The sequence below is a fragment of the Hemiscyllium ocellatum genome, chromosome 31, assembly GCF_020745735.1.
Source record: "Hemiscyllium ocellatum isolate sHemOce1 chromosome 31, sHemOce1.pat.X.cur, whole genome shotgun sequence".
Lineage (NCBI taxonomy): Eukaryota > Metazoa > Chordata > Chondrichthyes > Orectolobiformes > Hemiscylliidae > Hemiscyllium > Hemiscyllium ocellatum.
The window spans coordinates 30,984,113-31,128,291 of record NC_083431.1 but is presented as its reverse complement, the minus strand read 5'-3'; positions in this window follow the sequence as shown (position 1 = coordinate 31,128,291).

Here is a 144,179-nt window from a genome sequence, read left to right as displayed (position 1 = left end):
ATGGCTTAGCTTAACTATGACTTCAATTCCCATCCTTCGAAATTGGATATTCTCTTCCATGAGTCTTTTTATAACTAAGTTTAGCCTTTCTCAGCTTCAAATAATCTCTTCAGAATTTTAACCAGACACCTCTGGTCTGGAATTTTCAAAATCATTCCCTACGCTAATCAATATCCCTCCTTCAGGAGTAACCGTCTTACATATCTAGCTTTAGTCAAGGATTCTGCAAAACTGTAAACCAAAAGGTTTCTTCAAGTTATTAGTGTTACCCAAAGCCAAAAAAATCAACTATTTGCTCAAATTCACCCAGTGAAAACAAATCTCTATTACTCCCTAGGAAGTCCCTGTCTTAAATTGTTTTTTAAAAGAAATTACCATGGCTATATAAATGCTTTCAAGTTAATAATTAAACCCCTTTACAGACGCAGAGCAAATCTAAATGCTACTAGTTCAAAAGCCAATCTCTTAAATAAATAATCTTAAGTAAATATAAATCACACACCTTGCATCACATCACAGAATTAATAAGGAGTTAAGAAAAAAAGCTCTTTATACATAATGTGGCTAGAATGTGGAATGTTTACTGTAAGCTATTGTTCGAACAGTCTCTATTAATTCCTTTAAAAGAAAATTACATAGGTGCTTGAAAAGAAAGCAGCAGATTGAGATTAAATTAGTTGGCTCATGTGGAGAAAACAAGTGTTGCAGGCTTGCTAGGTTGAATGTTGCGATATTTTATGATTCTGAGTTGCATGAGCAAGCTAAAAGATGAAGTTGCAAGAGAGATTAATTGATAGTCTGAGTATTATCATTAATAATTGTTATATGTATGCTTACAAATAAAAATGTGCTGAAGTAACATTTGATACTGACAAATTTTAAAAAATTGAAATAATGTTGAGGATATGTCCTATCATACAATTTTGAATGTGTTATGTTTATAGCAGAGATGCAATTCTTATGTATATGCAGTGACCAAATAAGGGTCTTTTATCGCCAGTTCTGAGAAAGGGCCACTGAACCCAAAATGTTAACTGATTTCTCTTCACAGATGCTGTCTGACCTGTTGAGCTTTCCCAGCAACTTCTGTTTTTGTGCCTTTTATTGCAAGTGTGCAATGCAATAATCTAAAAATGATCCCTTTCAGAATAAATTACAATTGTCACAAAACCAGAGTAAAATTGGAAACCATTGCAGTCTTGTAAAATGAGAACATTTGGAGTGGCCTGTGGCAGCATTCCCATGAATTTCACTTTGATTGGGAATGTACGTAAAAGATTATCTAAAATCGATAATATACATTCTCATAATAAACAGTGCTGGGGAAAGGGGCAGTGATAGGAGGGGTAAGTAGAAACTTGGATCAATAGTGGAAAAAAAATGTCAAACTGAATCAACCACCCTGATCTCTCTCAATTTCTCTTTGTCATTGCCTTAAATGGAACAATGATCAGGAGAGGTAGATCAAGAATAGTCAATCTCATTTCAAACCTTACGTTCTGAACAAAGGATAAAATTACCTCACAGGGTAGATACCAGATGCAACTAGAGAGGGTCAATAGATTTAGAAAGAGAAATTGCTGATGTATTATTGTTGAAGAGTTTCTATTAGGTCACAAGGATTATTTCAGAGTTAATTTCACCATCACATACAGTTAAACAAAACACATCTTTTATTTGCTGGGAACATTTACAAATATTGAAAAAGTCATGAAATATAGCAATGCTAGTGCTGCACATTTATCTGATATCACATGAAAGAGAAAGGCAGGCTGTTTTTCATGGATCATTCATCAATGGTTTATAAGCTAGATTTGAAAATAAAGATATAGCCTGTATTCATACATTGATTGTGTTGAAGTCATTGCAAACAAGAGTTCCAATAATTCTACGACAGAAGTCTATCATTATAAAATTATAATTTTAAACAGATGGCAGATTAGGGCATACATCTTCAATAATAAGCCATTTTTATGAGCACTTATCTGAATCACTTTAATTTGCATTACAATTCATACATCCAGAAGTTAATTACCCTCTTCTCTATTCCTAGGTTTGTTCAAAATCAGTGTATTGTGACACAAGATTAAATACCATAACTAATAGTAGATTAAAACTGAACAAATAAAAGATAGATTTAAATTCAATATAAAATGTTCCTGCTCAGAAATATGAAATATAAGCATGTTTCATAATATTACTAGGAACAAGTAACAATGTAATTTGCTACAACATTTCCCCATCAAAAAGGAAATGAAAATTGTTATGAATTCTTACGGAAAATAACAAAGGTTTCTCAAGCCTCCAGGTTGGCAAAGCTAAGAATAACATTTAGGCATTGAAGCCATTATGATATATAAAATGTTGACACCCTGCTGGAGGAAACCACTTAGTGTATAATGAATGTAATGGTAGCCAAATCACACTGGAGTGCAAAGCTTGCTGAGTACTATGATCACAGTTTGTTATCAATATAAAAGTCGGCAAACTAAAAAGGATACTTACCAATGGGGTTCCTGAATCCAGTCTCACCCAGCTGTACTGTTTAGAACTGAGAAGTGATTAATTCTCAACTTCCTTTGACCAATTTTTCTTTGATATTTGAGAGACAGAGAGAGTGAAATCAAGATGGTGTACAGTGGCATCAGGACTAAGAGTGGAATTTTACAGCAGGATGGTTAATGGCAAAACATTTTGGAAAATATAACAGGAAAAGAATCAGATTCTTGATGATTAGAAAAAATATTCCAATTTTCCCTTAGGGTCTAAACAGTGAGTTCTGAATCTCACTAATGAATTTTATTTCCATGTATTGTATTTACATCTCATTGATAACTCATTTCTACGCAGCTCCCAATTCTCCTCACTTTCACCAGGAGAACAAAACCTTTAACTGTGCAATAAGGAGATAAAATGGATGCTATCACATGCAGAGTGGATGGAGTAAATGGCTTTTTTTCAAGCACTACATAAAATTATTCCAATGTGAGGCCCTGCTAGGAGCAATTGTATTCAGCATACATTCGCTGATTGTGTAATGCCACTCATCTGCCATCAAATTGCATTCCATTGAAAGATAATTCTTTTGACAACCATTAACATTGGAAATTATGGCGTTACAGTGTTGTGACCATTACATACTTTGCATCAATTTACACCCTGTCATGTTATCTTAGCATTCCTACAATATGGAAGCAAGCCATTTTACCTGTTGAGTAAACACTGATTTTCTGAAGAGCATCCCACTTAGGCCCACAACCCTGTAACACTGCATTTCCCATGACTAATCTACTTAGTCTGCACATCCCTGGGCACTACAGGCAAGTCAACCTGGCCAATCAACCTAACCTGTACATCTTGGACAATGGGAGGAAAGCAGAGCACCTGGAGAAAACCCATGCAGATGCTGGGAGAATGTGCAAACTCCACACAGTAGCCTGAGGCTGGAACCAAACCCAGGTCCCTGATGCTGTGAGGCAGCAGTGCTAACCACTGAGCCACCATGGCGCCCTGGACAAAACTATGCACTCACAAATTTAAGTTAAAAATATTCATCTTTGCCATTTCTGCACCACTTTTCATATTTGACACTGAAACCTAACAGTTTGAAGCTGTCACATTCACACACCTAACTGTAAGAATGCAATGTCATGGTTTATAATGTTAAAAAAATGTTGGTGGAGTGCAGGGTGTGGTTACAATCATAGTGGAGAACTATCTGCAGTTGATTCACCCAATGCAGCATGAACACTTTGGTCTGCAACATATGTCTGTGAACATTGCGTTCCTGTGAATACAAAGTGTCCATGTTACAATTTGTAAATCATTTCACGTTATGATGATTAGTGTGAGGAATTGGAGAGGAGTTACTGATATGAGTGCTATTACTGACATTTCCCAGAAATACAATCGCTTATTTGAATTCAGCACTGAGAGAGTTCTTGTGGCATTGTTGGAAGTAACAGAGCAGTGTGAAAGTAGACATCAATTGGGGACGTTGTCACTAAGCTCTCAAAAAACAATAACCTCCAGTGGCTGCCACACAGTGTCCAGAGGAACAGCAGCAGCTGACAGTCTCCCAGGTAAGCAGAGGAGAATATCCACACCCCAAGTCAACAGACCACAGTGTCATTAACTATTGTCGTTGGAGAAGCAGTGCAGGTGGAAACTAAAGATATCTCAGGTCAACATCATGAACTGTAGCATGTGCTGAGACAGGATCTGTGTTCAGAAGGAAAAGGTAAGGGTGCATCCTCTGTGAGTTGAGTAAGACGGAGATGGACATTAAGCTGTACGTGGGCAGTGCTGACCTCTTTCATGTAAGAGTTCATTGTGTCCCACTTGTGGATGCATAAGAGGAGAGATCGAATTTGTTGTAAAAAATGGGTAAAAAAGTGATCAGAGTAAATGTTAACAGCAGAGCAGGGCAGAGTAGCTCGACAAAGCTCACTCTGATGGTGACTTTAGGAGGTGTTATGGTCCATACAGGAGTTGTTATCCTATTCCCTGACCAACTGCAACATTTTGTCCTCATGTAGGGTGAGGATCCTAATGTTTATCAGCCCGCTAGTGGTTTTAGTCTTCTCTCCACTTCACCTGACGAAGGAGCAGTGCTCTGAAAGTTTGTGATTTCAAATAAGCCTGTTGGACTGTAATCGGGTGTCATGTGACCTCTGACTTTGGCCCTGTGAAAGCTGTGATAAAGTGGTGGCATTTACCTTTGTGGAAGGCAGAAGCTCGTTAACCCTCTTTAAGCACTGATGGCTGTTTCTTTTAACCACGCTGACCACGATCATTATTTCTGCCTAGGCTGTCTATATTTGGTGACGTGTCCTGCTTTGACGGCCTGGAGGAAACAAGACAGCCCTCATTACCACTACCCTTTTCACCAACACCTCCAGTTCCTTTCCAGTGAAACGGAGAGTCATTTTATCGTTGTGCACCACTCGCTGCGCTCAACAACTGCAGGGCCACAGAGTAAAGCCAGTTCCTGACTTGCAGTGTCAGAAATGCTGAGGAGCTGAGGTTTAAATGCTAGCAATAAATGCTGGCCTTACCAGCAAATCCAACATCCTGTGAATAATGGCATCAACTTGACATTTTACTGTTATCAACTGCAAAGTAATTGTGGATGCCATAAATATCAGAACTCGAAATTTCTCTCGAGTTGCTCCATAAATAAAATCAAAGAACATAAAAGGTAGAAGACAAATACGGATATTGGAAGAGATTTTGACTTTGTTATCAAAGTATTTAAATGGAGGTTGCACTCATGTTTGCTATGAAAACCATATCAAACTAATTTTCCATTAATTTAAATAGAAGTGAAGAGTCATAGAGATGTATAGCACGGAAACAGACTCTTCGATCCAACTCATTCATGCTGGCCAGATATCCCAACCTAATCTAATCCCATTTACCAGCACTTGGCTCATATCCCTATAAACCTTTCCTATTCATATTTCCATCCAGATGCCTTTTAAATGTTGCAATTGTACTAGCCTCCACCACTTCCACTAGAAGCTCATTTCATACACGCACCACTCACTATGTGAAAAAGTTGTCCCTTAGGTCCCTTTTAAATACTTCCCTTCTCACCCTAAACTTATGGCCTCTAGTTCTGGACTCCCCTATCCCAGGGAAAAAACCTTGTCCACGTATCCTATCTATGTCCCTCATGATTTTACAAACCTCTACGAGCTTAATCCTCAGCTTCCAACACTTCAGGGAAACCAGCCCTAGCCTATTCAGCCTCTCCCAATAGCTCAAATTCTCCAACCCTGGCAACATTCTTGTAAATCTTTTCTGAACCCTTTCGAGTTTCACAACACCCTTCCAATAGGAGGGAGACCAGAATTTCACTCAATGGCTTTTAGAATCAATAACAGAGTGGTGATGTTAATTTTATATCTGTGCAACAATTGAAAAAAAAGCCCCATTCATTTGATGTTTTTCGTGCTTTTTCTTCTCCCCATATTTGCAATGTACTGAAATTAACATTCACCTCACCAATCCATCCTTTCTCATGAAACTTCTTATGACTCTCAGTCCAGTCTTTCTCACAGAACATTACAGGTCACTCAAAAGCAATTCTGATATTATCCAAATGCTATTGGGTGGGCATTAACCTGGCAGGTGTTTCAGACAGGCATAGGGTGAGTTTAGTGTGAAACGCACCCCTGGCATCAATACATGCCTTAGATACTTCCGCTGCCTGGTCCAAAAGCCAAGAAAATGTTAGCTGGCTGATGGGGGAGAGTTTCATATGAGGTCATCCAGGCAAAAAGGGAAGGTGCATGTGCAGGTATGAAGGGGGTAAGATTGAGATTTGGGAGGGATTTGTGTGGGGGAGATGGGGTGATGAGTCAAACATAGCAGAGACACAAATTTTCATAATGAGGACCAGAAGGGGACTTCAGTTTCTTTAGGTATCACTGAGGAAAGCATTTCAATGATGGTGGATCTGCACAAGCTTTATTTCAATTAGATGTCATTGATCAGGCAGCCAAGATCAGAACTGGCCTTAAATGTCATTGTGGAGAGTGGGGTGCTGGTAAAGCACAGCAGGAGGAGCAGGAGAATTGATGTTTCGGGCAAGAGCCCTTCATTAGGAATTAGTCAGCTATAGTGTGAAACACACCCCTGGCATCAACTCATGCCTTAGATACTTCAGCTGCTGGGCTCCATGCTGCCTGGTCCAAAAGGACTGAAAATGTTAGCTGGCTGATAGGGGAGGTAGAAGCTTGAGTTTAATATGAAATCGTATGAAGGGCTCCGCCTGATATGTCGACAATTCTGCTCCTCGGATGCTACTTGACCTGCTGTGCTTTTCCAGCACTCCACTCTTGACTCTGATTTCCAGCACCTGCAGTCCCCATTTTCTCCTTAAATGTCATTGTGGTCCTGTTTATTATTATTACATATAGACAAGGAGGCCATTTGAGTCTGACCAGCACCTGGTTAACAGAATGGTATCCAAAGACCAATTCAGGCTGAAGCATAAATATTTCTGAAATTTAAGTATTTCCTTCTGATTAAATTAGATCACGTATCGATCAGTGGATTTCACCATGCTCCATTTAACTGTCTTTTAGGATCCTCCTCCACCTGATGACAAAAAAACTGCTGAATTTTAAGTTACATCATTCGAAAATGGTGCTATTTTCCTGAAGGAAGGGTTTAACACAATAAAGTAGTTCTGGTTTAATCTTTCAAACACGGCTGAAAGGATTTCTTTTCACATTCCTTTCCTTTCCATTCTTTACCCAGCATTATGGTGGGGAGGTGCAACGCTAGAGAATTTAAACTAATAAAGCAACAGGTCAGAAAGTGAGCAGAAGGTAAAGGTTAAGAGGATAAGCAGGCAGAACATGGTGAGGGAAGAAATCATAAAAGATCAAAATGAAGTTGAAATTAATAATAGAGATGAGGCTTGGTGTTATCAGGGTTTAATAAATAAGGATGGAGAGTGTGGAAAGCATTGTGCACAAGAAAATATTAAAGAGAAAGACAAACCAATAGAATTTATTTAAAAACTTTTGACATTAATGCAAGCAGTTTTCAGATTAGAGTTGATGAACTGATGGCACAAATAGAGATAATTGGGCAGGATTGGTGGGGATTACTGAAATGTGGTTACAGGAAGGTCAGGACTGGGAGTTAAATGTCCAAGGGTATTCAATATTCTGAAAGGATAGACAAGACAGAGTTGCTTTATTGGTTAAGGATGATATCAAGGCTGTATTAAAAAATGATATTGACACTAAGGATCAAAATATTGAATCAGTGCAGGAAGTCAAAAGCAAGGAAAGAAACCCTTGGTAGAGTAATTTATGGGTCCCCAAACAGTACTTTCAAAGCAGGGCATTGTATCAAACAGGAAATAATGAAGGGCATAATGGTAATTATGCTTGATTTGAACATGCATATGGATTGGATTAATCAACTTGGCAAGGGTATCCTCAAAGAAAGGTTTATATACTGTGTGCAGGACTGATTCATGGAATCTGTACAGTGTGGAAACAGGCCACTCAGTCCACACCAACCCTCCAAAGAGGATCTGACTCAGATCCCTAACTCTATCTCTGTAACCTGGCCTTTCTGAAAGCTAATCTATCTAGCCTGCACATCCCTGAACACTATGGGCAAATTAGCATAGCCAATCCGCTAATCTGCAAATCTTCAGTCTGTGGGAGGAAACCCACATAGACCTGGGGATAATGAGCAAACAGATAGACGCCCGAGGCTGGAATCAGACCTGGGTCCCCATCTCTGTAAGTTAAATGTCCAAGGGTATTCAATATTAGCAATGCTAACCACTGAGCCACCGTGCCACACCAGTTAGCTTGACATCTGTAGTAGGGAAGGTGCTTAAGTTAATCGTAAAGGAGGAGATAACTGAACACTTGGAGTTGTTGAATAGCTTGGGCTCGTTATTGCTGGAGTTCAGAAGAACGTTGGGGGGAGTCAGGCTGAGGTAAAGGGGATTGGTAAGGCAAACGTGGAACAGATATTCCCTCTTGTGGGATAGTCTCAAACAACAGGACATAGATATTGAATGAGGGGAGGTAGGTTCAAAACTGAGATGAGGAGAAGCTACTTCTCGTGGTAGAATTCACTGCCACAGATTGCAGTGGAAGCAGTATCAATCAACAGATTCAAGAAATAGATATGTTTTTGATAAAGGGCTATGGGGATCAGGCAAAAACAGGATTAAAAACAACCATGATCATGTCAAATGCTGGAGCAAGTCTGAAGCGCTGAATTGTCTACTCTTGCCCCTAATTCCTGTGTTCCTAAATTGGCCAGTGACGGACATAAAACTGACTGAGATAAGGCAGGTCACAGAAAAATACCCTTTTGAATCCAATTTGCAAAAATATGCCCAGTCTCAGTAATGGAGTTTAAAATCCAGAAGGTCACTTTATCTTATGATTCACTGTAATCATACATATATCAGTATAATCCATGACATATATATTAAAAATGCAGTAATAGTCCTTTCTCATATGGTATGTCTAAGTGACATATATTGTATTGTGCATCTGTACAGCCACTCCAGGGGTTCCATGTGCATGTGCTTTAAAACTCCAAGGAGTTTACCCAGGCTAACAACTCTTAATAAATAAGTGAATGGTGTCCCTCAGGGTTCTGAACTAGGACCATCACTGTCGCTGTTTTACATTAATGGCCTACCAAAGGTCTGACTCACTAGAGACTATTTACACACAATGATAACACAGTTCAATGCCATACATACAGATCTGTAAGGATTAATAGATAGCACAGTTAAAATCTCTCAGTGGTTCTCTAACAACCATCTGCCACAGAATATAAATAAAACTAAATTACTTTCACATAACTGATACTTAACTGGATCAGAATGATTCCACATAGATTGCATTTGGAAAGTAGATTGATTTAATCAAGCAATTCAGGGTATAATGATAATGATACAGTCTTATTCAAGGTTTCTGTCAAGGTTTTGTCTGATAAATATTGAGTCCTTGGTGGTCTAATTTGGGCCAAAATACCACAAAGGATTATTACGATTCAGATAAGCCTATCTTCATATGAAAGCACTGCTGGGAATGTGCAGTAAGGCACCTTGCAATTTTGCCTGTGTAGGATGTGTTCCTTTGTGTGCTCCTAGTAAAGAAATAACAGACTCAGTTATAAAGAAATAATTGTATGACCTGCTTATTAGCACACAGATTTTAAATGCTACTAATTTTTTTGGCATATATTTTATGTGTGCCAGCAAACACAAGGACCTAGAAAATATACATTTACTTGTTTGGATTCTTTCACAGAATGAAAAGGAATCCAATCTGGTCAATCTGTGCAGCTTGGTTCTGCATCAGCTGATGAAAAGCTTTTGCTTAATTAAACTCACACAACCTAGGTGACCATGAATAGGTTCCTAGTACCTTCCTGCCTTCAATTGAGTTGAATTGATTCAGCATGGACAGAATATTTTATGATATAATCCCTGCAGGTATATTACATATTAACTTTTAGGCACCAGTTACCCATATTTCCATTTGCTGTAGTAAGATTAGCATTTGTTTCCTATTCCAAGTTAACCCAAACAGTTTAAGTAATTTATCATTAATCAAATGCATCAGATTTCATATCAAGCAGTTCTCCCGATCTAGAAGGATGTTGTGTAATCACCTCTTTGTGACCATGAATAAGTAATAATTGGCATCAATATCTAACCTTTAGAAAGGATGAAAACCAGATGATTCTAAGAACAATTACCAGCCTTTACTTTCCTGGTAATCTAGGAAAGGACTGCAGGCTGGGTTTATTCTTGGTTCAAATCCAGGGAGGGGAGCAGCCTTTCTCTGGAATAAGTTAAAAATCACACAACATCAGGTTATAGTCCAACAGGTTTATTTGGAAGAAAGCAAATTACTGCGGATGCTGGAATCTGAAACCAAAAGAGAAAATGCTGGAAAATCTCAGCAGGTCTGGCAGCATCTGTAAGGAGAGAAAAGAGCTGATGTTTCGAGTCTAACTGACCCTTTGTCAAAGCTAAAAAAAGGGGGAGAAATAGTATTTATACAAGGCTGAGAGAAGGTGAGTCATGGCTCCAGAAGCAAAGGTAGCAATAAACAGGTGATAATGACAGTGCATGAGAGATTATAGGGAGATTAGGAGATGTGAATGACCAAGGCGGAAGCCAGTGCTATGTGACAAACTATGTGGGGGATGGGGGAGGGATGGGTGAAGCAGAGGCAAAATGGAAAACAGGGGAGAAGGGTAGCAAAGGGGGAAGAGGAGGGAAAAAGGTAAAGAGAGAGTGGGGAGCGAGAGAAAGAGACAATCAAGAAATAAGAAGTACAGAACAGTGAAAAAAATTTTTAAAAAAGACAAACAAAATAACTGAAATAAAATTACGAGCAGAACGAAAACAGAGGGGTCAAGATGGGATAATCATCTGAAGTTGTTGAATTCAATACTAATATCATTTATTGTACCCATTGCTCCCGATGTGGTCTCCTCTACATTGGGGAGACTGGGCGCCTCCTAGCAGAGAGCTTTAGGGAACATCTCTGGGACACCCACACCAATCAACCACACCGCCACATTTCAACTCACCCTCCCACTCTGCCGAGGACATGGAGGTCCTGGGCCTCCTTCACCGCCTCTCCCTCACCACCAGATGCCTGGAGGAAAAATGCCTCATCTTCCACCTCGGAACACTTCAACTCCAGGGCATCAATGTAGACTTCAACAGTTTCCTCATTTCCCCTTCCCCCACCTCACCCCAGTTCCAAACTTCCATCTCAGCACTGTCCCCATGACTTGTCCTACCTGCCTATCTTCTTTTCCACCTATTACCTTCATCCCCGCCTCCACTCACTTATTGTACTCTATTCTACTTTCTCCCCTCCTCCACCCTCCTCTCACTTATCTCTCTACCCTTCAGGCACTCTGCCTGAATTCCTGATGAAGGGCTTTTGCCCGAAACGTTGATTTACTGCTCCTCGGATGCTGCCTGACCTGCTGTGCTTTTCCAGCACCGCTCTAATCCAGACTCTTGTTTCCAGCATCTGCAGTCATTGTTTTTACCGAATTCAATGTTGAGATCGGCAGGCTGTAACATGTCTAGTCGGAAGATGAGATGCTGTTCCTCCAGATTGCGTTGAGCTTCACTGGAACATTGCAGCAGACCAAGGACAGACATATGGGCATGGGAGCAGGATTGTGCATTGAAGTGGCAAGCCACAGGACCTGATTGCGTACAGACCAAATGTGCTCAGCAAAGCGGTCGCCCAGTCGGTGTTTTATCTTTCTGATATAGAGGAGACCACATTGGGAGCAACGACTGCAATAGACCAAATTGAAAGAGGTACATGTGAAATGCTGCTTAATCTGAAATAAGTGTTTGGGGCCTTGGATGGTCAGCATGGCAGACAGGGGGAGGGAAGGGAAGATGTGTTTAGTGGTGGCGAAGTGTTGAAGGTGGCAAAAATGGTGGAGGATTATTCTTTGCATGTGAAGGCGGGTGGGGTGAAAGGTGAGAACAAGAGGGACCCTATCCTTGTTCTGGCAGGGGAGGGAGGGGGTGAGGGTCATGGCACGGGAGATGGACCGCACTCTGTCGAGAGCCCTGTCAACAACTGTAGGTGGGAAGCCACGGTTGGAGAAGAAGGAGCACATATTAAGAGCACCACTTTGGAAAGTGGCCTCATCGGAACAAATGCGGCGGAGGTGAAGGAGCTGAGAGAAAGGGATAGAGTCCTTACAGGACATAGGGTGAGAAGAGCTGTAGTCCAAATAGCTGTGGGAGTCAGTGGGCTTGTAATGGATATTAGTAGATAGACTATTGCGGGAAATTTGGTTTATTTAGAAGCACTAGCTTTTGGAGCACCACTCCTTCATCAGGTGGTTGTGGAGATTAAGATCATGCTCACAGAATTTATAGCCAAAGGAGTCCAGTGTCATGGAGATGTGATACAAGAAACAATCTGAGATTAAAACTTTCATCTTTTATAATGGGATTTGCTGGTTTCTGTTCTTTGATATGTAAATCCCAAAACTTCTTTTAAATTACATTCTCAAGATAGCTCAGCTTTTTAAACAATAGGTCTGAAGTCTGTCTGTGTCTCAATGCTGTGTCAGATGACAAACCCCCTGTCTAGTTTTACATAGTTTTCATGGACTCATGGACTCATGCAGGTTTTGAGCACTAAAATGTAATTCTGCAAAAACAATTTCACCCCATTAGCTTATATGTGTGCGTATGTAAGAGCGACAGATTGAGTGTGCATTTGAGTGTGTGTGCGTGGGTGTGACTGCACATAATAGAGTGTGTGTGTGTATGTGTGTATATATGTGCGTATGTACGCTTGGTTAAGTGTATGTGTGAGAGGGTACATGTGTTAGTGTGAGTGCGGGGATATATATGTGTGTATATGACAGATAGTTTGTCTATATGGGTGTGTGTTTGTGCGTGTATAGCTCAGTGGGGTCACTTGAAGTATGACTTGAACCCAACGTCCCGATTGAGGCTATTCCCATGGGTACTGAACTTGGCTATTTCTCTGGAATGTACATTTTAATGTATGTCAGCAAGAGTAGCTTCAGGCTGGATTTTAATGCTCTACTTCATCAACGAGACTGACAATGATCAGTGGGTAAATACTTGAAGAATGGTCTCTTCAGCACACTGCCAAAGAATTGCTGCTGCTTGATGATATGTGCCCAGTGAGAGTTAACATCTTCAGGAAAGGAGGATGGAAAACAGGGTTTCTTAAAAGAAAAGAATTAAAAACAGAATAGATTGTCCAAAAAAATGTAGCTGCAAGAGTGTCTATGACCAGGAAACACTCAGGTGCTGGGAAAAAGTATGTGAAAAAGGGAGTAAAATCTGATATAACCAATCTTTTCAAACTTTACCATGAGGGGCTTCCCCACTCTTGGTGGCGTACTTATATCCTGGATTGGCATGAGTATTCACATCTTGTGCAACTGAGATGGGAATGATAACAAGCCCCTCCCTTCTTACTTTGCTCACTCATTGATGGATAAGTGCTGACATGGAAACAGGAGAAGTCTATTCGGCATCTTGAGTATGTTCCACCATCCTGTGAGTGCTTTGCTGATCTGTATTTTAACTTCATTTACCTGCCTTGGCTCCTCGTAACTTGACTAACACAAATTTATCAATCTTAGATTTAAAACTGGTAATTAAGTTCCTGCCTTTTGGGGAGAGAGTCCCGTACTTCTACAATCCTTCCTGGGAATAGTGTCTCCTTCCTGAATGGCCTGGGTCTCACTTTAAGATTATGTCTATTATGTTCTCAACTCCCCTACCAAAAAAAAATTACTCTATGGAAATTATCAACTCCTCTCAACTTCTTGAAGCCAAAAGTGTTTCCAGGGAATATAAATATAGTTTATGCAATCTCACCTCATAGTGCAACCTATAGAGCCATGGAGACATTATGGTGCATCTTTACTGTACTCATTTTTATATTAATAATCCTTTTTAAAATGCAGTGTACAGAACTGTACATAGAATTCCAGCTGTGGTGGAACTAGAAGAGTTTATCGAGTTTATGTTCTAACCCATTTATTATAAAAGCTACAATTCAATTTGTCTTTCTGATTATTGTTCGCACCTGACACTACAATATAGAGGAGCACCAGGAAGAAGTTTGCTTTAGGCTCTTTTCCTGCCTCAGTACAGCCCGTTGGTACCACACAAGCTCAAGAAAAAGCTGGCTTGGTTCACAGATCATTGAACTGCTGCATTTACCTGGGCTGGAAGAGATCACTTCTATTGGGTGTATCGGGCAATTAGATTTCTGAGTGTGGAGGCTTGCATTGCAAATGTTGGTTTCTCTTGGAACCATCTTCGGCGTCTTGGGGTTTATTCATTGTCACAAATCTTTCTTGTGGGGAAGACCATGTGGGGAAGGATACCACAGGGTGGCATGCGGTGCAGTGGTTAGCACTGCTGCTTCACAGAGCTATCAATTCAGGATTGATTCCGGCCTCGGGCAAACTGTGGGGTTTACACATTCTCCCTGTGTCTGCGTGGGTTCCCTCTGGTTGCTCCAGTTTTTTTCCACACTATAAAGACGTGCAGGTCAGGTGGATTAGCCATGGGATATGCAAGGTGGCAGGGATATGGTCAGGGTGATGCATCTGGGTGGGACGCTGTTCAGAGGGTCAAAATGGACTTGATGGGCTGAATGGTTTGCTTCTACACTGTAGGCATTTTATGATGTCTTAGTTAGAAGTTAGCACAAGCATTTAAATATTATTTGTACATGTACCATCAATTCAGAATAACGCTCTAACTATAATTATTCACAAATTTCAAGCATTTGGTTATGCAGTGAATTAAAATGATTCAGATCACCCAAGGGTCCATGTTCTAAATAAAAACTGAAAAGTATATATTTACTGATGTCTCACAAGAGACGATTATGCATCTGAGATGTAACTCGCTATTAAGTGATAGGTTAAGCCATTATTAACTTATGTGATATATCTATTTCCTCTTCTGAATTATTCTATTCAGAACATTGGTCAAAAATAGAAATTGCTGGAAAAATTCAGCAGGTCTGGCAGCATCTGTGGAGAGAAATTAGAGTTAATGTTTTGTCAGTTCTGAGGAAGGGTCACTCAACACGAAACATGAACTCTGATTTCTCTCCACAGATGCTGCCAAACCAGTTGAGTTTTTCAAGCAGTTTCTATTTTTGTCTCTGATTTACTGAATCTGCAGCCCTTTCAGTTTTTATTTAGAACATGGATCTTTGGGTGATCTGAATCATTTTTAATCACTGCATGACCAAATGCTTGAAATTTGAGACTGATTATAGCTAGGGAGTTATTCTGAATTGATGGTACGTATACATATAATATTTAAATGCTTTCATGTGCAATAGTAAAATGTGTATTATGGGCTTGGAAAGAAGTTAAAAGCTTCAGTTACATCATGAAAAGAGAATAGTCAAGTAGCAGCGTAAATAGAAACAGTTTATTCACTCAAATCCGCTTTGTTACTGGATTGAATAAGTGCCTAATCTGTTTCTAAGGAGAGGGAGGAGTACAGAATTGCAATCTTTAATAAATTGCCATTTGTGATCACCTCAGACTTCCCTGGCAATTATTATACCAAATAACTGAATTCTGATGTGGCGAATAGACTCCATCCTCAGATTTCCAGAGGCCTAAGGCTGATATTAGAGCTGTCTGGCAGAAATTTGTTCTACTCTTTAGAGGAAACCTTTCTGCTGGATTTATTGTAGCTGCCATGCGTTATGATTTACAAACTATCACTGCTTCCCGATTCTGTATTTAAGATCAGAACTGACATAGCAAATTTCATAAAAATTCAGGAACTGCCAGATGAAAACAGAGCTCTCTTAAATCATCTCAACACAAACCAGGAATATTATATCTATATATCTTGTTTTAAAGAAAAGTACAGATAGATAGGTAGGTTTATAAACTATTACATTAAAACATTATTTTTTTCCTATAAAACAACATGTTTTTCTTTGAAAGCACTCACAGTTAAAAAGCACAAGTAACCTCACTGACTGTTCTGCTGATGGGATAAAGGATATTTATTGTTTGTGTGGATAATTAAAATAATGTCTGCTGATATAGGTGTACAACACATTGAAGGAAAGTTTCCTACTGTCAATCTTTTTTTCATGCAGAGTCAATCTTTTACTCAGAAATACATTAATTTGCTAAGCTGTCAGAAGCTCTGTCATAGCAACGTCCACATACATTTATGGACGTGGTGAAGACTCTTCACTTATTTTTAAATTGAATGGGCCCTAACTATGAGCTGACAACCCTTAATGTGGACAGATGTAGGAAATGATCGACTGCACAATGGAACTTTTCATTTTTTTCTCAGCTGTTCGGCTGAGAGAGAGGAATACTTGATGGAGAAGGAAAGAGAGAAAAAGAACTTTGTATTTCACCACGGACAGTGAAGTCACTGGTCTTGGTTGAGATATGAAGGTGCATGTGTCAAAAGTGTGACGCTGGAAAACCACAGCAGGTCAGGCAGCATCTGAGGAGCAGGAAAATCAATGAAGGGCTTTTGCCCAAAATGTCAATTTTCTTGCTCCTTGAATGCTGCCTGACCTGCTGTGCTTTTCCAGTACCACATTCTTGACTCTAGCATCTGCAGTACTCACTTTTGCCTATATGAAGGTGCATGTCTGATAAGAAAAATACTGCTCAGCAATTAGTTTCATAGAATCCCTACAGCATGGAAACAAGCCATTGGGCCTAACAAGTCCACACTGACCCTCTGAAGAGTAACCAATCAAAACCCATTCCCTCTTACTCTACATTATCCCTGACTAATGCACCAACACGCCTCTGAACAATTTAACATGGCCAAATCACCTAATCTTCACACCTTTGGACTGTGGGAGGAAGCCTATGCAGACATGGGGAGAATGCATAAACTCCATAGAGACAATAGCCTGAGGCTAGAATCAAACCCAGATCCCTGTTGTGGTGAGGCAGCAGTGCCAACCACACGGCCACTGTGCTACCCTGTCTGAGGCTTTATATATTGAAAAAAACCTTACGGCTTTTCTTTGCTCTAACTGCTAATGCTTTCTCATACAGTCTCTTTAATTTCACAATTTCCTTTTTAATTACTTTTCATGTAGCTCATTGAATGGAACAGCTGACCCAATGGGCCGAATGGCCTACTTCTAGCCTTATGGTCTTATAAGTTAGACTGCCCAACAAGAGGATACATCTTATCTGCACCTACCCAGTCTATCCCTTTGAGTATTTTGCAAGTTTCAATGTAATCTCCTCTCATTCTTTGAAACTAAAGACTAAAGGTCTAGTGTGCCAAATTTCTCATCATAGGACAGTCCTGCCAACCTGGGAACAAGTCTTGTGAACTTTCATTGCACTCCCTCTGTGGCAGTAATATTGTTTCTAAGATATCAAGACCAAAACAGTACACAGTACACCAGGTACTGTCTAACCAAACTCCTATACAATTGAACCAAGACTTCGCTCCTGTTATTTAGAGTGCTTGACTGGATAAGTGCAGTTTCAATAACACTCAAGAAGCTTGACAACATCCAGGACAAAATAGCCTCCTTGGTTGGCATACTATCCACCTCTTCACCACTGTGGCAGCAGTGTGTACCATCTCCAAGATGAACTAAAGTAATGACCAAAATGTTTTCAAAAGCACTTTTCAAATCCACAACCCCTACCATCTAGAAAGAGCAGGGCAGAAGGTGTATTGGAAAACCACCATCTGCAAGATCACCTCCAAGCCACATACCGTCCTGATTTAGAAATGTATCACTGAACCTTCACTGTCAAAATCCTAGAACAACCTTGCAAACAACACTATGTGTGTTCTACACCCCCAGCTCATCACCACCTTCCTCAGAGTGATTAGGGATAGGCAATGGAAGCTGGCCTATCTAAACAGGCCTACATTCTACAAGAGAAAACATAGGATTCTGATGTGATATGAAGTCATTAGTCTATTGTAAAGACAATTATTAATTATTTAGTTCTCACATTTATGACTTTCTTGATACCCCTCAATTGCACTGCCTTTCAATTATTCTGAGACATTCATTATCTCAGATGAAATGTTGAAAAAAAAATCCATACTGTTAAACCTGTAAGGAAAGAAGGATCTGGAAGCTTTGTATTCAGAAAATATCTTAGGATTATAATCAAATTTGTTTTCACAATATGTAACTTGCACCAGAACAGATTTATTCATTACTTTCGGTTTACTGTCATTTGTACACCCCACAATATATTCACAGTACTCAATGCATGCTACAATTACTTTCAAACCCTCATTGCAAGATGTTAGCTTAGAGTTAGCTCTGTTACATTGTACTACGTCATGCAGCTTTTTCTCATATACCATATTGCTCTGTGAGTGTGTGGCAGAATCAGCTGAAGTCATGCTTATTGCATTAAACAATGCAGACAGCTATTGTCTCACCCGCTTTCTAAGCTTGTACCAGTGTTAATTGAAGGACCATCCAACAAATTGCAGGTGAGGAACTTTTGGCCTATTCTTCAGGCAGCTCTTCTGCGAGTCCTCTTGTGGCACAGTGGTAGTGCCCTTACCCCTGAGTTCAAGCCCCACTTGCTCCAGAGGTCTGTAATAACATCTCTGAGCAGATTGACTAAGGAGAAAAGGTTAATTTGTTAAAAAAGGAGTTTATTCTGTGATTTTCCTTTAGTATTGGTTTTTAGCAGTTGATGACCACAGTCAAGTTGCACAGAGGAATACCTGAGACAGGTTCTGTGAAGCTGTTGTATTGCCGCTTGTTCTCCATTGAATGGAGCGGAGGCTACAAGGAAGGGAAGCTCAATAAGATGGAAGGATGACGAGTGTTTTCTAACAATGTTTTTTTTGGGAACAACTTTCCTACGTACAGTTAAGTTAGAAACAGTGCCTGAGTTGAGTAAAATCCGCCATCCCGTTGAACTCAACATGGAACCTCACACCTGAGTGAGCACAGTCTTGTCATGACCATGAATGTCATTGTTCTGCATAATTTATGCAACATTTGAGTTCTTCTGGTCTATAGCTGGATATATATTCAACATTTCACAGATCTTTGTCTATCATAGCAACTAGGAGGTCATAATACCATCCACTCCAGATGAGGACAGTTCATTATATTCTTGTTCAGGTGAAGCAAGCTGAGTAAAAGGCCACATGACTGAGACAGAATACCGGAATTTTTGATAATGCAGGAAGCCATCAATTGTATCCACAAGCTCCACAATCCTCGCTCCCTTGGCTCCCTCCCACTCACAAAATCACAACTACTGCCACCCATCACCATAACAACAAGGAGACCTACAGGAAAATGAAATGTGGCATTCAATAAAGGAGCAGCTGGTGTATGTCTACACCAAAATTATCAGGTCAGTGAATGCCTGAATGGCAACAGACATAATCCCATAAATTGTAGGTAATGCGCTCTGACACATTGGAACCAGACTCCTCATACCCCATGACAGTGAAAGGGGCTGACTCCTCTCTCATAGCCTCTCATCTCTGTCCAATTCTCTGACACTAAGAGCTCCAGAGTGGTACATGGGAACCTTGCAGGTCTTGCTTTTCAGAGCTGGAGCTAACTCATTCCTTATGCACTTCAACCTCTTAAACATCTTGTAGAAAGTCCAGCCATCCAGCATTACTGACTGTGCTGAGCGGCATGCTACAATCACTTAAATACTGAATAATGTCTGCTTTCAACCTGTGTTTTTTTAACAAGTTTATTTTTATTAAAAATTTTTTTAAAAAGTATTACAACAAATACAAAATAATACAATTCAAAACAATACAAAGAAAGAATACCAAAAAAAAGTTTAAAAACCCAAACTGCCCTCATGTACAAATGGATAAATATGTATATAATAAAAGCTAACTAATTAACTAAATAGATAATAACTAACAACAAACAAGTAATAATAATGCACCTCAGCAAAACAGAACGCTAACTCTTGAATATCAAAAGCATTAATTTTCACCTATTCGTATATTCGCAGCTCCCTCCCTCTGGATATTGGGCTCATACAGCACAATCGTTACAACAATACAAAAGCCCTTGTTAGTGTGGCAGATAAATCTGTGTCCAGGTAGTCCAAAAAAGGCTTGCTATGTCTTATAGAAATTCTCAGTTTTGTGTGTACCATACCTGGAAGAAAATCCAAGGGGATATGCTCCATAACAATCTTCAGCCAACCTGACAGGCCCGGGGGTATTTTCAGACACCCAAATGAACAAAATATTCTTTCTTGCGCAGAAAGTGAGGACGTTGAAAAGTTTTTTTCTTATGCGCATCTACAGGAAGACAGGGGCAAGCCAAGAAGAAGAGAGATCGGGTCCTTCTCCACCTTTATAACCATGACCCCCTCCATTGCACCTGCCACAGCACTCCAATATGCTTGATTAGATTAGCCCAACCAGTCCACATGGACCCTCCGAAGAGTAACCCACCCAGACCCATTTCCCATCTAATACCAAGGGCAATTTAGCATGGCCAATTCACCTGGCCTGCACATCTTTGCTCTGTGGGAAGAAACCAGAACACCCCGAGGAAACCCATGCAGACATGGGGAGAATGTGCAAACTCCACACAGATATTTGCCCAAGGCTGAAATCGAGCCTGCTACCCTGGTGCTGTGAGGCAGCAGTGTTAACCACTAAGCCTACCACAGGACAAGAGACAATGTGGAAGAGTACCTGTACTGACTGTACACTTGGGGCATGTTGAAGATTCCCCTGGTTTAAATTTTGACAAATGATCCAGAGCTAAATGGACCCTGTGGAGAGTCTTCAGCTGTAAAGCATGGGTCCAATTGCAAATTGATACCTTCCTTGCATTTTCCAAATATCCTCCCATGCCTCTTCGGAGACCTCAATGCCTACCTCTTCACACCCTGCAGAGTTGATCAAACTCATCTGAGGAGCCATCCCCCAATTGATGATATAAAGTACTGACAGAAAGTGTACTCTCAGCACTAAGCACCCTCCCCTCTATGTCAGATTTGTAGGGATCAGTCAAAAGTATAGTTTTTTTAAAAATAAAATCACTAATTTGAAAAAACGAAAGAGGTCCCTGCTAGTTAGCTCGTATTTCTGTGCCAACTGATCAAAGGACATCATTGTGCCTCCCTCAAATATATCACCCATGAAAATACACCCCTAGCTGCTCAATATTTGAATCCTGAATCCATCATTCCTGCTTGAAAACCCGGCATACCCATTGTAGGTGTAAGAAAAGACGTTTTGCCAATATTACCTTCCCTCTGTCAAATTGCCCTCCATGCTTTAACAGTATTGATAACTATTGGGTGATAGCAATATTCCTTAAATGTCCTCATTTTATTCAAAAACAGCAAGCCAGTAAAGGGGCACTTTCCCTGAGAGGTTTTATTATCTAACCATATTGAAAGAGGGTCCCCACAAGCCCAATCACTCATATAAGATAAAAGCGAGTTTGTTGATAGTTTTTAACATCTGAGAGATCCACTGCCTCTAGTCTGTGAGGCAATTGCAGTTTAGCTAATGTAATAAGGGATCGCTTACGATGTCAAACAAAAGAGCTGAACCAGCCGTCCAGTCTCCTGAACGTTTCATTATCCAAAATCAAGGGGAGCATCATTATAGGGTATAACAAGTGGGAGAGAATATTCATCTGAATAAGCAATATCCCACCTAACCATGAGACCAGAAGCGCTTCCTATCTTTGAAGGTCATGTTTGATTTTGTTAAATAATTGAACAAAATTAGTTTTAAACAACTGATCAAGAACTGGAGTGATGAATATGCCCAAATACACACAACTCCCCCTGTGACAACTTAAATGGGAAGCGAGATTTGCCCTCAAGACCTAGCACCATCGTAAGACCACCCATGATTTTGCAAGATTAACCTTGTACCCCAAAAAGGTGCCAAATGAGCTGATGCATTGTACCAGGTGAGGCACCAAAACTGCTGGGTTTGACAAAAAAAAGGACAAAAACATTTCGTGTACAACGAAATCTTATGTAATTTTGACCCTACTTCTGGAGCCGATATATTGAGATCCCTATGAATGGCCTCCGTCAATGGTTCAATCATCAATGTAAAAAGCAATGGTGAAAGGGACAGCCCAGTCAGCTGCCCCTAAAATACTAAAATTGCTTGATCGTAGCCCATTGGTGATGACCTCAGCGAGAGGATCACTGTAGAGAACCTCAACAGCTCAAGCCAAACGACTCCAGAGTATAAAAAAAGAAACGGCCACTCAACTCGGTCAAGTGCCTTCTCTGCATCTAGAGAAATCACCAATCCCTGTATTAATTGTTCTTGACACACTTGAATTACATTAAGCAGTCTCCTAACATTATTGGAGGATCTGCAGCCCTTTATGAAGCCCGTCTGGTCCTCTTCAACAATAAAAGTTAACACAGTCTCCAGCCTTAACACCAGAGTCTTAAAGAGGATTTTAAAGTCAACATTTAAGAGTGAAATAGGCAAGTAAGAAGCACAGTCCTACGGGTCCTTCCCTTTTGTAAGAATAAATGAAACATTGGCCTCTCTTAGAGATGGCGGGAGATGATCATGACTGTATCAGTCATTGAACATGTTGAGCATCGAGCCTGACAATATGTTTATAAGTTCATTATAAAATTCACTGGGAAGTCTATCAGGACCAAGTGTCTTTCCACTATGAAGCTGCTTCACAGCCTCCTGCACCTCTTGCTCTGATAACGGGGCATTGAGAAAGGACTCTTGTTTGGGGATCACACTCAGAAGCTCCAGGTCCTTGAAAAGGACTCCATCTTGGCCCGCCCCTCCTCACCACCCTCAGATTTGCATAATTCAGAGTAAAATCTCTGGAATGCTGCATTAATCTTTTGGAATCATATGTTAGGTTCCCAGACACTTCCCTAATTGATGTAATGGTTTGATGAGCACTCCTTTTCCTGGTGAGATACGTTAGGTACTTGCCTGGTTTGTCACTATGCTCATGCAACCTTTGTTTTGTGCAAATAAGCTCCTTCTTTGCTGTCTGCGTGAGCACAGAATTCAATGCAGACCACAGTGCTGTAATCCTCTGTAGCTTGAACAATGAGAGCCTGTCAGAGTAAGCCTTCTCGGCTGCCTTCAACCGTGCTTTGAGGAGACATTGTTGTCCGCCCTTCTGCCACTTCCTACTGGCAGAGTAGGAAACAACTAACCCCCTGGCATAGACTTTGGCAGTTTCCCAAAGGATGGACAGGCTACTAACTGAGCCTGAGTTAATGTCTAGGAAGGCCTGAAATTTCTGAGAGAAGTACTCCACAAACTTATTATCCTTGAGGATAAAGGGATCCATTCATCAGCGCCTCGAACCCACTGTAACGTCCTTAATCTTAACCAACAGGTACACTGAAGCATGATCGGAGATGGTAATATTACCAATCGTACAAGATGCCACGGTTGCCATGGGAGTCAGAAAAGAATCAATCCTAATGTGACATCTGTGTGGATTGGAGAAAAATGTAAAATCCCTTCCTGTAAGGTGGAAACACCTCCAGACATCCACCAATCCTAACTCCACACACAGATCCACTAATTGTTTAGTTTGTACAGAGAGTACTGGGGGACCTTTGGGCAACCTGTCTACTGTGAGACCCAGCAGACAATTAAAGTCTTCCCCTACAATGATGTGCCAGGATTCAAGACTGATCAATTTAGAGAACCCATCTACCAGACATTTGAGGGGATGGGCGGAGGGCAATAAACTTTTAAAACATCACATTCTTCCCCATTTATCAGGCTGTGTTAATTACATATCTCCCTTGTGTGTCTTTAACACACTCCAGTAACTTAAATGGGAGTTTCCTCCTAACCAATATAGTCACTCCCCTACTTCTGGTATTTAAAGATGAAAAATAAATCCAATTGAAGCCTTTTTGCTGTAGGTTCAAATGCTCCCTATCATCCAAGTATGTCTTCTGTAATTAAGCAATATCCACCTTTTCCTTTTTAAGACTCAAGAGTACCTTTTTCCTCTTAATTGGTGAGTGACACCCCTTGATGTTCCAGGTACACAATTTAATCAAGTCATTAGCCATGAACTTCTGCGGTAACATTTAGATTCCAGAGGGGACGAACTCAAATTACAAATCGCTGAGCCTTCGTGTCGCAAGATCCATCGAACATAAAAACTATATAAACCTATAAAGATATCCCAGATTATATACAACAAAAAACAAAAAGCAAACCAACATAAAAAGCGCCAACGGCGTTGAATAGGGGAAGTCATCCCCTGCCTAAACGGGGCATCTACACATCCCAAAACCCAACTTGCCATCCAGCTGCCAATACTGCAACCCGGGCATTTAAATATCTGAACCAGGCATAAACTAGGCATCTAGCCATCCCAACCATTTTCCCTCCTCCTAGCTAGAACTGCACTGCAAACACAAACAGAAAAGGAAGAAAACACACCATGAAATAACAATGCGTGCAGAGACATTTTGAAAGAAAAAGTTAAGTACTCCACCCATCCTTTGGTATAACTTAACTTAGAAATTGAAAGTACACATCCCAACTGCTATAGAGCATATTTTAGACCAGATTGTTACCAATAAAAAAATAGGAAAAGAAAGCCCCAACCAGATTTCCACTTTCTTTTTAAAGAAAAGTAGAGATATACCCAAACAACACTACTATTTGTATATACGAAATTGTTCAGATTAAAGTAGTTTGTCCACAAAGTCTCTTGCCTTCTCCAATATATCAAAGACATGCACGGATCCATCGAAGGTGAGCAGAAACACTGCCAGATACCTCGGAGAGTACTGGATCCTGAGCTCCCTCAGCCTTCTCTTGACACTGTCATAGGATTTCCTTTTCCATATCACCGCTGCTGAGAATTCCTAGAAGAACATGATCTTAGACCCCTCATAAACTAGGGCCTTCAGATCCTTCCCCTGGATTCTGGAAGCTTCCAGGATTCTCTCCTTATCTCTATAATGATGAAACCGCACCAAGACAGGACGAGGATGTTGGTCCAGACCTGACCTCCATGCCATGAGCCAGTGAGCCATGCCAATCTTCATGCCTCTCATGCCAGCCTCCAAGTTAAGGAATTTTGGCAACTGTTCCTCAATAAATTGTACCGGCTGCTCACCTTCCTTATCTTCAGACAAACCTCCTCCCTCCTTCGGCATCCCTGGATGATGAAAATTGAGGTACATTGCTCTCTGACAGTTTCCTGGGACTCCACAACCTTTCCAGAGTCCTAGGATATCACTGGCGTCCAGGTAGGGTGGGCTAGGACTTCATCCCGCTTGTGATGTGGTGTAGAGCTCTGCAAAACAAACTTCCTAGATCGCTGCCATCTTCGATCCCCCTCAACCTGCACTTTAATGGGCAACAAGAGGTTGGGACTTCCAAGTCTATTAAATAGGAAAAATAATTTATTGTTGAAAGGATTAGAAATGCTTTAATGATGCTTCTGTCTCCAATTGGTCTCTATTTCCTCAAACTAAGCTGATGGATGTTCATCTTGTAAATACTGTGCATTTACATTTCTCTTTTTTTTAATATTTTCGATATTTTTACTGAGAATTCCAGTATTCTGTCTAGGGCACATATCCTTTTACTTAGTTTGCTTCACCTGAAGAAGAATATGATATACTGCCTTCATTTGGAATGGATGGCATTGTGACCTCCTTGTTGCTGTGATGGATTGACTTGAAGTTTTAGAAGCAAAGATGGCTGGTAGATTTCTTCATGTTTTGAAAGCAAGTAATTTGATACTCATCGTAAGACCTTTTTACGTAGTAGTTTGTTTGAAGAAAGTTTAAACAGTGTATTGAACTGGAACTGAGGAATTGTGTATAATTGGAGTTTTGGTTGATACAAGTAGCTTGTTGATTTTTGGACTACATACCAGTTAATAATGGCAAAGGCTTTCTGTTTGCTAACAACTTCATGATTGTTTCTTAGGTATCTAAATGGCTTCGGGCGGTGAACAATACAAAGAGAAGACACCAGGTCTCTACCAGGTTGGGTGGTCTCTCTATTCTCTGCAGTAAAAGCTACTTTAAGCCAGAAGAAAATTAATTTATTTGTCCTTCAGCAGTTGCTGCAAGCTGTGTGTATTAACTGAGAAATGAACCAGCCACCCCATGCCTCTTTCAAATAAGTTGAAGCATCTGGAGAAGGATAACTGAGAGTCATTCTCTCTATCTGTAGCAATCAGGTTTATCTTGTTCCTAGTCTCTGTCTTTGTATGTGCAGATGATACATTGTAAGGGTATTAGAGTTTTACTTAAAAGAGTTATTGGTGAACAGTTCATAACTACTTATCTTTAGCTAGAGTCTAATTATTTATTAAACAGTAATTTTTGTTCAGTAAAAGAATCCAGCCCATTTGTTCTATCACCCTGCATTTACAACATGAGTAAAAAGGGAAATCTTTGTGTATTTTATAGAATCTTTAACTGTTCTGACAAGAATTGCAGGGCTTGGTTTCCAGTATGATACCCCAATGATTCATGTCAATCTACCATTGAACTTTATAGACTTTTAGTAGATGACTCCCTCAGATTTGACCTAAAATGGGTCAGGTCAAGTTCATGAATTAATCATGACCTCCCTTACACAAACATCAGTGACAAAATAAACGCAGAAAGAAATCTAAATCATCAGCACATTCAGAACGCATTGTTAAACTGCATCTGCAAACCTTCTGACAACTTCAGCTAATCTAATTTTATTGTCTTCCTCTTCAGATGTTACAGGAATTGCCTCAATACATTATCATTGCATCAGCCCTGCTGACAGTGGAAGGTTTCATCTTTAGAGTAATAATACAAGCAGGAGCCCAGCCAGCATCTGGAATGAGATCTAATCCAGGAAATGGATGGTGGTCTAAAGTCCTAACCCAACCTTTTCTGACCTGGTATGAGCAAGCAGTAGAGACCTGGAGCAGATCATCCATGATCTTGTTGAATGGTGGGGAAAACTTGTTTGGTGGGGAAAAGTGTTGAATGACCTATTGTGTTTCCTATTTCTTTTAGTATTATGAAAGCCCTCAGAGTAAAATCCAGTCATGGATTCATATAATGAGCTAGCACCAATACTGACAATAAGCTCCATCAATAGCTCCAACAGTTCCAAAATTACTGATTTTATGATTAGCCCAAAGCAAGGATCTGCTTGAGCTTTAGAATGTTAGTTTTATTGAGATAAAGTTTCATAAAACATAAAACTGTTCATAGTCAGAGACCACACAATTTTCACACATTAATTTCAATGGATAAAATTATATGATCTTGATTGAAATGGTAACACAAGGGGAGATGGGCTGAATGACCTTTTTTTCTGTGTTGTGTATTTTAAATTGGCCAACAAGCTCTCATTTCATACATGCCCTACCTTTAATGCAGCTCCAACCTTCTCCCTAGATGTGCATTTCTGACCCTTTGGTTCAGACATAATTATGATGTATGAAGGCTTTGAATAATGTGTAGTATCAGAGGTGAACGAGTTGACATTCACTGTAAATGATTAACAAATTTTTATCACCTCTTTAAAGAACCACAGGCTTCATGAAAAATTGTTTACCAAACTGTTTTCTATTTATCTGAAATCCTGAGAAATGTATTGAACTGAGGGCAGAATATCATTTGCGTGACAAACTAGATCCAGGACTGCTCCCCCTCCAGAATGCTGCTCGGATGGTTTTATGAATATTGTAGAACCTTAAATCATACATCATACAACTAAAAAAGGAGAAATTAAATAATATGTATATATTACATATAAAATTCAGATTTAACATACTGCATCAATATGTTAATGGGCCCTTTAAAGTCTGGATTGAGGTTTCAGTTAATAACTTTGGTGCCCTATGGGGTGCCACTAACTGCAAGTTGCTAAGGAATGATAAATAGAGTTTAATTGGATTTGTAGAGTTCTGCTTGCCTGATCTTTTATAGATTCAGTCACAGCTTTCAGAATACAGAACTTCCATAATGCTTCGCCATACTTTGCTGCCAGTGTGTGATTGGGCCTCTATAACTTTAACTAGAAAGAAAGACAACCACCAATCATTTGACAGCAATTGTCCATAATGATTTACTGGTTATTATTCCGAATAAATTTAGAAACACCTTTTAAAGAATGGAATCAATCTGTCTATTGCACAGTGTGCAAACAAAATTTTATGTGAACATTATATTCACTAGTGATGGAATGTTAATTTTGGGTACAGAAACTTATTCACCGACATATTGTTCCAGCTTCAAACGTGCTAAAGCCAGAACTACTGCAGTTAACCAATTCTACATTTATACTGTGCCTTATTGCTAATATCCAGAAGAATACTGTACCAGCATGCCATTCCTTTAGAGTCTAAATTAAATTGTTAAACTGGGGCAGTGTTGAGCTGCATGCCAATGACCACCTGGGGAGAGATGGAACTCATCGAACTCACTTCACAAAACACAGGAAATATTATGAGAATCCCCTCTCATCATGCTGAGGATTGAAAATATGGCTCCAATTTGATATTCCACCATCCCACCAAATCGTAACAACTGTATTAGCAATCCTCACCTACGGCCATATTGATCCTCAGCAACGGACTTCCTTTCTCACCATGTTATAAGCATGTTAAATGGAGTATGTCTTGACTCAATATGAAAGAGTGCACCAATAATTAATCCCCATGATAGTGATGGTGACACAATGTTGCCTGGAAAGTGCTTACCAACTTTTGATTCAATAGCTGATTAAATAGACCAAAGTCTTCTTGCACCAGAACCTTCTCTATTCAAAGTCTTCGGACTTTGATTCTTTCACTCAGAGAGAGGTGATGACAGTTGCTTCTTGCTGGCAGGCTTTTGGATATCGCTAAGTGGATTGAAAATATTTTCTAATTTACCTGTTCAGAGATGTTACTTACATATGGACTGCAGATGTGGACTGCACTCAGAGCTCCATATCAAACCAAACCTGGATCAATCCAAAGGTAATCATTAGGCTGTTTGTCCTTAACTCAAGACTACTGGTGCCACTTTGTTAAGCACCCACCTCGGTGTCATACTCGATGTGATTTCCAGCATGTGAGCAAGGTGTAGTGCCATCACAAACTGAGGATAACCCAGAACACTGTCACTAAACCATACCAACGTCTGCAGCAGAACCTGTGACCTGAAAGTATGGGTGGCTATCCTATCCAGTGGCCATCAGGGTGAGGTGATAGCTGGACCGAACCTTTATGCAACTGGCTGCCTCCAAAGATTCATCGGGGACCCATGTGGGATCTCTCAATCCACTACTCTCAAATGTATCAAGGCTGGCATCACGTGTGCCAGATCACACCGATTCACCTTGGATCTCCGTGGTGAGGTCAGTACTGCAGCCTGAGCAGTAGACTTTGCTAACATTGCTGACATCTCCCAAGTGCAGGGCACCATAGATTCCCCTCATATTGTGTTGACAGCATCAGATTGTAACAGCTCACGTCATCAACAGAAGGAATTCCATTCCATAAATGCACAAATCATCTGTGATCATTAGGGCCACATCTTAAAATTCTGCACTTCAATGCTTATTTCCTTGAGAACTCTCATGTTCCTGTTTCATATCAAAATCTGGATGCTGTACAAGGATGATTTCTGAGAGACAAGGGTCACCCTCTGCAACCATGACTCCATTACACAAACTCCAGACTGGGTCCTCTACTTTTTGTCATTTACATAAATGATTTGGATGTGGGCATAAGAGGTACTGTTAGTAAGTTTGCAGATGACACCAAAATTGGAGGTGTAGTGGACATCGAAGAGGGTAACCTCAGATTACAACAGGATCTGGACCAGATGGGCCAATGGGCTGAGAAGTGGCAGATAGAGTTTAATTCAGATAAACGTGAGGTGCTGCATTTTGGAGAAGCAAATCTTAGCAGGACTTATACACTTAATGTTAAGGTCCTAGGGAGTGTTGCTGAACAAAGAGACCCTGGAGTGCAGGTTCATAGCTCCTTGAAAGTGGAGTCGCAGGTAGATAGTCTAGTGAAGAAGGCATTTGGTATGTTTTCCTTTATTGGTCAGAGTATTGAATACAGGAGTTGGGAGGTCATGTTGTGGCTGTACAGGACATTGGTTAGGCCACTGTTGGAATATTGCGTGCAATTCTGGTCGGCTTCCTATTGGAAAGATGTTGTGAAACTTGAAAGGGTTCAGAAAAGATTTACAACGATGTTGCCAGGGTTGGTGGATTTGAGCAATTTGGAGAGGCTGAACAGGCTGCGGCTGTTTTCCCTGGAGCATCGGAGGCTGAGGTGTGACCTTATAGAGGTTTACAAAATTATGAGGGGCATGGATAGGATAAATGGGCAAACTCTTTTCCCTGGGGTGGGGGAGTCCAGAACTAGAGGGCGTAGGTTTAAGGTGAGAGGGGAAAGCTATAAAAGAGACCTAAGGGCAACCTTTTCACGCAGAGGGTGGTACGTGTATGGAATGAGCTGCAAGAGGAAGTGGTGGAGGCTGGTGCAACTGCAACATTTAAGAGGCATTTGGATGGGTATATGAATAGGAAGGGTTTGGAGGGATATGGGTCAGGTGCTGGCAGGTGGGACTAGATTCGGTTAGGATATCTGGTCGGCATGGACTGGTTGGACCGAAGGGTCTGTTTCCATGCTGTACATCTCTATGACTCTGTGACTCTAATTACTTCATTCTCTGCCTCATCTTCTGCCTTAGGACCCTCCAAACACATGGCATTCACCAACTTCCTCTTCTCCCCTCCCTGAACCTCATCCCAGATCCAACCCTCCAATTTGGCACTGCCCTCTTGAACTGTCCTACCTGTCCATCTTCCTTCCCACCTATCCACTTCACTTCACCTTCCGCTCCCACGTGTCACCATCACCCCCAGCTGCATCTACCTATCACCTTCCCAGCTACCTTTCCCCCCAGCCCTAACCCCCCACCTATTTATCTCTCAGCCCTCTCCTCACATTCCTGATGAAAGGCTTATGCCTGAAACATTGATTCTCCTACTCCTCGGACACTTTCAACTTCATTCATTATAATGTTGATTGTAGAAATGTAAATATCTGCCTTTTTAGTGCAGTATTTTATTGTTAGTGAAAAAGGAGACCATGCTATTGAAACGTTTCTTGTTATACAATCAGGACAGTTGCACAAATGCCAAATTTCAAAAAGTTAAAACATTTATACTGTATAAATAGGACAATGCTGATGGCTTGGCAAATGGGCTCTGTTTAATCTGATGAAAATCACTGAATTAGGTTCTAAATGGATAATGCTGACTGAAAAATCAACACCATTTGTTTTCATTAAATGTCTTCAATTGAATATACATTTTGGAGAATTTGTCCTTTGTAAATGAATAGATTTTAAATTTCTTCCAGGCCAAATCTCTTGGTACAAATAGTTATGTTTTTTAAATATTTAAGTTTGGAATGTTCATCCCTTGTGCACTTGAGAACATTTTGAATCAATTTAATACTACACCATTACTTAATACAGCCACTCTAAATCTATACTGTTAAGCAATACAAACTGTTGGTGGGTCTTTCCAGTGATGTTGTGATCTAGAGCTGTCTTTTGTTGAAGATCTTGGAACTCAACACTATTTCCTGAGGAAAGCACGATCATAGAGATGAGAAACACTGCAAATAAAAGGGACTTATGGTCTTCTAAGGAATACTGTAAGAAGGTACTGACAGCCAAACTAAGAATTGTTTCTCTTTGTTGAAGATAACTCCTGGCCACATGACTCCTTTCTATGGCCTCATCATTCCTCATTCCAGAGGTGGGAAAACTTTCTCATTTGGCCTACAAAACTGGACAATATGATCTGCCTGTTCCCCCATACAATATATCAAACAGATCAACAAATTCCCAGGGATTTTGGCAGAAAATAGATTGAAATTTGAAGCTGATCCACCTATTGTGATCCCACCTTGTAAAAGATTCACAACAAATTCAGATATCTCACATGTCAAAGGTGCTTGTCGAATATCAACTGCTCAGCTGTGAGGACAAAAGCTTCACTAATTACTGAATATAATAAAAATATGCTTTGTATGAAGTTGTTCCATTAAAAAAAGGTTTTTACCAGTTATTTCCCAGAATGTGGTGTGTTGACTTGGAGAGGAAACACAGTGGAACTGCAGAGTAGTGATATCATTTATCAAATAAACACTGACAGGCCATTTGTAGATGAATTGGTAACATTGATTCTCCAGTTCTGAAAATCATAACTGTATCTTGTCTGTTTCTGTTATTAAATAATAAATACTTTACTTCAATCTAATCTGCTTACATTTTCTATCAGTGGGCCCTCATAAGTAAGATCAGCTCCCTGCCATCGATATGTATTTATAATTTGCAGCCTTGCAGTTTGCTGTGATTTTTTTAAAAGTGAATCAAAACCACAGGGGGAAGAGGACCTGCGAAGGTCAGAAGGAAGCATTTATGCTGTCGTGATGAGTTATCATTGGCTGTATTGAAACCCTTTGTGACTGACAGACCTGCCACAGAGTGACAGCAAGGCCCCTTCATTTATGTGCGATGATCATTAGCTACTGTTATGGTAATCAAATTGATTTGCACAAGAGATTTGAGAACATAAAGCCAGCTGTGGTGGTTTCCCTTGCAATTCACTTTAGAAACCAACACTTAACCAAAAAGACCATCTGGAATAAATCACAGCAATTCATATGCAGTGGCGCTCTGACAATTCTTACATTTATTGCAAATCATATTTTATAAATTTTACCTGATAGATCACACAGATTAAACAAAAGATTTCTTCTACCACTGAGGTAGTATTAATAAAACTGTGAAATTGTGTTAATAAAGCTGTATTAATAGAAGTAATAAAACTGCGTCAATCATTTGTTTCTCATGAACATAAAAACAAAATGGTTAGGCAACATTATTTACTACAGATGGCAAAATAGAAAGGATCTTCTTCAATACAAGTGTACAGGTTGTTCTGCTATAACACGTGTTTTGCTAATGCAAATTTGGTGTAACATTGTTTCTGAAGAGTGAACTTTTAAAATGTGTTGGCTGTAACGTGATTACTTCACCAACACTTTAAGCGTTATTTCTAAAGCGCGTTTTTTTCAATAACACTGGGTTGCACAAGAACACAATCATTGCATTATGTGCTTGCTTTCTGAGAGGTTGGGGGAAGGGGTGCTGAGGTTGTGACAAGAATAACCTCTGGCATCCAAAGCAACTGCTGTGTATCAAATGTCTTCCTCAAATTATGGTAGCTGCAGAGTTGTTAAGCAAAGATTTCATTTTTTTTTATTCACAAGTATTGCTGGCTGTGTCAGCATGTATTACCCATCCTTAGCTGCCCTTGAGAAAGTGATGGTGAGTTCACATCTTGAACCATCGCAGTACATTTGGTGTAGGCATATCCGCAATATCATTAGACAAGGAATTCCAGGATTTTCACGCAGCAGCACTGAAGGAGCAGTGGTGTATTTCCTAGTCAGGATGGCGAATGGCTTGGAGGGGAACTTGATGGTGGTGGTGATCTCATGAATCTGCTGCCATTGTCCCTCTAGATGGAAGTGATCATGGGTGTGGAGGGTGTTACCTGAGAAGCAGTGGTGAAGTTCTCTAGTTGATATTGCAGAAGGTATACACTCCTGCCACTAAGTATCAGTGATAGGATTGAAAGTTTGGAGATGTGGTGCCAATAATGTAGGCTGTTTTGTGTGGGATTGCTTCAGGTTTCTTGAGTGTTGTTAGAGCTGCATTCATCCAAGCAATGGGGAATATTTAATCAGACTTCTGACTTGTGTCTTGTAGATAGTGCACAGGATCTGGGGAGTCAGGGGGTGAACTACTCACTGCAGCATCCCTTGCGTCTGTTCTGCTCTCATACACCAAGTACTTCTTTTTTATACATTTACAGGATGAAGGCGTGATAGGCTTGGTCATCATTTATTGCCCATCCTAGACAGCAGTTCAGAGTCTGTGGGTCTGGAATCGCATGTAGGTCAGGCCAGGTAAGGATGGCAGTTTCCTTCCCTAAAGGACGTAAGTGGTCCAGATAGGTTTTTCCAACAATTGACTGTGGTTTCATGGGCAATGTTAGACTCTTAATTCCAAGTTTTATTTTAAAATTGGATTCAAATTCAACTATTTGCCATAGGGGAATTCGAACCCAAGACCCCAGAGCATTACCTGAATTTCTGGATTAATAGTCCAGTAATAATATCACTAGGCTATCACCTCCTGCTGAGAGTTTAGCTCAGTTTCTGGTCAATAATAAACCCAGGATGTTTAAAGTGGGGGATTCAATGGTAGTAATTCCATTGAAAGTCAAGACACGACAGCTAGATTCACTGTTGTTGGAGGTGGTCATTATCTGGCACTTGTGTAGCATGCACATTTCTTATTACTAATCTGAATACCGTCTGAATCTTGCTTCATTTGGACATGGTCTGCTACAGTATCTGAGGAACGATGAATAGTGCTGAACACTGTGCAATCATCAATGAAGATCCTCACTACCACCTGATGAAGGAGCAGCGCTCCGAAAGCTAGTGTGCTTCCAATTAAACCTGTTGGACTATAACCTGGTGTTATGTGATTTTTAACGTTGTACACCCCAGTCCAACACAGGCATCCCCAAATCCTCACTTCTGATGGCGGTGAAACAATTGAGAGGTTGGGCCTAGGAGTGCTTAGAGTTGTTACAGTAGTTAAAGGGGAAGAAACAGTACTAAATGTGAGGGCAATGGAAGATCAGTGGTTGTGCTATTCAACATGTCACGTAGCACATTTTATTTTGCCACATAGCATATTATCTTGTAGCTTTATTCCAGGATTTAAATGCTAGGCACTATACATGACATAAATATCAAAAATGCTTTTAAAATGTGTTGAATATCAGTTCTATAGTGTTTCTGCTTCGTGAATGCACATAATTATAGGCTCTTGGGAAGTATGGTGTTCCCACAGATACCTCACCAGCTATATATGGATTGGTGAAACCAAATTTCAGGATGACAAGTCCTCTAGCTTCTTCTTTTCAGCCTTAAACAATCAAGGTACCTTCAATTTACTTAGCATCTCAGCACCATGAAACGTTTTCATTCTTTCCTACAATTTTGTCCAAGTGGACATACATTATCTGAACTTTATCGGAGCTATAGCCTTTCAATTTCTCAGTGAGATGGTGCATGATTAGCTGTGAGTCCTTGTTCAGAGGGTGCCATATAATGGCAAGAACCTCCTGACTGGCGTCATACATTGTGACTGAACTTGATTTTTGTGGACACGTGGCCAAAAAGAACATCTGTTTGTACCGAATTTGACAAACTGAAGTGACAGCTTCTGATGTGCCGGCAAGAGAACAGTGCACCAAATTCTGAGTGAGGTAAAGATTACATCACGGTGAAGTTAAGTATTTTGTAGATAACCCATGATCCATGTAATGCCTTTGATCATTTTGCCTGGTTGAGAACATTAGAGAAGCTTTCCTTTCAGTACGTTTTACATATTGAAGGGGATTACATTGGTGTGGACTGTGACAGGTTAGTCTAGGAAGAGCATGGTCATGATTATCCGATAAACATCATCAGTGCAGAGCAGGTGTGATATGTTAACTGGTACTTTCCTATCCATCATGTTCGTCAGTATTTAGATCTGGTGAAGGGGGTATCGAACAGCCAGAAAGGTTGGATGTTGAACAGATTGAATAGTGAAAGGCTAAAAATCAAATGTTTCTTAATCTTGAAACAAGAAGTATTCTAAGGTAAATACGATAGCTTTGAACTTTCACAAGAAGAGTCCATGTGTAAGCTATGATGTGCAAGGGAAGAAGTGACAAGAATTAAATCTATCTGGAGAGATTAAGTTATGACTTTAGTGCCTAGTGTAATGATGTTAGGTTGAGGGAACAATTAATTATAATTTAGAAAGATAGTAATTAACAAATCTACTTGTTTTATAAATCAGAAAGGTTGAGGAAGGAACTCTTGTTTAAGAGAAAGGTGTTTGAAGTAAGTCTCTGTTAAGTTTGTTCATGCAGTTAACCTGTTTCCAGAAGAAATCAGAAACAGACAAGTCATAAGGTCATATCTGTGACATGTACCTTTGATGTTGAGAATAAAGGTATGCAAATAAGCATGCTTTTCAACAATTCATTGGAAGGTTCAAAAGGTAGAAGCAGCAACTCAAAAGCGAGTCTCTGTGAACAGTTAGATTGATCACCTACAATGTTCATGAATAAAATCTGTTACATATACTCCACTGTCAATTGATTTGCATTTAATTGAGTGAGGGATCGTGAACCATAGATGGAAGGATGTTGACGAGCAGATAATTCTTAACAGAATAAATGTAAAGCTTTAAAAGGTGCAGTTGGGCCTCTCAATGTTTTTACTGCATTTTATTGCCTTTGTTTCAGAATTTCCATACTTTTTTGTGATTCCTGCAGGTACGTGGATGACACCTTGATGTACAAGGTTAGTGAAGTGGCCACTTTATTTCAAATGAAATGCTGAATGGATGTTTCTGGCAGGTTCAGTTCAAGTAGCTTACATAGGCTTGAGTCCATCTGTGTTCATACTTCATACACACACTGGTCCTCATTGAGGTCCTGGGAGTCATATTGATGGATGCAGAAAGTAGTCTATCCTGACATTATACCTTCTATGACCTTACATTTCCTGTCACTTCCTGGCATTGTGAGACTTGATTCAATACCAAAATAATCACCTACGGACTCTTGTTTTAGGTACTGGTTACATGTTTATAGGGTATTGCTTGTGTTACTTAACATGTTGGATCATTCCAAGCAAGAGCACTGCTTTAAATAGATGCATTATAAAACTGAAGATCTCCTGAGTATGTTTGCACATTCCCCACTTACTGCTAATTGCCAAATAGTTGACAAACTATAAAAGTGTTAACACCAAATAGGTACGTATATAACAGAGTGTTTTTGTTGTTTGTCCTTCAAGGTGGAAATAACGATTTCTGTCGTCTGAGTTGGTCGGTAGGATTGTGGTGGATACACAGGTGACTATTAAGGCTGACTTGTGCAGTACTATCCTACTGCTAATAGGACAGGATACCGCAGGGTTGCTGATTCAGGATTTACTCTCTCTGTATCTTCCTTCAGCTTCTGTGCGCTTGTTTTCAAATTGGCAGTATTTCACTTAAGCAAATAAAAAACTGCAGATGTTGGAAATCAGAAACAAAAACAGAAGTTGATGGAAAAACTTTGCAGGTTTGGCAACGTCTGTGGAGAGAAAGCAGAATGAACATTTCATGTTCAGTGACTCTTCTTCAGAACTGATTGCAGCTGAGAAAAGATTGGGCGATATTCTGTTAAATATAGTATATTATTTATTTGAATCAGCCAAGTCCAATGCTTTTGGAAAAGCTCTTTCCAGGACCTAAGATGGAAAGCAAAGCTCCTAACTGAATCATTCAGAGTAGGATGTATCATGTAACACTTTATTTGATTATCATGAGGTCGTACCCCATACTCAAACTCTCCATTGAAGTTTTGCTTCGGCAAGCGAGTGAGAGACATTCTAGCTGTCAGTGTATTCAACTTGTGGTTGCCTTAATTCTGATGTGAATGCTTGGCGGGTGAGCAGGGGTCAATGTCTGGTCATTTCTCATGCCATCTGAGCTTCCAGAAATTTCCAAAGGCAGCTCAAGTAAAAGTGTCTGAATTTCTTGGCACACAACCTCAGCCTTGCATGTGCTCGGCCGGAGGGATTGGACTTTCAGTGTGCAAGGCAAACATATTCCTCTCCATTCTCAGACTGACTTCTTTTTCAGCATTGGAAGCAGGCCATTTGACCCACTGAGTCCATACCGACCCCCCGAAAAGCCTCCCAACCAGATCAAATCCCTCTATCCTATCCCTGTAACCCTACATTCCCCATAGCTAATCCACCTAACCTGCTCATCTTTGGACTGTGGGAGGAAACCAGTGCGGCTACAGGGAGAACATGCAAACTCCATACAGACAGACAGCTGAGGTTGAGAATTGAACCTCCATGCCCCTGGTGCTATGAGGCAGTAGTGCTAACCACTGAGCCACTGTGAAGCCTGCCAAAGGTTACACTTACTTTGCTAAACCACTGCCTCCCTAAATTATCAATGCTGTCTCTTGACCAGTAATCCAGAACCCAGGGTTAATATTCTGGGGACATGGGTTGACGTCCCACCATGGTAGATTTTGAAGTGTGAATTTAAGAAAAACTTGAAATGCAAGGACAGCTCAATGGCTACCATGTAATCCACTGCCAATTGTCATAAAATTGCATCTGGTTCACTGATATCCTATCGGGAAGGAAATTTGCTGTCCCGGCCTGATGTGGCCTACATGTGGCTTCAGACTCACAGCAATGCCTTCTGGGTGAATAGGAATGGGTAATAAATCCTGGTCTAGCCAGTGACTCCCACATCCCATCAATAAATGTTTTATAAAGTCACATCATCAGTATAGGCAATTTGAAAGAGTTTGCTGCCAAGATAAGCAAAATTATCCAATTTTAACAGGTTTAGTAATGGACATTGGGTTTGAGATTGACCTTTCCTGGATCAGGTTGGTACATTGATTTGGTATTTTTCATACTGATTACAAAGCCAAAACACACCCACACTGCTCTTCTTCATGTTCACTTCTGAACTGGCACCTTGTCCACAGTCATTGGCTAACAGGAAATTGTGAAGCATGCCTTTGCTCATTTCAAGCAACTTCCAATTCATGTGATATCTGATTTTGAGTATAAGATCACTATCATGGAAAGCATAACATAGAAAGAAATGCTGGAGAAGTTTAATGCTGATTAACTTCGCTAATATTGGGAATGGATCAGAAGACTCATCATTCGTCAGGACTTGTGGGATTATGCCATTGAGACATTGTGATAAATTTCTGCATTAGTTTCCAAAGGCTCCCATGGCTGAGTGTGCCAAGGGTCTTGGCCAGGGCAATGAATGTGCTGTCGAGATGCATACTCTGATCTTGGTACTTCTCCTGGAGCTGTCACATTGACTCCCTAGCAGGAACTCCTAAAAATCGCACAAAGGCAGCTCATGGTAGCCTGGCCTCTCGGTGTGGTATCAGCCTGGTCTTTTGGTAGGTTCTCGGCCTGGTCTCTCATTGGGGTCTCGGCCTGGTCTTTTGGTAGGGTCTCAGCCTGGTCTATTGGCAGGGTCCCTGCCTGATCTCTCGGCAGGATCTTGGCCTGGTCTCTTGGTAGGACATTGGCCTGGTCTCTTGGTAGGGTCTCAGCCTAGTCTGTTGGCAAGGACTTGGCCTGGTCTCTCAACGGTATGTCAACCCAGTCGCTTGGTGGCTCATAGTGGTGTTTCAGCTCAGTTCGCAAGTGGGTTCTGCCTGGGTATGTTCCTGAGGGACCGGGGGAGATCGGAGAGGTGGCAGCTTCAGCAGCAGTGACAGTATCTGGTGCAGTGGCATCAAGAACAGACAGCTGACGTCTCCTGGAGACTCTCCAAGGTAAGTGGAGGGCTCATAAAAGACTGTTGAACTTTTAACGTTTTCCTTTATTTTGCTTGTTTAAAGTAAGAAAGACTTTAATATTAACCATTACCTTATTTCTTTTTTTTAAACTTAGTGCATGAAGTAATATTTAAGCTTTTAGCTCTGTTTCTCTTCTTACTTGGTACCAAAGATTTTTTTTGGATCCAGATACCTTGTGTGGTGAAGTTAAATACTTGTCACTGTACTCCTATATATCTGTACTTAAGTGCATGTGACAATAAAATCTAAATCTAACATGATTTCAAAGGATTCTGAGGAAGATTTTTCCAGCAGTGGAGCAGAATGAGATTCTTCCATGACGGTCATAACATTGATGAGATATCTCCCTTTGAACAGCTGGACAATCGAGGTAACTTTGTATTCATACGGGAAGGCTTCCTCTTGTTCATTACAGTGTATAATTGTCTTGACCCTTCAATGCTTTATTATCCATTGGGTTACTCAAATTCTATTTGCTAACATTTATTTCATTATCATTACTAGCAAATGATTATTAAAAATTGAGATGTTTGCCTGAAGTCCGTACAATTAAGTTATCTTTCAGTTTAGGGTCTTAGGACAAGCTCTAGCGTAAGGCAAACAATACTTTTAACAGGAGAAAACCAAATGTAACCCAAGATTTGTCAAAGTATAAACCAGATTTCTTTTTAACAAAGGTATGGATTTCAAATCTTGAAGCTGTCCTTATGAAATATCATTGAGTCATAACAGAGTTTCTCACTTATTGAGATAGTACATCATTGAATCTTGCTGCACAGAATGAGACCAATTCATAATGTCTCTGCTAGCTCTTTCAAAGAGCTATTTAATTAGTCCCACTCTTCTACACTTTCTTCACAAAACTGTTATTTTATTTTCTTTTCAAATGCAAAACCAATTGTCTTTTTTATACCACTATTTTGCCATCAAATTTGCTTCCACCAGCCTTTCTGACCAGGCATTCCAGTCCATAGAATTCTCAAAAATTCTACTCATCTCCACCTTTGGTCCATTTCCTCAATTATCTTAAATGTGTGTCCATTGGTGGTTGATTGAACTAACAGCAGAAGCAATGTAACTTTACTTATCATGAATGCACTTTTAGGATTCTCAGTATTTTGAGCTTAATACTCCTGTTTAATTATAAATTAATTATTCGCTGATTTAGCCAGTGAACTGAAGGAAACAATTACTCACAGCAGCAACTTTATTTGCAAGGGCAAGATTTAATACTTCATTAAAAATAATGTATAAAATTACTAACTCATAATGCATAATTAGTGTATCGGTTTGCTCTTATAGACAGAGAAAATAAAGCTTTGTTAAAAAAAAGACAAAAACCATTACATCACACCATGCATGTGACAATTAAATAATTGATGTTCAGTGTGAAGAGAAAGTAATTTTCTGATAGTCAGTAAATTAGCTGGTTGGCAAAGCATAATGTACACAGACAGTTGTCTCATTCACTTCCTAGTCTAAAACCATCGCTCTGATGCACACATAAAAAATGGCCATCAGCGTGAAAATTCCAGGGACTCACAGAATGCTCGACATCTCAAGAATTGATGCCTTAGCATAAAACCATAAGAAGTAGGAATAGAAGTAATCCATTCAGCCTATCAAGTTTGCTCTGTTATTCAATGAGATTATAGTTGATCTAATAATCCTCAACTCCACTTTTCTGCTTTATCCCTAAAACTCTTGATTCCCTAATTGATTAAAAATCTGGCACCCTCAGCCCTGAATATAATTATTATGTGAGGCCGTACAATAAAAACAAAATACCTTGTACTGCAAATAAAAGCAAAATACCTGGAAACAAACAGAGAGAATGTTGGAGAAACCCAACAGTTCTGACAGCATCTGTAGAGAGAGAAACAGAATTAATGTTTCAAGTCTGATATGATACATCTTCAGGGACACGGTGATAATTTTTTAAAAATGGCATGGTCTCAGACAATTGTACTCCATTATTATCCAAATTCCTTATCACTTCTTCCCAACTACTTTACATTAAAGTTAGCAAAAGGATTCTGGGTAATCCAAGATGGAGGATGGGAAACATTTCTGGCTGGAACAGGCTGCTCATTTTTTTTTTGAGGTATTTTAGGTGTTGGAGATGATTTCCTCGAATTCCAGGAGCAGCAATTACTGTTTTCTATGATGTTGCACTGTTTTGGAGCTTTGGAGAAAAAAAAGGTCAAAACAATGGCACTTTTAAAAGGGAGAAGAACAGACAAAGACAGTACATGGTGAGGTCAGAGCAGGAGAGAGAGAGAAAGAAACTGGCACTGTTAACTGACATGGCAGTAGACCTCCGCAGTTATTGTCTTTGCTGTTGAATTTATGTTTAGATTAGATTACTTACAGTGTGGAAACAGGCCCTTCGGCCCAACAAGTCCACACCGACCCGCCGAAGCGCAGCCCACCCATACCCCTATATTTACCCCTTACCTAACACTACGGGCAATTTAGCATGGCCAATTCACCTGACCCGCACATCTTTGGACTGTGGGATGAAACCAGAGCACCCGGAGGAAACCCACGCAGACACGGGGAGAACGTGCAAACTCCACACAGTCAGTCGCCTGAGTCAGGAATTGAACCCGGGTCTCAGGCGCTGTGAGGCAGCAGTGCTAACCACTGTGCCACCATGCTGCTGTACTTTGGAGTGCACCTGGGAAAATTAACAACAGTGAAATTCACAACTGATCTTGGAGGAACTTGTTTGGTAGAGGTCACAGCACAGAGACAGATAAGTGAATATTTTTAAGTGTGGCCTTGGGGCCTTGCTGTAAGTCTGCAGTAGTGAATAGAGTGGGTTCTTCATGATTATACATGTTATTGAGATAGGTCTCTTGATTAAACTTAAAAATATAAGCCATAAGTATTAAGTAAACCTGGAGCAGTGTTTTGTACAGGAATATGATGGTGCTATTTTCTGTATCTGTAGATTGGAAGAAGCAAAAATGGCCCTTAGTAGAGTGATATGCTCTTCTTGTTGGATGTGAGTGTTTAGGGAGAGATTACATCTTACTGAGGATTATATCTGCAACAAATGTCATTGGTTGTGAATCATATCAAATTGAATGGAATGGTTAGAGTGACAGTTACAGGTAATGAGGAATTTACAAGAGCAAGGGGATGTGATGGATGGCAGTTTCAGGAAGGGAGAAAAGTCACAGATACAGTCACAGAGATGGATAACTCCAGAAAAGGTAAGAATGGTAGGCAGGTAGTGCTAGATTCTTCTGTGGCTATCCCCATTTTAAACAAATATTATATTTTAGAAAATGGACAGGATGATGGATTCTCAGCAGGAAGTTACATGAACAGCCAAGTTTTCAGTATCGAGACTGGCTGTAATGCAATGAGGCGTATATCAGGTTCCAGCGGATTGATTATGTTAGGGGAATCTCTAGTCCGAGGCACAGATAGATATTTCTGTGGCCAGAAACAAAAATGGTGTGTTGCTTCCCTGGTGCCAGGATCAAGGATGTCTCAGAGAGGTTGCAGAGTATTCTCAAGGGGGAGGGGGCCCAGCAGGAGGTCATTGTACACATTGGGATGAATGACATAGGAATGGAAAAGGATGAAATTGTGAAGGGAGATTAGAGAGAGTTAGGCAGGAATTTAAAAATGAGGTCCTCGAGGGTTGTAATATCAAGATTACTCCCAGTGCTACGAGCGAGTGAGGGCAGGAATATGAGGATAGAGCAGATGAATGCATGGCTGAGGAGCCAGTGTATGGGAGAACAATTCACATTTTGGATCATTGGGATCTGTTTTGGGGTAGAAGTGACCTGTACAAGAAGTATGGATTGCGCCTGAATTGGAAGGGGACTAATATACTGGCAAGGAGATTTGCTAGCGCTGCTTGGGAGGATTTAAACTAGTAAGGTGGGGGAGATGGGATCCAAGGAGATAGTGAGGAAAGAGATCAATCTGAGACTGGTACAGTTGAAAAAAGAAGTGAGTCAAACAGTCAGGGCAGGAAGGGACAAAGCAGAGAACAAGGTAGGACTGAGACATTAAACTGCATTCGTTTCAATGCAAGGGGCCTAACAGGGAAGGCAGATGGACAGGACTGGCAGCTTAATGTTCCAGGATAGAAATGCTACAGGAAGGATAGAAAGGGAGGCAAGAAAGGAGGGGGAGTGGCGTTTTTGATAAGGGATAGCATTACAGCTGTGCTGAGGGAGGATATTCCCGGAAATACATCCAGGGAAGTTATTTGGGTGGAACTGAGAAATAAGAAAGGGATGATCACCTTACTGGGATTGTATTATAGACCCCCTAATAAAAATGGAAATTGAGAAATAAGTTTGTAAGGAGATCTGTTATCTGTAAGAAAAATAGGGTGTTTATGGTCAGAGATATTAACTTTCCAAACATAGACTGGGACTGCCATAGTGTTACAGCCTAGATGGAGAGGCATTTGTTAAGTGTGTACAAGAAAACTTTCTAATTCAGTATGTGCATGTACCTACTAGAGAAGGTGCAAAACTTGACCTACTCTTGGGAAATAAGGCAGGGCAGGTGACTGAGTTGTCAGTGGGGGAGCACTGTGGGGCCAGCGACAATAATTCTATTAGTTCTAAAATAGTGATAGAAGAAGATAGACCAGATCTAAAAGTTGAAGTTCTAAATTGGAGGAAGGCTAATTTTGACAGTACTTTCAAAAGCTGATTGGGGGCAGATGTTCACAGGTAAAGGGATAGCTGGAGAATGGGAAGCCGTCAGAAATGAGATAACGCGAGTCCGGAGACAGTATATTCCTGCTAGGGTGAAAGGACAGGCTGGTAGGTATAGAGAATCCTGGATGACTAAAGAAATTGAGGGTTTGGTTAAGAAAAAGAAGGAAGCATATGTCAGGTACAGACAGGATAGATTGAGTGAATCCTTAGAAGAGTATAAAGGCAGTAGGAGTATACTTCAGAGGGAAATCAGGAGGGCAAAAAGGGGCATAAAAAAGCTTTTACAAATACATTCAGGACAAAAGGGTAACTAGGGAGAAAATAGGGCCCCTCAAAGATCAGCAAAGTGGCCTTTGTGTGGAGCTGCAGGAGATGATGGAGATACTAAATGAGTAGTTTGCATCAGTGTTTACTGTGGAAAAGGACACAGAAGATATAGAATGTTGGGACATAGATGGTGACATCTTGAAGAATGTCCATATTACAGAGGAAGATGTGTTGGATGTCTTGAAATGCATAAAAGTGGATAAATTCCCAGGACCTGATCAGGTGTACCCGAGAACTCTGTGGGAAACTAGAGAAGTGATTGCTGGGCCTCTTGCTGAGATATTTGTATCATTGATAATCACAGGTGAGGTGGTGAAAGACTGGAGGTTGGCTACCGTGTTGCCACTATTTAAGAAGGGTGGTAAGGACAAGCCAGGGAACTATAGGCCAGTGAACCTGACATCGGTGGTGGGCACGTTATTGAAGGGAATCCTGAGGGACAGGATGTACATGTATTTGGAAAGGCAAGGACTGATTAAGGAAAGTCAACATGGCTTTGTGTGAGGAAAGTCAGGTCTCACAAGCTTGATTTAGATTTTGAAGAAGTAATAAAGAGGATTGATGAGTGCAGAGCAGGTAGACGTGATCTATATGGATTCAGTAAGGTATTTGACAAGGTTCCCATTGGGAGATTGGTGCGCAATGTTAGATCTTATGGAATAAAGGGAGAACTAGCCATTTGGATACAGAACTGGCTCAATGGTAGAAGAAAGAGGGTGGTGGCGGAAGGTTGTTTTTCAGACTGGAGGCCTGTGATCAATAGAGGATCGGTGCTGGGTCTACAGCTTTTCCTCATTTAAATAAATAATTTGGATGCGAACATAGTAAGTTTGCAAATGACACCAATATTGGAGATGAAGTGGACAGTGAAGAAGGTTACCTCAAATTACAACAGGATCTTGATCAGATGGGCCAATGGGCTGAGGAGTTGCAGATGGAGTTTAGTTTAGATAAATGTGAGGTGCTGCATTTTGGGAAAGCAAATCTTAGCAGGATTTATACACTTAATGGTAAGGTCCTGGGGGTATTGCTGAACAAAGACACCTTGGAGTGCAGGTTCATGGTATCTTGAAAATAAAGTCACAGGTAGATAGGATTATGAAGAAAGTGTTTGGTATGCTGTCCTTTTAAGTCAGAGTACTGAGTACTGAGTACAAGAGTTGGGTGGTCATGTTGCAGCTGTACAACACATTGGTTGGGTCACTTTTGGAATATTGTGTGCAGTTCTGGTCTCCTTCCTGGTGAAAGGATGTTATGAAACTTGAAACGTTTCAGAGATTTACAAGGATGGAGGATTTGAACTGCAGGGAGAGTTTGAATAGGCTGGGGCTGTTTTCCCTGGAGCATTGGAGGCTGAGGGGTGATCTTATCAAGGTTTATAAAATCATGAGGGGCATGGATGGAGTAAATAGTCAAGGGCTTTTCCCTGGGTTTGGGGAGTCCAGAACTTGAGGGCATAGGTTTAGGGGGAGAGGGAAAAGATATAAAAGAGAGCTAAGGGGCAACCTTTTCGAGCAGCAGGTGGTGCGTGTGTGGAATGGGCTGCCAGAGGAAGTGGTGGAGGCCAGTACAATATGGGCCAAGTGCTGGCAGGTGGGCCTAGATTGGGTTGGGATATCTGGTCAGCATGGACGAGTTGGACTGAAGGGTCTGTTTTCGTGCTGCACATCCCTATGACTCAATAACAGCAAAAAAAGCATTTTCCACCAGCAGGCTATGTGTACTGTGAAATAGTTTCTGGGATGGAACATTCACCTCTCATTACAGTATATATTTAATCAGAGCTCATGTGGCTCAGGATTAGCATCTATGGCTCTGACTCAGAAAGGAGAATTCAGGTTTGGACAAATCATTCAAGTGAGACATGAGCACAGGAGTTAGCCTGGGCATTCCAATATAAAATAGTTGGAGTCTTTGCATTGTCAGAGGGTTGTGTCTTAGATAAGACATTAAACTAAGTTGTACATAAAAGACATTAGAAGAAATATCAATGGGTTTCCTATTGTCTTGGCCAATATTTAATCCATTAACCAGGAACTGAGAAAAAAAAATTCTGGCACATTAGGACAATATATTTTGAGACCTCATTGTGAGTGAATTGGCTTCTGTGTTTCCGACATCACAATGGATACTAAACTTCAAAATATTTCATATTTGTTTGGAGGCATCCTGAGTCTTTCATTTCATTGGCTACCATTTTCTTTCATAATTTCTATAAGGCTGAAAGACTAAACAAATGCATATAGGATAAAATTCATGGTGAGCTTTAGTGGGAACTGTGCTGACTCAACTGGTGAATTGCAGTAAGTTTCAGCTTCCTGATCCCATCTGTGACCAGGCAGCATACACTTCACCAGCTTATCGCCCATTTAGGACAGAAGAATAGAATCTCCCCTCCCATTCCAGTCCCACAAATATTTCTCTTCCTAAAGGGCACAACATTTGATCAAACAAACAAACTGCAGAAAAGTCAGGATTGCAAGACCTTTTAAACGAGCTTTTATTATTTGTTAAGAGACAGGTACAGAGCTGTTCACATTGATGGTAGTAAAATTAAAACCAGGTGCAAATTTAGGTGCTCATCTGCATTAGGAGAAAGAATAACAGATGGAAATTGATGGAAAGAGTCACTTTATTTAACATTAATTAACACTGAAAAAATGGGAGTTTTTAAACATCAGTGAATGATACAAGGAGGGTAAACGTTGTCACTTTGAAAAATGCTAATGAAACATTTTGTTTGATGCAATTTGTTTCAACAAAATATGCCCTTGGTTGTCAAGAAATGCAATATAAAAATATTTTGGTGGCATTGATGTTGCTTGGGTGAATGTGACAATGCTGTCACTTTTAAAAAGGCTGTTTTGTTCTGGGTGTTTTTGAAGAGAGATGGTGAAGGCAGAGGTGTCAAAGTGGCTATGGAGGCTGGCCTAAGTCAATAATGTAAGTGGCCTGTAGGATTATTAAACACCGTTGTAACAATGGAAGGGGTGTGGACAGTTCTCCCAGATCAGGTTTTCTAATTTTTTTAGCTGTAGTATTTGAAAGCTGTTTGGATCACAGAAGGGTTCCAAGCTTCAGGGAATGATTCCTAATAGTGACTTTCCCTGAAATCTCTCTTTAGCTCATTCCCTCCTGGACTGGGAAACTGCACGTGAGAATTTGTGTCTGAATTTACCTTTTTGCCAAGGAGTGTGTTTACGGGATGTTACTGTACTTCACAGTTAATTAACAATAGGTACTGTATTTATTATTCAGTTAAGTTTTCCAACAACTAAAAATGTGTTGCTGGAAAAGTGCAGCAGGTCAGGCAGCTTTCGGCATAAGCCGAAACGTCGAATCTCCTGCTCCTTGGATGCTGCCTGACCTGCTGCATTTTTCCAGCAACACATTTTCAGCTCTGATCTCCAGCATCAGCAGACCTCACTTTCTCCTCTAAGTTTTCCAACAGTTAAGTTATTCTAAATTCCTCTTTCTTTTGTTTGTATTTTAACTATAGTGTTTAAATAAATTGTGTTTTGCTTAAAGCCGAGTGGTTTGACCAGCGGCAACACATCTGGAACACCCACTTCACATCTACTTTTAAAATAAAAAAAAGTTGGGATCTAGTCTATCTTTTTAAAATATTTTTCAGGGATCTGGTTAGGTCCATAATAGTGAGTATACTGTCCTTTCATTTATTGGGCTTGAGTTAAAATCCATATTGAATACAATGAGGATTTTTTTATTCATTCACAGGATAAGGGTGTCACTGGCTAGTCCAGCATTTATTGCCCATCCCGAATTGCCCAGAGGGCAGTTAAGAGACAATCACATTGCTGTGGGTCTGGAGGCATATGTGTGCCAGGCCAGGTAAGGAAGGCATTTCCTTCCCTAAAAGATATTAGTTCTTTTCTCATGGAATGAATTCATGGTCATCCGGAGACTCTTAATTCCAGATATTTACTGAATTCAAATTCCACCATCGGGAGGTGGGGGGAGGGGCATTTGAATTCAGGTCCCCAGGATATTACCAGGGTCCCTGGATTTACAGTTCCACAATAATACCACTAGGCCATCACCTCCCCAGTAAGTAATAAACTTTGGTACAGTAGTGGCAATTTCATGATGTGTACCAGAAATTGTGCTCAACTGCTTACTTCAAGTTCCCACCATAAAGGTTTCCTGAGGTTGGTTACATCAATTGTTTGGCTTGCAATGAAGAGTGATGCCAAGAGCATGGGCTCAAGTTCCACACCAGCTGAGGTTACCGTGAAACACTTTTCTCCTCAACCTGGCCCCATGGCCCGAGGCGTGGTGAACCTGGGCGAAACCACCACCAGCCATCCCTCTCTAATAACAGGGCAGCCCTACGTCTGATCAGATTATGGCAACTTTACCTTTACAAAAAGAACATTAAAAATATGAGGAACGTCATAGTGCAGCACCATTGATCTGATGCAGTACAAGCGAACAAGCACCACATCAAAAGTAGAGGATTGCTCGACATTTACATTTTTTTTCAAAAGGGCAAATATTTTCTGTTGAGAATTTAACTGTTGCTGGTCTCAGACTGAACCAGACCAAAGTGCCAAGCATGATATACTTCAAAAACACTATAGCGAGGGAGGAATACACTGTTTGATGTGTTGACATTCAGGTGAGATGTTAAATTGAGGGTCCCTCTCAGGAAGATATAAGATGTCATAAGGGCCGTTTTAAAGAAGGAGTTCTTCCTGAGCTCCTGTTTCATATTTATTCCCCAATCGATGTATATATAATAAGTTATCTGGTCAATCCCAGTTTAAGCACAAACTGGCTACTGTGAGCCTGCCTTCTCACCGTGATCCTCAAAAATACATCAGTTATCACAAAGTGCTTTAGTTGTCCTGAGGCTGTAAAGAATGCTGTTCAGTCCTCAGCCTTCGGCACTTCTCTCAACACGTGTAAAACAGATATTACTGAAAATGCTCGGTTTGATCAAACATAAAAGAGAATTGTGAAATATATTTTCCAATTGTTTAGAGCGCATTTGGTGAAGTTGTTTTAAACATAGCATCATTTTCTGCTTTTAAAAATGTAAGCAATAATTTTTATACCAAGTGAACTCTGGTGACCCCAATTATCAAATTTTAATTGATCCCCTTTCATTGCTCATTGACATGCTTCCCTTTTTTAAGTCATTCATGAGATGTGGGCATTGCTGGCTGGCCAGTATTTATTGCCCATCCCTTCCCTGTGGAACATCACCGGAAGTCTCACTGTTAGTTTTCACACAGATGCTGATGATAGCCAGCTCCAGCTCACCATTAACTCACCCAACCACTGCTCAGCTATCAGACAACTTATCTGACACCCAGTACTGGATGAGTGGACATTTCCTCCAGTTTGAATATTGTAAAGTCTGAAAGCACTTTTGTTTCTGCGAATATGGTTCCATCACAACCACATTCATCCCTTTCCCCAGCAACAGTTTGGGATTAACCGGGTACATTAAAAACAAAAACAGAAACTTCTAGAGAACACAACGTGTTGGGCAGCATCTGTGGAGAGAAAGCAGAGTTAACATTTTGGGTCCAGTGGCCCTTCCTCAGAATCGCACGGTAACAAAGAGAAAGTGATATACAGGGCAACTTCGATTATCCAAACGACATGGGTAGGGAATATTTTGTTCGGATAACTAATCGTTCGGATGACTGATCATGCTCCCTTCGCACCCATGCCCCCATCCCACCACTGCAAGGTACTTACTTCCTTCAGCACATCATCCGCACATTTCCACCAAGGCCTATGTGCGTTTGCAGGCTGTCAGCAGCGGTTTAAAGATCAGGCACTCGGTCGGGGCCTCTGGCATCAATCAGTGGTTGGCGGCTTGCGAGCAAGCTACGTTGCGAGGAAGGGCAGGAAGGACAAACTGTTTCTGAGGTCCCCCAACACCACAGCTGTGGGCGGGCAGGGCAGTCATCGCTTAGGTCAGTGTGGCCCCTGTCACCCCAACTCCTCGCAGATGTCCTCTTGCGATTGCTCTGTCTGTGATGGGTCTGTGTCCAGGTTTCAAGTGGCGGGAAGCTAGCCACTTGAGGTCGGGAGGGTTGTAGATGGTGCTCAATCATCAGAAAGGGTGCAGGCTGAGTTGTTACTCAGTTTGAGTGATTTCCCAAGGGAACGAATCCGCGACTTCATACCGCCTGGGTGATCTCTAGGCAGGCTAGCAGCACCAGATTCGGTCCAGTCAGTGAGCAAACAATGTGCCCAAATGGGACCTTGATATCCTGATCAGATAATCCAAAATTCAGACAATCGATGTCCTGATAACCAAGGTTGTTCTGTATATGCTGACCATAGCAGGTTGCTGTGGGGTTGGGAGACAGGGGAGAGTGTAGATGTTACAGGAGTAAACAATAGGTGAAGCCAGATCCAGAGGGAGAGAAAGATAGTTGGGCAGACAATGGGATGGAATAAGGGAAGCCTGTAAGATAGAAAAGCTGATATTGGGGATTATAAATGGGTGAAAAGACTTTGGCTGTTTGGAAAACAGCTCATGACATGACAGGATCTGGGCTGTGAGGGTGGATAAAGGTAATGGAAGAAAGTGTTCAGGCCCTAAAATTATTGAACTCGATATTGAGTCATGAAGGCTGCACGGTCCCCAAATGGAAAATGAGGTGTTGCTCTTCCAGCTTGCACTGAGCTTCGCTGGAGCACTGCAGCAAGTCGGAGACAGGGATGTTAGCCAGGCAACACGGTGGTATGTTGAAGTGACAGGCAACTGGAAGTTTGGGTCAATTTTGCATTCAGAATGTTCTACAAAGCAGTCGCCCAGTCTGTGTTTTGTCTCCCCAGTGTAGAGGAGACCACATTGTGAGCAACGAATGCAGAAGACGAGATTGTGTGAAGTGCAGGTAAAATGCTACTACACGTGGAACGTGTGTTTGGGACTGTCGATAATGAGGAGGGAAGAAGTAAATGGGGCAGGTATTACACCTTCTACGATTACAGGGTTAGGTTCCATGGGGCTAGGGAGGTTGTTGGAAATGAAGTAGGAGTGGACCAGGGTGTCCTGGAGAGAACGGTCTCTGTGGAAGGCTGACAAGGGAGGGAAGGCGAATATGTATCTGATGGTATCCTGCTGGGTTTCCCTCACATCTGTTCTGATGATGGGCCACCTTCCGTGGGGCGGGGAGCTCAGAAATATCCACCTTTTCCCTCAGCTAAGGATTTCCCATCACAATAGTTGACAGGGTCCTCAACCATGGTTGACCCATCCCCCGCACTTCTGTCCTCATGTCTTCTCTTCCCTTCCACAACATTGATAGGGTCCCCATGATCCTCACTTAACACCCACCAGTATCCATATCCAAAGGATGATTAAGCGTCATTTCTGCCACCTCCAGCAGATTGCCAGCAGCAGATACATAGTCCCCTCTTGTCAGCCTTTTGCTGGGACCATTCCCTCCTTCAGTCTGTTTGTCTGGATTTGGAATTTCTCATTGCAGCTTAGCAGCATTTGTCTGTTTACCTTTGTCTTGATCAAACATAATCTCTAACAAATCAACATGAATGAGGGATCTTTTCTTCTTAGAATGCCATTACTATTATATATTGCTTGTTACCTCATTAGTTATTTTAATTAGATCGTGAAGGAGTTAGGTGACTGTAAGATGGACTATATTTAACCAGAGACACATCTCCCACTCAACCACGACCATCCAGTCAGGAGATTGATCCTTGTTCAATGAAGAGCACATGAAGGCATCCTATAACAGCAACAACATACTTAAAACTGACATGTCTACCTGCTGGATTACCTTTAATGCCAAATAGTATAAGCAGCATGCAATAAACAGGACTAAGTAATCACCACAATTAACGGATCAGATCTAAGAATTGCAGCCTCACCATATGCAGTCACTGGAGGAGGAGGCTCCCCTAACATCCTTATCCCACTCACTGAACAGGGTGACCAGCGCATTAACGCAAAAGATAATGCTGAAGTATTTGCGACAAAAACAGAAACTGCCGGAAAGTCTCAGCAGGTGTGGTAGCATCTGTGGAGAGAAATTCGAGTTAATGTTTTGGGTCCAGTGAGCCTTCCACGTAACTGACGGTAGCTCGGAAAATGAAGGTTTTTATGGACAAGATGGGATGGGGAGGGGGAATGAGTACATGATAGGTGGAGTTAGAGACCAAAGAGAGATAAAAACGGCTGGACTAACAAACGAGTGGATAAAGACCAGCCTGGGAGATTGAATTGTTGCTAATGGGGGCTGTTAGTAGCTGGCAATAGGTTGTGTGTGCTAGCAGACCATGTGATGACAAGGCCTGGTGTGTGTGGGAAGAGCAGAGATATTGGCCAGGGAACACAGTGGTGGATTGAAGTTGCAGGCAACTGAAAGCTCAGGGTCATTTTAGCAGAAAGAATGCTGGTGTTTTGCAAAGCGGTCACCTAGTCTGTGCTTCATTTCACCAATATCGAGGAAATTGGGAGCAGCAAATACAGTGGATTCAGTCTTAATCATAGCTGCCAGCCTTCAGCCAATTTGATTCACCCCATGCCATATCAAGACATGGTTGAAAGCAATTGATATGCAAAGGCAATGGGCCATGACAACATTCTGTTAATTGTACTACACACTTGTGCTCCAGAGCCAGCTGCACCCCCTATCCAAGCTGTTCCAGGACAACTACAAACTGCCATCTCCTTGACAATGTGGAAAATTGTCCAGGTATGTCTTGTCCATAAAATGCATGACAAATCCAATCCAGCCAATCAACACCCTACCACTCTATTTTCAATTCTCAGTAATGTGATGGAGGGGGTCAGCAATACTACAATTAAGGGGTACTTCCAAAAAAAGAAGCTGCTGATTGATCTCGGTTTGGGTCTTGCCAAACGTGCAGCTCCTAAACACATTACAGCCTTGGTCAAAGAATGGACAAGTGGGCCGAACTCCAAAGGCACAGCGTGAGTGACTCCCTTTGACATCATGGCAGCATTTGACAAACTCAGGCATCAAGAGCACTAGCAAAACTAGAATCAAGAGAAATTGGGGAAAATTCTGTTTGGAGGCACACCTAGCACAAAAGAAGAGAGCAAAGTTAGATCACGTGGGATTGAGGGACAGCTTACCAATTGGATACAAAATTAGCTTGATGGTAGAAGGCAGAAGGTGATGGTGGAAGGTTGTTTTGTGGACTGGAGGCCTGTGACTAATGTTGTTCTGCAGACATCAGTGCTGGGTCCATTTTTGTTTGTCATTTATGTAAATGATTTGGATGTGAATTTAGGAGACATGGTTAATAAATCTGTGAACAACACCCAAATTGATGGTAGAGTGGACAATGAAGAAGTTTATCTAAGAGTACAACAGGATCTTGATCAGCTGGACAAAAGGGGCCAGGGAGTAATAGATGGAGTTTAACTTAAATAAATGTGAAATGTTGCATTTTGGTAAGACAAACAAGAGCAGAACTCACACAGTTAATGGTAGGGCACAGGGGAGTGCTGTAGAACAGAGAGACCTAGGGGTTCAGATATGTAGTTTCTTCAAAATGGCATCATAGGTAGACAGGTTGATGAAGAAAGCATTTGGCACACTTATCTTCATTGGTCAGAGCATTGAATAAAGGAGTTGGGACATCATGTTGCAGCTGTACAAGACATTGGTGAGACCACTTTTGGAGTACTGCTTACAATTCTGGTCACCACACTATGGGAAGAATATTATTAAATTGGTAAGGGTGTGGAAAAGATTTATAAGGAACTTACTGGGACTGGAGGGTTTGAGTTATGAGATAGGTTGGGACACTTTTCCCGAGAGCATAAGAGGTCAAGGTGTGAACTAATAGAGATTTATAAAATCATGAAGAGCATAAAATAGGGTAAATCGCAAAGGTCTTTTCCCCAGGGCAGAGGAGTTCAAAACAAGAGAGCATAATTGGAAGATGAGACAGGAAAGATTTAGAAGTAACCTGTTAATACAGAGGGTGGTTTTTATGTGGAATGATCTGCCAGAGGAAGTGGCAGATGCAGATATTGTTACAACATTTAAAAGACATTTGGACAGGTACATGAAAAGGAAAGGTTTAGAGGACTATGGGTCAAATGCTGGCAAATGGGACTGGTTTAGTTTGAAAAAATCTGGTCAGCATTGACAGGGTCTGCTTCTGTGTTGTGTGACTCCATGACTCTATTGTGGCTGTTAGAGGTTAGATATTCATCTCCAGGACATCTCTAAAGGAGTTTCTTAGGTTAGTGTCCTTAGTCCAAACATCTTCAGATGCTTCATCAATGACTTTCCCTCTAATAATGTCAGAAGTTGGAATATTTGCTGACAATTGCGCAATGCTGATCATCATTCACTACTCAGAAATCAGTATCTGTCTCTGGGCAACATTCGGGCTTGGGCTGATAGGTGATAAGTAACATTCTCAGCATACAGGTGCCAGGTAATGACCATCTGGAGCCATATGAATGGTATAAGATGTTGGTTAGACCACAGGGAGAATATTGTGTGCAGTTTTAGAATCCACAGAAGGGATGTGATTATACTGAAGAGGGTACAGAGGAAATTTCCCAGTATATTGTCTGGAATAGAGAGTTTTAGTTTTGAAGAGGGATTGGACAGACTGGGGTTGTTTTCCTTAGTCTAGAGAAGATGGAGGAGGATGTCTGAGATGTATAAAATTATAAGGGACACAGACAGAAAAGATGGGAAGAACCTTTCCCCTTGGTTGACCAATCAATGTCTAGGGGCATCGATGTAAGGTAAGGGGCAGAAGGTTTAGAGGAGATTGAAGAGACATGTTTTCACCCAGAGGGTGGTAGGAATTTGGAACTCACTGCCTATAAAGGTTATACATTCAGAAACCCTCATAACACTTAAGAAATATTAACGTGTACACTTGCGATGCCAAGACCAACAAGGCTATGGAACAAGTACTGGAAAGTGGAATTTGATTAGTCAGGTGGTTGTTTTTGACTGGCGAGCATGCAATGTGCTGAAGGGCCTATTTCTGTGCTGTAGATCTCTATGACTACATCTCAAAAATAGCCAGCATGTAACCATGACACATTGACATTCAATGGCATTACCATCCTGGAAGCTAGCATTGACCAAAAACTGAGGTAGACCAGCCGTATAAAGTACAGGCCAGAGGCTAGGGATTCTGCAATGAGTAACTCCTCTCTAATTTCTCCAATTCCAGTCCCCCACTTACAAGGCATAAGTTAGAATTAGGATCAAATGCATTCCTCTAGTCTGAAAGGATGTAGCGCCAACAACACTGAAGATACTCAACATCACCCAGGACAAAGCAGCCCACTCCATTGGCACACCACTCACCACTTTCAAGAATTACTCCCTTCAATGCCAACACACAATGCCAGTCATGTGGAGCATTTATAAAGTGCACTGCAGTAACTCACCCAGGCTCCTTCATTGCACCTTCCACACCTGCAGCCTCTAGAACATGAAAGGACCAGGGAAGCAAATGCATGGGAACACCCAGTACTTGCAAGTTTTTCTCTGAGTCACATACAATCTTGAAGTGGACACATATTGTCATTTCGACAATGTCACTAGGTCAAAATCCTGGAACTTATTTTCTAATAGCACTGTGGCATACAGCATACGAACTGCAGCAATTCAATAATTCAGTCCATCAGCATCTTCCCCTGGGCAATGAGTGATAAATGCTGATGAAGGGCTTCTGCCCGAAATGTCGATTTTCCTCCCCCTCGGATGCTGCCTGACTGGCTGTGTTTTCCAGCACCACTCGAATGTAGACAGTGATAAATGCTGCCTAGCCAGTGTTGTCCACATTACAGAATGAATAAAAAAACGATAAAAACTAAAAATTTATTTATATACATTAGTAATTGAACCTTGCAGCATTTGTTTAGAGACTTTCTTTGCACTCAGTTCATTTAAAAATGTCCTACTAATGCAGGCACATGAGAAGTAGAAAAGCTGTACTACTTTGAGTTTAAAATTCTTACTGTTATTTTGAAAGACCAAATTTTCTCTTAGCCATGAAGTGAGTTACTGGTAAAAGTGGTGTCTGATGTGGGAGGACAGTGTGGTAAGGTGTTGGGGAAACTGGAAGTAAATGTGTTGGGTAATGCTGTGCTCTTGCCTCCAATTGTTTTTCTTCGGTGCGTTGGTGGAGAAGCCAGGATCCCTGATACAGAGAGGCAATTGATTTCATGAAGAAGACATTCAAGAGGCACTTTCCCAGTGGTGTCCCTCTATTCAAAATAGTGGATCACTGTCACACTGTTTCTCCAACCTTCTGGTTAGGAGAAGACAAGAGCACAGCAGGACGGACAGAAGCAAGCTGTGAAGCCTTCTTTCTGTCGCACTAAAATGAGGCAGAGATGGACAAGCTGAGAAACTGCTCACAGAGCCGTCCTGTCAGACTGTGCTATCATAGTTTGGCAAGTGAACAATCCCAGCTGCAGCTCCTTGCTCCCATCCTTAGGGCTGCAGATGGGTTAACTACTGATATATAAGTTCCGCAGTGAATGGAATAGCATCAGTGCCACATGAGGCTTTCACGGTGGGTCACTGTTGATACCTTCTACCTCATGGCATAAGACTACCTTTCCTATAAAGCAGGGAGTTGGTCATGTTTTGGTAACATTGCTAAATTGGTAATCAAAAACTTCAGGCTAGTGGTTTGGAGACAAGTGTTCAAATCCCACCATCGCAGAGCGTGAATTTTGAACACAATAGAAAAAAAATCTGGAATGATGGCCTTATGGTGTCTGTGTAACCCTGCTGATTGTTGCAAAGCCCCAGCTGGTTCATTATGTCCTTTACCTGGTCTGGTCTACGTGTGATTCAGACCCACAGCAATGTGACTGATTTTTAATTTCCCTCTGCCCAATTCGAGATGGGCAATAGATGTTGGCCTGGACAGCAACACCCCTGTCCCATGATTGAATAATAAAAAGACAAGCAGGCATTGCCAGTGCCCCATCTGCATTGACTGGGAGCCTAACCCAGCCTCCCACAACCACCAAACCTATGGAAAGTGACAGTTAGGTTTTTAATATTGACTAAACGGTTTAATAATGACATTGTGCAAAATTTTATAATTTGGAGCCTCACTGTGGAGGTGGCTGGAAAGGCACAGGGGATTTCTGCTCAGGCTTTCCCATGTAATTATGTTCTTCTCAGCTCATTAAATCCTCACACACAGATAAAACATCAGCTTTAATGGGCAGGAAGTTCTGACACCTGCCAGGATCATCCAGGCTCCCTGTTTAAAGAGGAACACAGACCACACTTCACTCTGTTCAGCCAATGAGCATCATTTTACCCCTGCTCATTGCGCCAATCGATGCTGGAAATACTGGAGTTCAGGCAAAAGGCAACTAACCACTCTGGACATTTCTCCCAGAAATCAAGGGAACAAGAGACCATTCCAAGAAACCAAGAAAGCCTGCACCCTGTGGGATAAGGATGCACTCATGGGAGCATCAAGAGACCCTGGCTCCAATGCTGCAAGAGGATGAATGTTAGGATATATAGTGTAGACATTATACAGTGTGTCCCTATGAGTGTTAGATAGCATTGTGATTTTGCCACTTCATTGGACTGTCACACACAAGACTGATTGTCAGGCCCCTTCATTCCCTCATGTGCAATAACTGTCTTACATCTTCACCGTGGTGCCAGTGCTACTGCATCTCACGCGTCTACCGAAACATAAAAGCAGTTACAACTCTTTAGTAATTCACACCTCACCAGCTAACTGACCTTTCATCATAAATGGAAGAATCTACACATCCAACAGCATTTCACCAAAGGCTTGCACAGGACAAGGTCACAACACCAAAAGGAACCCTCAAGATGAACACCTCAAAGGAATATCATGCACACACACCATAGAAAGCTTAATTGATTCCCAACAAAACTGGCTCTTTGACAACACTGAACCACCATTCAACAGAAGTCTTTAACTCCTAACTTCTCCCATGCTATATTATGTTTACAAGAAACAGATGCAACCAACAAACAGCTCTGGGAATTCATATCTTGAGCTGTCCCTATCAATGTAGCGTATGATACATGTACACATGCAAATGCGTCTTAAGAGGAAGAACGTGGACAATAAGCATGAATGTGCGCCAAAGGAGCAGCGGGATGCCTTTGGGGTGGGGCAGTTGCTCAGTAATTAGCACTGCTGCCTCACAGTATCAGGGACTTACCTCAAGCGGCTATCTGTGTGGAGTTTGCACATTCTCCCCGCGTTTGCATGGGTTTCCTCTGGGTGTTCCAGTTTCCTCCCACAGTCCAATGATGTGCAGGTTGGGTGAATTGGCCATTCAAAATTACCCATAGTGTTCAGGGATCTGTCGGTTAGGTGCATTCGTCAGAGAAATGTAGAATAATAGGGTTGGGGAATGGGTCTGGGTGGGTTACTCTTCAGAGAGTGGTGTGGACTTGTTGGGACATTGGCCTGTTTATAGAGATTCTATGCCTGACGTGAAGCTCCTGACCTCTTCAAATTGGCAGGAAAGCAAGAGCAATGGGCCTGTGCTGACGGCACCTGCTTCTCCCAGCTACACATCAGGCACCAAGAACTCAATGGAACTTTGTGTAAGGGGTGGGGGAGGGGGGGAAATCACATTATGTTTTTACCAGCAGTCTCATAATTCCATTCCCAAACCAGGACAGAGAAAACAAGAAGAGTCTCATCCTCAAGGCCCTTTGTTAACATCTCCTTAAGGTACGCATCTGAGGAGGTACTGCTGGGATTCTCGAGTCCTTTATCCCCATCGTCCACCAGCACAAAGACATTCATCTTATGATGTTATGCCGCACAACATGCTTACAGTATACCTTCAAGAGATACAATCCTAACATTGTCACTATGTCACAATACATGATCTGATGGTATGAAGGTCTCAATCTCCATCTTAAATAAGACCACTTGAAGCATGACATGCAGATTGAGACTGTTACTGTTTGAAACTGAGCAGCTTAATATACTGAAGTGCCTGTGAATGTAATATGTGTATATTCCAAAAAACTTTAATCAACATCTTTTAAATCTTTCTATAATACGTCACTTATGTCTAGTTCTTATATTACATAAGTATTGATACACATGTTACCTCAAATAAAAGAAAAATACTGTGGATGCTGAAAAATCTAAAACAAACACAAAATACTGGAGAAACTCACCTAGGTCTGATAGCATCTGTGGAGTGAGAAACAGAGCTAATGTTTTGGGATCAGTCACCCTTTTTCAGAACTGGATTGTTATGTATTTTGTACAGTAACTGGAAAGCACAATTACCCGACTGAAGGCAAAAGCCTACAGGGTAATGGCAGGTCACATTTCAGTTTGTGGTGTCAGTGGAGTAGGCTTGGTGTCACATTCTGGTAAACACAGCATGAACACAGGTTGCAACTGGTAGGGGAACTTACAGCCATGTCTCTGACTCTTGAATGACTGTTGGAAACAGGCCCTTGTTGAGCACCATTCAGATGGCAAGTCCCTAATCATCTGATGGAGATGCAGAGGCAAGCATGAGACCATATATTGGGATCATGCACAGACTACAGCAAAGGGCAGAGGAGACTGTCCAAGTTCTGTCTGATATTATGATTATGGCAAGCGGGCATGCCTTTAGATCTGGATGATGACCATCATAGAGAGACAAGTGCAGCAGAAAGGTCACTTTCTGCCAGATATACACCTGGACCTTCACTCCATGGAAGTTTCATTCACCAGTTTGGTGAGAAATGAGCTGAAGGAATTTGACCTCTCTGCTGGTGCTGCATTCCCTCAAAGGGTGAGTGAGGTGACATTGTGCACTGACAGGGAGGAGGAGTGACACACGGGCACCCAGGGATGGTTATCGTGGGGCACTCCAGAGGTGGTCTGTTGTGTCAGGTCACTAGGGCCCCAAGTGCCTTCATCAGGTCAGGATGCGAATGCTTTATTTGTACTTGTGCAGGAGAACTGCAACAGGTCAGAGTCCTCTAGACCCTGGAGCACCAGAGCATGGCCACAAAAACAATCTGAGAAAAGCCAGCAAAGCAGTCAACAGGATTCCTTTAGCTCAGCTGCTGAGGTGACACCAAGACAGCAGCAGGTAAAGAAGATTAAAGAACATTAATATCACATTCAGCATATAGCTGTCAGCCTTCTGTAAAGCACTACACTTCAAACAAATATAACACTTTGCACAAAATTACTTTAATCTGTCAAGATTTCTGACTATTCATGTTTTTCTTGTAGACAGCCATGAGGGACAATGATTACCCTAGACACTCAGATGCACATCATGAGCAGCAACATAAGGAGGGCTGAGGCTCTCAATCATTGTTGTCCTCTGGGGGGAACATGACTTCCCGAAAGGGGAAACCTCAGCTACATGGTTGGGCTTTAGCAGTCAATCAGCACAATCCTGCTGTTCTACCTCTCCGTGACAGGTGGATTCTTCTGCAAAGAGATTCATATAAGCACAATCCCCACATATACCTCAGAAATCCATACTGAAACTCTGGACAAGAAACTGAGCAGGATGTAATGGTGCAAAAGAACACACTCAATTACTATTAATGACAAACACAGTATCTTAATGTTTCACATTTAAGAAACAGGCGTTCCCTTGAGGGCAGAAGCAGCTCTGTATCGCATTGACTAATACTTCTGAGAGTCCACAAATGGTCATGCAAGGCCATTCAATCTGAAATCTAGTTGTTATCAGGTTCTCTCCAGTCTGTCTACTAAACCCATTAACTGCCCTGGCTTCCTCAGCATCAGTGTTGGCCCTCTTAGCAATGCACAAGATATTAATGTGTTTGATCTTTTGAAAAACACCTGATAAAGATGGTTATGGTTTATTTCTCCTTCATCCACAATCCTCACATTTTAGAATATACTCTACACACCAATATCACTGTTGATGACCTTCTACCTTCCTCTGGCATAACCTCTGTCCTCTATTGATATCTGCTATAACTATTGAGCCTTGAACTATTTCCCTGGATGTTTGTGCTCTTCCCCAATCCTACTCTAACTCTGATCCTTTTGCCAAACCCAGCCTTCCACCCCATTTCTACAGTTCGGCTTTCTCCGTCTCTCCAGCTCATCTAATTACCACATTATTTCCCCATCATTAAAATGCAGCTTTTGCCCTTCCTTGCCCCCATTACCCTGTCACTGTTGGTCTTCCATGTATTCTCAGTTTGGTTTCTCATACTCCAGGATCCTTCCAGCGCCCCTGACAACCATGCCCCTCGAAGTTCTATTTCCTGCCTTTCCTTTCCAAACAGTCCATTTTTCTATCCAACATTTTCTGTTGATTCCTCTCCTAAGTCAATCTATCTAGGTTTCCCCTTTAGGTTAATGTTGGAATTTTGCTTTAAGTGCTGTGGTACTTTAAGAGCTGGAAAGGCAGTGGTGTCAAGGGGTCGGAGGAAACCACATGACCACTTGCCATGTGCTGTCCAGCTGATGTAAGCAAGAAGGAGGATGCATATCTACTTATTTGTAACTGCAAGTTGTATCCCGAGCTGTTAAATAAACCTGTTCAAGATTTTCAAGTAAACTGAATGCATGTTACTTAAATCAGTGTTACTTACCTAAAGCACATGAAATACAACAGTTAATCCTCCACTTAAGTTAATTTCCATTTTCTATTAAGCCCTGCTTGCCTACCCCACTCCAATTTGCCTGAACCAAGCTAATACAACTGCTTCATTTGGTTAAGCTAGTGGGCCCAGTCAGCCTTCACATCTAACAACATAAACCCTTAGCTATAAAAAGGCAGACTGCAAATAACTGAGACTTCTCATGAGCTGGTGAACACGTAAAAGCTTCATTCCTTGCACAAAGGAACAGCTTGTTTTTGAAGGAGTCAAATCAGTACTTGCTTTTCAAAAGTTTAAAAGTGAGGTTTCTCCAAACTTAATATCAACATTTTAAGCTACTGTTGGGGAACTGAGTTTTTGTCTGCCATCCAGTTAAGAAGCCCTGTCTGCCCTTTCAAAATGACTAGGCAGGCCCAGAAAGTTCTATTAATTTGTGGCCTGCATGTCATGATTTCAGCTCTGTCTGTTCTTTTGCGAGGATACTCACAAAAGTTGAGATTAAGTTCAGGTTGACCATTGTTGAATTTGCTAACTTGACCTTTGTGGGAACACAAAGGCTAAAGGAGTGTAAAATAGTCATGGTCAACTCATCTCAGTATGAAATATTTATGTAATGTTGAATTCTTAAAAAAAAAATTCAATTTACAGTGAGCTGTAAATCATAAGGGATCAGGGAAGATTTCAACATTGCAAATGATAAACAACATACTCATGACAAAAATCACATGAAGTACATCTTGAAACTTTGGATTTCAAGACTTAGGTCATGCTTATCAACTGAAGATAATTTTTGATGATCTGGTAGAAAGGGCATGATTAAACATTGTCATGAGCAATGACATCATCTGTGATCACTCAACAAGTTAACAGTGCATCCAGTAACCAATCTCTGCTGGCCACAGGTTTTCAACAGCAGACAAAAGGATATAAGAAAGACATATCTTCCCTATCTTCTTCCTGTATGGCCAGACCTAGGCAACACATCAGAATTTGCATATTTTCCCTGGGCAAATGATCAGCACTTCTATTGTGAATGGGTTTTATTAGTATTGTGAATGAAAAGCGCAATATTATTAATCTCCTGTTTCAATTAAAGACAGAAAACCTGGGTGAAAGGGATTGTTGTGTATGACAATTAGTGCACAACATTAGCTGTGTCCATTGAGACATAAACGACAGTTCCAGTCAAGAACTGATCTGTCTCAGTGATTGCTTTTAGCATTGGAATTATCTAACTACAGTAGTAATACATATTCACTCCTAAATTGAATTTGATACCAGACAAAAAAAAAACACTCATTTGTTAGAATTAATGTAACTGGCTACAAAGTAATTGTAATTAATCATTACTGTGTAATTAAAGCTGATCTTCTGCCAAAGGTACAATTTGGCATTCATCTCCATATGGTATCAATAGTTTGGCCATTACCAGTAAATTTACCCAAGGCAACTCATGTGGTTCTGGTGGATACCAACATTTATAACGCGCTATAGTAGCAGTGCTAACATACAAACGTGTAATTTGGTACAAGTGGTGGATTTGAAAATTTCATATAAGCATATCTTTACAAATGGGGAACAGCCATTTGAATTTTGACCCAGTGCGAGCCTGAAAAAAAATTCAGTTCTACAAAAACTGCGCTCGCTGAGAAAATATGTGGGAAAACCTCCAATCGTAAAATTATGTGTCATTAAATATTCAGCAGCTTAGAAATGGACAGAGCCTGTCAGCTTCCGTGCAAAGAATGCTATAGCAACTCTATGCCTGCCTGTAAAAGCTTAAATCAATTAGAAACAGTGAAACGTATTGAGAAAGTTCTTGAAGCCCGTGCAGAGTCTCACCAGAGCTGCAAGGGGAGAAGCTTAGATTGTAACCCCGGGATTCAGCAACTGATAGCAGATGCTGAGATCAGTCACTTGATGGAAGGATGTGAAAAGGGAGATTTTAAAGAAAACATCAAAGCTTTGGGGGTGGCATGGTGGCTTGGTGCTTAGCACTGGTGCCTCATAGCACCGGGATTCAAATCTAGTTTCCGGTGACTGTCTGTGTGGAATTTGTACATTGTCTCTGTGGGTTTCCTCTGGGTGCTCCAGTTTCCACTCACAGTCCAAAGATTGGCAGGTTAGGTGGATTGGCAGGAGGCTGGAAGAACACAGCAAGCCAGACAGCATCAGGAAGTGGAGAAGTCGAGTTTTTGGGTGTAACCCTTCTTCAGGACTGGGGGTGGGTCAAGGTGGGGGTGTAGATAAAGGGAGTGGCAGGGGCAGGGCGGTGAAGTGAGCATAGGTGAACACAGGCGGAGGATACAACCTGGTTGGTCAATGGGAGGACTGAATCTGGTTGGTGGTAGGGAGCAGTGGAAGAGAGGGGGAAGGGGTAGGAAGGGAGTCGGGGGATGGGGAGGAAGGTTATTTGGAATTGGAGAACTCAACGTTGTGTACTCTGGACTGCAGGTTGCCCAGGTGGAAGATGAGGTGTTATTCCTCCAATTTGCGGTTATTTCAATGTGGCAATGGAGGAGGCAGAGGATAGTCATGTCAGAAAGGGAGTGGGAAGGGGAATTAAAATGGGCGGTGACTGGGAGATCCAGTCAGCCCCTGCAGACCTGGTCTGCAATGCTTGGTGAACCATTCCCTAAGTTTACATTCGGTCTCCCCAATGTAGAGGAGACCACATCGGGAGCACCTGATGAAGTAAACTAGGTTGGAAGAGAGGCAGGTGAACCTCTGTCTCACCTAGAAGGGAGTGGAAGGGGGGTGAAGGGGAGGTGTATCGGCAGGGTTTGCATCTTTTCCTGTTGCAGGGGAAGGTACCTGAGGGTTGGGGGTGTTGGTGGGGAGAGTGGCACAAACAAAGGACTATCGAAGGGAATGGTCCTTGTGCAAGTTCAAATCTGAACATTCACTATTGCAGGATATTAGAATGCAGAAAATCCACAAATCCATGGCCCATTTCTTACGTATAATACATTAGTAAAATAAACTGAAGAACTGAAAGGTAAACCAAACATTACTAATATCCTTCGATCCTACCCAAAACGTCTTCTCTATCTGACAGTTCTAAGAACCATTGGGTGGTTACTATCAGGTGCCTAGTGGGCATATAGTAAGAGCATAATATTGAGCTCATTCAAACATCAACAATGCCAATTCATAAATTGAATTGAGAGATCACTTAATGAGATAGAGGTAAGTTTAAAAAAAATCGTTGAATCAGGAAAATAGTCTGAACTGAGATTACCATTTTATTTCAAGGTATGAAAACCATGCAACTGAGTCATCGGTCAAAAAATTTATAGCTCCTGTTTTAATTTAAACTTGTCTGAGAATTGCAGTTATTTGACATGAATGGTTAACTGTGTAACGACCATAATTCTATTAGTTTTAAAATAGTAATGGAAAAGGACACACTAGATCTAAAAGTTGAAGTTCTAAACTGGAGGAAGGCCAAGTTTGACGGTATTAGGCAAGAACTTTCAAAAGTTGATTGGGGCAGATGTTCGCACATAAAATGATGGCTGGAAAATGGGAAGCCTTCAACAAGAGTCCAGAGACAGTATATTCCTGTTAAGACAAAAGGAAAGGCTGGTAGGTGTAGGGAATGCTGGATGACTAGAGAAATTGAGATTTTGATTAAGAAAAAGAAAGAAGCATATGTTGGGTTTAGACAGGATAGACTGAGCTAATCCTTAGAAGAGTATAAAGGTAATAGGAGTAGAAATCAGAAGGGCAAAAAGGGGACATGAGTTAGCTTTGGCAAATAGGGTTAAAGAAAATCCAAAGGGTCTTTATAAATACATTAAGGAGAAAAGAGTAACGAGGGAGAGAATAGGGACCCTCAGTGATCAGAGGTGAAAATGGTTTGCTGGGAAAGTGCAGCAGGTCAGGGAGTATCCAAGGAGCAGGAGATTCGACGTTTTGGGCATTAGCCCTTCTTCCTGACCTGCTGCACTTTTCCAGCAACACATTTTCAGCTCTGATCTCCAGCATCTGCAGACCTCACTTTTTCCCTCAGTGATCAGCAGGGCACCCTTTATGTGGAGATGGGGGAGATACTAAATGAGTATTTTGCATCAGTGTTTACTGTGAAGAAGGATATGGAAGATATAGAATGTAGGGAAATAGATGGTGACATCTTGAAAAATGTTCATACTACAGAGGAGGTGGTACTGGATGTCTTACAATGCATAAAGGTGGATAAATCGCCAGGACCTGATCAGGTGTACTCTAGAACTCTGTGGAAAGCTAGGGAAGCGATTGTTGGGTCTCCTGCTGAGATATTTGTATCATCAATAGTCACAGGTGAGGTGCCAGAAGACTGGAGGTTGGCTAATGTGGTGCCGATATTTAAGAAAAGTGGTAAGAAAAACCCAGAGAACTATAAACCGGTGAGCTTGGCATCGATGCTGGGCAAGTTGTTGGAGGGAATCGAGAGACACAAGATTTACATGTATTTGGAAAGGCAAGGACAGATTAGGGATAGTCAACATGGCTTTGTACGTGGGAAATCATGCCTTGCGAACTTGATTGAATTTTTTTGAAGAAGTAACAAAGAGGATTGATGAGGGCAGAGCAGTGGATATGATCTATATGGACTTCAGTAAGGTGTTCAACAAGGTTCCTCATGATAGACTAGTTAGCAAGATTATACCACAAGGAATACAGGAAGAACTAACCAGTTGGTACAGAACTTGCTCTAAGGTAGAAGACAGAGGGTGGTGGTGGAGGGTTGTTTTTCAGACTGGAGGCTGAGTGGTGTGCCACAAGGATCGGTGCTGGGTCCGCTGCTTTTCATCATTTATATAAATAATTTGGATGTGAACATAGGGGATATAGTTAATAAGCTTGCAGACAATACCAAAATTGGAGGTGTAGTGGTCAGTGAAGAAGGTTACCTCAGAGTACAATGGAATCTTGATCAGATTGGCCAATGAGCTGAGGAGTGGCAGATGGAGTTTAATTTAGATAAAATGTGAAATGCTGCATTTTGGAAAAGCAAATCTTAGCAGGACTTATACACCTAATGGTAAGGTCCTAGGAAGTGTTGCTGAACAAAGAGACCTTGGAGTGCAGGTTCATAGCTCCTTGAAAGTGTAGTCTTTGGTAGAAAGGGTAGTAAAGAAGGTGTTTGGTATGCTTTCTTTTATTGGTCAGAGCATTGAATATAGGGGTCAGGAGGTCATGTTGTGGTTTTATAAGACATTGGTTAGGCCACGTTTGGAATAAGGTGTGCACTTCCAGTCTCCTTGCTATAGGAAGGATGCTGTGAAACTTGAAAAGGTTCAGAAAAGAGTTACAAGGATGTTGCCAGGGTTGGAGGGTTTGAGTGATAGGGAGAGGCTGAACAGGCTGGGGCTGTTTTCCCTGGAACATCAGAGACTGAAGGAGTGACCTTATAGAGATTTATAAAAACATGAAGGACATGGATAGGGTGAATAAGCAAGGTCTTTTCCCTGTGGTGGGGAAGTCCAGAACTAGAGGGCAACGTTTTCACGGAATATGGTATATGTGTGGAATGTGCTACAGAGGAAGTGCTGGAAGCTGGTGCAATTATAACATTGAAAAGGCATCTGGGTGAGTATATGAATAGGAAAGGTTTAGAAGGAAGTGCTGGCAAATGGGACTAGATTAGGTTGGGATATCTGGTTGGCATGGACGGGTTTGACCAAAGTGTCTGTTCCTGTGCTGTACATCTCTATGACTCTATGAACTTAAATCAATACGGCATGAAATGTTCAAATTAGGCAAACAAGGATTTCAGTGGATAAAGCAGCGAGGATTTTAATCAATATCTTTTTTTATATGTTTAGTGAAATAACTCAGTACTGTCTTCAATATTGACAATCCTTTGGTAGAAACCTGAAATTCACATTTAATGATACATACATAATCATTATATTAAGTGATCTATAATTATGTCCTGCCTGTACAGTTCACAATGCCATAAATATCCCACCTCATATTGGTAGAATAGGAAATGGTTTTATTGGAATTACAAGTGATTGTAAAACCAGCTGCAATTGATTATTATTCTTGGAAAGCACATATTACCCGTTGCAGGTGTTATCGGTTGGGGGATTTATTCATAGAATCCAGCTTGGGTGTTTGGAAATAGCTAGTCTGTTTTTTCTACACAGGATTTATTGCATTCAATTGTTCACTCACAAGAAAGTGGAAACATCCATTTCTTTAACAAGATTCTTTTGTAGCTTGATCTCTCCCATCAGACAGTGAAGCACTTCCTCACCGTTAACCATTATGTGCACAAGTTGACTTTATTGGGATGGAAAGAAAATATATCACAAATGTCCAAACATTGAGGCAGTATCCACCAACAAGGAAATGTCTCCAATGCAAAATCTTGGTCAATGTAACATTAGTCAGGATTTTTTTCCTGTTATGTTGTCGTATATTTCTAGATGAGAAGGCAGAATCGAGTCAATAATGCAACTCTGAAGTTGCGGTGTGTTTGGTTGATGTCATGTTCTTTTCCCTGTTTATTCAGGTTAGTCTTCATTGTTATTCCTTTGAGTTTTTTTTAGAAAGGTGTTTCTTTCCATTATTTTTCCTCTCTCCTTTCCTGGTTCACTTTTCCTTTTTCTTCTATTTTTGACTGGATCCCTACTGAATTTATATATTACTTCATAATATAGTCCCTTCTGCATCATTTCCCATTGGTTTCCTCTGCCAAATCTGAATGGGAGTTGAAGCAGCCAAAAATATCGGCAGCATTTTGCCAGGATGACTCGTGAAGAAAGTACCATAACCAGAGTCTACATTCTTGAGCCAATGGGTGATGGAGGTGGTAGTTGGCAAATTGGTGGGGGAAAGGTGAGGGGCAAGTGTTGTGGTGGAGATGATCAGAAGGGTACACACAAAGAGAGGAGTCCAACTTGAATTCCCACTGGACAGAGATATGTACAGTGCAGACTACATTTACTGGGGATGGAATAGGTGGATTGCATTAAAATAGAAAAATTCACTGTTGCTGTGACTTGGAGGTTAAGTGAGGATCAGAAAGAAGACACAAAATAATTCTAATGGAGCAGGAACCAAAACCAATCGGAGAGGAAGCCCTAAAAAATAGAATTCCTGGGAAGTCAGGTCATGGTGTCTTGGCCCAAGTGGGAAGGATTGATAAATAAAAGACAAATTCAGCAGGACAAGGACAGGGAAAGTGAATGGTTCTTTGAAGATAAGAATTAAAAACTGTGCTAGAGTCAATAAATAAGTGCTGTTAAGAAATAATTCGTTAGGAATAACATAGTTTGTGCTGTGGCATAATTATAAATGACGAGATTAGTTTCAAAATGGATCTGCTCCCTTATGGATAGTTTTCTCCCAGACAAAAATGTTTTAAATGTTTTAAAAGAAGCCAATTTAACCAGGTTTTTTTTAAGTTAACAAAGGGTGAGTTTATTCATTACTAAATGCATCTAGAATTAATGACAGAATGCATACACACACAGATTAGAATTAGGAGGTGAATCCTAAAAGATAAATGTTTAAAAAATGATATACAAATCAGTCTCTGCATTGTTTGTTAAGAGTAGATAAGTGAACTTTGCAGCCATTGCAGTGAAGGTAACCAGTGACATCAATGCTGAGACTTTAATAATCGAATTCAAGGTGCTAGGGTTTGCAGGTTGACTGAGATTCTGTCATTCTGATTCCTTTTGACTGGGTCTGAATTCCAGCATTCAGAATGAGAGAGTGCATTTGTTGTCCTGTTTCTTTTGGCTGGCTTGCTAGCTAACTGGTTTCACACACTCAGAGTGAGAGCCTCCAGTTACATGAATGGGAGTCAGTTTAGTTCAGTTGGCTGGATAGCTGGTTCGTGATACAGAGTACTGCAAACGGCTTGGGTTTGATTCCAGTGCAGGATGAAATTACCATGAAAGATTCTCCTTTTCAACCTCTCCCCTATAGTTGACTTTAGGTTAAACCCCATCAGTCATCTCTCTCTAACGGGAGAACAGCCCAATGTCAGGCAAGACTATTGTGGCTTTATTTTTACCTGCAATGCAGGGGTGACTAGGAGATGGTTCAGTAACTGCCACCTGTCTCAGTGTATTAAACACTTAAATGCCAGGCTCATGTAAATGTGGCCTTCACCCACTGGCACACATGAGAACTTCAGACCAGTACATTCCAGTGGAGTTGAAACTAGATTTTTGTACACCCATCTTTATGTATTCTTGAAAGGGAAAAACACAAACTATATTTCCTATTTGGGACATAACCCACAGTGAATGGCTTGCTATTGAACAGGAGGTGATCAGCCCTTCTTATCTTAGTAGTCACAAGGATCACAGTCCAGTTTATTTTGATTTACCTCTTCCCCTTTGAAGGATTGTTGTTTGAGGTTACTTTCACATCTATAGATGTAACATGCCATGCATATCCCTCTCTTTCTTTCCCTCTCTCTCACTCTCTCTCTCTTCAGATAGCGGCTTAAATTATATATGCAGCTAGTTTTGACAGTCAGAGAATCATATAACACGGAAACAGAGCCTTTGGTCCAACTCGGCCATGCTGATCAAGTTTCCCAAGTTAAACTGCTCCCACTTGCCTGCGTTTTTCCCATATCCCTCAAAACCTTTCCTCTTCATGTACCTGTCCAAACATCTTTCAAATGTTATTACCACTATCTCTGGTAGTTTATTCCATTTACAAACCCACCCTCTGTGTGAAAAAGTTGTCTTTTAGGTCTCTTTTAAATATCGCTCCTCTCATCTTAAAAATATACCCCTTAGTTTTGAACTCCCCCACCCTAGGGAAAAGACCTTTGCTTTTCTCCTTATCTACATCCCTCATGATTTTATAAACCTCTACAAAGTAACCCCTCAGCCTCCTATGCTCCAGTGAAAAAAGTTCCAGCCTATCCTTCTAACTCAAACCCTCCATACCCAACAACATCCTGATAAATATTTTCTGAATCCCCTCCAATGTAATAATATCCTTTGCACAACAGGGTAACCAGGACTGCACACAGCACTCCAAAAGTGGCTCCTCCAACAACCTGTACAACCTTAATATGACCACCCAACTCAGAGTCTGAGCAACAAAAGCAAGCACGCAAAACACCTTTTTAACCACCCTGTCTACCTGTGATGCAACTTATAAAAAACTATGCACCTGAACCCCTCGATCTCTCTATTCGACAACAATATCCAGGGCTGTCCCATGAGGTGTATAAGTCCTGCCCTTGTTTGTTTTACCTTGCATTTAATCTAAATTAAACTCCATCGACCCAAATGATCGGATCACTTTGTAATCTTAAATAGTCTTCTTCACTGTCCACTATACCACCAATTTGGTGTCATCCAGAAACTTACTAATCATACTTCCTAAGTACTCACTCAAATCATGCATAAGTGGACCCTGCAGAATTTTGCTGGTCACAGACCTCCAGTCCAACAAAAAACCCTCCACCACCATTCTCTGTCTCCGACCGTCAAACCAACTTTATATCCAATTGGCAAGCTCTTCCTGAGTCCCAAATGATCTATCTTTACTCACTACTCACTAGTATCCTTACATACAGATGAGGAAGGACACCACTTTGGATGGGACAACACATCTATCCTAGAAGCATGGCATTGCAACCAAACAAAGGCATTGATTTGGATCCTATTTACCACCTCCTGAGAAAAAGAATAGGAAATAATGCCACTACAGGAAATAACATCACCAACCCAAGGAAACTCAAACATATAGATAGAAAGCGGGCTACACCACCAGTGCTTCATCCGGAGGCTCACTGAAGATGTTACCTAGTATGGTGACATCTGAAAACAAACCTTCCAGCTCAGCAAGCAAACCAACATCCACAAATATCTCTGCTAGAGCCCACACAATTTCTTGTAGAAAGTGAGGACTGAGGATGCTGGAGAGTCAGAGTTGAAAAGTGTGGCGCTGATAAAACGTAGCAGGTCAGGCAGCATCAAAGGAGCAGGAGAGTCATCGTTTTGGTCATAGGCCCTTCACCATTCCTGATGAAGGGTTTTTGCCCGAAACGTTGACTCTCTTGCTCCTCGGATGATGCCTGATCTGCTGTGTTTTTCCAGTGCCACACTTTTGGCTCCCCAATTTCTTGCCTAACTTCCCACAATGTCCTGGGATACATTTGATCAGGTCCTGGAGATTTATCCACCTTTATATTTTTAAGATCGCCACCACTTCCTTGCCTAGTCTGCAGGACACATTATCGAATTACAAGTTAAAAATGTCTATAGTATTTTGGAGTTCTGAGCCGTGGTCATGGCAATATGTGTACGAGATATATGTGTGCAGAAAGTCATGCTTTAATAATTTGCCATGCATAAATTGGTTGTCTTGTTTGCTAGCTGCACGTCAAAAGTAATTCATTGGATATGAATGCTTCACAATGTTGCACAATGTTTTCAAACAAGTAGACAATATTTAATTGCACCTTAAACTCAGAAACCTCCAATCCTAAAGAGAAACTATCTTTCTGTTCAGTGGATGGAAAATCAGCTCCATTCTAAGCATGTGATCATTCCTGTCTGACTTTTCTGTTTGCTTTCCACCTGGGTAATTATTTAATGCCAGTACATGTCGAGAGTGGCTTAGTTGATAATATTCTTGCCTTTGCATCACCAGATTTCTGGTTCAATCCACAGTACTCAGCGTAAGTGTCAAAATCAAAGCTGATATCCAGTGCAGTGCTGAGGGAGTGTTTCATAGTCTTTCTGATCTTTCTGATGGGATATTAAACTATGGCCCAATCTGCCAGTCCATGTGGGTGTAAAAGTTCCCATGGCATAAATTCCTAGTGTTCTGCCAATGTTTGTCCCTCAGTCTATATTACAAAAAAAAAGCAACATCTGGCTAATTTCAGTGTGGTTTGCGGGAGATTGCTATGAGTACATTCTGCATTCCAATGATGCCCTGCACTTCACATAAAAAATACACTCCACTGATTGTAAAAGCAACCTTTGAGACACCTATTGACTGTGAAAAGTGGCATAAATATCAATCTTTCTTTTTCTAAAATATGAGCAAGAAAATATGCCTCAGTATTGCATATATTTGCATTTCATCCTGTAGGAACAGTTGTGCAAACCTGGAAACATATGACATTTATGTAAATTTACAGAAATTTCTTTCACTTTTACCTGTTTGCAATTCTAAAACCATCTCCTTTGTAAAAGTTTTCCATGCAGCCCATCTCTCCTCGCATAATGAAAGTTTTTTTCTGTAAACTCCTTCTGTTATTATTTTTAAATTGGCTCAGGAAAGAGTGGGAAAAATATCAGCCACAAATCCAAAATTTAGGGTGATGCTGAAGTCATGAGGCAAAAACTTCTAACATCCAAATAATAGCTTTGTAGAGAAGTTTTAAGGCTGTCAAGCAAATAGTTTAATCGTAATTAATCTTGTGATTAAAAAGAAACTCAGCTAATCATTTTTAATTGATTTTATTATTGTATTCATATCTAACAAGTTTGTTTTAATACTGTAGATACTATTAAAATCCAAGATAACAATATATCAACTCCTTTTTCTGATTTACGTTGTACTCTCTCTTTGCCATTCAATATTTATTTGCATGGAATTATATACTGATTGAAAAAGCTTTACTTGCAGATAAAACATTAAGAGTTAAGCCAAGTAAAATAAAAGGTAAGAGCATTTATTGTCACTATGCTGAACTAAGCCCTGTTTCTGCTCAGGGCTTTCAACCACCTTCCTCTTTATGCTTCTAATTATTTTAATGCTGATGGACAAATTAAACCTTATCCTTTTAAATCAACTGTATTTCTGTACGGTTAGCATACTAACACATAATGTGTCTCAATTCAATAGGCAATAAAATGATTAGTTAGGAAATATTATTGGACACGATGGTAACGTTGCTTGTAATTGTCTTTTGCTCAAAAATAATTTATTTTGATGGATCCATAAACTATACGAGTTTCAACTTATCGTACAATTAAATTAGAAAATAAATTGGCCTCTCCAAGCCTACACATTAAAGCTCCTTCCTTTGTTACTTTTTGTATCTTCTGAACAATTGTCTTATCCATTTTTGAGGTCAGTCACCTCAGCTCCAGGACATCACTGCGGGAGTTCCTCAGGATAGATATTTTCCAATTCACCCATTCAGTCATGTTATTTCCAGATAGGACTCAAGTCTGGGGCAGATAGGACTTGAACATCGCTCTCCTGGCTCAAATTTAGGGACACTACTACTGCACCACAAGGGACTTATTTCTCAAGGTAGTGTATTTGGCCTAACCATCTTCTGCTGCTTCATCAATGACCTTTCTGTCATCATAAGGTTAGAAATGGGATGTTCGCTGATGACTACACAATGTTCTGCATCATTCACGACTCCTCAGTGTTATAGATCAGGTCAGACGCCCTCAAAACATGTAAAGAAGGTAGCCCAGATCCTAACTTTGCTGGTTGTTTTAAGCAGGTGTAGAGTGGATATTCCAGGAGTCTTGCAGCTGGCCCAGCCACTTAGTTTTAAACAAAACAGAATTTATTTGCAAGATTACCGAATGAAACACAAACAAAAGAGAACTGATTATAGAATAACTTACACTATTTGAAAACCCAACAGATTATCCTAACTTAATGATGCTGTTCCAAATTCCTGCAACAACCCCCATAAACACCCTTGGCAAAAAAGAAAAGGCAAAATCAAAAACAGTGTCTTACAGGAGAGATGTCAGAGAGAGAGAGAGAGAGAGTGAGAAAGGATCAGCATGGAATTGGTTCTTTGACCAACAGCCTCAAATACTGACTGACTGCCTGCTCTGAACAACAGATTGCTAAAACCCAAAGCTGAGCTGGGAGAACTGGCCACTTTCCTTTCATTAAACAAGTGTTTGTTTTAAACATAAAAGCTTCTTCAAGTAGATAAACACAGACAAAATGGAGCCCCTGTTCTTTACGACCCCGGTGAAAAAAACCCCAAGAACAACTAACCTTGTTCAAGGAGCAGCAGCATCACATTAGACCCTGAAGCACTCCATGCTCAAATGCTTGTGATCTACACAATATCCAGGCTTGGGCTGACAAGTGGCAAATAATACTCACACCACACAAGTACCGGACAATGATCACATTCAACAAGAGTATCCAACCCGTTATCTATCACCATCACGAATTCCCTAACATCAACATCTCGGAGATTACCATTGACCAGAAACTGAACTGGACCTGTTATATAAACACAGTGGCTGCAAGAGTAAGTCAGGAGGCTAAGAATTTTGAAGTGACTAACTCACCTCCTGATTTCCCAAAGCCTGTCCACCATCTATACGGCACAGGTCAGGAACATGAGGGAATACTTCCTATTTGCCTGGATAATTGCAGTTTCAACAACACTCAAAAGCCTGACAACATCCTGGAAAAAGTAGCTGACTTGATTGGCATGACATCCACAAGTATTCACTCCCTGTAACACTGAAGCTCAGTAGCAGCAGTGTGTACCATCTACAAGATGCACTGCAGAAATTCACAAATGATTTTCAGACAGCATGAGACATCCAAACCCACGACTACTACCAATTATAAGGACAAGAGAACACCACCACTACCCTCAAGTTCTCCTCCAACCCACTCACCATCCTGCCTTGGAAGTATCACTGTTCCTTCAGTGTCACTGGGTTAGAATCCTGGAACTCCATCTCAAATGGCGTTATGGGTGTGCTTACACCAAGTGGAGTGCAGCAATTCAAGAAGGCAGCTCATCAGCACCTTTTCAAATACAAAAATGCAAATATTGATAGCTTCAATTCCAGCTTAACATCAAACAGATTGCCATTTAACAAAAGAACTGTCTCCCACTTCATGACAGACACTACAGAAGACCTTCGAGCTTTTATTAGGAAAATTTATCGATCTCCATCAACAACATTCTTTGATACAAATGGTGGATAAATCAAGGTAAAGCTGCTTATAGAAGAATTTGTTTATCTCCTCCCAATATAATTTTGTTTCCCCAAGTTTCTTGTTACAGTACAGTAAACACATAATAGGCCAAATTTCCTGTCAAAAGAGATAAATGCCTTTTACCTTTTTGTATACATAAATGCCACAACAATTTCAGGTGAGGGCAGATGATTGGAGTCAATGGACTGACATTTATTGGGGTCTGGTGAGGGGAAGTGCATATTGCCCCATAGCAATAATATTTTGGAGGAATGAGGAATGAGTACTAGTGGTACTTGCACCGCTCAGGGATATTGGTCCTGCCCTTCAGTGCTCCCAGCCAAACTGAGTAGCCATAACAGTCCATATCTCTGTAGTTACCAGTACAAGCAGACCTGGACAGAAGCTAAGTCCAGGAACCTTGATTGAAGAGGTCTCAGGGATACAAGGGCTCTGATTTTGGAGGCCAGGGATATTCATGACGGATGTAGCATCTTGGGCGTAATGTTGATGGACTGAGTGCAGTGTCCAGAGGAAGTATCCCTCTTCCTTCCTGTCTTTTCATCTAATTACCAAACTGGCCTGTGTCATCCGGCTTCCACAAAGACCGTTCCCTCTGTGACTACCCGGTCAGGTCCATGCCCCCCTACAACTCACCCTCCTATCCTGGCACCTTCCCCTGCCACCGCAGGAACTGTAAGACCTACACCCACGCCTCCTCCCTCACCCTATCCAAGGCCCTAAAGGAGCCTTCCACAACCATCAAAGTTTTATCTGCACATCCACTAATATCATTTATTGTATCCGTTGCTCCCGATGCGGTCTCCTCTACACTGGGGAGACTGGGGGCCTCCTAGCAGAGCACTTTAGGGAACATCTCCAGGACACCTGCACCAATCAACCACATCCCCCTATGGCCCAACATTTCAACTCCCCCTCCCACTCTGCCGAGGACATGGAGGTCCTGGGCCTCCTTCACCACCACTCCTTCACCACCAGCCGCCTGGAGGAAGAACGCCTCATCTTCTGCCTCAGAACACTTCAATCCCAGGGCATCAATATGGACTTCAACAGTTTCCTCATTTCCTCTTCCCCCACCTCACCCTAGTTCCAAACTTCCAGCTCAGCACCGTCCCCATGACTTGTCCGGACTTGTCCTACCTATCTCCTTTTCCACCTATCCACTCCACCCTCTCCTCCCTGACTTATCACTTTCATCCCCTCTCCCACTCACCTATTGTACTCTATGCTACTCTCTCCCCACCCCCCACCCTCCTCTAGCTTAACTCTCCACACTTCAGGTTCTCTGCCTTTATTCCTGATGATGTGCTTTTGCCCGAAACGTCGATTTTACTGCTGTGCTCTTCCAGCGCCACTAATCCAGAATCTGGTTTCCAGCATCTGCAGTCATTACGTTTACCTCATTCTGCTACCCCAGCCTCAGGTATTATTGTAGCAGGGGCAGACACAAATCATTTACTGACCATTAAAAATGAGAAAAGGTCCTCAATTAGGTCAAAGGGTATGTGGATTAGCTGATGCCTTATCCATCCACCATATTACAGGGGTCAGCATGTGGATGGCACTGGAAGATAATGGGCTATACACATATCCAATTTTACATGTAACCCCTACCTGCAAATACACCAGCTGAGATATGTAATGTTTCCCCACCCTTTTATTTGTGCTGCAGATACTAATTAAGATATCAGGTATCTACAGAAAGTTCAGCCTTTTCATTCCAGGTGAAGTATCTCAGTAATGATGTGAGAAATGTTTGATCCTGCTATTTATTACTTCCACACTGAAAATTGACTGTTAAAAATATTGAACCTCATTCCACTAGGTCCCAATTGTTTCAAATATCAAAAATGCAAAATTTAAAATTTTTGTTTTTCTTTTAACCTTTTCCCTTCTGTCATTTATATCTTTCAATCCAAACATTTTTTTTCTTTCTCTTTATTTTGCTTTCTATATCTGATTGGACATTGATTTCACTTCTTCTAATTTATACTGGGACTGTCCATTTCATAATCCTTCAATCTGATTGGTTAAAAATATACACAGTTCCTTGTCTTATTCATTCAGGTTCTATATACCTCACTTTGTTCTTTGTGCCATTATAGCTTCACACTTTCAGTCAAGCAAAGAAAATCAAATGTGCAAAGAAATGTTTAAATAAGGGCAGGTGGTCTCACACTCGCCTTATTGCGGAAGAGCTTGAGGACCCTGAAACAAACTTGTAATGATGTCACAGAGCTGCTCCTCACAGGACATAAATAGTACACCGTGGGTGGACTTAGGGAGATAAGAAGACTGGAAGAGAAAACACAAGCAGAGAAAAATGTGAAATAGAGTGACTAGTACAAGGTGATAGAATATATGAAATAGTTTTTCAACAATGTAACAATAATATTAGAGTCTGGTCTAGTTTTGTTTGTTTTTAAATGATTCTGGGTAATCCAAGATGGAGGACGGGAAAATTTTCTGGCTGTAACAGCTGTTCCTTTTTTGAGGTATTTTAGATGTTGGAGGTGATTTCCCTCGAATTCCAGGAGCAGCAATTACTGTTTTATATGCTGTTGCATTGTTTTGGAACTTTGGGGAAAAAAAGTCAAAACAACAGCAGTTTTAAAAGGGAGAACAACAGACAAAGGAAGCACATGGTGAGGTCAGTGCAGGAGACAGAGAAAGAAAGAAACTGACACTGCCTTTGATGTTTGAATCATATATCGCTGGACATCAGAGTGCATCTGGGAAAATTAACGAACAGTGAAATTCATAACTGATCTTGGAGGAACTGTTGCATGAAGTTCACAGCACAGAAGCAGGTAAGTGTATTGTTGTTTTAAGTGTGACCTACAGAAAGTCTGCAGTGGTGAGTAGAATGAGTTCTTTCATGATTATACGTTTTTGGAGATACGCCTCTTGATTAAACTTAAAATATAAGCCATAACTATTCACTTAACCTGGGGCAGTGTTTGTAGAGGAATAAGACAGTGTTATTTTCTGGTCGGTAGATTGTGAAGGAGCAAAAATAGCCTTTAGTAGAGTGCTTCATGGAGAAAGTGAGGACTGCAGATGCTGGAGATCAGAGCTGAAAATGTGTTGCTGGAAAAGCGCAGCAGATCAGGCAGCATCCAAGGAGCAGGAGAATCGATGTTTCGGGCATGAGCCCAATCCTGAAGAAGGGCTCATGGCCAAAACTTCGATTCTCCTGCTCCTTGGATGCTGCCTGGCCTGCTGCACTTTTCTAGCAACACATTTTCAGCGCTGATATGTACTTCTTGTCAGATGTGGGAGTTTAAAGAGAGTTTAAGGATTACAGCGGATAAATGCTGTTGGTTGCGAATCTTATCAGATCGAATGGATCAGTTGGAGAGGCAGTTAGAAGCAATCAGGAATTTGCAACAACAATAGTATGTGATGAATGGCAGTTACAGGAATGGGGAAAAGTCTCAGATACAGGCACATAGATGGGTTAACTCCAGGAAAGGTAAGAGAGGTAGGCAGCTAGTGCAGGAGTCTTTTGTGGCTATACTCATTTCAAATAGGTATGCTATTTTCAAAAATATAGGGGGTGATGGATTCTCAGGGGAATGTAGCATGAACAGCCAGTTTCTGGTATTGAGACTGCTCTAATGCAATGAGGGGTACATCGGATTCCAAGAGATCAATTGTGTTAGGGGATTCTCTAGTCCGAGGTATACACAGATGTTTCAGTGGCCAGCAACAAAAAATCAGAATGGTGTGTTGCTTCCCTGGCGCCAAGATGTCTCAGACTGTGCAGAATGTTCTCACAGGGGAGAGGGGCCAGCAAGAGGACATTGTCCACGTTGAAACCAATGACGTAGGAAGGAAAAAGGTTGAGAGTCTGAAGGGAGATGACAGAGAGTTAGGCAGGAATTTAAAAAGGAGGTCCTTGAGAATAGTAATATCTGGGTTACTCCTGGTGTGACGAGCTAGTGAGGGCAGGAATAGGAGGATAGAGCAGATGAATGCATGGCTGGGGAGTTGGTGTATGGAAGTAGGATTCACATTTTTAGATCATTTGAATCTCTTTCGGGGTAGAAGTGACCTGTACAAGAAGGACAGATTGTACCTAAATAGGAAGGGGCATAATATACTGGCAGGGAAATTTGCTGGAGCTGCTCGGAGGACTTAAACGAGTAAGGTGGGGGTGGGTGAGACCCAGGGAGATAGTGAGGAAAGAGATTGATCTGAGACTGATACAGTTGAGAGCAGAAGTGAGTCAAACAGTCAGGGCAGGCAGAGACAAGGTAGGACTAATAAATTGAATTGCATTTATATCAATGCAAGGGGCCTAATAGGGGAGGCAGATGAAATCAGGGCATGGTTAGGAACATGGGAGTGGGATATCGTAGCAGTTACTGAAACATGGCTCAGGGATGGGCAGGACTGGCAGCTTAATGTTCCAGGATAAAAATGCTACAGGGAGGATAGAAAGGGAGGCAAGAAAGGAGGGGGAGTGGGATTTTTGATAAGGGATAGCATTACAGCTGTGCTGAGGGAGAATATTTCCAGAAATACATCCAGGGAAGTTATTTGGGTAGAACTGAGAAATAAGAAAGGTATGATCACCTTATTGGAATTGTATTATAGACCCTCTAATAGTCAGAGAGAAATTGAGAAACACATTTGTAAGGAGATCTCAGCCAACATAGGGTGATTATGGCCGGGGATTTTAACCTTCCAAACATAGACTGGGACTCCCATCGTGTTAAGGGTTTAGATGGAGAGGAATTTGTTAAGTGTGTACAAGGAAAATTTCTGTTTCAGTATATGGATGTATCTACTAGAGAAGGTGCAAAACTTGACCTACTCTTGGGAAATAAGGCAGGGCAGGTGACAGAAGTGTCAGTGGGGGAGCACTTTGGGGCCAGCGACCATAATTCTATTAGATTCAAAATAGTGATGGAAAAGGATAGATCAGATCGAAAAGTTGAAGTTCTAACTTGGAGAAAGGCCAATTTTGACAGTATTAGGCAAGAACTTTCAAAGGCTGATTGGGGGCAGATGTTTGCAGGTAAAGAGACGGATGGAAAATGTGAAGCCTTCAGAAATTAGATAATGAGTATCCAGAGAAAGTTATATTCCTGTTCAGGTGAAAGGAAAAAATGAGGTCTGCAGATGCTGGAGATCACAGCTGCAAATGTGTTGCTGGTCAAAGCACAGCAGGCCAGGCAGCATCTCAGGAATAGAGAATTCTCTATTCCTGAGATGCTGCCTGGCCTGCTGTGCTTTGACCAGCAACACATTTGCAGCAGGTGAAAGGAAAGGCTGGTAGGTAAAGGGAATGCTGGATGATGAAAGAAATTGAGGGTTTCGTTAAGAGAAAGAAGAAAGCAAATGTAAGGTATAGACAGGATAGATCGAGAGAATTCTTAGAAAAGTACAAAGGCAGTAGGGGTATATTTAAGTGGGAAATCAGGAGGGCAAAAAGGGGACATGAGATAGCTTTGAGAAATAGAATTAAGGAGAATTCAAAGGGTTTTTACAAATACGTTAAGTACAAAGGGGTAACTGGGGAGAAAATAGGGCCCCTCAAAGATCAGCAAGGCGGCCTTTGTGTGGAGTGGCAGAAAATGGGGGAGATACTAAATGAATATTTTGCTTCTGTATTTACTGTGGAAAAGGATATGGAAGATATAGACTGTGGGGAAATAGATGGTGACGCCTTGAAAAATGTCCAAATTACAGAGGAGGAAGTGCTGGATGTCTTGAAATGCATAATAGTGAATAAATCCCCAGTACCTGATCAGGTGTACCCAAGAACTCTGTGGGAAGCTAGAGAAGTGATTGCTGGGCCTCTTGCTGAGATATTTGTATCATCAATAGTCACAGGTGAGGTGCCAGAAAACTGGAGGTTGGCTAACATGGTGCCACCTCTTTAATAAGGGTGGTAAGGACAAGCCAGGGAACTATAGACCAGTGAGCCTGACATCTTTGGTGGGCAAGTTGTTGGAGGGAATCCTGAGGGACAGAATGTACAGGTATTTGGAAAGGCAAGGACTGATTGGGGATCGTCAACACGGCTTTGTGCATGGGAAATCATGTCTCACAAACTTGATTGAGATTTTTGAAAAAGTAATAAAGAAGATTGATGAGGGCAGAGCACTAGATGTGATCTATATGGACTTCAGTAAGGCGTTCGACAAGGTTCCCCATGGGAGACTGGTTATCAAGGTTGGATCTCACAGAATACAGGGAGAACTAGCTATTTGGATACAGAACTGGCTCAAAGGTAGAAGACAGAGGGTGATGGTGGAGGGTAGGTTTTACAGACTGGAGGCCTGTGGCCAGTGGAGTGCCACAAGGATGGGCACTGGGTCCTCTACTTTTTGTCATTTACATGAATGCCTTGGATGCGAACGTAAGAGGTACTGTTGGTGAGTTTACAGATGACAACAAAATTGGAGGAGTAGTAGACAGCAAAGAGGGTTACCTCAGATTACAACAGGATCTGGACCAGATGGGCCAATGGGCTGAGAAGTGGCAAATGGAGTTTAATTCAGATAAATGTGAGATGCTGCATTTTGGGAAAGCAAATTTTAGCAGGACTTATACACTTAATGGTAAGGTCCTAGGGAGTGTTGCTGAACAAAAAGATCTTGGAGTGCATGTTTATAGCTCCTTGAAAGTGGAGTCGCAGGTAGATATGAAAATGAAGAAGGTGTTTGGTATGCTTTCATTTATTGGTCAGAGTATTGAGTACAGGAGTTGGGAGGTCGTACTGCGGCTGTACAGGACAGTGGTTAGGCCACTTTTGGAATATTGCATGCAATTCTGTTCTCCTTCCTATTGGAACGATGTTGTGAAACTTGAAAGGGTTCAGAAAAGATTTACAACGATGTTGCCAGGGTTGGAGGCTTTGAGCAATAGGGAGAGACTGAACAGGCTACGGCTATTTTCCTTTTAGCATCGGAGGCTGAGAGGTGACCTTATAGAGGTTTACAAAATTATGAGGGGCATGGAAAGGGTAAATAGATAAAGTCTTTTCCCTGGGGTTGGGGGGTCCAGAACTGGAGGGCGTAGGGTTATGGTGAGAGGGGAAAGATATAAAAGAGGGTGGTATGTGTATGGAATGAACTGCCAGAGGAAGTGGTGGAGGTTGGTACAATTGCAACATTTAAGAGGCTTTTAGATGGGCATATGAATAGGAAGGGTTTGGAGGGATATGAGCCGGGTGCTGGCAGGTGGGACTAGATTGGGTTGGGATATCTGGTTGGTATGGATGGGTTGGACTGAGGGATGTGTTTCCATGCTGTACATCTCTGTGATTCTATGACTCTACTAGGAAATGTAGATTTTAGTCTTAATGTGTAACAAATAGTGTATATCATAATCTAAGGTAAAAGTCAATTCTTGGTCCTGCCTTCTCCCAGGCTAGTTGTATTGAATCCAAATAATTGACTAAACACCCCCCCCTACAGGAAATAATGGGCTTTTAGATCCCAAAATATAATTATTTTAACTAGTATTTATTTATAAACCATGCTTTTCATGAAGCTTCGGTGATTGATAATTGCCTAAAATTAAACTGCCTAAAAAACTAACATCATTGAGAATTAACTATGATTAGCTGACATCTTCAGGAAATGTTTTTCCTTCTTAATCTAATCTCTCTTTTTCTCCATTTTTCTTTTTCTGTCATTATATTCATCCACTCTAATTTACTTTTTCTTCTCAGTTCTTGAAATATTAGTTTCACAATCTAACAGGTTAAGCAGATGTTCACCTTGTTCATTCTTATCCTACATGCCTAGTAGTGTGCATTGCACTATTTCAATCTCCCCATTCCATCAATCTGCATTACAGAATATCATTGACATTAAATAAGCAATGACAGGTCAAACTAATAGTGGGTACTATTCAGTGCCCTGACCAGCAACTGTTAAACTAAGGACTGTTAGGACGGGCTACCGTCCCCGTGTTCGTTTGGAGGAGAGAAACACTAGATCTGATTCAAAATATAAGCTGGTTTAATGAGAGAGAGCCGTACAAAATACAGTGAGATTTGCTGCTCACTGGAGAAAGCGCTTTCTGCTCTATTGTTCTCTTTGTCTAGCTTTTTAGCCCCCTCGCATCCCAGTGCTACATCCTTATTTGGTAGGATGCGGTATACTCTTATGGGATTGGTCCCAAAGCTGATAACATTCTGTTACCTCAGTATGAGCTACGTGCAATCTAACACGGTTTCAATGTCCTGTTATCTGTTCACCCTCCCTGGGGCCTCTTCAGGCTATGCCATCAGCTTTTCAGTCTGTTCTTAGTGTAACATAATGGCTTACTGTTGTCTAGTGAAGCTAACAATTTCCAGACTTGCTAATACTACCTTACGTGAGCACTACCTAACAATTCAGATTTAGATTAGATTAGATTAGATTTACAGTGTGGAAACAGGCCCTTCGGCCCAACAAGTCCACACCGACCCGCCGAAGCGTAACCCACCCATACCCCTACATTACCCCTTACCTAACACTACGGGCAATTTAGCATGGCCAATTCACCTGACCCGCACATCTTTGGACTGTGGGAGGAAACCGGAGCACCCGGAGGAAACCCACGCAGACACGGGGAGAACGTGCAAACTCCACACAGTCAGTCGCCTGAGTCGGGAATTGAACCCGGGTCTACAGGCGCTGTGAGGCAGCAGTGCTAACCACTGTGCCACCGTGCCGCCCATAAAGTTTCTTACACTGCCTAACCTTAATAATGGATCCCAACAGGACTCAGGCAGATATATCGTTAAAGCTTCAGATTCCTCGTGTGAGGACAAGATGTGTTGGTCCTGCCTGTTGCTAAAATATAATAGAATTAATTTCTAGGACTCTTGTGGTGTAGTGGTAGTGTCCCTACTTCTGAGCCAGGAAGATCTGGGTTCATTGTATGACCTGCTCCAGGACTGTTTAGCAAGTCTTCCAAGCAAGTTAATTAAAAATATCTTTAGAGAAGAACTTTAATTGTACCTCTTGTTCCTTTTCAATTCCTAGTGAACCACTAATAATCCTCATTTCCAGAGATAATTTTGCCTCTTCTACCATTTCTTGGTTTGTATGCATTGCTGCAACTGAAAATTGAAGTAAAACAGGAATTACAAGCTGAGAGATTCACACTTTCTGCTATATTTGCTGCAATTTTGCCTGGTGGTAATATTTCATTTGGCAAATGAATCATTTTCAGAAGATGGAGAAGCCTCATAGCCTCAATGTCTAATTTATATTGCTATGATGCAGCACCATTGTCATTATTAATAATAATGCCATTAACTGGTACTTAACCTGTTTCTGTGTTCTACTGAACACCACTGCAGTGAAAAGGCTGCTAGCCTCTTGGAGTTGTCACCCAGATTACATTTACAAATTGCAGCCCTGATTAAAGAGTAATGTGCAATGATGACAAGTATTGATTTCCAATTCCTCTCCACAATGACTCCATCATTACAAGTAACTCAGGCAATTTGCCTTACTGTACTTGACTGGCTCACAGCCTCATCAAACTGACAGACCCTGATCCTTGCAGGAGATGTTTAATTAGAAATGAAATGAAAGAATTACTGTAAACCTTTACCATCAGCAGTTTAAAACCTGCTAACAGGATTTCTTGTGCAAATGAATGACCTAATTTGACAAGTTATCTGAGCCAAGTACACATGACTGCAGGTCATTACTCTTAAACAGGTGGCAATCTGATTACTGCCTGCCAAAATTTCTTTGCATCCAGAGAATTGGCACATCTCATTCTTATAGTTGTCCAATTGTTAATTGGATTTCAAGTCATGGTAGTTGTGAAGATAATTACATGATGGGTTTTACTGCCCCTGAATCTCACTATCAACTGTTGATGCATTTCCCACTTATCATTTTTACTAATGTCCCAGTCAAGTTTTAGTGAGCACACATAAAGACATGCGAATTTTAGGAAGGAATGGGCTATTTGATCTCTGGGGGCTGCTCCCTTATGCGATAAGATCTAATTCTCACTTTAATTCTTCAATTCCCTCTTTCCACTTTCCTGCCTATTCCTTATAATTCTTGTAGTTCAAAAACTTACCTCACTAAGTCTTGACTATAAAAATTGATCCAGTATCTGCTGCTCTCCAGAGAAAAGAATTACACAGACTGACACCCACTGATGGGGAAAAAAATTCTCTTCATTTCAAACTTATTTAAGAGAAGCTTAACTTTTAAGCAATGATCTCTTGCTCATTATTCCCTGACATGGAGAAATATCATTTTGACATGCGCCCCTGTCCCGTCACGCTCAGGAACGTATTATTCCAATTATTTCTTCATTTATATATCTGTTTTGCAATTGTAAACCCATAGAGTCAAGCAATCGCCTCCTCATTTTCTCAGCTGTTTGGTCCATCAATTAGTCTTTAGTGGCAACACTATCAGTAATCTGCAACATCTTGCATCTCTCCATAAGGCCACAAAATTTCAATAAGACCTGGTTTTCTGAATAGGTTCCAGATCAACCATCCTCTGAACAATCAGCCTCTCCTGCCTCAGGACAATCCACAAAACACTCACGTAGAGACTGTGTAACAGGTAATCAATTTAAACTCTGAAGGTTAGGAGGTTATTGTTTGGCTTTGATGACTTACATTTACTTCAGAAATAAATAAAATTCTTCTAAACTCCAGTGGGTATAAACCAATGGGTAGCCTGGCTTCCCACAAGACAGGACAGCTGCATCACTAGTTTCTCAGGCCTGTACAGTATCAGTCTTTGCCTGTCACTAGTGAGGCACTGATGGAGTGGAAATCCAAGTAATCCTTTACGACAGGAATGCATGAGGAGTTACATAATCCTCCACATTGATTAAACACTGAAGCAGCAGTTCTTTCCTATCATCAGCTACTTACGGCTAAAGATTTTTTTTTCAACGCTGAGGAGGTTGTCACTATCATTCTGCTCATTAATGTCATGAAAGATTTTAGCTATAGAATATTTGAAAACTCAGGTTGACAAGTGATGATGATGTTGGGTTAGCACCATCTATTATTTTTTCGTGTGACAATTCAAATTAAACTGTGCAAATACAGTTTTCAAGAGATCTTGTCTATTTCTGCCATTTGGATTTTTGGTGTGAAGAGTAGGATATCAAAGTAGTCAAGATTTCAGCCATGGTAGCTGTGAGCAATTGCATTTGTAAATATATTAGCACTTTACATCATAACCTGTCTCTTCAACTGTCATCTTAGCTGCAGGTATTAGCTTGACGCTATAGCAGATTCCTATGCTTAGCACCACAGGATATTAGTACTCTGACTTAAAGATTGCTGTTCATTCTCTGCATAAAACATGTTTGAATGTGAGAGCATCAGATGTTGAAAAGCCTTCCAATAGTTTGTAAAGTTAACTTTTATTAAATTCCAGGAATAGTGAAACAAGAAGAAAGGTTTTTGCAGTTGGCATTACACAGAGACTGCTCGCCATTCTAGCATCAACACATTTGCAGTTAATGAATGATGAGTTCACCCAGCTCAGTTCTTATACACTCTGCAAGTTTTTTTTCTCTGCTCTGTAGACTTTCAAGGTTCATGCATGGCAACATCCTGGAATTGCAAGATACTGCGTGGGCAAGCTGATGGGACATGCACGGAACATCTGAGAGGACCCATGGCCTCAAAGCTTAGAGGGAATGTTGCTCAGTTCCACTGAAAGCAGTTGCCAAAGATGTATGGCTTGTCGCGCTGACCTGTAGCATGGTAAAAGTGATACTCCTTCTGACCAATGTCTTCCATTTCCTATTTGGAACAAAGCTGCAGCTCTCACAGATCTCCATTTTCCATCAAGTCTCCTCATTGTCTTCTCCAATTGCCCAGAGCACAATGTGTAAGGAGCATGTGTGTCCCTCTATATATACTGTACTACAATGTCTTCCCAGACTCTCATATTGAGGAGAGATTAGAGTGGTGCTGGAAAAGCACAGCATCTGTGAGGCAGGAAAATTGATGTTTAGGGCAAAAGCCCTTCATCAGGAATGACATTTGCCTGAAGCATCAATTTTCCAGCTCGTCGGATGCTGCTGTCCTCTTGTGCTTTTCCAGCACCACTTTAATCTTGACTCTGATCTCTAGCATCTGCAGTCCTCACTTTCACCTCTTATATTGAGGAGACATTGTATGGTCCTCAATAGCTCCAGTGAATTAAGACTTTACATCATAAAGACACTGAGCCTCATCATGAACTGTGAACAGTTGATGGCGCCCTGCACCTGGAATGCTCCAGTAGGTGATCGAGTATTGTCATTGCACCCTGGGACATCCTCATTTGATTGTGCCATGACTTGTAACTCATCCGGAGAACTTTTCATCAAAGGTGAAAGACTATGGATCTCCTGGACTGTCACTGCACTGTGAGGGCCACCTTGTGCTGGAAACGTTGTATTTGAAGGCTGCCCCACCTCCACCATCCATTGCTGGCAGTCCTGGGCTTCCAGATGCATGTGCTCCTCATCAGTTTCTGTGGTCACTTGTTGTACAGCTGAAACAGAGAAGGCAATGGTGACTGGGCCGACTGGGGACACTTCCAACAAGCCCATGTGAGGAATATCAGAACCAGCACTGTTCTTCAGTAACGTGATGGTTCAGCAGTCAGGACACAGACTAATGGCTGGTCACCAGTGGTCTCCAGAGATTAAGACATGGAGGTTCCTGGCAATGGGATGTTTTTCATGGATCTTTTACATTATACACCTTCTTCAGAGGTATGCCTCACAAGCCATTTGGGACGCTACTGTTACAGATAGTAAGTGCAGTTGGAATAATGACCTCTTTTGCCCCACATCGCCACCTGCGCATGAACAAAGATCAGTAGCAATAACTTGATGATAATCTTCATTCAAACTTGACAGTCCAAGATGTGAGGGAAGCAGATGAGGACCTAGTGCAGCCTGTGAGTCCTTTGCATGTGTTTTTGAATTATGGAACCCAGGTGAATCTTTGCAGCTCACCTATCATTATATCCACTTCACAGCAATTGCTAACTTGTAACGATCAAGAATGCTTCTAGGCATACTTAGACCATAGAATCCTTATAGTGTGGAAGCAGGCCATTTGGCCCATCAAGTCCAGCCTGACCCTCTGAAGAACATCCCTCCCAGAATGCACCTCCACCACCCCCCATCCCTGTAACCCTGCGTTTCCCATGGCTGATCCAACTAACCTATACACCCCTGGAAATAATGGGCAATTTAACATGGCCAATCCATCTAACCTGCACGTGCTTGGATTGTGGGAGAAAACCCATGCAGACACGGGGACAATGTGCAAACTCCATACAGACAGTCGCCCTAAGTTGGAATCAAACCCTGTTGCCTGGTGCTGTCCAATAGCAGTGCTAACCACTGAGTCACCATGGTCATTGCAGGGGAAGACAGACCTCACTATCAGAACGAAACACAACAGCTGGGAATGATCAGTGATTTTCAAGCCTGATCAGCTAAGTGTTGGAATTAGAGGGCATAGGTGTAAGGAGAGAGGGAAAAGATTTAAAAGGGACCCGAAGGGCAACTTTTTCACCAGAGGGTGGCGTGTGTATAGAACGAGCTGCCAGAGGAAGTGGCAGAGTTAGATGAAATTACAACATTTAAAAGGCATCTGGATGGGTACATGAATAGGAAGGGTTCAGAGAGATATGGGCTGAATGCTGGCAAATGGAACTAGATCAGTTTCGGATATTTGGTCGGCATTGACAAGATGGACTGAAGGGTCTGTTTCCGTGCTGTATAACGCCATGATTCTATGACTCTACATGCAAACTTCTTAAGCAACAGAAAACTGACAAGTTACAGACAAAGAGACTCTGAGGATGAGATTTTCAGAAAATAGACTACATATTGGATTTTTACCCCAAAGGAGTTCATCTGCTGCTTTCGTTGTATCTACTATTGTTAGATGGTTTTGTGTGTGTTCTCTCATGACAGGTACACTGGGGCTAATGTTAGAACTTGAAACGTATTGAATGTCAGAACTCTTTCTGTTACTCTAATGTGTTGGTGAAATTATTATGCAAAACAGGATAGCATAATCTGATGTGTATTACAATCAGGACAATGTGAAGACTACTGATATAGGCTTTCATATGCTATTGAGTTGTCTGTGAATGAATTAATGTTCACTCATCATTTTCATTGATTTACAGTGAAAACTACATTCCTTTCAATTGTGTGTGTTTATAAGCTATTGGTTAAACACAAAGAGACCAAGTTAGTATTAAAGAGTTATTTATCAAGTGTATTCAGCAGGAGATGTGTGGTGTTGCCAGGAAACCTGATCATCATACTAGAACACACCCAGGATCAGACATTTAAGAGGTCTTGGATGTAAAAGCCCTTCTGCTTTGTGCTGGAATTGCTTATCATTGTCCTAACAAGATGCTGTCTGATTTACTGACAAACAATGATGTTTCCTAGACATGCGTGTGCCATTTAAGGATGTCAGTTGTGGTTATTATGATGCCTTTCCTGTGAAGATCTGCACCCAGACAATTATCTTGTTCTCCCAAAGGAACTATCAAATGTAACAAATGTGTCATAGCAATTATTGAACAGAGAGCTCAAACACTGGCTGTCATGTTTCGACAGTAACCACTAGTGTATGTTAACACCTTTAGCCTTTCATGATACTCCAGGGGCATCTGCTACGATATGTTAATGGCCATTTAACTATCACTATGCATAGCAAGCCGTCATTTTTGTTGCATGGTGAAAAGGGATGTAGATTGTGTTATCTATAGTAAATTATATGGCATAACGACTTTTAACAAAAGCTTTTGTAGAAAATGAATGTTTCCTGGGAAATATTGAAGTGCCACACCATTCAGTTTCCAGATTATTTGTTTGAACATCTACCAACTGGAGACATCACTTATGCGTTGAATGAGTTCCAACAGTTGACAAATTGACAGCGACATTGAGTTTCCCTTGGAGGAAATGGGATGTGTAACCACTGTACATTTCACCCCAAATAAGACTACTTCTTTAAACATACACTGAAAATGCTGTAAAAACTCAACGGGTCTGGCAGCATCTGCGGGGAGAGAAATAGATAATGTTTCAAGTCCAGTATGATCTTCTTCAGAAGATGATTCTTCTTCAAGAATACTTCCTTATCTTCAAGAATACTTCCTCACTTGTTTGTATATAGAGGAAATGTGGCAGAAACATAGAATAGAAGTAGAGTTTAAAAGTATACTTTGTTGAAATGTGAATAGATGATTGGGAAATTGATATTTTTAGACTAGATTAGATTAGATTCCCTACAGTGTGGAAACAGGCCCTTCGGCCCAACAAATCCACACCAACCCTCTGAAGAGTAACCCACCCAGAACCATTTCCCTCTGGGGCAATTTAGCATGACTAATTCACCTGACCTGCACATCTTTGGACTGTGGGAGCAAACCAGGGCACCCGGAGGAAACCCACGCAGACATGGAGAGAATGTGCAAACTCCACACAGTCAGTTACCCAAGGTTGGAATCGAACCTGGGTCCCTGGTACTGTGAGGCAGCAGATGATGTTGAGCTGTTATGCAGATGATGTTGAGCAGATGATGTTGAGCTGCATGGGTTTCCTCTGGGTGCTCTGGTTTCCTCCCACAGTCCAAAGATGTGCAGGTCAGGTGAATTGGCCATGCTAAATTGCCAGTAGTGTTAGGTAAAGGGGTAGGGGTATGGGTGGGTTGCTCTTCGGCGGGTCGGTGTGGACTTGTTGGGCCGAAGGGCCTGTTTCCACACTGTAAGTAATCTAGTCTAATCTAAGTTATGTATGAGAAAATAATGTCCCTATGTGTCCTGACCCATTCTTGTCTCTCAATCAACAACACAGATAAAGATTATTAGATCTTTAATACATTGCTGCTCGTGGGACCTCGCTGTGTGCAAACTAGTGGACCTGTTTCATAAATCTAAAGAAATAGCTTTACTTCATAAGTACTTAAACAGCTGCAAAGTCTTTGCAACAGCCAGAGATTATGAAAGGTACTATATAAATGTTGAGTATTTCTTTCTTTTTTTCTTACTATCTCCAAGTTGTGTCAGTTGTAAATAATCTTCAATATGTTACATCAACAGTCAATAATTCTTCCACTTACTGATTGACAAAATTTACAGGCTTTAACCTGTGGGAGAAAGTGAGGACTGCAAATGCTGGAGATCAGAGCTGAAAATGTGTTGCTGGAAAAACGCAGCAGGTCAGGCAGCATCCAAGGAGCAGGAGAATCGACGTTTCGGGCATGAGCCCTTCTTCATTCCTGAAGAAGGGCTCATGCCCGAAACGTCGATTCTCCTGCTCCTTGGATGCTGCCTGACCTGCTGCGCTTTTCCAGCAACACATTTTCAGGCTTTAACCTGTGCAATGCCCGCAAGGCATTACTATTAATTGAATTAAATTATAAATCAGTCATTGTGTAATTGGATGGTAATTGAATTGGGGGCTGAATATCCTACTGCTGATCCCATTTCAGAGAATGCTGGAGAAACTTAGCAGATTTGCAGCATTTGTGGAGACAGAAACAAATAATAATGTTTTGAGACTAATGACTCCTCATTGTGGTTCTTTATGATTGTTGACTTGAAGCGTTGACTCTGTTTCTCTCTCCACAGATGCTGCAAGCACTTTTAATTTCTCTAACAATTTCTATTGTGGACATCAAGCATCTGCAATTTTTATTTGCCTTTGTTCTACTATAAATTGCCATCATACAAAGAGTGTTGCTTTAATTTGGAAACCTTGTGATTGGCATGCAATAATGAGGACTTAAAAGTGATTTCTCTGAATTTAGAGAGAAATTGAATCTAAGCCTCACTTGTGTAACAAGACATTAATTATCAGTGGTTTGGACTTGGGCTACGTTACTGTACAGGTGAAATGAAGTATTTATTTCTTTACAATAGTTCCTGAACGATACAAGCGGAAAACATCGTATTGACACTGGACAATCACAAAGAATGGGATTGATTTTGAAACTGAATGTGAAGAAAACAGATCTAGTCTGTGGGTGAAATTGTGTCCTCGCAAAGAATGTTGGGGAAGGGGTGACAGAAGAAGATAACCAGTTGGGTTAGTTGTGGGTATATCTATGCCACCTTCCTGTCACCACAGAATTTAAATTCTGGGTGGAAATGCTTCTAGCCCCACCACTAATTGAGATACTTAAGTGCTCAATTTACAGTTTTTGCCACCACTGCTAAATCAAAAATACAACTATTGCACCCATCTAAACAAATGAAGTTTGTTCTACCAGACTCCTGTGTGCTTTATAGATGTTGGACAGGCTTTGCAGAATTAGGAATCGAGATACTCGCTGTAGAATTCCTAGTGTCTGACCTGCTCTTGCAGCCACAGTATTTATATAGCTAGTCCAGTTCAATTAGTGGTTAATTGTAACCCCCAGGATGTAAACAGTGGGATAATTCAGTAGTGATAATGCAAGTGAATGTCAAGGGAAGATAGTTAAATTCTCCATTTAGAGGTAGCCATTGCCTGGCATTTGTGTGGTGTGAATGTTACTTGCCACCTATTGGTCCAAACCTGGATGTTATCCAGGGGTTGCTGCAGGATGCTTCAGGACACTGAAAAGTTGCAAATTGTGCTGAGCATTGTGCAATTAGCAGTGAACATCTCATTCTGACCTTATGAAGGGAGGGAGGCAATTGGCTGGGTTCTTGAAGGAATTAAACATACGTCACTTTGGTGACAGAGCTGGGAGGGGACTGACAAGATTTCTCCACATTAACTCTAGAGTCATGGAGAGCTACCAGGTAAAAAATAAGGCTCTTTTGCCCACCACATCCTTGCCTGTCAAAAACAGCCATCTAATAGTTTCAATCCTATTCTTCAGCACTGGGTGCATAACCTTGCAAGTCATGGCATTGCAAGTGCACATTGAAATACTTCTTCAATGTTATAAGGGTTTATGTTTCTACCACTCCTACAGGCACTGAGTTCCAGATTTCCACCACCATCTGGGTGAAAAAACTTTGCTTCATATCCCCTCTAAATCTTCTGCTCCTTTCCTTAAATCTCTGCCCACTGGTCTTTGATCCCTCCATCAAGGGGAAAGTTTCTTCCTGTCTACCATATCTATGCCCCTCATAACTTTATACATCTCAATCATGTTCTCCTCTCAAACTCCACTGCTCTAAGGAAAGCAACCCCTGTCTGTCCAATCTTTCTTCATAATTAAAACTCTCCAGCCCAGCCAACATCCTGATAAATCTCCCCTGTACCCTCTCCAATGTAATTACATCCCTCCTGTTGTGGTTCTGCTCGCCGAGCAGAAGTTTTTGCTGCAAACGTTTCGTTCCCTGGCTAGGGAACATCATCAGTGCTGTTGGAGCCTCGTGTGAAGCGCTGCTTTGATGTTTCTTCCGGTATTTATATTGGTTTGTTCCTGCCGCTTCCGGGTGTCAGTTTCAGCTGCAATGATTTGTATGTGGGGTCCAGGTCGATGTGTCTGTTGATGGATGTTCTTGCTGTTTCTGGGTGTCAGTTTCAGCTGTAGTGGTTTGTATATGGTGTCCAGGTCAATGTGTCTGTTGATGGAGTTTGGGGATGAATGCCATGCTTCTAGGAATTCTCTGGCTGTTCTCTGTCTGGCTTGTCCTATGATAGTGGTGTTTTCCCAGTCAAATTCATGTTGCTGGTTGTCTGAGTGTATGGCTACTAGAGATAGCTGGTCGTGTCGTTTATTTGGCTAGCTGATGTTCATGGATGCGGATTGTTAGCTGTCTTCCTGTTTGTCCTATATAGTGTTTTGTGCAGTCCTTGCATGGTATTTTGTAAACTACGAGGCTCCAACAGCACTGATGATGTTCCCTAGCCAGGGAACGTAACGTTTGCAGCAAAAACTTCCAGCTCGGCGAGCAGAACCACAACAACGGATACCCGAGCTACAAATCTTCAATCAGATTTTAAACACTTACGGGCGAGACATGCTGAAACAAGCCAGGAGATGGGAATCCTGCGCTAACCGCCTCAGCGCAACATATGAACAACTCCGGTTCCTCCACGAATGCAGAAAAAATCAAATCCTTCCACAATGTGTCAAGTACAGACCTCCAGTAAATAACCCACAAGCCAGGGAAACAGCCAAGAAGAACGGATTCAGGATGGTCCAGGTAATGATCACAGACGCTCACAACCGACTGCACAGATACAAGCAAGAAATTGCGCGCCAAAAGTCGTTAATTTCAAAAACCACTAATCAGGAATGGACCCGGACCAGAGAACAGGCTATCACTATAGGACAGAACAGGACAACGCTCCGCAAAAAAACAGCACTAAGAGAAAAAATGGACAAACTAACACACAAAAAGGAGGACACTACAACACACAACTGGGTTAAAAACCTCTCCCACAGACAGCTCACAGACATGGAAAGAACTATACTAGCCAAGGGACTCAAATACAACCACAGGGATGCCAACACAGCAGACTTCCTAGCAGCACTAGAAAGCACACTCAGGAACAATGGACTGACAGAAGAGACACAACAAACAGTGAGACAAACGGTAGTACCCATGATGATAAGAAAACGACAAACACATAACCTCAACACCAAGGAGAGGGAAGCACTGAAAGCACTGAAAAATGACAAAAACATAATCATACTACCGGCAGATAAAGGCAGTATGACGGTCATCCTAGATAAATCAGACTACATCAGTAAAGCACAACAACTACTCGCAGACACCAACACCTACCAAATGAAGGATTCCGACCCCACACCACAACTCACCAATAGAATAAACAACACATTAAGGAATCTACAAAAAAACGGACAGATAACCAAAGCGGACCAGCAAAGAATGAAACCTGAAAGCAACAACACCCCCAGATTCTATGGACTACCCAAAGTACACAAACCAGACATCCCACTCAGACCCATAGTATCACTACCAGGGACACCAGCATACAAACTGGCCAAAGAACTACAACAAAAACTGAAACACCTAGTCAGCGGATCCAAACACTCCATACAATCAACACAGGAATTCTTGGACGTCATCAGGAGTACACACATAGACAAAGAAGAAACCATGGTATCATTCGACGTGACGGCACTGTTCACTTCAATTGACAAAACCCTAGCCAGAGAAACAATAGCCAACCTACTGGACATACATAACAGAACACAGGAGGCCGAACCTATCAACAAGGACGGCATACTCAAACTACTGGACCTGTGCCTCACCACACACTTTACATTCAACAATCAGATATACGAACAAATCAACGGAACACCCATGGGATCACCAATCTCGGGACTCATAGCAGAGGCAGTTATGCAAAGGTTAGAACATACAGCCATACCACAAATCCAACCCAAACTCTGGATCAGATATGTTGATGACACCTTTGTAATCATCAAAAACACAGATATAGAAAAAACACACCGAATCATCAACGCCACACTCACAGGAATCCGATTCACACGAGAAGAGGAAAAGGATAGCCAACTCCCATTCCTAGACGTGTTAGTAGAGAGAACACCCAACGGAGAATTCACCACAAGGGTACACAGGAAACCAACACACACAGACCAAGTCTTAAACTATGAAAGTAACCACCCCAACACACACAAACGAAGCTGCATCAGGACACTATTCAAAAGGGCCACAACACATTGCAGTACACCAGAACTGCAAAAAGAGGAAGAGGAACATCTATACAAGGTATTCGCCAAAAACAGATACCCACGCAACTTTATCACCAGATGCCTAAGAGATAGACCGAGGAACGAGGACATGCCACAACCAAAAGGACTAGCCACTCTACCATACGTCAGGAGCATCTCAGAACTGACAGCCAGACTACTGCGACCCTTAGGACTCATAACAGCACACAAGCCAACATCCACGCTCAGACAACAACTCACTAGAACAAAGGACCCAATACCCAGCATGAGCCAAACTAACGTAGTTTACAAAATACCATGCAAGGACTGCACAAAACACTATATAGGACAAACAGGAAGACAGCTAACAATCCGCATCCATGAACATCAGCTAGCCAAATAAACGACACGACCAGCTATCTCTAGTAGCCATACACTCAGACAACCAGCAACATGAATTTGACTGGGAAAACACCACTATCATAGGACAAGCCAGTCAGAGAACAGCCAGAGAATTCCTAGAAGCATGGCATTCATCCCCAAACTCCATCAACAGACACATTGACCTGGACACCATATACAAACCACTACAGCTGAAACTGACACCCGGAAACGGCAAGAACATCCATCAGCAGACACATCGACCTGGACCCCACATACAAATCACTGCAGCGGAAACTGACACCCGGAAGCGGCAAGAACAAACCAATATAAATACCGGAAGAAACATCAAAGCAGCGCTTCACACGAGGCTCCAACAGCACTGATGATGTTCCCTAGCCAGGGAACGAAACGTTTGCAGCAAAAACTTCCAGCTCGGCGAGCAGAACCACAACAACGGATACCCGAGCTACAAATCTTCAATCAGATTTTAAACATCCCTCCTATAAAGGTGGATTCCAGAACTGCACACAGTACTCCAGCTGTGGCCTCACTAATGTTTTATACAGTTCTAGCATAACCACCCTGCTCTTAATCTCGATATCTTGGTTAATAAAGGCAAGGATAGCAAATGCCTTTGTAACCACTTTATCTGCCTGGCCTGATACCTTAAGAGACCAGTGTACATGCACACTAAGGGGTTTCTTAGGGTCTACCATTCATCATGTATTCCCTTGCCTTGTTTGTCCTGCCCAAGTGCATCACCTCACATTTATCTGGTTTGAGTTCCATTTGCCACTGATCAGCCCATCCTGGATTGATGTCAATGATTCGATGACTTCGCAAAGAAGAGATCTTATTTGGGAAGGTTGACAACAAAGCTTCTTGACTATTCTAAAAACTAAAAGAGCAAGGGAACTAGAATGCTTGGAGAGTTAACCTGCAGATTTGAACCAGGTTTCCTGTGTTTATTTTTTGCTATGAATCTTGGGGAAGCTGCATGTAACACTTAAATTGAGCTATTGTTATTATTACTAAGGTCTTGCCAAATAAAGAACCCCTGGCAGATCTTAATGCCAAGGAGAAATCATGTACTGTAACGTACAAAGTGAGAAGTCAACTCTTTAATCACTGAAAGGGTGTGCTTTGTGATAGTTGAATGCGTAGTATCTTAAAATTCAGAAAGAATGTATTCCATGGATTTGATGATTTGTGTTTTGACTGGGTGTGATGCAGTTGGCCTCTGGACAGAAAGGAATAAGAAGTTTATGTTTCCTGTTATGAAATATAAATGACTCCATTTAATGTTGCTACGCTCAAAATATATTGTTTGGCAGAGTTTCTTTTCCCCAAAAGATTAATTTAACTTATTAAATGACAAGTTCCATGACAATTTGTTCAAGTTCCAAACACTGCAATTTTATATTATTTTTCAAGGCAAAGCTAATAAGTCTTTTCAGTTTAGATTTATATTCTTTGTACAGCACATTACAGTGATAGAATTATACCTCAGCTATTTCACTAACAAATACAAATCAAAACTATCAAGTTAAAATACATTAACATTATAAAACATTCTAACTTGACAAGCCTTTTTCTGCTGCTCTATTTGAGTAAGTGCATTGTATTGAAGTATAACCCATTAATAGCATTGAGTTCAAGGCTATTCAGCGAAGTAATATTTTAGTGCATTGAAGAATATGGGTTACTTTCTCATCATGTAACTCGTTAATGTTAACTTCACACAAATCCAGGTTTTAGGCTATTTTGTTATGGCTTGAGAACCTAGTCGTACTAATGAAAGGCTTCAAATTATTAGCATGCTCCACCTTAACAGCTTAAAGGGGAAGAGAAATACAAACTCTCTAGGAATTTCACACATGCACTACTGAATTTTTGATTTCTCTTTCGTTATTCATGGAAAGAGATGTGGCATTAAGTTATGCGTGAATACTGTTATTTTAAAGCAAGACAAGTTCACATAGTTTTGTTTTCAAAAGACCGCTGATTTAGCTGTAATAATTGAGACCAGATGGTCTGGTTTTGGGAAACTGATGTGCTGAAGTCCAATTATCTCTTCACAAGCCCATTAGTTAGATCCTCCCAATTCATCTTGTGAACAGATGTTGTAAGTAAATTCACATCCCGAGTGAGATAGAGAGGTACAGTATCTGGTTTTATTGACAGCCTTACCATCAAATCATTGTCATGCAGGAGTAAAAACAACGTTGCAAAGTGACTGCTTATTATAGAAATTTCTTGTTAGGAGACCAAAAGAAACTGCAGCATTATTAAAGCATAGCCTATGTGAGGGATAATACAACTGTAAAATAGTCTCCCTCACTTGAGATTACAGGGAGTATCCATTTGAAATGGACACTTAGTTACTCAGCAGTACATGGATTTTCCCATTTTTTAGACTTTCACCTGAATTGGATTAATTTTTTAATGCAAACTCCGAGCATATTATGCCTAATTAACCACACTGGAGAAGGGGTCACAAAAATGAGCGTGAACACAGTATGCAATCAGTCCCTAAATGTCTTGTGAGTTCATCTATCCTCATTCAGGAGTTCATTGTGGGTTTTACTCCTTATCTGTTCATTATGTTTTAGATGAGCAAGTCTGACACAACACTTGGAGAAAGTACTGAGGATGGCAAGGTCACAAAATGTACTCTGGGTGGGGTCTTCAATATCCACCCCCAAGGGTGGCTCAGCAGCAAAACTACTGACCGAGCTGGTTGGGCACTAAAGGGCATTACTGCTAGACAGGGTCTGTAGGCAAGTGGTGAGAGAACCAACAAGAGGGAAAAACATACCTGTCGTCATCCTTACCAATCTGCCAGCTGTAGATGGATCTGCCCATGATGGTATCAGTAAGAACGACCACCATACATCCTTCTGAACATGAAGTCCACGTTCACATTGAGAATAATCTCCAACATGTTGTGTGGCACTATCACAGTGCTAAATGGGACAAACTTCAAACAGATCTAGCAACTCAAGACTGGGCATCCATCAGGCTTTGTGGGCCAGAACTGTACTCCAGCAGTCTGTAACCTCATGGTCCAGCATATCCCCCACACAACCATTAGCATCAAGCTGGGGATCAAACCTCAGTCAATGGAAAGTGCAGGAGGGCAGGCCAGGGGCAGGACCAAGCAAAGCTGAAAATGAGGTGTCAACCTGGTGAAGCCACCAAACAGGACTATTTGCTTACCAAACAGCATAAGCAGCATTGACAGCGCTAAGCGATACCACATCAGTGCAAAAGATAAGGCTAAAGCTTTTGCAGCAATCTTCAGCCAGAAGTGGTGAGTGGATGATCCATCTGGGCCGCTTCCACTAGTACCCAGTATCACAGATACCAGTCTTCAGCCAATTCAATTCACTCCATGTAGTATCAAGAAATGGTTGGAGGCACTGGACACTGCAAAGGCTATGGGCCCTGACAACATTCTGGCAAAACCTGCTCTTCCCCTAGCCAAGTAGTTCTTGTACAGTTATAACACTGACATCTACCCAATAATGCGGAAAATTGCCCAGGTATGTCCTATACATAAAAAGCAGGACAAACCCAACCAGCCAATTACCACCCTATCTGCCTACTCTTGATTCATCAGTAAAGTGATAGAAGGTGTCTTTGACAGTGCTATCAAGCAGCACCATCTCTGCAATGACCTGCTTAGTGATGCATAGGTTGTGTTCTGCCAGGGCCACTCAGCTCCTGACCTTATTAAAACCTTGGGCAAACATGGACGAAAGAGCCGAATTCCAGATGTGAGAGTGACAGCCCTTGACATCAAGGCCATATTCAACCAAGTGTGGCATCAAGGAGCAAACTTCTGGTGATTAGAGTCATACCTGATACATATGAAGCTGGTTGTGGTTGTTGGAGGTCAGTCATCTCAGGTCTAGGACATCTCTGCAGAAGTTCCTCAGGTTAGAGCCCTCGGTCCAACCATCTTCAGCTGCTTCATCAATGACCTTCCTTCCATCATAAGGTCGGAAGTGGGGATGCTCACCGATAATTGCAGTGTTCAACACCATTTGCGATTCCTCCGATACTGAAGCAATCCGCATCCAAATGCAACAAGATCTGGACAAAATCCAGGCTTGGGCTGACAGCTGGAAAGTAGCATTCGTACCACACAAATGCCAGACAATGACCATCACCAACAAAAGACAATCTAATCACCACCTCTTGACATTCAATGGTGTTACCATTACTGAATCCCCCCACTATCAACATCCTGAAGGTCATCGTTGATCAGAAACTCAACTGAAATCACCACATAAAAACAATGGTGTCACGAGCAGTCAGAGGCTCAGAGTACTGTGGAGAGTACTGACTCCCCAAGGCCAAAGTCAGGAGTGTGATGGAATTCTCCTCACTGGCTTGAATGAGTGCTGCTCCAACAACACTCAAGAAGCCTGACACCATCCACAACAAAGCAGCCTGTTTGATTGGCACTACACCCACAAGCATCTACTCCCTCTACCACCGACGCTCAGTAGCAATAGTGTGTACAATCTACAAGACGTCCTGCAGAAATTCACCATAGTTCCTTAGACAGCACCTTCCAAACCCATGACCACTTCCATCCAGAAGAACATGGGCAGCAGATACATGGGAATACCACCAATTTCAAGGTCCCTTCCAAGCCACTCACCATCCTGACTTGGAAATATATTATCATTCCTTCACTGTTGCTGGGTCAAAATCCTGGAATTCTTTCCCTAATGGTAATGTGGGTCAAATCACAGCAAGTGGACTGGAGGGGTTCAAGAAGGCAGCTCACCATCACCTTTTCAAGGCCAACTGGGGATGCGCAATAAATACAAGCCAACCAGCAATGCCCATGTCCCAAAAAAATTAATAACTTTAAAAACAAACAACACCTTTTATTAACTTTGACGTGTTATTGAGACCTTGGACAGACAAAAGTCTATTACTGGATTTGACAAACTCCATCATATTCAAAAATCAGTACTAGAAGACTTTATCCATATTTGAGACATTACAGAGAATTCTTATGCAAATGACTGATAAATAACAATAGAGAGGTGGGCACGAAGTAGGTGGGCAGTTGAATGCAGGAGAGACCAGAATTTTCCTTTTAGGCAGCAAAGAGCACCTCCTCCTAATCTCTTTAAGAACATGGTCTCGAGGAGAAACTTGCATTTTTGGCTGTTTGTGACCCCACTTTTACTTGGCTAGCCTGCTGGAAGTGGTTGAAATTGCTTCAGAATCCAATCTGTGCAGCTAAATAAATGTCCAGTGTTTAATGTTCTGTGTAGATTACTGCATTCATGGCCATTTTACTGACTAGTTCAAATTTTCAACATAATGAATCCAGAAGCTTCTCTCAGTAAATCTCATGCTGTAGACAGTAATGTTGCAGCATAGAGGGAAGACTGGCTGGCTGGTACAAAACAGAGAATTTGCATAAGTGGGTCTTTTTCTGACTGATAGGATGTGACCAGTGGGTCCGACAGGGGTCTGTGATGGGGCCTCAATTGGTTACAATTTACATAAATGACTTTGTTGGGAAAAGTGAAGGCAGGTTGGCTACATTTGGTAAGTAGAGAGGCTAGGTAGGAAAATATGCTGTGAAGAGAACATAAAGAGGTTGCAGGCAAATATAGACAGGTTGAGTGAGTAGGCAAATATCTGACAAGTGGAGAATAATGTGAGAAAATGTGAAGTTGTTTGCTTTGGCAGGAAGAATTAAATGCCATGTATTACTTAATTAGAGAATGATGGCAGAACTCTGAGCTGCAGAGGAATCTTGAATAGTTCCAAAATGTTAGTATGCAGCTACAGCAAGCAACACAAAGGGCTAATGAAAGTGTAACCTTTCCGTCAAGAAATGTTGACTGTATAAATAAGGATGCGCTGCTTCTATTATGCACTACATTGGTGAGACCACACATCAAACACTGTTGAGTTTTGGTATCCTTCTTTAAAGAAGGATGTCAATACATTGGAAGTGATTCAGAGGAGGTACCTGGTATAAGAAAGTTGTTTTATGAGAAAGCATTGGTCAGGCTGGGTTTATTTTCATTAGAGTTTAGAATATTGGAGGGTAACTTGACTGAACTCTGAAAGAACTTAGACAGGTTAGTGAAGTGGTTGGATATGTGACTAATAGGGTTTAATGTAGAGAAATGTGATGTGACATATTTTTCTAGTCAAAAGAAAGACAATATAAACTAAGGAGTACAAGTTTAGAGGGAGTGCAGGAGCAGGCAGACCTTGGTATATGGGTACAGAAAGAGCAGGATAGATTAAGAGAGGTATTTATAAAACATCCTCAGCTTCATTAATATGGAAATAGCTGAAAAGAGCAAGGAGGTGATATTGAACTTGTACAAGAGACTTGTTAGACATCAGCTAGAATATTTTGTACAGTTCCTAGGCAACACTTTATAGGAAGAATTTAAACACACTGGAGAGTGCATACAAACTATAAGAACATTTCCAGAGATTAGGAACTTCAGTTATAAGGATAGATTAAAGATGTTGTGGGATTGTTCTCCTTGAAGAGAAGAGGCTAAGAGGAGATCTGATAGTGGTTTACAAAATTATGAGGCAACTGGATATAGTAGATATGGAGAAACTGTTCCCACCCTGTTAAAGGATCAAAAATCAAACAGCACAGACATAAAGTCATTTGTAAAAGAAGCAAATTCAAGATGAGTACAAACCTTTTTCACACTGTGAGTAATTAGGGTATAAAATGCATTGCCTGGAAGCATGGTGAAGGCAAGTTCAAATGAGGCATTCAGGAGAGTATTGGATGATAGTTTGGATAGAAGTAATGCAGGAGGATGAAGGGAAAAAGCAGCAGATTGACTGTAGGTAATTAAACTCATTTGAAGAGCTGGTGCAGACACGATAGGATGAATGGCTTCTCTCTGTACAATGATTCTTCAGAGAATGAGTGAAATGTATAAGATCCTTTATCTTCCTCTTGACAAAATGGATGTTGAAAGGATAACACCTTTTGTTGATGCATCCAAAACTGAGAAGCTCTGTTGTAAAATGAGGGGTTGTCCTTCAGAGATGGTGAACAAATTTTCTCTCAGAGATTTGCGCAACTTTGAAGCTCCCTGCCTCAGAAGGCATTAAAGGCAGGTTCATCGAATATTTTTAATATCGAGATGGTTAGACCCTTGTTAAGCAATGGGATCAAAGACTATCAGAACTAAATGTGAATGTAGAATTCTAAACACTAACAGATCAGTAAAAATCTTATTGAAAGGCAGCTCAGGCTTGAAGGGCCAAATGGCCTCTTTTTGCTTGTACTTCAGATGTTTGTAAAGAAAACTGTCACATTCTAGTTCCCTAAAGCTGAAAATTAGAATTTCAGGTGGAGTTGTGGATTAAGCTGATGAATATGTGCAAAGATACGAGGACATTAATGGTGTACCGCTGCGATGGGTTAATCTTAACATGACTAGGACATTTGATTAAGTTAATTAAGTGCAGCTTGAATGATTCCCAGTTGGAGGTCAATGTGTTTGTTGTAGGCTCCCTTAGAGAGCATAAGATGTCATTCATTATTGAAATGACTATTGTCTGGCATTACAGCCCTTTGCACAAGTAGTTAATTAAGTATTCATTCCATTCAGTTTGTAAAAAGCAAATTCTTTGAAATCATAATCATATTTCTCAAAGATGACTAATGTGATAAAAAGACAATCTGCCCTCATTTTAACATGCTTTATGTCCTAATAATAATTATAATGACTGCCTTAAGATAGTCGACTACAATTGCCCTTTATTATAAATGAAAGATCGTTTTGTTTGTTAAACCTTGTCTGTCTTGACATCTGAGCATTCTCCAGCACCAGTGACGAGACAGATTTGATGAAAATAAACTCCGTTGAATGAAATACACTGTCACTCAGGTACGTTAACATGCCCTGGAATCACACATGGGTTTTCTCTCAAAGCATTTGAAATAAAACTCATTAGAATTGTCATGAGTTAATTTATATCAATTTATTGCATGCTCAAAATATCATGGAAAATAATCCGCTCCTTAATTTTGTTCTTTGTATTTCATCAAATTTCATGAAATGCATCAAAAAGCAGTTCATTTGGTTTGCCACTGTTGATGTTGTCAGTGCCTGATGAAACACTCTACTGCCAACTTCCATATGACTGATATAAATATTCTGATGAGAAATCTTGCCAGAATCTCAATCTCAGGGATACCAAATATCTATTGCATTTTGAACAGATCCCCTGAGACAACAAGCTAATTTTAGATCTATGGGATGGAATCTTACGTCCTTTCAAAATAATTGTGGGCTGTGACCAACTCCTGGCTCCTGACCTCTATAGTTGTGAACAACTCACCTGCCAACACGACTTCCTGGGAAAAATCCGCCTAATTGGTCACCTCTGCAAATTCCCTGTCAAATTAAGGATGGCAGCAGTTTCTGAGGCTGCAGGTTCAAACTAGAAGGAGTCATATCATTCTGTCTGACAGCTATAAATCTAGAAATTAATATTCAGACAGTCACCTGGTTGAGCTAACATTCCTCCTTACTATTCTTCTGACAGCATTGAAATTTTCAGCCAACCAGTACCAAATTCATTGTCATCCCACATTTCAACCATACTGTATCTACTTTGTACTTTGCTTCCTAAAATGAAGTTGCGTTCCCTGAACTTTTTCTGATCTGTCACTGGTATTTCATCTGTGTTCTTTCATGCATTCTCACTCCTCATTAAATAATTCGTATACGTTGCCTACTTACTGACTTTTGTTCACTTTTCCTATTTTTACAAAGTTGCCTTTAGTATTCTGATGCTTTACTTTCATCAATTAGTCTACTGTTCTCTTGGTTGTGTCAGTACTTAGATTAGATTACTTACAGTGTGGAAGCAGGCCCTTTGAGCCAACAAGTCCACACTGACCTTCCGAAGAGCAACCCACTTAGACACATTTCCCTACGTTTGCCCCTTCACCTAACACTATGGGCAATTTAGCAATTCACCTGACCTGCACATCTTTGTGACTTGTAGATGGTGGACAGGCTTTGTGGAGTCAGTAAGTGAGTTACTCGCTGCAGGATCCCGAGCATTAAACATGCTCTTGAAGCCGTTGTGTTTATATTCTTAGCCCAGTTCAGTTTCTGGTTGATTGTAACCCCAGGACGTTGGTAGTGGGGAATTTGATGATGGCAATGCTATTGAATATCAAGAGGCAATGATTAGATTGTATTTTATTGGAGATAATAGTTGTCTGGCACTTGTATGGTGTAAATATTATTTGCCACTTTTCAGCCCAAGCCTGGACATTGATCAGGTCTTTGGACATGGACTACTTCAATGCCTGAGGGGTCATGAATAGTGTTGAACAATGTGAAATTATTAGCGAACTTCCCTATTCCTGCCCTTATGATGCCAAATGTCATTGACCAAGCAGCTGAAGATGGTTTGGCCTGAGGAACACAGCCATCAAATAACCACTTCCATTTGTGCCAGGGATGATTCCAACCAGCCGAGAATTTTCCCGATTCCTTGGTCCAATGTAATTGATGAAAACTAACAACACTTATAAACTATTTTCATAGGGCATACACAAGCAGAACATTTCTTTCACTCCCATGTTCCAGTTCCCTGTGATCTGCCATCAGCTAGGATGGATAAAAGAATACTTTCGGCTTCCTATAAAGCATGATCATGAATGACATCTAGAGATGTACTTTGGGCCTGCAACCATATTAGGGAAAATTATCAATATTTAATAACTATATGTACTATGTACAGGAGAGACAGCTTGAGAACTTTCCACCCTCAGGTTCAAGTTCTATGTAATCTGTTATCATAGAACATAGAACACAGAACTGTACAGCACAGGTATGGGCCCTTCTGCTCATGATGTTGTGCCAAATGAAATTAATCCCTTCTGCTCTTGGTCTATATCCCTCAATTTCTTGCACAATCATGAGGTTATCTAAAAATTCCTTAAACTGCACCCTCGTATCTGCTTCCACCACCACCATTGGCAATGTGTTCCAGACTAATATCTCTGTTTAAAAAAACCTGTCCCTCATGTCTTCTTTGAACTTTTCCCCCTCACCTTAAATGTATGCCCCATTGTATTAGATATTTCAACACTGGGGAAAAAAATTCTGACCGTCAATCCTACATGAATCCCATAATTTTATAGACTTCAATCAAATCTCCCTTCAACCTCTGCCACTTAAGAGAAAACAACCTGAGTTTTTCTAGCCTCTCTTTATAACTCATACCCTCTTATCCATGCACCATCTTGGTAAACCTCTTCTACACCCTCTCCAAAGCCTCCACATCCTTTCTGTAATGTCGCAACCAGAATTGAACATAAATCTCTAAGTGTGGCTGAACCAAAAATGCAGTATGATTTCATGTCTCTTGGACTCAATTCCCTGATGAATAAAGGCAAGTATACATCATCTTTACCACACTACCTACTTGTATGGCCACTTTCAGGGAGTTATGGACTTGAATCCCAAGATTCCTCTGTACATCCATTCTGTTCAGAGTCCTGTATTAACTGTATACTTTTCCTTATCATTTGATCTCCCAAAATGCAGTACCTCACACTTATCTGGATTAAACTCCATCTGCCATTTCTCCGCCCATATCTGCAACTGATCTCTATCCCACTGTATTCATTGACAACTTCTATAAATCCACCAGTCTCTGTATTGTCTGCAAACTTGTTAACCCACCCATCTACATTTTCATCCAAGCCATTTATATATATCACAAACAGCAGAGGTCCCAGTATGGATCCCTGTGGAACACAACTTGGCACGGACTTCCAGCCTGAAAAACATTCTTCCACCCTACCTTTGTCTTCTTTGGGCAAGACAATTCTGAATCCATGTGGCCAAGTCATCATGGATCCCACGCATCTTAATCTTCTGGATGTGCCTACCATGAGGGACCTTGTCAAAAGCCTTACTACAATCCACGTAGACAGCACTCACTGCTCTACTCTAATCAATCACCACCTCGAAAAATTCAATTAATTTATTAAGACATAGCCTACCCTGCACAAAGCCATGCTGATTGTCCCTAATTAGACCATGCTTTTCCAAATATATGTAAATCCTATCCCTAAGAATTCTCTCCAATAGCTTCCCAACCACCGATGTGAGTCTCATTGGTCTATAATTTCATAGATTATCCCTATTTCCCTGCTTGAACAGAGTACCAACATGAGCTACTCGCCAATCCTCTGGGACCTCTCCTCTGGCTAGTGAGGATACAAAGATCTTGGTCAAGGCCTCAGCAATCTCCTCTTTTGCCTCCCTCAATAACCTGGGACAAATACCATCAGGTCCTGGGGACTTATCCACCTTACTGGATAAGGCGGCATGGTGGCTCAGTAGTTAGCACTGCTGCCTCACAGCATCAGGGTCCCAGGTCTAATTCTGGCCTCAGGTGACTTCTATGTGGAGTTTGCACATTCTCCCCATGTCTGCGTAGGTTTCCTCTGGATACTCCGGTTTCCTCCCACAGTCCAAAGATGTGCAGGTCAGGTGAATTGGCCATGCTAAATTGCCTGTAGTGTTAGGTGCATTAGTCAGAGGGAAATGGGACTGGGTGGGTTACTCTTTGGAGGGTCGGTGCAGACTTGTTGGGCTGAAGGGCCTATTTCCACACTGTTGGGAATCTAAGAATGAATGCTTTTCAAGAGATCCAACACCACTTCTTTCTTGATCTCAAAATGTCCTAGCATATTAGCATGCTGTACACAAATTTTACTTACCTCCATATTCTTCTCCTGGGTGAATACCGATGCAGAGTACTCATTTAAGATCTCACCCACATTCTCTGCCTTTAAGCATAAGTTCACTCCTTTATCTTTGAGTGGTCCTACCTACTCCCAAGTTACCCTTTCATTTTTAATGTACCGATAGAATGCCTTGGGATTCTCTTTAACGCTATTTACCCAGGTCATTTCATGGCTCCTTTTCGCTTTCCTAATTCTCTGTTTGAATACTTTCCTGCTTTCCTTATATTCCTCACAGGCCCTGGCAGACTTTAGCTTCCTAAATCATAACCTCCCTCTTTATCCAAGGGTCCTTTATCTCACCATCCTTGTCCTTCCTCCTTACTGGAATATATCGGTCCTGAACTCTCCCCAACAAGTCTTTAACACTTCCTCTGTGGACTTGACTGCTAACAGCTCCTCCCTATTAACACTCCCTAGCTCCTGCCTAATACTGACATAATTTGCCCTCCTACAATTTAATACCTTCCTGCAAGGTCCTGACTTATCCTGATTCATAGCTATCTTAAAACTTAATGAGTTGTGTTCACGGTTTCCAAAATGCTCTCCCATGGAAAGGTCAGTCACCTAGCCAGGCTCATTAGCCAACACAAGATCCAGTATGGCCCCTCCTCTAGTTGGATTATTCACATACTGTTTCTAGAAACCCTCTTGGATACACTGAACAAATTCTTCCCCATTTAAGCCTCTTGCTGTAATGGAGTCTCAGTTAATATTAGGCAAGTTAAGGTCACCCACTGTGACAATCCTGTTATCATTGCAACTTTCCACAATCTGACTACATATTTGTTCCTCAATAAATCGGTTGCTGTTGGTGGGTTTATAGTATAATCCTATCAGAGTGATTGCACCTATCTTATTTGTGAGCTCTACCCATATTGCCTCAGTGGATGAGCCCTCCAATATGTCCTCTCTGTGTGCAGATGTAACACTCTACCTGATTAGTAATATAACTTCTTCACTTCTTTCACCTTCCTCACTATCTCATCTATAAACAATGAAACCCTGGAATATTGAACAGCCAGTCCTATTCCTCTATCATCCTCTGTAATGGCCACAACATTATACTCCTCTGTACTGATCCAGTCTCGGAGCTCATCTGCCTTACCTATAATATGATGTGGAGGAGCCGGTGTTGGACTGGGGTAGACAAAATTAAAAATCTCACAACACCAGGTTATAGTCCAACAGGTTTATTTGAAATCACTAGTTTTCAGAGCGCCACTCCTTCATCAGGTGGTTGAAGTAGCAGCGCTCTGAAAGCAAGTGCTTCCAAATGAACCTGTTGGACTATAACCTGGTGTTGTGTACTTTTTAACTTTACCTTTAATACACCTTGCATTGAAATAAATGCACTTCAACCTGTGAATCTATTATTTGCAGTTATATGTTTTTGCCTGTCCTTCCTATCTGACTTACTGGTCTTAACATTGACCTTCTCCACTGTCCCTCCATCTGCTGACCTGCTGTTCTGGTTCCCAGCCTCCTGCCATTCTAGTTTAAACTATTGCAATTTAATGATAAGTATGAAGCTATTAATTCCATGTGCAACACCTCTCTAATACAAACTACTTATATTTTCATCTTAATCCCTAAATATGTTTCACCAAAAATTGTCAGTCTCCAGCAGCATGCTGGGTATGTTTTGAGGAAGTGAGGGATATATGCCATCGATATTTTCTCCTTGATATGCAAACACAGTGGTAGACTTAGATACCTGCTTCCCACAACAGTTGCTACATAGGCTGTAACATTAATTACAACTTGAAGGTGATGGGAGAGAAGTTTGATCAAAGAAGGCCAGATCCATGAGACTATTCTTCAGGAACTGAACCATCAAACACCTCAAAGAGGATGACAAAAAAAACTGTCATTTTCTTCTTCTGCTTTTCTCTTTTTCTCCTATGCACGTTGGGGAAAGGTTAAAGCATCAGCTTGAAAAAAATGAATCAACTTCAGCATGAAGTACAATAAATGTAATATTCACTGCTGCTGCAACAACGGAAGAATTATTCAAACATTTCATCCAAGAGCACTTCAGGTCGACAAAAAGAAGAACAAAGATTATTTTGCAAGACAATTCTGAAGTCAAAGAATTGATGAGTTCCTTGCAACGTCTAGGGTCAGAATTTCTCTTTCTTTAGTTAGTGGTACTGTTCCCACACTTTTTTCACTTGAGGCTGCTGCTGTGCAGACAAGGATATATTGTGAACTCCAGCCAAAAGTAGGACTTCACAATCATCAGCATCAGAGAAAAGTTGAAGATGAAAGTTTGTTAGACTGCGCTGGACAGCTCCTTCAGGATTGGGATATATTGGAGGCTTTTCAGTGGTATTCCAAGCCTGAACTTTGATTGATAATGATAGCAGACATTTCCTCCACATTGCCTACCATGGCAATAAGAAGGGAATTTTGTTTCAGTGTATATTTATTTTCTGAATGCAATTGCTGGATATGGTCACCACTGATTGGGCAACAGTTATTACTCATCCATAATTGCCCTTGAGATGGTGGTTGAAAATGTGTTGCTGGTTAAAGCACAGCAGGTTAGGCAGCATCCAAGGAATAGGAAATTCGACGTTTCGGGCATAAGCCCTTCATCAGGATGGTGGTAGCAAGTTGCCTTCCTGAACTATTGCAATCCATATACTGCAGTAGACCCACAATGCTATTCGGGAGGGAATTTCAGGATATGTACACTATACATGATACTATACTTGCTCTATGGCCAGTGATATCCTTTTAATTTCTTTGGACCTGGTACAACACTTACACAGATCTGTAATGCAGTTTTTAAAACAATTTCATTGCACCATTTCTAATGTGTGAATGACACTCGATTGTCCTCTATGACTCTTAATGGACCAATTTATGTGCAGTGGTCAGGTTATTTAGTAGTTTTTGAATCGGGTTGGAGTTTCCACTGCTGCTGAAAGAGAACATTAAGGTTTAGCATGTCAGCTTGTAGCTGTCACTTTTGTCTTTGCTGCACCACCTTTTCATTGCACCGAGTCTCACATCAAAGAGAAATGAAAGATCCCCAATATCCTGCTGTGGTCCAAGGTGCTGTGGTCTCTTTGTGCCTTCCCCATTCCTTATTCCACAGGAAGCCAGACCTTTTCTGCAGGATTGAAGGTACTGCAGTCTGAATGGTGAAAATTACATTGAAGTTGAATTGTCAATGGATGGAGAAACTTCAGCCGCAGCCATAACATAATATTGGAAAAAATGGATATGCCTTCACCAGTATCCAAACTAAAATTTATTTTCTTGCCATTTATCATGATGTCTGCACACCAGAAATGATCTTGTGGTCCTGTTGTTTCTCTCAAGAACAACACATCCTGCTCTTCAGTATTATTCACTTCTTGGACACTGGATCGGTCCTGAATCCACTACTTTTTTGTCATTTACATATGTGATTTGGATGTGAGCTTAAGAGGTATGGTTATTAAGTTTGCAGATGACACCAAAATTGGAGGTGTAGTAGACAGTGAAGAAGGTTACCTCAGATTACAATGGGATCTTGATCAGATAGGCCAATGGGCTGAGGAGTGGCAGATGGAGTTTAATTTAGATAAATGCGAGGTCATGCATGTTGGGAAAGCAAATCTTAGCAGGACTTATACACTTAATGGAAAGGTCTAGGGAGTGTAGCTGAACAAAGAAATCTTGGAATGCAGGTTCATATCTACCTGAGACTCTACTTTCAAGGAGCTAGGATAGTGAAGAAGGCTTTTGGTATGCTTTCCTTTATTGATCAGAATATTGTGTTGGGAGGTCATGTTGCAGCTGTACAGGACATTGTTTAGGCCACCTTTGGAATATTGTGTGCAATTCTGGTCTCCTTTCTATTGGAAGGATGTTGTAAAACTTGAAGGGGTTCAGAAAAGATTTACAAGAATGTTGCCAGGGTTGGAGGATTTGAGGTACAGGGCGAGGCTGAACAGGCTTGGGCTGTTTTCCCTGGAGCGTCGGAGGCTGAGGGGTGACCTGATAGAGGTTTATAAAATCATGAGGGGCATGGATAGGGTAAATAGACAAGGTCTTTTCCCTGTGGTGGGGAAGTCCAGAACTAGAGGGCATAGGTTAGGGTAAGAGGGAATGACATAAAAGAGACCAAAGGGGCAACTTTTTTATGCAGAGGGTGGTACGTGTGTGGAATGGGCTGCCAGAAGTGGTGGAGGCTGGTACAATTGCAACTTTAAAAAGCATCTGGATGGGTATATGAATAGGAAGGGTTTGGAGGGATATGGGCCGGGTGCTGGCAGGTGGGACTAGATTGGGTTGGGATATCTGGTCAGCATGGACGAGTTGGACCGAAGGGTCTGTTTTCGGGCTGTACATCTCTATGACTTGCAGATTGGCATAGATTGTTTTGAACTGTAAAATAAGCTCTCCTGCATGCAAAACATTCAGCGTTAATGATTTTGCAAACTTTGCGCCAATGGAGTTTTTCACTGCCCATGCAGCAAACGTGTCATGTTTCCTGCATTGATTGATGGTAGGCATCTTAGGTACCCCACTACTTTCATTGGATGGTTTTTGAGCAGCCTGTCGAAACTTCCATGGTGTTTAATTGTTATAGCTGTGGCTGTGTGTAAGACCAGACTACCCTGAACAGATTTCTGTGTGAATTTGTAACTATTGTAGTGGAAATGCCAGTTCACTTCACAATATAACCAGATTAAATTTTACCTGTCACGTATCTGTCCATTCTTATCCATCCATGTTCCTTTAGAATCTCTATCCCTCTGAAACTCCCACTATATAGCCATATCTATGCCAACTCTGCAAACCTCGCTCTATTCCTACATAAGCAACTCCTCAAACCCCATTATACACCCAGAGATACTGAGGTGAGTGGAACAAGGTCAGCCAGATGGACCTCATACAATATGAGTTTCCTGATTGGACCAGATTAACAGCATCAATCAGGGAACCCTGGCTGACAGAAAAAAACAAGAGTTGCTTGTCACTGGCCACTCGGGTGTTTTCCTATCTTCCTGGTGGTGGAAATTGAATAAATATTCATGCACTGTGTCTCTCACTGTGTCTCACACCTGCACATACACACACCATGGGTGCTGGGGAAAAAAATAAGCACTACCGCAGTTAGGCGGTAGTGTGGGGGAAGAAAAAGAAATGAAAAAAAAGAGAAAAGAAAAAAAAACAAGAGTTGCTTGTCACTGGCCACTCGGGTGTTTTCCTATCTTGAGGATCAGTGCGAGTGTGTGCGTGTTCAAGGACTCTCCTCCTTGAAGGTGTCAGGGGGAAGGAGACTATCCCTGGACCAGCTGCCCCACATCGAGAGAGCTCTAAGAAAGAAGGAAGAAGGAGGAGGCAGAGGCAGAGGCAGAAGGTGGTGAGAGTTCGGAGTCCTGGGCCTACTTTTGGAGCTGCAGCCTGGGCCTCACCCAGATCAAGGGAGTGTTGCTGCTGACCTGGAGGCCAATCCCACTGCTGGTCTCTGGGACCCCGCCTGGACCTGCCTCAGTTGTTGCTGCTTAGGGCCTGGCTCACTGTTGCTGCCTGGGACTCGCCTTGGGACCCCTCCCATGACCTCCACCACTGCTGCTGCTGCTATATGCCCACCTCCACTGCTGCAGCCTGGGACTCAATTTTGAGGCTGTCTGGGACTCATCTTGGGTACCTCCCCAGGACCTCCGCCGTTGCTGCTGCTGCCAGAGACCCACCTCCACCGCTACCGCCTGGGGCCTACCAACATTCAGCAGCAGAGTATGGCGAGCCCGAAGGTCACAGGGCCCCGCTGCACCTATGCCAGGGTAGCCGCTGCCTTAGGCTCGGCTGTCACAACCCCGGCTGCAATCGTGAACCCCTTCAGGCACTTAACTAAATGCCTGGGGTCAAGGCCTATCCCCACCCCAATATGACCATCGAGGCCTGCAGCAAGGCCATGGCCAGTGTGGTCGGCCCACTGGCCATCGTCGCTGTGGCCCGGATGTACGGGAAGGGTATCTTCTTCCTGAAGACCGAGCAGGCAGTCCACCTGGCCATGGAGAGGGGGCTCACTGTGGGTGGGACACATCTGCCCATCGACCCTTTGGAGGTTATGGCCCACAGGGTCGTGATCTCCAACATCCCGCCCTTCGTTGCCAGTGAGCTCCTTATTCCCCACATCAAAACCTTGGGGGAGATCCGGTCAGGTGTCCAACCACTCCTGCTTGGTCATAGGACCCTGCCCTGCGGCACGTATACTCCTTCCAATGACAGGTGTTTATTTGCCTGGCCCGGGAGGAGGTCACCGAGGGCTCCTTTACCCTCCTCCACGAGTGCGCGGCCTACCGCATTTTCTGGACGGCGAACGGCATGCGGTGCCACCTGTGCCGCGAGGTGGGGCACATAAAAAACTGCCCCACCCAGAAGGCTTGCCAGCTCACGCCAATGGCTGAGGGTGGCGCCGCTGCACCCACTACCCCTCCCCTGAAGACAATACCACAAGCCCTGGCAGCGGGGGCTAAGGCAGAGGCTTCCAATGCCTCAGCCTCCAGAGGGTGGGGGGTGGGGGAGGGGGGGGGGGGTGAGGTTCCAACCAGCGTAGGCACCCAGGAAGACGCAACGCATCAGACCCGCCCATGGGTAGACTACCCTATCCCTATCCCTTTCCCCTACACATAGCCCACGACCTGCCCTACCCCGGCACGACAATGCCCCTGCAGCTGTGCCAGCGTCACCCCGGCCCCAGCCCCGGCCCCGGCCCTTATGTCTTTTGGTCTTAATAAGGGGAGGTTGTGCCTGACAAACCTGTTAGAATTCTTTTGAAGAGGTAACAAGTAGGTTAGACCAGGGAAACCCAGTGGATGTTATCTACCTAGACTTCCAAAAGGCCTTTGATAAGATGTCTCATGGAAAAAGCAAAACGTCGGAATTTTGACATTTCTGAAATCTTCTGTATAGTTGTGAAAAATAAAGATATTTTCCACTTGGGCAGGAACCGATCTATGTTCATTGTCAGGCACCAAAAGGGTCTGAGAATTGAAAGAACGATGTGATAATGTGTCAGAAAGACCTTAGACAGTGGTGTTGTTGTTTGTTGTTTTACCAGGACCTGATCACTATCTGGAACATGGTCGAATCGAATCGCGTCTCGTCTACCCTCCGGCAGGAGTAGTGGCTGTCATCAGGGAGCCCTTTCTCAGGACTCCGCACCTCCGTACTCGCGGGTTCGAGTGGCTGTCAGAGGGGAGGGCCATGGCGGCAAGGGTGACCAGGGTCGGGGACATGCTGAGGGTCTGGGCTGGACGCTGCCACAGAACATAGCGAGCAGGGCAGCGGTAGACGTCCGGTACATGGCCACTGCCATCCGACGCCTTAAAACGGCGGTGCTCGGACCAAACGTAGTGCACCAGTCAGAGGACGCTCAGGTGTGCAGTGAGATCCCATCCGCGCTCACCCCAGCCTGGACGGAATTTCACCATGGCCCCAGGGTCCCGTACTTCCCGTGGAGCCTGTGCCCCACAACCTGAGCCGCCTCCGGAATTTTCATTTTGTCCCTTTTAAGGACGTAAAAAGGCGGGTCCTATATCGACCGGTGCTGCACACCGTCCACCTCTTCTCCCTCATCCACCGCCCGGACACGCCCTGGCATGCCCATTTGCCACCGGGTGGTGGGGATCCCCAGTGGAGGGCTCTCTACGCTGGAGTCCTCCCCCTTTCTCTCGGGGATCTGGGGTGGAGGGTGCTGCACGCAGCAGTCCCCTGCAAACGCAAATTGCGGTGGTTCACGGACTCCCAGCCCAACTGCTTGTTCTGTGGCGCTGTGGATTCCGTGGACCATGTGTATATTTGATGTGGGCGTTTGCATTTCCGATCTGATTTTCTTAAAAATCTCCTCCTCTGCTTTTAGTTGCACTTCAGTCCCACGCTCCTATCTTCGGGCACCCAGTACGGAGGAGGGAGGGCAGGTCTGAAGACCTCCTCATGGGTCTGCTCCTGGGCCTGGCCAAACTGGCCATAAACAGGTCCAGGCAGCGGGCCATGGAGGGGGTCGTGAGGGCCGACTGCCTGCCCCTCTTCCGTGGTTATGTTAGAGCCCAGGTGTCATTGGAGAGGGAGCACGCGGTGTCCACCAACACCCTGGAGTTGTTCAGGGAGAGGTGGGTGCCGCAGGGAGTGGAGTGGATTATTTCCCCCTCCAACTCTATATTTTGATTTAATCTCTGCCCTCCCCTTCACTGTTCGGTCACACAGCATTGCCCTTTGATGTGAAGGGCACTACTGGCTACTCGGGTATTTCCTTTCTTCCTGGAGGTGGAAATTTGAATAAAGATTCGTACACCTTGTGTCTCTCACTGTGTCTCACGCCTGCACACACACAATGTGGGTGCTGGGGAAAAAATAAGCACTACCGCAGTTAGGCGGTAATGACCGGGTTAAATAAAAAAAATAATAATCAGGGTTTCCGAGGTTCTGCTCACTCTGAGAGCTAAAAGAGTGAAAAAAACAAGAGTGTCTGACATCCTGTTCCCTCTATGAGCTGGCTCTGAGGGAGCTGCATCAGTGTCAAGGGCTTTCCACATGTAAATAAAGGGTGTCTTAGTGACAGGATACTGGGCTATGTGGATGTTTTTCATATACAACTCCTCAAATCTCATTATATATCCAGGATTCTCTTAAGGCTAACATGCAGGATCAGTTGGCAATTAAGAAGGCAAATGTATTCATTGCAAACGGGTTAGAATACAAGAGTATGGAAGTGTAGCTGAGACTGTGTAAGTTTCTGATCACACCACATTTGGTTTATTGTGAGCAGTTTTGGTCCGCGTATTTAAGAAAGGATGTGCTAGCCTTGGATGGGGTCCAGAGGATGATCTCAGGGATGAAAGGGCTTGTCTCATGAGGAGCAGTTGAGGACTCTAGGTAACTTGAAAATCTCATTGGAACTTACAGAATACTGAGATGTCTGTACAGAGTGGATGTGGAGAAGGTGTTTCCATTAGTAAGAGAGACGGGGACCCAAGGGCACACCCTGAGTGACCCTCTAAAACTGAGATGTACTTTTGTGAAGTAATTTTCAACAACTTGCATGCTGTGACTTTAAAAGGTGAACATGAATCAGGATTTTTTGATCATTTAAATGAAAAGAAAGCTTCAACGTTCATTTCTCACAATCCTGGAAATCTCATTGTTTGTCATAAACACTCATTTCTCACACATACTTGATACACACACACACAAACACAAAAGATGATTTCTAAACATAGAAGGTACTTAATTTAATTAGAGATGAAAGAAACAGCTCACCTCTAATCTGTCCTCAAGACAGTAGTTGAAATAACGCAGGCCTAAAGGATGCTGCCTGGATGCCCTGAAGAAACATGAAGGACAGAGGTGTCTGGTGATGAATTCACACTGACTGACTCACCCCAAACAACAACTGCTCGTATTTACACTTCCACTTTGAACTTCCTACCTTCAATCTAATTCTAATTTGCATTATCAATGGGACATCTGTCAGTTGCAAGCATTTTCTACAGCAGCGTCAGGGAGGTGGTGGTGTGGTAGTACTGGCCTGGTAAACACTCAGGGATTTGGGTTTGAACCCCACCGTGACAGATGGCAGAATTTGAATTTTTAAATAACTAGAATTGGAAGTTCAATAATGAAAATCGCAGAATCACTACAGTGTGGAAGCAGGCCATTTGGCCCATTGAGCCTACACTGACCCTCTGAACAGCATTCCACCAATCCCCCCACCCACCCCACCCCCACACACACGCACACCCATCCCTGCATTTCCCATGGAAAATTCACCTAACCTACACATCCCTGGACACTATGGGCAATTTAGCATGACCAATCCACCTAACCTGAACATGCCTGGAATTGAGAGGAAACCGGAGCAGCCGAAGGAAACCCACACAATCACAGGGAAAATGTTCAAGCAGAGTGTTGCCTGTGGATGGAATTGAACCCAGATCCTGGTGCTGTGAGGCAGCAGTGCTAACCACTGAGCAACCATGCTGGTGAAATGAAACGGGTGTCATAAAAAAAATCCGGTTGGCTGATTTCCTCACAGAAAGGACTCCACAATGTGGGCTGTGAGGATTGAATCTTATGAAATTTTGGCTAACCGTTAATTCCGTTCCCTTTTGTCCCAACCTTGCCCAATTCCCCTTCTTGTTAGAGCTGGAAAAACTTGCCATTCACTGGATATCCTGGAATAGAGCTGTGCAACCTTTAAAGCTCGAAGGAATACCCAGACAAAGATTAGCATTCCAATGTTGCCCTTTGCTAGCAGCACCATATACATGCTGTTCATAGCACAGAGTTGGCACAGCTGACACCTCCTTCAACACACAGCACCACAATCTTGCCCCAGTCTAATCATCAAGCTACATATTCTACTTGTCCTTAACCACACAGTGCCACACTACTCTCTCTGTCATCATTGCTTTCTCCACAGGCCTATCTGTAGACCAACATCTTATCATTGTCCAGTGGGGAGCCATCAAGAAAGCATTCAGATAATTCCAAAGAAGTACTGTTATTTGCAGTCATCAGAAGCAAAAGCAAACAAAAATAATAGAAGCTGCAGTTCACTCCAAAATGAAAATAAAATGCTGGCATGAAGACAATGACTACATGAGGTTAAAATTTAAACCGATTGCTGGCTTCACTTTATGCAGTCACTTTCCTGGATTCTGTATATGCTGTTACTGCCATGTAATAAAGTGAGGTCCATATTGATACGCTTTATTGAACATAATTCTATTAATAAGATGGTAATGGAGGACCATCGTAACGGAGGCCCTACAGACCCAGGTTCCAGGTCTATGTGATTTGTTGACACTATGAGATAGCTCCCTTTTCACATGCTTCATAACTATAATAAGACTAAAAGTATAATTGCCTTTACTCTCTACAGCCAGTATTGATATTTCCTGGGAACCCCTTCTGAGCTATAGCCTGGCTGCTCTGACCACCACTTATACCAACAAATTTTAACTTCATCAGAGAGCACTTCCAGAAAGAGGAGATCTCATGTGCCCCCCCCCCCCCCCACTCCCTTCCTATGCCAACAACACCCACTTATTGAGTACAGGAGTTGGGAGTTTGTGTTGCAGCTGTACAGGATGTTGGTTAGGCCACTGTTGGAATATTGCTGCAATTCTGGTCTCCTTCCTATCGGAAAAATGTTGTGAAAGGTGAAAGGGTTCAGAAAAGATTGACAAGGATGTTGCCAGGGTTGGAGGATTTGAGCTACAGGGAGAGGCTGAACAGGCTGGGGCTGTTTTCCCTGGAGCGTCGGAGTCTGAGGGGTGACCTTATAGAGGTTTACAAAATTATGAGGGGCATGGATAAGGTAAATAGGCAAAGTCTTTTCCCTGGGGTGGGTGAGTCCAGAACTAGAGGACATAGGTTTAGAGTGAGAGGGGAAAGATATACAAGAGACCTAGGGGACAATTTTTTCACACAGAGGGTGATACGTGTATGGAATGAGCTGCCAGGGGATGTGGTGAAGGCTGGTACAATTGCAACATTTAAGAGGCATCTGGATGGGTATATGAATAGGAAGGGTTTGGAGGGATATGGGCCGGGTGCTGGCAGGTGGGACTAGATTGGGTTGGGATATCTGATCAGCATGGACGGGTTGGACCGAAGGGTCTGTTTCCATGCTGTACGTCTCTGTGACTATGACTCTATGCTGTCCTTCCAAGGAGACAGTCCCAATGATTGGGTCTGTAGCTACTGGATTTATTCACTGCTCTTAATTGGAAAGTAGGCTTGGGACTGGCCTCTTAATTGGAAGACCTCCCAGGCAGGCACAGTGACAGCCAGTGCCATATCAGGACTCAGAAAGAGTGCCAAATTTTCATTTCTTATTAAAATTAAGTAGCCGCTGTCAGTCTTCAAACAGCACCTCATCAGTGGTTCTGGTTCACTGTTATTGCTGGGAAAGCAGATGGTTGAAACGAGAGGTAGAAGAATGTTATTTTAACCCCTCTCACATACCACTCTCACGAGGTGAGAGGTGCTAAAATCCCGGTCTCCAAAACAGTGTAGAAGCAAAGCTAATTTTGTCTGTTATGTAACCTCCTAATTGGCATTAGATAGTAATAACGCATCTGCACTGTCTGTGCTTTTCAGCTCTGTTAGATACTGGCAAAGGAACATTTATTTCAAATGTCAGGCTCCGGCTAGGCTCTGCAGTAAGTAATTGCTGTCTTTATATTCAAATACATCTCATTGCCCTACAGCAGGCTGTCCATGCTGTCAGGAAGGACATCTAATCGCTGCATGGAAGACTACAGAAATTAAGGAACCCTGGGTGAGCCATCCATTAATGAGTTTTATATTGAATAACCACTGAACATTACCGTGCCCTATTCAGTTGGTGTTCAGAAATACTGCATTCTTATTATGGAACGGTGTTGAATAGCCATTGGGTCCAATCTTTGCTCATTTAAAAGCATGAGGTCAGCAGTAAACCTTAACTGTCTGATTTAAACAAGCAACTGAAGGAGAAAAGTGAACTGTGTTTAAAAACACTCCAGTGGAACAGGGCTGATAAAAGATGGCTTTGGAAACTGTTCAAGAACAGAGAACACCCTTCAAGCAAATATTTAGACACTTCTGCAACCATAATCAGCTATTCAGTGACATTTTAGTGAGACTAATAGATCTCATGTGGTGATGGCCATAGCAGGTAAGTCCATTCATTATATATAAATCATTTTTCTTTCCTTGTAACGTATCCCCCAGTGTATATCGGAGATGGTGTTGTTGCAAGAATGTTCACCTCTCTTTCCCTTACGGTTAATCATAGAAGTCAGAAGCCAGATGTGATTAAAACAATTACTTTCCAGCCACAGACATGGTTTCAATGAAATCAGATATTCACTGTCAGCTACAGTGTGAAGTCAGTGTTCTTTTAAAATCTATACCCTCCTCTGTGGTGGGTTTATGGCAGGGGCATGTTTAATTAGGCTGGAGGGTGATGAGTGGGGACCCCACAGCATTCTCACTTCTGTCCTGATTAAATCTATGGGTGCCATGTGTTTTAATGGTTACTCATTCTGAAGTGAAAACAAGCTACAGCAGAGGTCTCATGGCTGTGGTCACCCATAACTCTATAATGTGCAAATGCATTTCTTCCAACACGCCTCTTTTCGTTAAATAAAAACTGTACGCACTGCCATTTGCAGTTACAAATTATGTACATATTCAATATGCATAGATAATAATGAAAATTAGCATTCTTAAATAAAAATTATTTGCTAGACTGTCCAATTTTAATCAGTTTCTACATGCATTGCATTCAGTTGTGCGGGTCACCTAAAGGTATGCATGAACATTGTCATTGGTTGTTCATCTGGTACCCGACTTGTCTCTCAGGTGATGGTTCCATCTCTGGGCGCGTCATTCCTGAGGGGTGTGCTATTGCCATAGCAACTGTCATTTTTGATCTATTGCTTTTGTTTGAAGCGCTGAACCTCTGGAACTGATGGTTAGCATGTACTTTGTGCAATTGAAGATGTTGTATCTTCCTCATTCTGCATATGTCTGTGATTTTGATAATATATCTGATCATTCACAGTTACTATGTCTGATTGACGAATCTACTGCTGTGCACAAGTCCCAAGTTACCACCTGTGTAGAAAGCACAAATTACACACACGCTGACTAGCTCTCTGATGCTCAGCTCTGACTGTGGGTTTGCTCATTTTATCAAAGTAAGAACTGGCATTCTGGCATTTTGTTTTGAATTTGTCACTTACTCCTGTTACTATGTATGACCTCAGTAGTTTTATTTTAACATTGGTGGAATGGTTTGGATGTAGTGTGACATTAATTGTTAGATTGGATTATTTCCAATACATTCAGTAGATATGTTTCACCAGTTGACGATTACTTTGTCCATGTCTTTGATGGATCTGCTTGATTTTTTATTATGATCACTTTGGGAATTCTCGTACTAACTTAGCCTTTCTGTTTGACTGGGGAATAGAGAGACAAGGCTGAAGCTTTTGCAGCAATCTTCAGTCAGAAGTGCCAAGTGGATGATCCATCTCAGCATCCTCCAGTAATCCCCAGCATCACAGAAATCAGTCTTCAGCCAATTCAATTCACATCAGATCAAGACACAGTTGGAAATATTGGATACTGCAAAGTTTATGAGCCCTGACAACATTCCGGCAACAGTACTAAAGATTTGTGCTTTAGAATTTGCCACTCCCTCAGCCAAGCTCTTCCAGTTAGAGTTACAACACTGGCATCTACTCAACAATGTGGAAAATTGCCCAGTATACAAAAAACAGGACAAATCCAATATCAAGCCAATTACTGCCCCATCAGTCTACGTTCAGTCATCAGTAAAGTGATGGAAGGTATCAAGCAGAACCTGCTCAGCAATAACTTGCTCAGTGATGCCCAGTTTAGGTTCCATCATGGCCACTCAGCTGCTGACCTCATTACAGCCTTGGTTCAAACATGGTGAATTCCAGAGGTCAGGTGAGAGTGATGGCCTCTGATATCAAGGTTGCATTCGACCAAGTGTGGCACAAAGGAGCCCTAGCAAAACAAATCAATGGGTATCAGGGGCAAAAACTTCATTGATGAGAGTCATACCTGGTATATTGGATAATGGTCATGGTTGTTCAAGGTCAATTACCTCAACTCCAGGAAATCTCTACAGGATTTCCTCAGGGTAATGTCCTAAGCCCAAACAATGACTCAGCAATGACTTTCTGTTGGTCTTAAGGTCAGAAATGGACATGGTCGCAGATGATTGAATAATGTTCAGTATCATTCGCAACTCCTCAGATACTGAAGCAGTGCATGTTCAAACACAACAAAACCTGGACTATATCCAGGGTTGACAAGTGACAAGTAACATTCACGCCACACAAATACTAGGCAATCACCATCTCAAATAAGAGAAAATCTATCCACTGCTTCTTGGCATTCAATGACATTACAATCACTGAACCATCCCACTATGAATATCTTTGGAGTTAACATTGACCAGAAACTCAACTGGACTTATCACATAAAAACAGTGGTTACAAGAGCAGATCAAAGGCTAGGAATCCTGCAGCAAGTAAGTCACTCCCTGACTCCTCAGAGCCTGTCCATCACTACAAGGCACAAGTCAGGAGTGTGATGGAATACTCCCCACTTGCCTGGATGGGCACAGCCCCAATGACTCTCAGGAATCTTGATACCATTCAGGACAAAGCAGCCCACTTGATTGGCATTACATCCACAAGCATCCATTCCCACCACTTCTGATGCTCAATAGCAGCAGTGTACTATCTACAAAGTGCTCTGCAAAACTTCATCAAAGATCCCTCAACAGCACTTTCCAAGCCCATGACCACTTCCATCTAGAACCTCAAGGGCAGCAGATAGATGGGAACACTTCCTGCAAGATCTCTCCAAGCCACTCACCATCCGGACTTGGAAATATATTGCCGTTACTTCACTGTCACTGGGTCAAGCTCCTGGAATTCCTTCCCCAATGGCATTATGGGTCAACCTGCAGCATGAAGACTGCAAAGGTTCAAGATGGCAGCTCACCACCCCTTTCTCAAGGGTAATAAATGCTGGCGATGTCCACATCTCATGAGTGAATAAAGAAAAGAGTGATGATTATATCTGGTACTGAATTTCCCAAGCTTTTCTGAAGGTCTGAATTCTACACTCATGAATTGAAGATCACAGACTGTCCTCACAGTGTCTAGAATATCACAACGACTGAAATATCCTTTTAAACCTTCTGCAATCTCAATGATAGTGATGACATCAGCTGGTCAAACTCCCAGTAGTCAGAATAGTAGTCAAAGATGACAGGACAATAAAAACCAAAAGAACTGTTGATGCTGTAAATCAGAAACAAAAACAGAAATTGCTGGAGAAGCTCAACAGGTCTGGCAGCATCTGTGGAGAGAAATCCAAGGGAACTCAGTTCTGAGGAAGGGTCACTGGACCTGAAACGTCAACACTGATTTCCCTTCACAGATACTGCCAGACCTGTTGACCCGGTGACCCTTCCTCAGAACTGGGTTCCCTTGGATTTCTCTTCAGAGATGCTGCCAGGCCTGCTGAGCTCTTCCTGCAATTTCTACAACAAGATAATAGTCGGGAGTGAAGAGAACTGCTCCTAAGTTTCATCCAGCACTGCACTCACTGACATTGTTTTTACTCTCATTACTCATGTTTGACCAGGATGGTACAGAATAAACCTAATTCCTTGATAGCTTGCATAGATGCATTTCAGTACTTTGTTTTCATTGCTTTCTTGATAATGACTCAATTTCCTTTGTACAAAATCTCATCTTGGACCATTAATTTGCCTCTGAACACCCAATACCTTCTTACTGCATCTGGTGTATCTGTAATTGTTTCAGGCCATCCTTTTGTTACAGCTCTCTGTTGTCTTGTGTAGTTTTCTTGATTTGAATGAGACACTTATATTTCAGATTCAATGTCTCTGCAGAGCTGATTATGTCCGGAGCATGTTAAACTGTTGTTTCTGTTTGAGTTTGGAGAATTTCACAATCTTTCTTAGCACCATTGACTTTCATCTGAGGTAGTGCTGCTCTCAACAGCATGCCAGCAACGTACATCTGTTTTTCCTGTTTCTATGACATACCTAGATGGCTTCTCAGCAAATTAAGTTACATGCTTTTCTGGTTGCTTTAAAGTAGTTGCAGTTTGATGAAGATGTTTTGCCGTGACTTGTGGTCAAACTCTATTATCACTTTGTCTCTCGCAAACAGGTATTGCTTAAAATGTTCACAAGCAAAGACCAAAACCAATTGCTCTTTCTCAATCTGGACACAGCATTGTTCAATTTGAATTAACGCCTTGTATACAAGTATAACCAATTGTCCTTGCTTCATACATGTTGTTCCAAGTCCTGCCTCACTAGCATCACCCTTCAAACTGTCTTAATCATTGAGGGTGCACAATGCACTAGCATTATCATCACCAGTTTTTTGATTTTAGTGAAAGTTGTTTCTTGACACTAAAAGAACAGCATGGGATTTATTTCAGTTTTCTGGCCAATACAATCAACTAGCACATGAAAAAGGAAATTATCTGGGAGTGTCTATTTGATAGTATTTGTGAGACTTTGCTCTGAGCAACTTGGCAGCTGATTTTAGTTCTGGTATATTAAAATAGTGACTACATTGTAAAAGCAGTTAATTGGTTGCAATTTGGTTCAGGATCTTCTGAGGGTCTGAAAAGTGCAGTGTAAATGCACATTCACTTTCTAATGCTGGGTATTAGTGGAAATAACCGACCATGTCCTAATTTAGATTGGGTGCATGAGGAAATCGAAGACAAAAATAAAATCCTAAAGTTCTTATTCGCTTTGATGATGTTTCACAAAACAAAAATCCCATTTTTTTAATTGTCTCGAATTATGGCTTGGTGCAGGTATGAGCTGTCAGTTTTTCTCTTTCAAAACTGTGTAGGAGAAGGTAAAGGCTAATAAAATTGAAAGTAGTGCATAGTGTTAGGTGCATTAGTCAGGGGTAAATGTTGGTGAATGGGTCAAGGTGGGTTGATCTTCAGAGGATCGGTGTGGACTTGTTGGGCCTAAGGGCCTGTTTCCACACTGTAGGGGAATCTAATCTAACCTAACCATATTCTTAAAGTAGCATGATTGAGATAACCTGAAATGTAGGGAAGATTTACCTAAAAAAGCTAAATTTTAAGATTTGCAATGAGGTCTACATTACTGGAGCCCGCTGCTTTCCCAGAGCTGACGACATGAAAAAAATCTGTTTTTGACAGTGAATATGGGGCATGAGGATGTTTTCTCATGTACTGAGTGCACATCTCTGTGACAGAGCCTGAGCAGATCTATCACTCAACTGAACTCTTGAATGACAATTTTGGAATATTTTTCAGACTTTATATGTTCTCCAGGTATTACGTTGCAAGATGAATCTGTCAGACACAGTCACTGGCAAAATGACTCATTTGTTTTTTTTCTCCTGTTGTGATGATACACTGAGTAGATCCGTCAGCTATAGTAACAGATCAGCTTTTGGCTACAGGTATTTTGTGTGACATAGAGTGTTACTTGTTGAATCTGAATGTCTTGCACTTTCTCCTCCTCCTTACTGAAGATTCCACAGTTATTAAGTTATAGCCACCTCCAGAGGTCACTGGAGAAATGTTTTTTAACTAGAGCTGGAAAAGGAATTGCATTTCCATTTGTTTCTTGTTCATGCCCCACCCCAGAGGTTTAAGTATATAATCCAAGCTAACATTTCTGAGCAGTATCAAGCGAGTGCTGCACTGTCTGAGATGCTGCCTTTTCGTTGAATGGTAGAATCCCGACAGGGTAGAAACAGGCTATTCAGCCCATTGAGTGCATACAGACCCTCTGAAGAGCATCTCATCACCCTATCCCCCATTCTCTGTAACCCTGCATTTCCTATGGCTAATCCACTTAGTCTGCACATTCTTGGACAATTTATCATGGCCAATCCACCCTAACCTGTACGTATTTGGACTGCGGGAGGAAACCAGAGCACCCAAACAAAACTCACACAGTGACACGGGGACAATGTGCAAACTCCACACAGACAGTCACCCAAGTACAGAATCGAACTTGGGTCCCTCACGCTGTGAGGCAGCAGAGCTAACCACTGAGCCACTGGGTCACTATTTTTAATGAGATGCTCATGCCCCATCCAATCTCTCAGGTTGACATTAAAGAGCTTATGGCACCAGCTGAAGAAGGACAGAGGAGTTATCCCAATATCCTGGCCAATGTGTACCTCTCAATCAACATTATGATTAGATTAGATTAGATTCCCTAGAGTGTGGAAACAGGCCCTTCAGCCCAAACAGTCCACACCGATCCTCCGAAGAGTAACCAACCCAGACCCATTTCCCGCTGACTAATGTACCTAACACTATGGGCAATTTTAACATGGCCAATTCACCTGGCCTATCTGGTCGTTACCTCATTGCCACATGTGAGACCTTGCTTTGTGCCAACAACTGCTCTGTTTCCTACAGTACAACATTACAATTCTGCTGGAGACTGATACCTTTAAAAAGGAATTTGAAATTCCAGTTAATAGCTAGGAAGTTAATTAGCTGGCACAACAGATATCATGTTTTAAGATATTGTAACAAACTAAAACTATTATTGACAAAACAATATTTGTGCAGGCTGCAAAATGGAATATCTAGTTCTTTTGTTATTTTTGGCGCAACTGAATGAATACACCATTGATACATATTTCACTGTCTATTATGTGGATGTTTAATGTGTCCAAATGCAACAAGACCTGGACAACATTCAAGCTTGGGCTGATAAGTAGCGAGTAACATTCACAATATGTTAGTGCCAGGTGCTATCTCCAAAAAGAGAAAATCTAACCATTGCCCGTTTACATGCAATGGCGTAGCCATCACTGAATTATCATTGTGAATTATCATTGACAAGAAATTGAACTGTGCTGAAAATGTGTTGCTGGAAAAGCGCAGCAGGTCAGGCAGCATCCAAGGATCAGGAGAATCGACGTTTCGGGCATGAGCCCTTCTTCAGGAATGGCTCTCCCTGAAGAAGGGCTCATGCCCAAAACGGCGATTCTCCTGCTCTTTGGATGCTGCCTGACCTGCTGCGCTTTTCCAGCAACACATTTTCAGCTCTGATCTCCAGCATCTGCAGACCTCATTTTCTCCTCGAAGAAATTGAACTGTAACAGCCATATAAGTATTGGACACGAGGCCAGGTCAGAGCCTGGGGATTTTGCAACATTGACTCACTGCATGACTTCTCAAAGTCTGTGTAACATCCATAAGGCACAAGTCAGGAGTTGTGACAGAATACTTCCCACTTGCCCAGATGAGTGTGGTCCCACCAACACTGAAGAAGCTCAGAATGATCCAGGAGAAAGCAACTCTCGTGATTGGCACTCCATCTGACACCTTCAATATTCACATCCTCCACCACCAGTGCACAATGGCAGAAGTGTTTACCATGTACAGATGCACAGAAATAGACCACCAAGTCTCCCTCGGCAGGCATCTCAAACCTTTAACCTCTCATCAGAAGGACCAGGCTGACAAATAAATGAGAACATGACCACCTATGAATTCCCTTCCAAGCCAGACACCATCCTGACTTTGACATATATCATGGCTCCTGCACTGTCAGGCTGGTTCTGTTGACTAGACTGAGGTTTGCTGATATCTATGACATCTTCCTGGCCTTGTGTGTGTCCATTAAATGGCAAGTGATGCCAAGGCAAAGATTATAAGAGAAGCTGTGAGCATCCAGGTATCATAGGGAGTGAGTGCATTGGCAACATGTGAGCAGGCTGGAGATGCAGCCGGGACCCATCCGTGAGTGTGTCTCTGAGTGTTCATGCTGTAGCATTGCAGTAAGAGTTGCTAGTGCAGCCCAAGATGAAGCATTGAAGTTCAGACGTGTTCTGTAAGTTAATTAGAGATGTGCTATGGGCATTCTTAGAGGTTGGCACATGTCAAATGTTAATGTCCGTGAATGTGAAGTGCATGTGTCCAGTGCGCATGGAGCATGCTCTGAAACTTTGCCAATGTATAACATGGAGGTCTGCGAAGCATTCAGTCAGTTGAATCCTCCAGATACCCACTCTGGTTTCTATGTCAAGAATTTTTGACGTCTATCTTCCTTGGCACATTAGGTAAGATGGAAGCTAAATGAAGCAAGTTGCAATGTTAATATGGCATCCAACAAGTGAAAATCTCTCTAAATTGGCAACTTGCCACTGATTAGGGAGAAAGTTGTTTTGCTGCTCAGAGAAAGCACAGGAGATGCAGCAAGATGCCCCAACGTAGAAATAGATCTCTGCAGACATCTTATCTGACTCTGCCTCAAGTCCCAACATAGCCCATGTCACTCAGATCCCATGGAACATTCTACATTTTACCAAGAATTTCTGGATATCTGAGGCAATTTTCCCATTTACTTCACATGGTATAATTTCAAACTATACTTAACATGCTGCCTTTGTGGTACCAAACCCTGTATAAACGTTCAACTAAAACAAATTAGTATCTGAATCATAAGACATTTTGATAATAGCAAAATGTAACCTGGACTGACAGGTTCATTTCTTTGATTTGTCTCAGTTCTGCTTTCCTGCCTTCTTGGTGTACCCACCCATCTCCAACTTCTTTGAGAAATAGAGAGTCCCACTCAAACTATTTAATTTAGTGGATCCTGAAGTAACTTATTCCTTATCTGCTGTATGAAATAATTCTCCCTACAAACTTTGCACAAGGGAAATAATTTTTCAGTCTGCAATGATATAACTGTGCAAATCTAACTGTAATAGTAACTGGCACTCACTATGCATTTTTGGTACACTGCGCTGATTAATTTAGCTGTGATCTGCACACAATGAGGACTTTGATTCTTTGAATGTATAAAGTGCAACATAAAGAACATTGAAAAATACAGACTAATTTGTTTCCAAATGATCAGTTGGTATGTGCTAAGGTTTAGTGTAGAAACTTCAGGTCCAGCCACAATATGGAACAGAGGCAGAAAGAGAACTGAAAATACCAACACAGCAAATGTGCGGTTTTCCTAGCACTGCACTTAGTCCTCCTGGGAGCAGATGCTGCAGAGGTGGAGGAATTGGGAGTAAGGATAGCATTTTTACAGGAGGGGGGGTGAGGGAGAAAGTGTATTCCAGGTAGCTGTGGGAGTCAATGGGTTTGAAGTAGATGCCTGTGTTGAGTCAGCCGCTGGAAATGAAAATGGAGAGGTCCAGGAAAGGGAGGGCGGTGTCCGAGATGGTCCAGGTGGACTTGAGGTCAGGGTGGAAGGTGTTTGTGAAGTTAATAAATATTTCAACCTCCTCATGGGAGCATGAGATGATGCCGATATAGTCATCAATGTAGCGGTGGAAAAGGTGGGGAATGGTATTGATGTAGCTAAGGAAGATGTACTATTCCATGTACCCGGCAATGAGGCAGGCATAGCTGGGGTTCATGCGAGTGCTCATGGCTATCCCTTTGGTCTGAAGGAAGTGGAAGGAGTCAAAGGAAAAAGTGTTGAGTGTGAGGACCAGTTCAGCCAATCAAATTAATGTGTTGGTGGAAGAGTATGGTGGATTGGTGGGAGAGGAAGAGACAGAGGGCTTGGAGGCCTTCGTCATGGCGGAACGATGTGGAACAGTCTCCTTCTATTCCTCCCACTTCCTTCAGACTAAAGGGGTAGCCATGTGGAACAGGTATGTGGAACAGTCCATCTTCCGACACCATTCCCTACCTTTTCCTCCGTTTACATCGATGACTGTGTCCTCACTACCTTGTGCTCCAACGAGGAGGTTGAACAGTTCATCCACTTAACAAACACCTTCCACCTGGACCATCTTGGACACTGCCCTCCCCTTCCTGAGCCACTCCATTTTCATTTCCAGTCACTGACTCAACACTGACATCTCCTTCAAATCTACCGACTTCCACAGCTACCTGGACTACACTTCCTCTCACCCCCCCTTCCTGTGTAAATGCTGTCCCTTACTCCCAATTCCTCTGCCTCTATCGCATCTGTTCCTAGGAGGACCAATTCCACTCCAGAACACTCCAGATAGCCTCCTACTTCAAGGACTGCAATTTCCCATCCCACATGGTCAACAATGCCCTCCAGCACATCTCCTCCACTTCCTGTACCTCCATCCTTGAACCCTAACCCTCTAACCGCAACAAGGACAGAACCCCCACGGTGCTCACCTTCCACCCCACGAATGTCTGGAAACAGCGCATCATCCTCTGTCACTTCTAGCAGACCCCACCATCAGAGATGTATTTCCCTCCCCACCCCTTTCAGCATTCCACAGAGACCATTCTCTCCATGAACCCCTCATTAGGTCCAAGCCCCCCCCAACCCACCCTCCACACTCAGCACCTTCCCTTGCCTCTACAAGAGGTATGAAACCTGTGCCCACATCTTCCCGCTCACCTCCATCCAAGACCCCAAAGGATCCTTCCACATCCAGCAGAGATTTTCCTGCACATCCAAACACCTCATCTACTGTGTCCCTTACTCTTGATGTGGTCTTCTCTACACTGAGGAGACAGGATGCCAATTCAGGGAACATTGCTGGGACACATACACCAAACAACCCCACTGCCCTGTGGCTGATCACATCAACTCTCCCTCCCACTCTGCCAAAGACATGCAAGTCCTGGGCCTCCACCACTGCCAAATCCTAGCCACCTCATCTTCCACCTTGGGACCCTCCAACCGCACAAATTAATGCCGATTTCACCAGGTTCCTCAGCTCCCCTCCCCCCACCTTATCCCAGATTCAACCCTCCAACTTGGCACTGCCCTTCCTGTCCATCTTCCTTCCCACCTTCCACTCCACCCTTTGCTCTGACCTATCGCATCACCCACCATCTTCATCTATCTATTGCATTCCTAGGTATGTATGCCCCTGCCCCACTCCCTCCCATTTATCTCTCAGTCCCCATTGCCCACCACTCCCCACCTCCCAACATTCCTAATGATGAGCTTATGCCCGAAATGTCGACTCTCCTGGCCCTCAGATGCTGCCTGACTGGTTGTGCTTTTCCGACGCTGCACTGTTTGATTCTCAGCTGATCTAACCTATTTCCCAAATTGCACTTAGTTATATTCACACCTATTTTGCACCTCAGTCTCCCCTTTAATAGCATTGAAACATCCTTTGTCCTTTGCTTTGGACACACCTATCAACAACTCCACATGCTCCTCCTCCCTTTTGTCAACAACATAAATACCATCAAGTTTTAGACCCCATCAATTCTGAAGAAGTGTCGTGAGATACAAATTGTTAATGCTGCTTATCTGTTCACAAATGTTACCAGACCCAACACTTCCTCTCTATATTACGGAAAGATAGTGATGGGTTAAGTGAGCGAGCGAATATTTTGTAAATGGAGTATAATGTGAGAAAATGTGGAATTTTGGCAGTAAGAGTAAACCAATGTCTATTATCTCATTTGTGAGCGATGGCAGAGCTCTGAGATGCAGAAAGATCTATGTGTACTCTTGTATGAATTACAAAATATGCATGTACAGCAAGTAATTAGGAAAGCTAACAGAATGTTATCATTTATCATGAAGGCAATGGAATATAAAAATAGAGGAGATTATACTTCAGTTATAAAAGGCAAAAGTGAGACCACATCTGGAGTGCTATGCAGAGTATTGGTCACCTTAATTCAGAAAGGATGGAAATGCTTTGGAAACAGTTCAGAAGAGGTTTATTAAACAAATACTAGACCGGTTAGGTTGTTTTATAAAGAAAGGGGACACAGGTTACATTTCTCATAAGGTTTTGAAAGAGTCAAAGATGACTTGATTGAAAAATTTAAGATCCTGTAGAAACTTGACAAGGATGATGTGGGGAAAGGATATTTCATTTTGTGAATTGCAGAATTGTGAATTGTTTAAAAAAAATAAGTCTCTCATTATAAAACAAAGATAAGGCAATTTTGTTCTTTTTCTCACAGGGAAGATGTGGAAGCAGAGTATTTGAATATTTTTAAGGCAGATGAGGATAAAGTTTTGGTAAGTAAGGGGAAGAAAGTTTGTCAAGACGAGGTCGGAATAAAGATTGATGGTTACAATCAGATTAGCAATGATCTTCTCTACCATTAGTAAATGGTAGAGAAAGCTTGAGCAGCTGAATGACTTTCTCCTGCTCCTTGTTTGTGTGATTTGTATGTTAGTTACTGACCCTTTAATGTAGCAAGTTAGACCTCTCAAGCTCTGACTGACGGTTCAGTTTTGAGAGCCTGTTTCTATGCCGATTAAGGGGGCACATCAGTCAAAACATCAGTCAGGAAAATTTTCATTTCAAGGCAGAAAGTTCCAGAAAGAGTCTTGACTCCTGTTTCCAACCTTCACAATGAAGATTCAGCCTTTTGTTTCATAATGATAAAGACGAGTTCTTTTAATTTATAGTAACAACAGTTCTCTCTATTCTTTAGCTTGTAAGTGTATGTGTTGACGTAGCAACATATGACCACATAAAGCCTCTGCTTTACTTGTCCTCACTAGTTCAATCTGCTTTTCCAAAAATTGTATCATATCTGATCACATCAGGTATCCTCACGAGTTCACCCCAGTTTGGCATCCAGTGAGATACACATCCAACAGCATAAGCAAGAGACAGTAAAGGCTCAGCTGGCTGCTGGCTTCTAATATAAACCATCACCACTGCAGTAAATTTTAATGCCCACCTGTTGTGGTTAGAGCAGGTCGTTGTTTTCATTTTAATGATATTTCAGTTTGTAAATGATGGCAATAATCAGCAAATGCATTTTTGTTTATCATGCAGAAACCTGGCTCTGTGGTTAGCACTGCTGTTTCACAGCATCAGGGTCTTAGGTTCAATTCCAGCCTCAGGTGACTGTCTGTGTGGAGTTTGCACATTCTCGCTATGTCAGTGTGGGTTTCCTCTGGGTGCTCTGGTTTCCTCCCATATCACAAAGATGTACAGGTCAGATGAATTGGCCAAGTTAAATTGTCCATTGTGTTAGGTGCATTAGTCAGAGGGAAATGGGTCTGGGTGAGTTATTCTTCAGAGGGTCAGGGTGCACTGGTTGAGCCAAACGGCCTGTTTCCACACTGGAGGGTATCTAATCCAATCTAGAGTGAGGACTGCAGGTGCTGGAGATCAGAGTCAAGAGTGTGGCGCTGGAAAAACCCAGCAGGTCAGGCAGCATCCGAGCAACAGGAGAATCGATGTTTTGGGCATAAGCCCTTCATCAGGAATGAGGCTTGTGGGCCAGGCGACTGAGAGATAAATGGGAAGGGGGGGTGGGACTAGGGAGAATAGTAGCTGGGAGTGTGATAAGTAGGTGAAGGAGAAGGTGACAGGTCGGAGAGGAAGGTGTAGCGGATGGATGGGAAAGGTGATGGACAGGTCAGGAGGGCGGTGCCGAGTTGGAAGCTTGGGACTGGTATAATGTGGGGGGGGGGGTGGAAATGAGGAAACTGGTGAAATCCACATTGATCCCCTGTGGTTGCAGGGTCCCAGGACGGAATATGAGGCGTGCTTCCTCCAGGCGTTGAGTCGTAAGGGTTTGGCAATGGATTTCCTGCTGTGCCTTTCCAGCACCACACTCTCAACTATTAATCGGTATGCCTTCAAGGAGGAAAAATAGCAACTTGCTACTAACAAGCAAAGTGAAGCACTTCCCATCTTAGGCTAAGATAGGGTTCAGCTGCCACCTGCAACCTAACAGGCTTTTTGATCTCTTACTTAAAACCAGCTGCCCACAAAGAAGCATAAATCTTGATCCAAGGGATTGCCAATGATGATGTATGAGGACTCCTGTCTCTGCTACTGCTGAAGAAACACCTGAACGTTGACTTCTCCATCTCCTGATGCTGCCTGGCTTGCTGTGTTCTTCCAGCCTCCTGCTTGTTTGTTCTCACTCACTGTAAGTGAAAAACAATGATCCCTTTGAATCTCTTCTGGAATCAGCTTCTCTTCCTGCTAGGTTAACCTGATAGGAAATTCACGGCAGCTTCATTTTAACTCGGGGCGGCACGGTGGCTCAGTGGTTAGCACTGCTGCCTCACAGCACCAGGTTCAATTCAAACCTCGGGCGAATGTCTGTGTGAAGTTTGCACAGTCTCCCTGTGTCTGTGTAGGTTTCCTCCGGATGCTCTGATTTCATCCCACAATCCAAAGATATGCAAGTTAGGTGAATTGACAATGCTAAATTGCACATAGTGTCACAGGGATGTGTAGGTTAGGTACATTAGTCAGGGGTAAACATATGGTAGGGGAAAGGGAATGGGTCTGGGTGGGTTACTCTTCAGAGGGATGTGTGGTCTTGTTCAGCTGAAGGACCTTTTTCCACATTGTAGGGATTCTGTGATTCTCCATGCAGCTCTCTGGTTAACCTGGCTCGGCTTTGATGATATGAAATATTTAAAGATGATATATTTAAAGAAGGACCCTTCAGCAAATGGGCAGTTTCAATTTGGAGAGGCAACAAAAGTCACCAGACTTTAAGCACGCATTACTCTGGTTTTCATTCAGGGGTAGGATTAAACTGATCATTCCCCCTGCCTACACCCCACTCACCCCTTCCTTCCCCAGACATTATAACTACTCTCACCCATTGCTCAGTTAGAGTCATAGAGATGTACAGCAAGAAAACAGACCCTTCGGTCCAACCTGTCCATACCGACCAGATATCCCAACCCAATCTAGTCCCACCTGCCAGCACCTGGCCCACATCCCTCCAAACCCTTCCTATTCATATACCTATCCAAATGCCTCTTAAATGTTGCAATTGTACCAGCCTCCCCCACTTCCTCTGGCAGCTCATTCCATACACGTACCACCCTCTGTGTGAAAAGGTTGCCCCTTAGGTCTCTTTTATATCTTTCCCCTCTCATCCTAAACCTCTAGTTCTGGACTCCCAGACCCCAGGGAAAATACTTTGTCTATTTACCCTATCCATGCCCCTCATAATTTTGTAAACCTCTAGAAGGTCACCCCTCAGCCTCTAATACTCCAGGGAAAACAGCCCAGCCTGTTCAGCCTCTCCCTATATCTCAAATCCTCCAACTCTGGCAACATCCTTGTAAATCTTTTCTGAACCCTTTTAAGTTTCACAACATCTTTCAGATAGGAAGGAGACCAGAACTGCATGCAATATTCCAACAATAGCTCAACTAATGTCCTGTACAGCTGCAACATGACCTCCCAACTCCTGTACTCAATATTCTGATCAATGAAAGAAAGCATACCAAACGCCTTCTTCACTATCCTATCTACCTGCGACTCCACTTTAAAGGAGCTATGAACCTGCACTCCAAGGTCTCTTTGTTCAGCAACGCTCCCTAGGACATTACTTAAGTGTATAAGTCATGCTAAGATTTGCTTTCCCAAAATGCAGCACCTCGCATTTATCTGAATTAAACTCCATCTGCCATTTCTCAGCCCACTGACCCATCTGGTCAAGATCCTGTTGTAGTCTGAGGTAACTCTCTTCGCTGTCCACTTCATCTCCAATTTTGGTGTCATCTGCAAACTTACTAACTATACCTCTTATGCTCGTATCCAAGATGTTATTATGTTTACCGGTTATCTGAGGTTATTTCAAGTGGAACTAATTCTTGAGTAATGAACTGAAAGTATGTTCAACACTGAAGAACTAAATATTTCACAATAACCAACTGTACAGGCACCTGAAGACAGACAGTTTGAGATTAAGATGTGTTTGACACATTTTTCGCTGATGGAATTCCTAAGTTACAATGTTTACCTGTATGGTAAACTGTCTAAACCTAATGTTAATCTCATTTAACCTTGCAATTCTCGAGCTCATCCAACATAATTCTATACAATGCCAAATAGCTTATTCTGTTCAATGGTCTATCTCCCACCTCCATCAGAAGATGAAAATCCAGATCCCGGAATTTAGGCTCGTACTGATTCCTATTTCAGCTGGTATTCCGCTGACGTCCACTGAAGTTGTGGCAAAAGATTGTGAAAAGCTAGTGAGAGTCTGCTGGCTGAATGTAAAATCGAAGGCAATGGTTTACACTTGCCTGACACTTTGTGCTTAGACTGTGATCCTAATGCACTGTTAAAAAAACATTCACACTGCACAGCTGATGTTTCTGAAAACAGTGATGCAAGAGATAATAATTGCCAGAATTCAAATTTGCCTTGCTTTTTAGCAAACAATCAGAAACAGAGCATACGGTGCTAATCAGATATCTTCATATCTCATTTGGTGCATGAACTGAGTTGGAATGTGTTTTATATAAACCCAAGGGAAAATACATCCAACTTGTATTGATTCAAACTGAATACCATCTCTCTGGGGCTGAATTATAAACAGACTTTTTATAGCCAAAGCCTTCTGGAATAAGATTCCAAATCTCCGAGTGCTGTGGGCAATGAGTTTTAATTCACAGATCTTGTTTATTTTTGGAGTGTGTGTTTTCACATCTGAGTTTCAAAGTTACACACTGCTAAAATGTTTTATTCACTGTGGTCACAACTTCATTGCTCAGAGCTGTGCAAAAAGTGCTTAGAACAGCTAACCACGTTTGTGACTGATACCCTGTTTACACAGAAGATCGAACACCGTTTAAAATTTACTGATGTGAACTGAATTAGATCTCCCTCAAGATTTACATTGCATCCTCTCCCTGAAGCTGTACGCGTATTAAATGATATCAAATTACAGTCCAATACATGTGTTACGCTGATCTGCAGGGCAGAAAGTAAATTGGCTTTCAGGTTGAACAGTTATCATGAACCCACGCCTCACAGTAAATAAATTCTAATCTCTTTACAGGTTGAGTTTTAACATAGAATAGCTGATAATTTTAACATATTCATTTATGTTTGTTTTGTAGGGAACTGGGCAAGGCTTTGATATGCCCCAGAGAAATCATTTCCAGTTAACTTAACAGGTAATGACTTCACTGTTCAAACTATTCAGAAGGCAGCAGCTTGCTTGCTAAAGGAACCAGAGTGGTGAGAACATCTTTACTTTGTATGTATAGCCAAACTGCATCTACTAGGAACAGTTGCACAATAGAATTTGAGGCTACAAATACTCTGGAGGGGATTACATAAAATTTGCAAGAGCAGGAGATGCAGTATGTGAGGATGACTGAATTTGATAGGAGCCAAAATGTTGCTTTCCCAATGGGGTTTAAGTCAGTGGCATGATTGTGACATGCTGGGTCTTGCAACATTTTGCAATGGGTTTCTCACGCCATGCCATGACTTCGCCTTTACTGGGAAGCACATCAAAGTCACTCCAAATTTCAACATTATGTCAACAACCCGGAATACTCACGGCTCTCAAAGACTTAAGATGATGCATCTTGGGATCTGAGCTGAGGGGTTTGTCTTTGTCTGACTCAGTAGCACAGGACACAGTGAAAGCCGAAGAAATGAAAAGGTGTGGGCGGAGAGTGTGGGTCTCCAGCCCTCAAACGGTGCAGCAGTGCAATGATAGGGTCTGTACTCGGGTCCTCAAGTGACACCATGATAAGGCGTTGGTAGATTTGGGGTGGTGGGAGGAGGTGACGAAGTGAGCCACACTCCTGCAGTCTGACATTGCACTGATCTTGCCTTGCATGTATAAGGAAGGCAGTTGCTCTACACACAGCAGATTAACTTTGCATTTGGAGCAGGACAGTTCCAGCTGTAGTTTACAGGTTTAGTGTCCATCGACATGGCTGATGACTTACTTAGCGGGAAAGCAAGTGCTGGGCAGATAGGTTTTACCTCGAGGAGATCAGGTTACTGTGGGAAGAGGTCATAGAAAGAGGGATGGGCAAGTTTGGTATTGGAGAATTGCGCAATCCCTTTGGTCAGCTAAAACTGCTGTAGAAATGAAGGTCAAGTCAACAGTGGTGTTAGTATCGATATCTCTCTACTTCACTGAGTTCACATGAAATGGTGTAAACCAAACTCACAAGACGAAGGCTGCAGTCACTCAATAGGATAGCTCATGCAGTCAGCGCCAGCTAAAAGGGAAAGAGTTCTTTGAGGATGTTACTAGACAAGTTGATGAAGGTCGAGTAGTGGATGTGGTGTATATGGACTTCAGCAAGGCATTTGATAAAGTTCCGCATGATATGCTCATTCAGAAGGTCAGGAGGAATGGGATGCAGGGAAATTTAGCTGTCTGGATACATAATTGGCTGGTCAACAGAAGACAGCATGTGGTAGTGGAAGGAAAGTATTCTGTCTGGAAGTCAGTGGTGAGTGGTGTTCCACAGGACTCTGTTCTTGGGCCTCTACTCTTTGCAATTTTTATTAATGACTTAGATGAGGAGATTGAAGGATGGGTTAGCAAGTTTGCAGACAACACAAAGGTTGGAGGTGTCGTTGACAGTATAGAGGACTGTTATAGGCTGTAGTGTGACATTGACAGAATGCAGAGATGGGCTGAGAGGTGGCAGATGGAGTTCAACCTGGATAAATGCAAAGTGATGCATTTTGGCAGGTCGAACTTGAAAGTTGAGTACAGGATTAAAGACAAGATTCTTGGCAATGTGGAGGGACAGAGGGATCTTGGTGTGCAGGTACATAGATCCCTTAAAATTGCCACCCAAGTGGACAGGGTTGTTAAGAAAGCATATGGTGTTTTGGCTTCATTAACAGGGGGATTGAGTTTAAGAGCCGTGAGATCTTGTTGCAGCTTTATAAAACTTTGGTTAGACCGCACTTGGAATACTGTGTCCAGTTCTGGTCGCCATATTATAGGAAAGATGTGGATGCTTTGAAGAGAGTTCAGAGGAGGTTTACCAGGATGCTGCCTGGAATGGAGGGCTTATCTTACGAAGAGAGATTGACTGAGCTCGGACTTTTTTCATTGGAAAAAGAAGGAAGAGAGGGGACTTAATTGAGGTGTACAAGGTAATGAGAGGCGTAGATCGAGTTTATAGCCAGAGACTTATTCCCAGGGCAGAAATGACTAACACGAGCAGTCATAGTTTTAAGCTGTTTGGCGGAAAGTATAGAGGGGATGTCAGAGGCGGGTTCTTTACACAGAGAGTTGTGGGAGCAAGGCCATTGGGGATATTTAAGAGACTGCTGGACGTGCATATGGTCACAGAAATTTGAGGGTTCGTGCATTAGGTTGACCTTACATGAGGATCAATGGTCGGCACAGCATTGTGGGCTGAAGGGCCTGTTCTGTGCTGTACTGTTCAATGTTCTATGTTCTATGTTCTAGATGAGGAGGAAGCCATCCCAGGCCTTCTTTATCACAGTGACCACTGCTAAAGAAATGCACGTTCAAAATGCACTACAAATCCTCCAGCTGTCTGAAAAGCAATGATGAAGATGTGTTAGACCTCCTCAGAAGTCGATTACTGAACTGAATGGATCCTGCAGCAAGATCTGCAGCCTGGTGTGAACCCCATGCCAGAAAACCCCCCATGGTAACTATGGCCCTAAACATCAGAGGCTCATTTCAGGGCTAGACGTCCCTATTTCCCTTTCATTCAGTGATAACTGCTCAAAGACAAGCAAAAATAGCTTGTGATATCTATATTGGTGTGTGAGACATTACAGAATATCAACACTGATGCAACCACAAGCGTTTTTACTTCTCTTTTTACAACCACTGCTCCACGTTGAAGCCAGACATCAGCAGCTGCTGAGGAGGTTGGGAAGTCACACAGAAGACATATCAGGTTGTAAGCTCTCAAAATGTGTGCTATAATTCTGTGTGATTCTGATCCAGACACATAAGCAGAAATGGTAGCCATTTCCTGTCCTGACATAGTGGGTGGCTCCTTGTTTTAATTAAATTCTACTCTCTAGACTTTCTGCAATTGCAGTAAAAACAAAATTTCTGAGCAGAAGTTAGAATTCTGAAATAACTGCCCACTCAATCACAAATTGACCTTCAAACAATGTGCACAAATGATTGTGTTTCTGCCTTTTCATCCAAATCATATTTGTCATTTATACTTACTAGTCATAGACTCTACTAAGTGATGGACAGTTATCAGCACAGGCACAATTTCATTGAAGTTCATCAAGCGAATGCAGTACCTCGTCTGGCTGGGGAGGAGGTCACCACTTATAAAAAATGACAGTCCATGTAACAATCATGCCAGAGTGCTTTTCTGAACTAATTTCAATTACCTGGTAGGGTCAAAGAGGGACTCTCAAAGTTTTTTCTTCAGTTGCAATTGCATATTTATCTAGTTTTCAAATCTTCCAAGAGATTACTTTGTTTCAGGTGAGGTAAAAAGTGTGTCTAATGTGGAACATAATTGTTTGAGACATGCTAGATTTTTCCTGACTATTATTATTCATGTGTTAATCTGTTTTTAAATTAGCAAAAGCAAGACCTGCAGTTTACCCTATCCATGGCAAGAAATGATAGCATGTGGCATCTAGTACCCATTGTAATTAGTCCATACATTTGTTAATAAGCCAGGGCACCCTCCATCAGCAGAGGTGGAATATCAATGTAACAAAAGAAATAAAGAACATTGTTGTCCTTACACTGAAGCAACATTAGTTCTTCAAAATTTACCATTCAATTAGGATTATTGATGGATTGCAGTTGAACACTTTAAAATAAGTACATCACAAGATAAAGAAAGCCTATCGATCACAACAATGAGAGTTCAGATCTAGGGAAATATTGATCCCTTCCATGTGAAATAGGCCCTCAAATAAAAAATATTTGAACATTAATTGTGAAATGGTGACCAGCTTTCCTGTTTCAACTTTGAATTGATTTGTTTGCCATTTTTAGTTTGTTGAGGTCAGTTTCTCTGTGCTTTAGACTTCACATTTGCCTTGTTCACTTCCTTGATCAGAAAATCTGTGTGAACCTATTTCAACCAATCTGTGCACAATAGATCAGATAATTGAGGTTGCCATCAGAATATATCAATAATATAAATATGCTGTAAGTTCAGGTACATGGCAATACAGAAACCCCAAATACTTCTTTGTCTGGCATTGTGAGCATTTTGCAGAAAATGGAACTGAAATAAACATTTCAGTAATGCTGTAAAAGGACATCAAATAAAAGATGCACGTGATTGAAATGAAAAAGACCTACTCCATTCAGAGTTGAGCAGAGAGAATGTGGTGAAGTTGGATGGACTGCCTTGGTCATTTGAATAAGTTTACCAGGAAAGTTGATTAACACAGATGGTAGCTATTCATCTCTGAAAACAATCGACCTTTCTAACATTTCTTTTGGTTTTGTATCACAGTAGTTTCCTTAATGAGAAATAGCCAATAACAGAATGTTATAGTAGAGAATGTTTCTCTACATGTAGCTTCTTCAGCTTTGATATTTTTCCCCGGTTTTCATTTTTTGTTTTAAGAATACAATTTTAGGATCATGAAAAGACTGCATCTGGGGACCTGATTTTGTCGTTATTTTTTGTTTGGATGGAACAGTCAGTGGAAGGGAAAATACTATTTTCTTGTCAAAGCATGGAGTGATACCATCGAATTCTAAAGATGTTCTGACCACATTTTTCAGACCTTCTTCAGCAGCATTAGCTGTCCATTCAAAGTAATGAACGGTGTTGATTCTTTTTGCCTACTTTGAATACCTTTTTTTTAATATCCTTTCCATGTTTCATACATATTTATGAGCAATTGATTCATTAGTCTAAAATGTTTCTTGTCTGTGATGAACCTATCTGCAGAATTTATTTTTTCTCTTAAGAAACAATTCTCATTGCAAACTCACATTACTGATCTATTGTGAAATTTGTTCAGTGTACAAATTCACCTCAAAATACCTGTCACAACAGCAACCACAAACAGCCACCTTTTCAAAACTTTCGGCCCTCAGTTCTGGAATTTCTTATCAAATCTAACCACTATTTGTCCTTTAACCTCTCTTATGCCTTTCATTGACTGTGCTTTTTGTCACTGTTAATATTTCCTTCCCTGGCATAGTTACAATTTTTTGTTTGTCAGAAATATAGTTCTATGGATGTCCCTTGAAATCTTTCTCTATTTTAAAGACCTTTAAAAGCAATTTATTTTTGTTGTCCTACTCCTATATTTAACCAAATATTACAAGGTAAACCAAATATGATAGGGTCTGGGGCACAAAGCTGTTGCATCAACTAAGTGATCAAAAGTTCAAAAGTAATTACTTACGGAGCAGGTATTCAGAACCTGAGGCTCTAATTTTCTCCAGGGTCTGGTAGATATCCAATGTGCAATGGTGAGGAAAGTACAGAAGAGACATACATGGGCATGCCCATGACTCTTATGCAACTGGAAGAAATATTTTGTGGAATTGGAGGAAACTCTATTCGTACTACAGGCAGGATGAAAGCAGGGCATGTGGGTTCACTCCCCAGAGCCCTTTTGCAATAGGCTGGGATGCAGAAAGGCTAACAATGCAGCTGGTAAATGGGTGGAATGTGCCATCATCATCTAGCTGCCATGTCAGTTTGCCAGTGACAGCCAAGTTGACGGATCCATTGCCTGTCTGGACATAATTACCTCATTTGATCGACCAATTAAGCACTTCTTTTGATCTCATCGAGGTCCACTGTGCTATACTGAACAAATAGGGCAGTGGAATTAGCTCTTTCAAAATGCCAACACAGAGCAATGATGATCTAATGACCTCCTTCTGTATTGTATTTTTATTATCCTATAAAGATACTCAACAAAATATTGGATGAACCTTCTGCCTCTTTCTGGTGGGAGACATGCATTATGTGCTAAAGTCAAGAGCAATTGATTTT